This window comes from Gobio gobio (assembly GCF_949357685.1).
Source record: "Gobio gobio genome assembly, chromosome: 8".
In the NCBI taxonomy this organism is placed as follows: domain Eukaryota; kingdom Metazoa; phylum Chordata; class Actinopteri; order Cypriniformes; family Gobionidae; genus Gobio; species Gobio gobio.
In genome coordinates this window covers 45,844,983-45,989,161 of record NC_137114.1, presented here as the reverse complement: position 1 = coordinate 45,989,161, position 144,179 = coordinate 45,844,983, and the positions used below count along the sequence as shown (strand labels likewise).

Here is a 144,179-nt window from a genome sequence, read left to right as displayed (position 1 = left end):
CGAGATATAAAGTCAGAATTGCGAGATGTAAAGTCAGAATTGTGAGATGTAAAGTTAGAATTGCAAGATAAAGTTAGAATTGCGAGATGTAAAGTCAGAATTGTGAGATGTAAAGTCAGAATTGCGAGATGTAAAGTCAGAATTGTGAGATGTAAAGTTAGAATTGCAAGATAAAGTTAGAATTGCGAGATATAAAGTCAGAATTGCGAGATGTAAAGTCAGAATTGTGAGATGTAAAGTTAGAATTGCAAGATAAAGATAGAATTGCGAGATATAAAGTCAGAATTGTGAGATGTAAAGTCAGAATTGTGAGATGTAAAGTCAGAATTGCGAGATGTAAAGTCAGAATTGTGAGATGTAAAGTCAGAATTGTGAGATATAAAGTCAGAATTGTGAGATATAAAGTCAGAATTGTGAGATGTAAAGTCAGAATTGTGAAATGTAAAGTCAGAATTGTGAGATAAAGTCAGAATTGTGAGATATAAAGTAAGAATTGTGAGATATAAAGTCAGAATTGCGAGATAAAGTCAGAATTGTGAGATAAAGTCAGAATTGTGAGATAAAGTCAGAATTGCGAGATAAAGTCAGAATTGTGAGATAAAGTAAGAATTGTGAGATGTAAAGTCAGAATTGTGAGATATAAAGTCAGAATTGCGAGATAAAGTCAGAATTGCGAGATAAAGTCAGAATTGTGAAATATAAAGTAAGAATTGTGAGATGTAAAGTTAGAATTGTGAGATAAAGTCAGAATTGCAAGATAAAGTCAGAATTGTGAGAATTGTGAGATGTAAAGTCAGAATTGTGAGATGTAAAGTCAGAATTGTGAGATGTAAAGTCAGAATTGTGAGATGTAAAGTAGGGATGCCACAATTCTCAATATAATATTGAACCGTTCAGTACGGCATTCACGGTTCAATACGCGCTTGTGAAATTGTGTTTTTTTCGGTTTTGCATTTAATTAATTATTTTTTTTACAAATTCTATAATTTGCCTCCATCCCAATACTGAACAACGCGACATACATTCACATCACACGTTAGTGGTAGAGTTATACTCACGGAACACTATAGTTATTCACAATCACCAAAGTTCATTACCGTATTTGCATGTGTTTTAAAGCCTTGCCGGTTTCATTCGCGTGCACGGTTTTAACATGAGCTTTTCAGAGCGCGCGCACTAAAAGCCTGTCAAACACGTGAATACTGAATTAAGTAGTCGTCTTACTGCGTTAATACTGTCAAATACACACAAGGTTAACATAAACACAGTCGGTTATGTCTAAAGTGAAAGTAAAATCGCAATCGTGTCTGTATATTAGATGTGTAGAGGTCAGTGAGCACGCGGTCCTTAAAGGGACAGTTCACCTATAAAATTATGTCATTATTTACTCACTCTAATATTGTTTCAAACCTGTATTCATTTCTCGATTACATAATTTTCAGTTTTGAGTGAAATATCCCTTTAATGTTAATACAACAACAAAAGACAGAGAAAATCACTCACTGCTCTTGACTGAAATAATACAGTAGCTTTACAGTAATAAGAATCAATGTATATTTTATAGTGAAGTCTATGTAGTGTTTTATTTTTTACATTTATTCATTCAATTTCATACTTAAATGCTGCTGTACAGCTCTGAGCTGCCAGTGTAAATCTTTATATATATTTATTTTATATTATCCAATACACTAGGAATGTGTACAAGGGTTTTTTTTAAGTAAAGTTTTAAGTTTAAGTAAGGTTTTTCAATTCTTTTAAGTAAAATAAAGAAAGAGTATTGCAATAAAAAAATAGTCTTTTTTCTCTTTAACCTCTTGCGGTTCCTGTCGCCTAAGAATAGAATAACAAAAACTGATGTGACAAGCCATCAGAACCGAACCGAACTGAAAACCGTGGGTAAAAACCGAGGTATGTATTGAACCGTGGACTAACTGTATTGTTGCATCCCTAATGTAAAGTCAGAATTGTGAGATATAAAGTCTGAATTGTGAGATGTAAAGTCAGAATTGCGAGATATAAAGTCAGAATTGCAAGATAAAGTCAGAATTGTGAGATGTAAAGTCAGAATTGCGAGATATAAAGTCAGAATTGCAAGATAAAGTCTTCCTCTCACCTTTAACCAGCTCCTCCCTCACCTGTGCGCAGCTCACGCGCACTCATAACAAACACATACAGACTGTCAGAAAGTAAACCTCTGTCATGATCGACGACAGCCTTTAGTGGAAAATGCATCACACATTTTTCTAGCAAAAATACGTTGACCTTTTACAAACAATATAACGATTATGAAGCACTAAACCCAGGACGTTCTCGGACCTTTGGCTAATGTTCTAGGTTCTTTCAAAGTTAAGAATAAACATTATTCCAGTGACGTTAATAGGACGTAGCCTTACTTTCGAAGTCATCAAGACGTTATAACACGCAATTGCTAGATTAAAAAAAATCAGAATTGTGAGTAAATAAGTCAGAATTATGAGTTATAAAGTCAGAATTGCGAGTTACAAAGTCAGAAATACGTGAAATACAGTCAGAATTGTGAGATATAAAGTCAGGATTGTGAGATAAAGTCAGAATTGTGAGATATAAAGTCAGAATTGTGAGATAAAGTCAGAATTGTGAGATGTAAAGTCAGAATTGTGAGATTTAAAGTCAGAATTGTGAGATGTAAAGTCAGAATTGCGAGATTTAAAGTCAGAATTGTGAGATAAAGTCAGAATTGTGAGATGTAAAGTCAGAATTGCGAGATATAAAGTCAGAATTGTGAGATTTAAAGTCAGAATTGTGAGATAAAGTCAGAATTGTGAGATATAAAGTCAGAATTGTGAGATATAAAGTCAGAATTGTGAGATATAAAGTCAGAATTGTGAGATGTAAAGTCAGAATTGTGAGATATAAAGTCAGAATTGTGAGATATTAAGTCAGAATTGCGAGATAAAGTCAGAATTGTGAGATATAAAGTCAGAATTGTGAGATATAAAGTCAGAATTGTGAGATATAAAGTCAGAATTGTGAGATATAAAGTCAGAATTGTGAGATGTAAAGTCAGAATTGTGAGATATAAAGTCAGAATTGTGAGATATAAAGTCAGAATTGTGAGATATAAAGTCAGAATTGCAAGATAAAGTCAGAATTGTGAGATATAAAGTCAGAATTGTGAGATATAAAGTCAGAATTGTGAGATATAAAGTCAGAATTGTGAGATGTAAAGTCAGAATTGCGAGATGTAAAGTTAGAATTGTGAGATATAAAGTCAGAATTGCGAGATGTAAAGTTAGAATTGTGAGATATAAAGTCAGAATTGTGAGATATAAAGTCAGAATTGTGAGATATAAAGTCAGAATTGTGAGATGTAAAGTCAGAATTGTGAGATGTAAAGTCAGAATTGCGAGATGTAAAGTTAGAATTGTGAGATATAAAGTCAGAATTGCAAGATGTAAAGTTAGAATTGTGAGATGTAAAGTCAGAATTGTGAGATGTAAAGTCAGAATTGTGAGATATGAAGTCAGAATTGTGAGATATAAAGTCAGAATTGTGAGATATAAAGTCAGAATTGCGAGATAAAGTCAGAATTGTGAGATGTAAAGTCAGAATTGTGAGATATGAAGTCAGAATTGTGAGATATAAAGTCAGAATTGTGAGATATAAAGTCAGAATTGCGAGATATAAAGTTAGAATTGTGAGATATAAAGTCAGAATTGCGAGATAAAGTCAGAATTGTGAGATATAAAGTCAGAATTGCGAGATATAAAGTCAGAATTGTGAGATATAAAGTCAGAATTGTGAGATGTAAAGTCAGAATTGCGAGATGTAAAGTTAGAATTGTGAGATATAAAGTCAGAATTGCAAGATGTAAAGTTAGAATTGTGAGATGTAAAGTCAGAATTGTGAGATGTAAAGTCAGAATTGTGAGATATGAAGTCAGAATTGTGAGATATAAAGTCAGAATTGTGAGATATAAAGTCAGAATTGCGAGATAAAGTCAGAATTGTGAGATGTAAAGTCAGAATTGTGAGATATGAAGTCAGAATTGTGAGATATAAAGTCAGAATTGTGAGATATAAAGTCAGAATTGCGAGATATAAAGTTAGAATTGTGAGATATAAAGTCAGAATTGCGAGATAAAGTCAGAATTGTGAGATATAAAGTCAGAATTGCGAGATATAAAGTCAGAATTGTGAGATATAAAGTCAGAATTGTGAGATATAAAGTCAGAATTGCGAGATAAAGTCAGAATTGTGAGATGTAAAGTCAGAATTGTGAGATATAAAGACAGAATTGCGAGATAAAGTCAGAATTGTGAGATATAAAGTCAGAATTGTGAGATATAAAGTCAGAATTGCGAGATATAAAGTCAGAATTGCGAGATATAAAGTCAGAATTGTGAGATGTAAAGTCAGAATTGTGAGATATAAAGTCAGAATTGCGTGATAAAGTCAGAATTGCGTGATAAAGTCAGAATTGTGAGATATAAAGTCAGAATTGCGAGATATAAAGTCAGAATTGTGAGATATAAAGTCAGAATTGTGAGATATAAAGTCAGAATTGCGAGATATAAAGTCAGAATTGTGAGATATAAAGTCAGAATTGTGAGATATAAAGTCAGAATTGCGAGATAAAGTCAGAATTGTGAGATGTAAAGTCAGAATTGTGAGATATAAAGACAGAATTGCGAGATAAAGTCAGAATTGTGAGATATAAAGTCAGAATTGTGAGATATAAAGTCAGAATTGTGAGATATAAAGTCAGAATTGCGAGATATAAAGTCAGAATTGTGAGATGTAAAGTCAGAATTGTGAGATAAAGTCAGAATTGTGAGATATAAAGTCAGAATTGCGTGATAAAGTCAGAATTGTGAGATATAAAGTCAGAATTGCTAGATAAAGTCAGAATTGTGAGATGTAAAGTCAGAATTGTGAGATAAAGTCAGAATTGCGAGATGTAAAGTCAAAATTGTGAGATATAAAGTCAGAATTGTGAGATGTAAAGTCAGAATTGTGAGATGTAAAGTCAAAATTGTGAGATGTAAAGTCAGAATTGCGAGATGTAAAGTCAGAATTGTGAGATGTAAAGTCAAAATTGTGAGATGTAAAGTCAGAATTGCGAGATAAAGTCAGAATTGCGAGATGTAAAGTCAAAATTGTGAGATATAAAGTCAGAATTGTGAGATGTAAAGTCAAAATTGTGAGATATAAAGTCAGAATTGCGAGATGTAAAGTCAGAATTGTGAGATAAAGTCAGAATTGTGAGATATAAAGTCAGAATTGTGAGATATAAAGTCAGAATTGCGTGATAAAGTCAGAATTGTGAGATATAAAGTCAGAATTGCGAGATAAAGTCAGAATTGTGAGATAAAGTCAGAATTGCGAGATAAAGTCAGAATTGTGAGATAAAGTCAGAATTGTGAGATATAAAGTCAGAATTGCGTGATAAAGTCAGAATTGTGAGATATAAAGTCAGAATTGCAAGATAAAGTCAGAATTGTGAGATGTAAAGTCAGAATTGTGAGATGTAAAGTCAGAATTGTGAGATATAAAGTCAGAATTGTGAGATAAAGTCAGAATTGTGAGATATAAAGTCAGAATTGCGTGATAAAGTCAGAATTGTGAGATATAAAGTCAGAATTGCAAGATAAAGTCAGAATTGTGAGATGTAAAGTCAGAATTGTGAGATATAAAGTCAGAATTGCGAGATGTAAAGTCAGAATTGTGAGATAAAGTCAGAATTGTGAGATATAAAGTCAGAATTGTGAGATGTAAAGTCAGAATTGTGAGATATAAAGTCAGAATTGCAAGATAAAGTCAGAATTGTGAGATATAAAGTCAGAATTGCGTGATAAAGTCAGAATTGTGAGATGTAAAGTCAGAATTGTGAGATGTGAAGTCAGAATTGTGAGATGTGAAGTCAGAATTGTGAGATATAAAGTCAGAATTGTGAGATATAAAGTTAGAATTGCGTGATAAAGTCAGAATTGTGAGATGTAAAGTCAGAATTGTGAGATGTAAAGTCAGAATTGTGAGATGTAAAGTCAGAATTGTGAGATGTGAAGTCAGAATTGTGAGATGTGAAGTAGGGATGCCACAATTCTCAATATAATATTGAACCGTTCAGTACGGCATTAACGGTTCAATACACGCTTGTGAAATTGCGTTTTTTTCGGTTTCGCATTTAATTAATTATTTTTTTTACAAATTCTATAATTTGCCTCCATCCCAATACTGAACAACGCGACATACATTCACATCACAGGTTAGTGGTAGAGTTATACTCACGGAACACTATAGTTATTCACAATCACCAAAGTTCATTATTTGCATGTGTTTTAAAGCCTTGCCGGTTTCATTCGCGTGCACGGTTTTAACATGAGCTTTTCAGAGCGCGCGCACTAAAGGCCTGTCAAACACGTGAATACTGAATTAAGTAGTCGTCTTACTGCGTTAATACTGTCAAATACACACAAGGTTAACATAAACACAGTCGGTTATGTCTAAAGTGAAAGTAAAATCGCAATCGTGTCTGTATATTAGATGTGTAGAGGTCAGTGAGCACGCGGTCCTTAAAGGGACAGTTCACCTATAAAATTATGTCATTATTTACTCACTCTAATATTGTTTCAAACCTGTATTCATTTCTCGATTACATAATTTTCAGTTTTGAGTGAAATATCCCTTTAATGTTAATACAACAACAAAAGACAGAGAAAATCACTCACTGCTCTTGACTGAAATAATACAGTAGCTTTAATAAGAATCAATGTATATTTTATAGTGAAGTCTATGTAGTGTTTTATTTTTTACATTTATTCATTCAATTTCATACTTAAATGCTGCTGTACAGCTCTGAGCTGCCAGTGTAAATCTTTATATATATTTATTTTATATTATCCAATACACTAGGAATGTGTACAAGGGTTTTTTTTAAGTAAAGTTTTAAGTTTAAGTAAGGTTTTTCAATTCTTTTAAGTAAAATAAAGAAAGAGTATTGCAATAAAAAAATAGTCTTTTTTCTCTTTAACCTCTTGCGGTTCCTGTCGCCTAAGAATAGAATAACAAAAACTGATGTGACAAGCCATCAGAACCGAACCGAACTGAAAACCGTGGGTAAAAACCGAGGTATGTATTGAACCGTGGACTCACTGTATTGTTGCATCCCTAATGTAAAGTCAGAATTGTGAGATATAAAGTCTGAATTGTGAGATGTAAAGTCAGAATTGTGAGATAAAAAGTCAGAATTGTGAGATGTAAAGTCAGAATTGCGAGATGTAAAGTTAGAATTGTGAGATATAAAGTCAGAATTGTGAGATATAAAGTCAGAATTGCGAGATAAAGTCAGAATTGTGAGATATAAAGTCAGAATTGTGAGATATAAAGTCAGAATTGTGAGATATAAAGTCAGAATTGTGAGATGTAAAGTCAGAATTGCGAGATGTAAAGTTAGAATTGTGAGATATAAAGTCAGAATTGCGAGATGTAAAGTTAGAATTGTGAGATATAAAGTCAGAATTGTGAGATATAAAGTCAGAATTGTGAGATATAAAGTCAGAATTGCGAGATAAAGTCAGAATTGTGAGATGTAAAGTCAGAATTGTGAGATATGAAGTCAGAATTGTGAGATATAAAGTCAGAATTGTGAGATATAAAGTCAGAATTGCGAGATATAAAGTCAGAATTGTGAGATATAAAGTCAGAATTGCGAGATAAAGTCAGAATTGTGAGATATAAAGTCAGAATTGCGAGATATGAAGTCAGAATTGTGAGATATAAAGTCAGAATTGTGAGATATAAAGTCAGAATTGTGAGATATAAAGTCAGAATTGCGAGATAAAGTCAGAATTGTGAGATATAAAGTCAGAATTGTGAGATATAAAGTCAGAATTGTGAGATATAAAGTCAGAATTGCGAGATGTAAAGTTAGAATTGTGAGATATAAAGTCAGAATTGTGAGATATAAAGTCAGAATTGTGAGATATAAAGTCAGAATTTGCGAGATAAAGTCAGAATTGTGAGATATAAAGTCAGAATTGTGAGATATAAAGTCAGAATTGTGAGATATAAAGTCAGAATTGCGAGATGTAAAGTTAGAATTGTGAGATATAAAGTCAGAATTGTGAGATATAAAGTCAGAATTGTGAGATATAAAGTCAGAATTGCGAGATAAAGTCAGAATTGTGAGATAAAGTCAGAATTGTGAGATATAAAGTCAGAATTGTGAGATAAAGTCAGAATTGCGAGATATAAAGTCAGAATTGTGAGATATAAAGTCAGAATTGCGAGATAAAGTCAGAATTGTGAGATAAAGTCAGAATTGTGAGATATAAAGTCAGAATTGTGAGATAAAGTCAGAATTGCGAGATATAAAGTCAGAATTGTGAGATATAAAGTCAGAATTGCGAGATATAAAGTCAGAATTGTGAGATATAAAGTCAGAATTGCGAGATAAAGTCAGAATTGTGAGATGTAAAGTCAGAATTGTGAGATGTAAAGTCAGAATTGTGAGATATAAAGTCAGAATTGTGAGATATAAAGTCAGAATTGCGAGATATAAAGTCAGAATTGTGAGATATAAAGTCAGAATTGTGAGATATAAAGTTAGAATTGCGAGATAAAGTCAGAATTGTGAGATATAAAGTTAGAATTGCGAGATAAAGTCAGAATTGCGAGATATAAAGTCAGAATTGTGAGATATAAAGTTAGAATTGCGAGATAAAGTCAGAATTGTGAGATATAATCTCAGAATTGCGAGATAAAGTCAGAATTGTGAGATACAAAGTTGCAATTATCTTATCAAATGTTTTATTCGGAACCAAGCCTATTGCCCTTGGAAGGAAAACAGTATTTTCAATAACAGTAGCCTAATAAAATCACACTTTCAAGAATGTATGCACAGTGAATTTTCTCATTTCAGTCACCACTGGCATGCAGGTGTGGCAAAATGTTCACTTTGGACCCTGCATATATAGCCCATCCTTCAACAAACACACTGCTGTGCATAAAGTACAGGAAATGCGAAAGGTCAGCTCTGCATTGTTGACTATTGTGACTGATGCAAAGAACTTGATGAGCCAGTTGACCAGAGAATAGAGACGGAGGATACATCTCACAAAGACTGTCGACAAACAAGAAGACATCACCAGATCATATTTCACCCCAAATTCAAAGTTCAAAAGTTTGGTGTCTGGAAGATTTTGAAAAACAGTGAAATATGATTACAATTTCTATGTGAATATATTTTAAAATATTATCCAGTCATTACTCCAGTCTTCAGAGTCACATGATCCTTCAGATATCATTCTGATATGATGATTTGCAAACATTTATGAACAAAATTGGTGCAAAAATATGATTTCTGATGTATGATGTGACCAGAATGGTAGTATTTTTAGACAGATTATTAATTTTTGATGCAGTAAGTATCAAAACCAGAATGCTGTGGTTTAATAAAACCTGTCACCAGGTAACATTTACAGTAGCTTTATTCATTTAGTAGACGTTTTTATCCAAAATGGCTTGCAAATGAGGAACAAAAAGCGATTCACCCTAAGGCAACAGTAACTTGAGAAGCGTTTCCTTATAGTTTCAAAATGACTTAGAGAAGTACAGACATGTGATGGTGAAACAGTAGATCAGGGTTTAGTTCACAGGAAGTTTTTTTGTAAAGATGTGTAAAGAAATATTTATGTGGGTTTTTATGTGTTTTTCCCTTTGTTTCGTCAGTCTTATGTTATGTATTGTCGTTGTTTGATGGTGGTGATGACTGTAACATTTCTGTGTGATGAATGTGCTTGTGGAAGAATTGATACTTCTTGAAGTGCCACTGACAAATTCCTAGTTATACCTTAGGAATGAAAAAAACTGTAAACATCTTTTAAAACGTAGTTAAAGTGGCAAACAGTTTAGAAATGTGCCTGGAAGATCAGAGGAATCTGAGTGACATTCCTGCGTCCCCTGCACTGATCTCATCATGTCAAATGTAAACACAACCATGTCCTTATCAACTGGTTGATTTACAAATAAACCATTCCAGGGAGTGCAGTAAACATCCGCGACTGGTCGATCAGATGTTTAATATGCAAATGACACCGTGAAGTCACATGGACAAATTCAAATAAGATCTTTTTAACTCTATAAAGCCTACTGTATCATATTTGATATGGAATTAAAAACTGTTGTACACAATCTACTCTGTGTTTACTGATATTTATTAAGTAAACATAAGAGTAACTTTGATATTGTTAGTAATATTTCAAAATGAACATTTATTGGACTGAAGCAACTCATGATTCTCAAATATGATCTTCAGGCTTTTGAGGAAGGTTTATTTGGTTTATTCTCTCAATCATCATTGGATTGCATTACATGTTTTAAAACCTACAGAGCTTTGATCATAAAACGAAGCATTTAAAGGGGTCCTATAATGCCTCTTTTTACACAATGTAAAATAGTGATATCCCCAGAGTATGTATGGGAAGTTTTAGCTCAAAATACCCCACAGATCATTTTTATAGCATGCTAAAATTGTCACTTTTTGAGGGTGAGTGAAAACAGGCAGTTTTTGTGTGTGTTCCTTTAAATGCAAATGAGCTGCTGATCCCGGCCCCCTTTCAAGAAGAGGGCGGAGCTTCAAGAGCTCATGTTAGCAGCTCTGATTACCTCACGCAGACATACACTGAAAATGTCAGAAAATGTTCAGCCTTTTATGTTCAAACCGGAGTCGAACAATGATGGAGAAACTCAAGAAGAAGTGACACCATGTAGAATGAGACGGGACGTTTCTGAGTGGTTCGTTGATGAATTTATGGAGCTGATGAGTTACTATCTTCAAGTCATCGATTAGCATATTCTGTCATGATAATCTATAAAGATGCCTACAGAGAATATCTACTGCATGAAGATAGAACAGGTATAGTTTAGTTTAATTATGGTTATAACTTATATTATCATCTTGCTTTTATGACATGCTATTGCATTTGTGTTACGTGCTGTATTACAATTAATGTTAAAAGACGGATGGGACAGCTTAAGCAGACTCCCAAATGTGATCTACAACAACTCTTCCTCTTCTCAACATGGCCTTTGTTGTGTGTTCCAGGTGGCTGGGTTTTATGTAAATTTTAGGGTTAATGATGTCACTATAAAAGCTTGTTGTAGTCCCGACCAGCCATTTGTTGTAGTCCTTAAAAATTGATTTCTGTACAAGAAAAATATCTCCCTTTGCTTTGAACTTTGAGCATTGTAACTTTGCAGAAGCTCAAACAGCAACATTACACACTAACTAAAGTTAAAAAAGTTTAAATATCATCTTACTAAGACATTATTGACAGATATGACAGCTGATTTTCTGTGTATTTTATGTCAGTGGTCTTCTATACATGACTTAGAAACACTGTTGACCTCTTCTTAAAGGGGCTATATGCGTTTTTCTGAAATTTAAACTCGAGACTGACACCTGTGGCCAAAAAACAGAACTGCTCTTATTTTCTGCTCGCTCTCGCAGCGGTGGTGACGTCACATCCGCAGACAGCGCGGGGAAAAAAACGACCCGACAGAAAATAGGAAAAATAGGATACAGAATTATAGGTGCACCCACTGTGAGCGGACAAGGTGTCAGTATGCTCATCAGGAGATGTTTGAGTCATAAATGGTAAAATAAAAAGGCTATTGTTATGTTTATTTTGGGGAAAAAGTTGCATATAGCCCCTTTAAGGCAATACGTCATGGCATTTTATCTTTGACAGAGATATACTGCTGTCTCTGACCTCTAAACAATTTGGCAGCAAAAGACACTTGGGAGACATGACATAACTTGATAAGTCTTATCTGAGCCTTCAGAGGTTGTGGAGGGGTGAGGTGTCTAAGTCGCAACATCTAGCTACTGCACTGTAAAATCTAATTAGTTAGACTTACTTGCAAACCGATTGCCTTAAAAAAAACAAGTAAAGTGCAATAGGAATAGTATGTTGTGCTAACAAATGCTTAGTTAGTATAGTTCACTTAGAGTTCTAGTAGCTAAAAAAGAACTGTAGCGAGTACTTGATCTTTTAATTTAGGTTTACTCTTGACTTAGTATAGATAGATGTTACCATTGTTGTGTTTTGCTTGCTGAATGTTAAGTCTGTTTGTGACTCAAGCATGATCAGCTGCAAGATACTGTTACACATAGAGGGATTATATCAGCTCAATTAACAGTTCCGCAGGTGTTTATGACGTAAGTGTTAGCAATAAAATTGTAAACAATCATCGACAGGAAGGGAAATATTACATACACTACAGTTAATTATTCAGTCAGAAGCTAGGTCAACTTTAAAAAGCAACCTATTTATTACTTCTCTTCCTTTGAAACCAAATAACTGTGATTTCTTGTTGCATCGCTGCATCAGAAAGAGAGTTCAATAAAATAAGTGTTCCAAGTGGGGGTTTTTTGGCACTCAAACCAATCAATTAATCTTAACTTGGTTTTTCTGAGTAAACAAGGAATAGTATGTGAATAGTACAGATTACTAGATTTTTACAATTAAGTTAAGACACTAAGTAAAGTTAACTAAAAAGTGTCACTGTTGGATTTTACAGTGTGGGGTGCCTCAGGGCTCAGTGCTGGGACCACTTATTTTCTCCATACATGTCATTCAGAAACATGTTTTTTCCTATCGCTGCTATGCTGATGACACACAACTCTACCTCTCATTCCAGCCAGATGATCCAGTGGTAGCTACTCACATCTTGGCCTGCCTGACTGACATTTCTTGCTGGATGAAAGACCACCACCTTCAGCTCAACCTCGCAAAGACAAGCAGTTTGTGGTCTCAGCCAACCCAACTCTTCATCACAACTTCTCCATTCAGCTCGGTTCATCAAACATAACTCCATCCAGCACAGCCAGGAACCTTTGAGTTGTGATTGATGATCAGTTGAACTTCACAGACCACACTGCTAGAACGGCCCGGTCCTGCAGATTTGCCTTATACAACATTAGGAGGATCAGGCCGTTCCTATCGGGGCATGCTACACAACTCCTTGTCCAAGCTCTTGTTCTATCCAGATTGGACTATTGTAATGCTCTCTTGGCATGCAATGTCAAACCTCAGCAAATGATCCAGAATGTGGCAGTGAGAGTGGTCTTTAACAAGCCGAAGAGAGCACAGGTCACACCTCTTCTCATAAAATTGCACTGTTTGCCAATTGGCGCTCGCATCAAATTCAAGGCACTAATGCTTGCCTACAAGGCAAGACAACCACTGACCCTGCACCAATATACCTAAACCCATTACTTCAAACCTATGTGCCATCCAGAAGCTTGCATTCTACAAATGAATGGCGCCTTGTGGTACCCAAAGAGGCACAAAGTCACTTTCACAGATGTTTACTTTGACTGTTCCCTGCTGGTGGAATGACCTGCCTAACTCAACCTGAGCTGCGGAGTCTTTAGCCATTTTCTAGAAACTGCTGAAGACCCATCTTTTTTTGTCAACACTTGACCCATTTCTACTAACACACACTATTCTATAAATCTATTTAAAAGAAAAATAATACTTGCTATGTGTACTGTGCTAGACTAACTGGGACTATATTTATATTTATGCATTTGGCAGACGCTTCTAAGCGATTTACAGTGCCCTTATTACAGGGACAATCCCCCTGGAGCAACATGGAGTAAAGTGCCTTGCTCAAGGACACACTGGTGGTGACCGCTGGGATCAAACCATCTGTGTTATCATCAGTTCCATGATTTAACCCACTGGACCACCATCTCTAGTCACAGCACTTGCATATTGTTGCTCTATTATTAGCTTGATTGCTTCTATTGTTCTCCTCATTTGTCACTTTGGATAAATGTTAATTGAATAAATGTAAATGTAAACTTTGAGGGCCTTAACAATGCATCGGATCCTTTAGCTACCATTTATGCCTAATTTCTAGTGTAAATGTAGAAATTAAGCATCAACAGACAAGTATAGAAGGTACTAAACTGGTAGGCCTACTTTTTTTTCTGGTGAAAATGAAAATGCAGATGCAAAACCTGCAACTACAATGTTGGAATGGGTTCAGGTGATGGTAATCATAGGGGAACACCTTGCACGTACATGTTGAAGTCTGACAAGTCAAATCCTGTGTTCAATAGATGGACTGGAATAGATAAGAGTTTAGATATAAAACACAATGAATAACCAATAAGTCCATACATGGTCCCTTCCATAAATATTGCACAAAATAGAGCCTGAAACCTCTATTTTAATGTTTTTCCTTCAAATATTCAGTGAAAGGAGGTGCTTCGCCATTAGATGAGGTGCTTCTTATTTTCTGTTTATTTTATATGAGGTATGTCATTTTAAAAAAAGTACAATTTAAGGTAATGTGATTTTAATTTTCTAACAAACATTAAGATGACACAGATAGCAATTATAAATAAATGAAGGGACATGGTTCATTTTATGTTAGATAATAGTTTATCTAACATATCTCACACAGACACCAAAATTTGTCTGTTATGCATTACAAAAATCACGATATACCAAAGTGTACTATGAAATTTATGAAAAGGAGCAAATATTTAAACACATACATAATTTTACAAAATTACATTTTAATTCGAAATTATGCAGAGTAGAATATTTTGTTTAAAAGTGATACATATTTTGATATTTCCTTCACATATCAAGCATGAGCTTCACATACTATGGATGTCAATGGGGCACAGTTACTGTTTGGTTACCCATATTCTTCGAAATATTGATGAAATATTTATGTAATTCATACAGGTTTGGAACAACTTGAGGCGGGTGAGTAAGCAATGACAGATTTTTCATTTTTGGGTGAACTATCGCTTTAAGTAAACTAACAGAAACATCATATTACGGTATTTACGGTAATCTGTCAACTACAGACTGTTGCTCATTCCGCCGTATTTTGCATAATTTCTCTTCAGAGAGACACGACATACATTTTCTTTGCATGATCATACATCTTAAACGCGGAAATAACCGTTTTAATGCTTAATAAACATCTGTGAAGCCAAACAAATCGCTTTTATTTTGAAATATATGTATGAGGCGATGAGTTACTACGACGAAGGCTCGCGTATAAATATTCATATTACGAGCTTCGTCATTGGAAGGCAAGAACGTAACGTCAGCCTTTAAGAATTAATATTCATGAACAAGGTCTTCGCTATTGGAAGGTTAACGAGAAACTACTTAATATTCATAAGCTCGGCCTTTACCGTAGTGGGGAAGAGAGATGACATATCACATGATTATAAACACATTATCACATGACATGAGTATCAGTTCCACTTCAAAATGGCTTTAGTGTGTAATAGTCTTCAGAAATATGCTGCTTTTGTGGTGATAGTTTTGGCGTGTGTGTGTTTTCCGTGTGCTGCTCACTACAGAAGTGCACACAGAAGACATGAAGCTCGGCTGAGGTCTGGAGTGGAGGACCAGTGGTTCATACAGAGACTGGATCACTTCAACGGCGCTGATACTCGACTCTGGAAGCAGGTACAGCTCCAGCTCCAGCTCCAGGGCATGAGAGACACTGACACACTCTTACTGTTGCACATGATAAATGCACCATGGCATTTAAATGCACTTCAAAGAATGCCATGATATCCTTCAGAAATAATTCAGATATGCCGATTTTGTGCTCTAGAAACATCTGGAAACCGTTATGCTTTTTCTTTCAGGATTCTTTGAAGTAGGCAAATCAAAAAGAACAGCATTTATTTGAAATAGAAATCTCATGCAACAATATGAATGTCTTAACTGTCATTTTTGATCAATTTAATGTGTTCTTGCTGAATAAAAGTATTATTATTTTTATTTATTTAATTTTTAATCTTACTTACCCCCAACTTTTGAATGGTAGTGTATCACGGTTTCCACAAAAATCAACTGTTTTCAACATTGATAATAATCAGAAATGTTTCTTGAGCATCAAATCCTCATATTATACTGATTTCTGAAGGATCATGTGACACTGAAGACTGGAGGAATGATGCTGAACATTCAGCTTTGATCACCAGAATAAATTACACATTTGAAAATATATTAACATAGAAAACAGTTATTTTAAATTGTAATATTTCAAAGTTTTACAGTATTTTTAATAAAATAAATGCAGCCTTGGTGAGCAGAAGAGACTTCTTTAATAGACCATTAAAGCTTTGGACCTTGACCTGTGTGTGTGTGTGTGTGTGTGTGTGTGTGTGTGTGTGTGTGTGTGTGTGTGTGTGTGTGTGTGTGTGTGTGTGTGTGTGTGTGTGTGTGTGTGTGTATGTGTGGACTGGTAATCCCTACATTATGGGGACAAAATGTCCCCACAAAGATGGCAATATCCGAAATCCTCGTCCTTGTGGGGACACTTTTAGGTCCCCATGAGGAAAACATCTTATAAATCAGACTAAGTGATGTTTTTTGAAAATGTAAAAATGCAGAATGTCTCCTGTGATGGGTAGGTTTAGGGGCAGGGGCAGTGTAGGGGGATAGAATATACAGTTTATACAGTATAAAAACCATTAGGCCTATGGAAAGTCCCCATAAAACATGAAAACCCAACGTGTGTGTGTGTGTGTGTGTGTGTGTGTGTGTGTGTGGGGGGGGTAACCCTACAAAATGTCCCCACAAAAAAAGGCAATATCCAAAGTATCCGAAGAACATGTTTTGTGTCCCCATGAGCTTAAACAGCTTATAAATCATTATGTCTATGGAAAGTCCCCATAAAACATGAAAACACAATGTGTGTGTGTGTGTGTGTGTGACACACTAAAGGTTCAACCAAACCTTACTGAACTAAACTAACCCTTTTCCTCCTGTAGAGATACTTTGTGAATGACACCTTCTATAGAGCCGGTGGTCCGGTCTTCCTGATGATCGGGGGTGAAGGTCCGGCTAACCCTGCCTGGATGCAGTACGGAACCTGGCTGCTTTACGCACAGAAGCTGGGAGCCTTGTGTCTGTTACTGGAGCACCGCTTCTACGGGAAGAGTCACCCGACAGAGTGAGTGAAAGAACACAACAGGGGAACTCAGGGTTATGAACACTAGATGGCGATGCAAGTCAGTAACACACAGCCTTTCTTTTCACATAGAGGAAACTGAGAATAATGGATCCATCCGTCCATCCATCCATCCGTCTATCTATCTATCTATCTATCTATCTATCTATCTATCTATCTATCTATCTATCTATCTATCTATCTATCTATCTATCTATCTATCTATCTATCTATCTATCTATCTATCTATCTATCTATCTATCTATCTATCTATCTATCTATCTGTCTGTCATCCATCCATCCAACTGTCATTCTACCTGTCATCCATCCATCCATCCATCCATCCATCCATCCATCCATCCATCCATTCATCCATCCATCCGTCATTCTATCTATCTATCTATCTATCTATCTATCTATCTATCTATCTATCTATCTATCTATCTATCTATCTATCTATCTATCTATCTATCTATCTATCTATCTATCTATCTATCTATCTATCTATCTATCTATCTGTCTATCTGTCTGTCTGTCTGTCTGTCTGTCTGTCATCCATCCATCCAACTGTCATTCTACCTGTCATCCATCCATCCATCCATCCATCCATCCATCCATCCATCCATCCATCCATCCATCCATCCATCCATCCATCCATCCATCCATCCATCCATCCATCCATCCATCCATCCATCCATCCATCCATCCATCCATCATTCTATCCATCTATCTATCTATCTATCTATCTATCTATCTATCTATCTATCTATCTATCTATCTATCTATCTATCTATCTATCTATCTATCTATCTATCTATCTATCTATCTATCTGTCTGTCTGTCTGTCTGTCTGTCTGTCTGTCTGTCTGTCTGTCTGTCTGTCTGTCTGTCTGTCTGTCTGTCTGTCTGTCTGTCTGTCTGTCTGTCTGTCTGTCTGTCTGTCATCCATCCATCCATCCAACTGTCATTTTACCTGTCATCTATCATCCATCCATCCATCCAACTAACTGTCATTCTATCCAGCTATCTATCTATCTATCTATCTATCCATCTATCGATCTATCTATCTATCTATCTATCTATCTATCTATCTATCTATCTGTCTGTCTGTCTGTCTGTCTGTCTGTCTGTCTGTCTGTCTGTCTGTCTGTCTGTCTGTCTGTCTGTCTGTCTGTCTGTCTGTCTGTCTGTCTGTCATCCATCCATCCATCCAACTGTCATTTTACCTGTCATCTATCATCCATCCATCCATCCAACTAACTGTCATTCTATCCAGCTATCTATCTATCTATCTATCTATCCATCTATCGATCTATCTATCTATCTATCTATCTATCTATCTATCTATCTATCTATCTGTCTGTCTGTCTGTCTGTCTGTCTGTCTGTCTGTCTGTCTGTCTGTCTGTCTGTCTGTCTGTCTGTCTGTCTGTCTGTCTGTCTGTCTGTCTGTCTGTCTGTCATCCATCCATCCAACTGTCATTTTACCTGTCATCTATCATCCATCCATCCATCCAACTAACTGTCATTCTATCCAGCTATCTATCTATCTATCCATCTATCCATCTATCGATCTGTCTGTCTCTCTGTCTGTCTGTCTGTCATCCATCCATCCATCCATCCATCCATCCATCCATCCATCCATCCATCCATCCATCCAACTGTCATTCTACCTGTCATCCATCCATCAAACTGTCATTCTATCTGTCATCCATCCATCCATCCATCCATCCATCCATCCATCCATCCATCCATCCATCCATCCAACTGTCATCCATCCATCCAGATTTAAAGGGTACATAACACACAGTTTCTGCCAGTCTCATGTTAATCTTGAGTACGTATAGAGTATTATTACATCTTTCATATCTCAAAAAGGTCTTTTAGTTTTGTCATATTTATAAAAGACAGATATGCAAAACAGCCAAACTCGTGGAGGAGTGCAGTGGGCGGAGCTAAAGAGTCACACACACACACAAACAAAACATCATGGCATTATCCCTGGATAACTTTCGATTCACTATACGTTTGTGTTGTTTTCATCATATGCACTTACGCGCCGATTGCCAACAAAACACACATTTGATGCAGTTTCACTCACCGCCTGCGGTTTCTACTCATGACTGGGAACAAACAAACACACTTGCAGAACTCTGTTGCTGCTCCGGAAAAACAAACTGCATCCACTGTTTCCTTAAAGGGTTAGTTCACCCAAAAATGAAAATTCTGTCATTAATTACTCACCCTCATGTCGTTCGACACCCGTAAGACCTCCGTTCATATTCGGAACACAAATGAAGATATTTTAGTGTAAAGCTGATGACTGAGAAAGGCTTCAGATAGGCCTCCATTGGCATTCAGTACATTTACACTCCCAAGACCCATAAAAGGCACTTAAAACGTCGTTACAAAGTCCATCTCACCACAGTGGCTCTACAATAATTTTACGATGCGACAACAATAGTTTTTGTGCGCAAAAAAACATCAAAATAACACCTTTATCCAGCTTGTTATTGTCTTCCGTGTGTGCCTCCACGACGCATGCGCGAGAATATGACGTAGCGCCGGGGCTCGGGAATCCATGAAATGCACACTTAAGCCCCATTTTGAGCACTACGCCGAGACCTAAAGCACGATCAATGTCCAACAATGAATAATGTAATGAATCCAACAGCTTCGACACGCACGTCTTCCTCTGCTTGTAAACAAATCGCTTCTGGGTCATGTGTCCGAGCGCCGGATCTTCGTCATATTCTCGCGCATGCGTCGTGGAGGCACACACGGAAGACAATAACAAGTTGGATAAAGGCGTTATTTTGATTTTTTTTTGCGCACAAAAACTATTGTCGTCGCATCGTAAAATTATTGTAGAGTCACTGTGGTGAGATGGACTTTGTAACGACGTTTTAAGTGCCTTTTATGGGTCTTGGGAGTGTAAATGTACTGAATGCCAATGGAGGCCTATCTGAAGCCTTTCTCAGCCATCAGCTTTACACTAAAATATCTTCATTTGTGTTCCGAATATGAACAGAGGTCTGACGGGTGTCGAACGACATGAGGGTGAGTAATTAATGACAGAATTTTCATTTTTGGGTGAACTAACCCTTTAACGCTGGGTTATTTGGGAAGCTGAACAAGGTGATCTTTCCCTCACAACCAGAAACACACTTCTTTAGTGACATCTTTTGATTTCGTGGTCTAAGAACAAAATGACAGCGCTGCCGACGGCTTGCATGTGCGTGCGCTCATCCGAAAAAAACTGCCCATACAAGGAATTCCACCCTTTATGATGTCATACAGGGCCATACTCGAAGAAAAAAAAACTTTCCGAAAGTTATCCGAATCCTGAAGGAGTGTATTTGGCACAGATATACTCTGTCATACGTCTAACTCGTTTTTTTTTTTTAAATTTTGGCCATGTTGAGCATGAGACTGCATGAAATAGCATTCAACCCCCCTTTAAATATAATCCCAATGACTGTTGATAACCGTTCTGTTTTGTGTTGTCAGCGACCTGAGCATGGCAAATCTGCGTTTCCTCAGCAGTCGTCAGGCACTGGCCGATCTCGCTCACTTCCGCACGGTTACTGCAGCAAAGCGAGGCCTGACCAATAGCAAGTGGGTTGCATTTGGGGGCTCCTACCCAGGATCCCTTGCTGCCTGGTTCCGTCTGAAGTACCCACACCTGGTCCACGCGTCTGTAGCGACCAGCGCACCTGTACACGCCACAGTCAACTTCCCAGGTGAGCATTGTGAGGATAAAGCAGTCAGTTACACTGATTTAATATAGTCATAATCAATACATGCTCCTGGTCTCATTGTGCATGTTTTATTAGTGCAAATACGTTTGTTTTGTATCTTGCTCTGCTAAGATCTTTCATATAGAGACACTTTTCACCATTCAGTCAATTCTTGATGGACAAAATTGAGAAAACAATGTCTAAATTCCCACTCTACCATGTTTATTGTCCTAGTTTTACTCAGAAATGCATCAAATACTGCAATTAAAATGGGCCAAGTTTGTAGTTTTCTCAGTTATATTATGAAATATTAATATAATATAAAATAACTGTCTTATGTGTTAATACATTTTCAAAATATAATTTTTTCCTGTGATCAAAGCTGAATTTTCGGCATCATTACGCCAGTCTTCAGTGTCACATGATCCTTCAGAAATCAGTCTAATATGAGGATTTGCTGCTCAAGAAACATTTATGATTATTATCATTGTTGAAAGCATCATATTTTTGTGGAACCCATGATAGATTAAATTTTTCGTGATTCCTGATGAATATAAAGTTCAAAAGAACAGCGTTTATTTAAAATATAAATCTTTTTTTAACAATATAAACGTCTTTAATGTCATTTTTGATCAATTTAATGCATCCTTGCTGAATAAAACTTTTAATTTCTTTCCAAAAAGATCAATATTATAAATGTTGTAAGGCCGCTGAATTCGCTCCAAGGATCGGTAGCGATAGCGACTCGAAGGCCGTTTGCGTGTTCGTGTTTCAGCTGGGCAAAATGGATTTAATTATAATATTCTCTATCTGACTCCATTTATCATATTGTCGAATTTAGGATAGAATGCCAATGGGTTGTTTGGTCATTGATATCTAATAGGTAATCATACATTTAATCATTCCGTTTTAACCTTTTGTTGCAGCTATACCGTTCCATATTGGAGATAGTTAATAATTACAGAGTAATTCAGAAAGGATCAAAATGTTACAATTTTATTAACAGTCAGGTAAATGTATAATGCCAATTACATAATCAATTCAAAGATAATTCATACATAACATCAAATATTCCGAAATAGCTTAAAGAGTGAAAGATTTCCTGACTTTTTGAATATTACGTAACACAGAGCGTTTTCTGTGTTACGGGCCAACCTTGTTAATAGTATTGAGCCCCGAACTCATTGCTTGCATCACTTTAAATAACTCAGACCAGACCAAAAACTGTTTCAAATGGAAATGCATGAAAACAAAGGGAATTTAAATTGAGTCGAATTCCTGTTTGGCTGGATTGAAAGGAAACCAAATGGCTCCAACAGCCACACCCACCATCATAAGTAAAATACCTCTAAGCTCTAAAAACTCTTATTAACTTCTCGTATATTTCTGTGCTTATGAGATTTTCGTACCATTCGCACTGAGACATTTCAAACGATACCAAACACATATAATATTGTATAGTGAGAATTGACATTGAAATATACCCCAAATCTATTGGATTTTGTGATCTCCCAGGAGAGGGGATCAGGAGTTTGGGGGAAGGTAAATACATGCACATGAAACCATTCTCATTGTATGAGTGGATTCAGATGTTAATCTCTTTCATTCATTTTCAGACAGTCTTTCTGAAAGTTACTCATCCAGACAATCTGGCCTGGTTCTTTATATTCTTACAATGTAGTTTATTTTGCTCATTTTTTCCTTGTCTCCATCATTTCTTTTTGTCTTGTTTTCAGTCTGCTTTTCTTGTCTTGTTAGCTTTTTCCCTCCGTTCCCCAACCCCCCGCCTCTTTCCTCCATCCCTGCGAACAGCTGTATGTCACCACGACGCCCGGAAAAACTTTGAGCGGAGACCTTTCCCTGACCTACAGCTACACACACACACACACACACACACACATTAATCAGCAGTCGTCATGACCGCGGTCTGCAGGGGTGTTTATTATGTCTGTTGGGTCATATTTAAAACAACGCCTCTGTACAGACGTTAAAATTTTAAAATAAATCGAGGGTTAATTATGGAGATGAGCAACTGTCTGTCCAGTGCGGGGAGACAAGATACATGTGTTTTGCCTGTAAGAAAAATCCCAACCCTCTCCGTCTGTGTGGTTCGATGACGGCGGATGACTCCATGTCTGTCGGTACAGACGTCAAACTCCATGATTGTGGTCTGTCCTGCAGGGGTGTTTCGGCCCAAGTGTGGCACCGCTCCTCAGGATAGTGATGTCGCACTGGCCACTGGCACAGAGCTTTTCATTGTGAGCAGCTCTTAGATCACTCCAGCGCTGGAACAATAGCCTCTCATATTGTGTCCTCTCGTCTCATCTCATCTCTTGTTGTTTAGTTGGAGAGCGTGGGCTTTTTGTCCAGTCTGTTGCCTCAAACAATGCAGGATCTTCTCAGTTTGCACCTGATCATGTTGACCGCTGGACTGCTCTCATCTGAATAGAGTTCAGTTCATCTTTATGGTCCTTGTATTAAAATGCAACGAGATTACAGTGCAACTCCCTTTTTGTGCAGAGAACACAGAACAACTTTTAAAAACACAATAGGACATTACATAATAAATTATTAAAAGCATGACCATACATGATTCGTTAGTTGTTATTTAGAAGAGAAGGGGCAGATTATGAGGTTGAGATCTCAAGCATATCTCAAACTAAATTATGAATATCATTCGATGGTAATAACATCATATTTGAGCTGCTGCTTTCATCCAGACATTTGGTTTGCAACATTACTATTTAATGCTGCGTTCACACCGAATGCGAATTGAGCACCTGGAGTGAGTGATTTCCATGTTAAGTCAATGTAAAGACGCGTGTCTTGAGGTCCTACGGCGCGATTTCGCATCATTCGCGTGAAAGAGGCTAATTGAGTGTCTTGCGCGATATGCGTGTTACGTATGAGTGATTTTATTTGGTGCTTTTTGTGCAATTCGAATTCGCTTTGGACGCGCGAGTGGATTCAAAATGTTTAAGCGTCCAACTAGATGCGATAGAATCGAATTTGATGCTTTATTCGCACTCGGTGTGAACGCAGCATTAGATTAAGAACGATAATGATAAAGATATACACTATATTGCCAAAAGTATTGGGACACCCGTCCAAATCATTGAATTCAGGTGTTCCAGTCACTTCCATGTCCACAGGTGTATAAAATCAAGCGCCTAGGCATGCAGACGCTTCTACAAACATCTGTGAAATAATGGGTTGCTCTCAGGACCGTGATATGTTGTAAGTCTATTCGTAAAATTTCCTCACTACTTAATATTCCACAGTCAACTGTTAGTGGTATTCTAACCAAGTGGACGCAACAGACCTCCAAACTTTGTGTTGCCTTCAGATTAGCTCAAGAACAGTGTAGAGAGCTTCATGGAATGGGTTTCCATGGCTGAGCCGTTCATCCAAGCCTTACATCACCAAGTGCAATGCAAAGCGTGGGATGCAGTGGGGTAAAGCACGCCGCCACTGGACTCTAGAGGAGACGTGTTCTCTGGAGTGACCAATCACGCTTCTCTGTCTGGCAAGTCGATGGACGAGTCTGGGTTTGGCGGTTGCCAGGAGAACGGTACTTGCCTGACTGCATTGTGCCAAGTGTAAAGTTTGGTGGAGGGGGGATTATGGTGTGGGGTTGTTTTTCAGGGGTTGGGCTTGGCCCCTTAGTTCCAGTGAAAGGAACTCTGAATGCTTCAGCATACCAAGACATTTTGGACAATTTCATGCTCCCAACTTTGTGGGAACGGCCCCGTTTGGGGACGACCCCTTCCTGTTCCATCATGACTGAGCTCCAGTGCACAAAGCGTCGGCCCATAAAGACATGGATGAGCGAGTTTGGTGTGGAGGAACTTGACTGGCCTGCACAGAGTCCTGACCTCAACCCGATAGATCACCTTTGGGATGAATTAGAGCGGAGACTGAGAGCCAGGCCTTCTCGTCCAACATCAGTGCCTGACCTCACAAATGCACTTCTAGAAGAATGGTCAAAAATTCCCATAAACACACTCCTAAACCTTGTGGAAAGCCTTCCCAGAAGAGGTGAAGCTGTTATAGCTGCAAAGGGTGGGCCCACTCCATATTTAACCCTACGGATTAAGAATGGGATGTTATTAAAATCTATAACGATAACGGCACAGAGAAACTATATTGTTTGATTCACTTTCAAAATAATTTTTACAGCTGATGAATGATAAAAACATTGACAGCCAATCAGAATCCATCCTGCTTTTAAGAGCTTGAGCATTTTTAAAGAGACAGAAAACAAAACAGTGCAGCGCAATTAGAATAAACAGAACGATATCGTTTGCTAGTGTGGACACTAATATAGTTATCGCTGTAGTGATGTGAACGGGCCTTTAGTCTAAAAGTAATAGTAATGTTACAAACCAAATGGCTGGATAAAAGCAGCAGCTCCTCCTGACGTAACGCTGTAATCGATATAATCGTTATTTGAAGCATCAAGTTAGTTTCAATCTGCGATTTGCTCTATTTTGATGGCTTCCGTAGACATCAGTGTTTATATCCCAACTATACACTTTTATCCCAGTACTTCTGTGATCACTTGAATATTTGTAACACAGAAATACTGTGTGGTTGAAAAGCCGTTTCATACCTACACGAGTCAAATTGTCGAATTTTGTTCTCTAATGTGTGTTGTGTCTTTTTCTTCTGGGGTTGCAGAATATTTAGAGGTGGTGTGGCGATCGCTGGCGGCGGAGAACCCAGAGTGCCCCCAAATTGTGAAGAAAGCATCGGACACATTGGTAGATCGACTCAAAGACCCGAAAACATATGACAACATCACAAAGGACTTCAGGTAACTCGCACACATGCACACTTTTAAAAAGAAATGAATGCTTTTGTTCAGCAGGCAGTCCCTCCAGAAAAACGCGATTATGCGATCGCGTGATTTAACGCATAATCAGCCAAAGTCCGCATATTCATGCGGGGGCCGCATTTTTTCAAATACGCCGCACTTTCGCCGCATAAATTGCCTATATCCGCGTGCAAAATATGCGGGGCTATCATGATTTCATAATCCCCGCATTTTCGTTGCAAAAAAAGTCATATATATTAGCAGAAAGTTGAAAAATGTTCGTTTACTTCACACAAGAGCCGCCATTTCCGCCTATTGCCATGGGAACGTTTTGAAGTGACGTGATTACCCGACGCGAACGTCATCGAAAAGCTTCAAACCCCATGGAGAAACCATAGATACCGGTGAAACCATGATGAAGCACAAACTCCCATTGGCCAACAAAAATAACAGCAAAAGAGCAAAGCAGTTTCCCTGTGTGCTGACTGATTTCAAAACACAGCATCATGAAGCTTTGAAGCGTTATGAATCAATGAGTCGATTCAGCGGTTTGGATCGCCAAAGTCACGTATTTCAGCAGTTTGACACGCGATCCGAATCATGAATCGACTCGATGATTCATAGCATCATGATGCTGTGTTTTGAAATCAGTCATCACTATATAAGTCGTTATTTCGTTTTTTTTGCACACAATAACTATTATCGTCGCTTCATAAAGTTATTGTAGAACCACTGTAGTGAGATGGACTTTGTAACGACGTCTTTAGTAGGCTACCTTTTATGGGTCTTGAGAGTGTACATTGTGCCAATGGAGGCCTTTCTGAGCCATCGGAATTCAACTAAAATATCTTAATTTGTGTCCAACAACATAAAGGGAAGTCATTAATGACAGAATTTTCATTTTTAGGTGAACTAACCCTTTAAGAGATTGCACTTTGTGCATTGGAAGCACTCAAATGTCTGTTTTGTATAGCGACATCTGTAAAACAGGAAGTTATTTATTAATTTTTTCAGAAGTTGTAGCACATTCCTTTTGTAAAGCTACAGAACTTGATTGACTAAATGTTTTGTAAATTTGAGCCATTATTAAGGTCTTCAATAAAACAAGATGAGAACTTAAATATTCCAGCACTTTCTGTGATGTAGTGCTTTTTTTCTCTTTCTCATCAAACCGCAGTTTTTGCAAGTTCCCGCAATTTTATCGCATAAAATTGCATAAATATCCCGCATTTTTCATCGCATTTTTTAAGAAAACGTGCCGCATAATCAAGGATTTTTGCCCGCAACAATCACAAAAAAAAGCCGCATTTTTCTGGAAGGACTGAGCAGGGATGCATTAAATTAATCAAAAGTGACAGTAAAGACATTTAAAATGTAACAAAAGATTATATTACAAATAAATGCTGTTCTTTTGTGACCAGGTAAGACTGGAGTGATGATGGTTTGATCACAGGAATAAATTACATTTTAAAATCTATTCAGATAACAGTTATTTTAAATTATAGTAATATTTCACTATTTTTCCATCAAATAAATGGAGTCTTGGTGAGCAGAAGAGACTTCTTTCAAAAACATTAAACAATATTTCTGCCAAACTATTAAATTGTAGTGTACAGTGTGAGAGGTATCATTTTAGTTGCTTTTTAATTGAGATTTAATTAAACCGACATAAAATGGCATTCATAATGGATTTATCTTAAAGGAACACGCCACTATTTTTTGAAAATGGGCTCATTTTCCATCTCCCCTAGAGTCAAACAGTTGAGTTTTAACGTTTTTGAATCCATTCAGCCGATCTCCGGGTCTGGCGGTAGCACTTTTAGCATAGCTTAGCATACATCATTGAATCTGATTAGACCGTTAGCATCTTGCTCAAAAAGTAGGCTAATTTCCGTCAACTTAACCAACGTGACAACCTACTTACACAGGGAGCGTGCTGGGGACTATTTTCAGGCGCTGCATAATATCATTGTGCCGTTGCACCCATGGTATGGCAGCAAAGCTCCTTGATTATTACGCAGGAATGAGAGAATAGTTCCTAGCCATATCGGACTAGAAAATCGCAACTTTTCATTTTCCGTCAGTCTTAGTACACGATGTAACTACAGAAGAGTCAAGTTTGAAATAGGAAAAATATCAAAACTCTTTGGTCATTTTTTTGAGCGAGATGCTAACGGTCTAATAAGATTCAATTATGTATGCTAAGCTATGCTAAAAGTGCTACCGCCAGAGACCGGAGATCGGCTGAATGGATCCGAAAAGGGTAAAACTCAACTGTTCAACTCTAGGGGAGCTGGAAAAATGAGCCTATTTTCAAAAATAGTGGAGTGTTCCTTTAATAAAGCGACATTACTAAGTGAAACAGAATAATTAGCTGTAAATTACGCTTGATTTATTTTTCATCTGGATCTGATGGAAAGTTAATATTTTAATCCCTGCCAGCATCTCTATAATTACGTCAGAAGGAGAAAAGCAGTCATGTTTGAGGTGGATCCAGTTACATTATTCAGTATATACAGTATTCGCTATATTTTGTTTATTAGGGCAATACGTTGGGTACATATTGTAATTAATTTTATCTTAAATTACAAATCATGTTTGGCAAGGATGCATCTATTTAATCTACTTAAATTGGGGATTATATAGGTTTGTAATGGCATAGGAACATGACACTATGTATAATACGTGTGTGTGTGTGTGTGTTTTGGAAGGACTGAAAAGGCCTTTCTGTTGCAGTGGCAGCCGCTGGACTGTGACTATCCTGGTTTCAGTGTCCTTCTTAGTTCCGTTCGACTTGTGGTGTGTGTGTGTGTGTGTGTGTGTGTGTGTGTGTGTGTGTGTGTGTGTGTGTGTGTGTGTGTGTGTCCAACAGGATTGTGAGATCCTGGAATGCCTCCTGTTATCCGCAGCTCAGATATGGACAAGGGTCAGTCGTCTCAGCACGACCCACGGAAAGAAAACACTCAATCTAAAACATCCTTCATCTTTCTCTTCCTTCCTGCCTACAGACTTTCTGCTGTCATGTTTCTGGCGTTGTAGGGAATACAAGTGTACTTCTGCACACTGTCCAGTACATTATTCAATGGTAAAAGTAAGAAGGAAATCTGAATTTTTATAGTGAATTAAAACAACAACATTATTTTCATTTTAATTAAGCATGTCCAGCCCACTCCCCGGGTTTTTTTCTCACTTTTCATCCACTTTTTTGTGGAAAACTAGTTCAAAATAACTGAATTCACATGAAATGGAATCTTTTGTAACATTATAAATGTCTTTACTGTCACTTTTGATCAAATTGATGCATCCTTTTTGAATAAAAGCATTAATTTATTAAAAAAAAATACTGACTGATGTTACTGACACCTAACTTTTGACCGATAGTGTATTTAAAAATAGGGTCAATGACATGATTTTTTCTGTCCGAATTCATTATTTTCCTAAAAAAAAATAATACATGTCACATTTCAAATTGATCTACAATATTTCCTTTATAAGATACTCATTTAATTAGTTTGAAATTCAACTGACTTTTTGAGTTGTGGTGTTTCAAAGACCTATAATGCGACCAGCAAATTTACATTTAAAAGTATCAGTTCCCACAGCAATTGCAAAATGAAGCAAGAAATATAAATGTTAACCATTATATAATGTATACAAATAAAAAATGTTTTTTTTTTGGAAAATTGTGTTCTGAACACAGAAAAGTGTCCGTTTATATGAATTGGACTTAAAGGGCAATACATAGAAAAGGGAAAGGAAATGGGAATTTACCATGTGATATGCATTTTACAATGATTCATATGTATATTGTATATGTATATTATTTTAAATGAATATATGGCCGCACCACCTGACATTTTCTGGGTGGTAAAATCAGAAATCTTGTTTAATAATGAATTAGTGCTGTCTTAAAAGCTGTAAAACCAATATGAATCAACACCATACATTGTTTGGACGAAAAAATGCATTTTAAAACGTATAATTTTTTTATCTTACAAAAAAATCTTATTTTTCTTATCTGTCATTGACCAATAAATATATGATATTAAGTAAAATAAATTATAACATTTAGAATATTTGAATATCATGGTAGAATATGTTGGACTGCATTGGAATAAAATAATGATTTTAAAAAAAAATTCAGCACATCTGGATGCTTTACGGTAATGAGGATTTTGGATTTATGCTGTAATTTCAATTTAGTATGTCATAATTTCGATTTTTTTAATCATAGTTTTGACTTTAAATCTCAATTTTGACCCTCATTATTTAGAATTTTTCTGTTATAATTTAGATTAAGATATAATTTTGAGTTAGTATGTCATAATTTAGATTTTTTTAATCTCATATTTTTTTATTTAGAATGTCATAATTTCAGATTTACAAAATGTTAATCATAATTTCGATTTAGCATGTCATTTTTTAACCTTTTAATCATAATTTTGACTTAAATCTCAATTTTGGCTGTCTTAATTTTGAATTTTTAAATTATACTTTCAATTGAATGTCATATTTTCTAGTCTGACATTTTCTGGGTGGTAAAATCAGAAATCTTGTTTAATAATGAATTAGTGTTTAAAAGATGTAAAACCAATATGAATCAACACCATACATTTTTTGGACATAAAAATGCATTTAAAAAAAAAATCTTATTTTTCTTATTTGTCATTGACCAACAAATATATGATATTAAGTAAAATAAATTATAACTATTATAATATTTGAATATCATGGTAGAATATGTTGGACTGCATTGAAATAAAATAATGATTTAAATAAAAATTCAGCACATCTGGATGTATTACGATAATGAGGATTTTGGAGAAAAAATGTCTTTAATTGCCACAAATGCAAAAATCCCCCCCGAAAATAATATCACAATGCGTCGGGTCAGAGGTCACACTTCCACCGGAAGCCAGTGATTATAGTTTATAAAGTTAAAAATCTGGATATTTTCTTACACAAACACACGGCTTCGCTTCAGAAGGCCTTTATTAACCCCCTGGAGCTGTATGGATTACTTTTATAATGGATGGATGCACTTTTTTGGGCTTCAAAATCTAAGCTACCATTCACTGCCATTATAAAGCTTGGAAGAGCCAGGATAATATAACTCAGACTGTGTTCGTCTGAAAGAAGAAAGTCATGTACACCTAAAATGGCTTGAGGCGAGTAAATCATGGGGTAATTTTCATTTTTGGGTGAACTTTCCCTTTAATGTTCCTAAAATAAGCTTTCTTTTCTGTATATTCGGGATGACGCGTGATTCACCCACACAATGATCTAATGCTTTTCCCATATATACAAACCCGTTCCCGTTCTGCTCGGAGAACTCCCAGATTTGATGATGTCACGAGAGTGTGGGCGGAGTCTTGTGGTTGAGTGTTGCAAGTGGTGAAGAGAGTGTGTTTCTCCGCAAATGATTTAGTGTGTGAACACTGGATTTGCGTTTAATAGTCATCATGTTGTACGTCGTCAGCCATGAAATAATTCTCTCTGTCTCTCAGGTTGTGCTCGACGCTCCAGATCCAGTCCAAGATGGATTCTGCGTATCTTCTGGAGTCTTTGGCTGGGAATTTCATGGATGTAGTGCAATACAATGAGGACAACCGGGCCTTTGAGGTGTGTGAGTTCGAGATGACAGACGGGGTCCATATTGTCCGCCACACCACATTTTGACCACAAGCACGAAAATGACAATCAAAATGAGTTCATGAAGACTCTACTAAAGGCATTACTCGGGTCAAAGAGTCAGAGAGCTCAAGTCAGAAACAAGATTAGTAATTTGTTGGAGTGTGTGTGTAAGAGACAGATAAGAGGCTGGATATGGTCCTCGCGAGTCAGATTACCAATAAACCGCAGGAGCTTTTAGAGCTGCAGGATTGAGTTACAGAGAGAGAGAGAGAGAGGAACCGAATGAATGAGAGAGAAAAACAACAGCCATGTTTATAACGGGAAACGTTTGGATTGTTCATGTACTTTATTCTCAGTTGTCACTTGTCAAGTATAAAATTAGCAACATTTGGGTTAGCCTAAAAATACTGCATCCCTGATTGCATACTTCTGCTCCTGATGATGACAGGGAAGTACACACTTCTAAGTGTGTATAGTAAGATAGTAGGCCTTTATTAGCACATACTAACATAAACTACAAAAACTACTTAGTTTTAAAAAAAAACTTGTTTTATATTATAAAATCTTAAATTTCTTTAAAAAAAATGAAAAATGGTCGCATCCATTTCCTCCGCTTAAGACAAAAAAACCATGCTCTGGTGAATCATAATTATGACCAGAATGAAATGGTTTTAAAAAGTCGAAATTATGACTTTAAAAGTTGAAACTATGAAACTATGATAAATCAAAATTATGAGATGAATAATGAACAAATCATGTTATATAGTAATTTCAACTGTCAATTTCGATTTATACTATAACTTTATAACTATAATTTTGATTTTTTTTTATCTCAAATTTTTTTATTTAGAATGTGACTTAAATCTCAATTTTGGCTGCCATAATTTAGAATTTTAAAATTATAATTTCAATTGAGTGTCATATTTTCAATATTTCATATTTTCGATTTATGCTGTTATTTAAATTTAGTATGTCATAATTTTGACTTTAATCTCATAATTTCAGATGTATAATACGGTAATCACTATTACGACTTTTTAATCATAGTTTTGACTTAAATCTCAATTTTGACCCTCATTATTTAGAATTTTTTAGTTATAATTTAGATTAAGTTATAACTTTGAGTTAGTATGTCATAATTTTGACTTTTTAATCTCATATTTTTTATTTAGAATGTTATAATTTCAGATTTACAAAATGTTAATCATAATTTTGATTTAGTATGTTATTTTTTCATTTTTAATCATAATTTTGACAAAAATCTCAATTTTGGCTGTCATAATTTTGAATTTTTAAGTAATACTTTCAATTGAGTGTCTTATTTTCTTTTTATTTCATAATTTCGATTTATGCTGTCATAATTTACATTTTTTAAATCATAATTTTGACTTTAATCTCATAATTTCATATTTATAATACGGGAGTCGAATCATATGATTTTTTAATCATAGTTTTGATTTAAATCTCAATTTTGACTCTCATTATTTCGATATTTTTCAGTTAAAATGTAGAATTAAGATATACAGTAACTTTGAGTTAGTATGTCATAATTTCGGATTTATAAAAAATGTAAATCATAATTTCGATTTAGTAAATCATAGTACTGACTTTTAAATCATAATTTTAACTTTTAAATCTCAATTTCGACTGTCATAATGTTGATTTAGTGTGTCATATTTTTTACTGTTTATTTCACAATTTTGACTTATGCTTTAACTTCGACTTTGTATGTCATAATTTCAACTTTTTAAATTATAATTTACATTTTTTAATCTAACAATTTTGATTTAGTATTTAATAATTTCAAGTTTAAGTCATTGTTTCGACTTAGAATGCCGTAGTTCCGACTTTTTAATAATAATTCTGACTTTTACGTCTCATAATTTTGTCTTGGTATTTCATAATTTCGAGTTTAAGTCATAGTTTCACCTTAAAATTCATTATTTCACTTCTTAAAATGGTTTTCCTCAAAAAAAATGTAAAGTTGAAAGAGCTGCCACGAACTCTTGTCTTTCATAGCGCAAGGAGTTGTGGGTAATATTAGCCCATGCAGAGACGCACTCCTTGAGATTCCACTGGACAGCTTTATATTCAGGTTACTGTGAATCGGGACGCATCTATAATTAATGTTAATCTTGCAAACTGTATTATATAGATAGAATGTGAATTTGGATGCAAAATCCAGTCCTAGACTAACACTCTTTTCCTGAAAACGTAAAAATCCAGGACTAGACTAACACTCTTTTCCTGAAAACGTAAAAATCCAGGACTTAGGTTACATTCGAGTGAATTCAGACTCCAGATTAATCCAGATGTGGTTTGCGAACCACACACACACACACATTCCCTGGCGCGATCCAAGCAGCGATTGAGTGTTTAAGTGGAATTTGGATTAAGAGGCGTGTCTCTGTAATCAGACTCCAATCTCTGAGTGTTCTTGGAATGCTGGTTCTGGTTCTGATAGATTACAGCTCACATCCTGATTACAGGCGACTCCGAGACTTTTGTCCTGAAATGCCTTTTTTAAACGTGTAATGGGTTTTCTTTGGCTATAATGTTTGACAAAACTGTCTACAAGTGAGCAAAATCAGACAATAGCCTTCCTTTGTGGATGCCTTTGTGGGATAAATATTATATAATAATTTTTTTTCCGAGAATGTAACAAATTGTCTTTTTAAAGTGTTACATTAAGAAGACAAACATCCACAGCTAAACAAAACAACATCGACGCACAAAAACATTCCATAATAACATTTAACATTCCCAAAAAAGATCAAAGAAACATCATTTCTTGAGACTATTTAGCATACAAAATATTTTTTTAATCTTCCAAAATTAAACCGATAAATACATTTATTAGTCAAATAAAGATACCTAAATTGATAAATATAATTACTTCAGGATTTATAGTAGAAGCACATTGATTATGCACTTAGGCTTACAAATTACATAATTCATAAGTTTAAAAAAAATTCTGAGACAATTTTCTCAGAATTCCAAGATATAAACGTGCAATTTTTACTTTTTTTTTTCTCGCAATTTATATACACTGATCAGGCATAACATTATGACCACTGACAGGTGAAGTGAATAACACTGATGATCTCTTCATCACAGCACCTGTTAGTGGGTGGGATATATTAGGCAGCAAGTGAACATTTATGCTGCGTCCGTACTAAATAGTATTCGAAAAAAGAATTAGTATGTCCCAAATCTTAGTATGTTGAAAAAAGTATTCCAAAGATTCCCGGATGGTTTACTATTTCCGGTCAGAATCCGAAGTGCAGATCGATGCGCACTCTAACGGCTGATATTGCCCACAACCCATTGCGAGATGGACGAGGATTCATTAGAACTACAAACGCGGATAAAAAGTGTTTAAAAACTACAAACATGACGGTTACGCGAGTCTGACGGTTAAGTGGAGAGGATTAGATAAAGTGGTTTGAGTGAGCAATTATCAGTATTTAACCGGACGAAAAGATATTTATTCAATATTATCCACATTATATTTCTCCTTCAGCAGCATTGAGAACTTTTGTAATGATACGTTTGGCCATTAACTTTGCAAACACATGAGAGGAGTCTCTGCATTAAAGACCCACGAAAGGCAGATCAACGAGCGACTACATTTCTCTCCGATACGGTAGGAAATTAAATTGAATGTGGAGGATTTGAACTGTGACGATGATTGACAGGGCAGTTTAAACGGTGACGGGACTCACGTAACAGAGTCCGTTAAAGATGACGAAGTAGTATGTCCAAAAGCTTGCATACTCTTCTGCTACACACTCAAAAGTATGTACTTTTTCAAAAAGAAATGCATGTGTGTGTGTGTGTGTGTGTTTCAGGGCGCTGTGGGCACTAACATCACCATAAAGGTGTTGTGCAGCGTGATGCTGGACTCTTCTTTAGGCGAGCCGTATGATCGATACGCCGCTGTGGCTCGTCTGATGCAGAAAACCTTCTCTCAGTCATGCATAAACACCCAGTATGAAAGCTACATCCAGGACATGAGCAACACTAGCTGGAGCGGCCCCGAGGCCGGAGGAGGTGCGTGCTCGTGTTTATATTTGTCTGTGATGTTTTCCATCTTACTGCTGTATATCACATGTGCGCTCTGGGCCTCTCGTTTGTGCTTTATCGTGTTTTTATGGGTTTTTCCTCTTATTTTCTCTGTCTGAATGAGAACCAGTATTTTTAAGTCTGATTTCAACCAAATCTTGATAAAATTGTATATTTAGTATAATGAAAAGGTAGCCTAATCCATTTTATTTTATTTTTATTTGACTTAATTTTGTTTTATTTTGTTTATTTGGTACTATTGCTATGCAAAGAAGGGTTTTCATGTTTTATAAATCCATTTGGCACTAAAATAATAATAATCTTGAATTCAAAGTTTTGTAAGTAACAGGCTTACTAAAGTATGAATGATTTCCCAAAAATTATATTTAGCATAAACAAAAAATAAGGCCTAATGAATTTTAGTTTTATTTGATTGTTTTGTGTTTATTTGTTTTATTATTATATTTTAGTTTTATTTTATTTATTTGTTTGTTTTGTATTTATTTATTTTCTTTATTAGTTTTTTGTTTTATTATACTTAAAAGAAATTTGTTTTTTATATTTATTTATTTTATTAATTTAGTTATTGTTTTTTTTATATTTAAAAGAAATGTTTGTTTTGTATTTATTTATTTTATTAATTTATTGTTTTGTTATATTTAAAAGAAATGTGTTTGTTTTGTATTTATTTATTTTATTAATTAATTTTTTGTTTTATTATATTTCAATTTTTTTGTTTTGTATTTATTTATTTATTTATTTTATTAATTTAGTTATTGTTTTATTATACTTAAAATAAATTTGTTTTTTTATATTTATTTATTTTATTAATTTAGTTATTGTTTTGTTATATTTAAAAGAAATGTGTTTGTTTTGTATTTATTTATTTTATTAATTTATTGTTTTGTTATATTTAAAATACATTTGTTTGTTTTATATTTATTTATTTTATTAATTTAGTTATTGTTTTGTTATATTTAAAAGAAATTTGTTTGTTTTATATTTATTTGTTTTATTAATTTAGTTATTGTTTTGTATATTTAAAATATTTTTTTTTGTTTTATATTTATTTCTTTATTTTATTAATTTAGTTATTGTTTTGTTTCTGTTTTATTTTATTTGTTTGCTTTGTATTTGTTTTATTCATTTAGTTACAGTTTTTTATATATATATATATATATATATATATATATATATATATATATATATATATATATATATATATATATATATATATATATATATTATAAAATGTTTTAACATATTTTGTTTAATTTCTTGTTTATTTTTATTTAATTAATTTTTTGTATTTAATATTTTTTGGGGGGGATGAATGCATGGATCCCCCAGGCATTAGAGACATCTTGCGATTTGATCAGAAATGTTGTGTTATATCATAAAAATGAAGCCGAATTTAATTTGTGTGTTTAGGACGGCAGTGGGTGTATCAGACATGCACTGAATTTGGATTTTATCAGAGCACAGATTCACCGAACCAACCCTTTGATGGATTTCCCTTACCGTGAGTGTGTGTGTGTGTGTGTGTGTGTGTGTGTGTGTGTGTGTGTGTGTGTGTGTGATTTTGTGTGTCGCTATTGTCTTGAGATTTGTCTGTTTGCACTTTGCAGTTGCATTAAGGGTTTAAACATCAAACCTTCTTCTATTTTGAAGGTATCACCTGCAGCAGTGCGCCGATATATATAATCTGAGCAGCTCGTTGGACGGTGCTATTCAGCAGACCAATGAGGAATACGGAGGATATGACATCAGAACCACTCGTATCGTCTTCCCCAACGGTTCGATTGACCCCTGGCACGCTCTCGGAGTGGCCAAGGACATCACAAGTGACCTTCCAGCTGTCTTCATCAAAGGTCTGTCCCATCTCCTTTCTTTTCAGTTCTCTCTTTTTCCGCTGAATCTCACAGGTGTCTCTCTCTCTCTCTCTCTCTCTCTCTCTCTCTCTCTCTCTCTCTCTCTCTCTCTCTCTCTCTCTCTCTCTCTCTCTCTCTCTCTCTCTCAGGAACAGCTCATTGTGCAAACATGTACCCAGCCCGAGCGGAAGACCTTCCTCAGCTGGGTCTGGCACGGGACCGCATCTTCATCCTGCTCCAAAAGTGGCTGGCCGAGTGATTGACAGCAACAGCAGCCAATCAGATGCTCAGACGTGTGTGTAATGGCCAATCAGGTGGTTCTGCTGTCTTATGGTACTAAGGAATTTCTTGCTTTAGAAATCCATTTTGGCACTGTTTTTATAACAATCTCGAATTGAAAATCAGCTTCTTATGTAATATGTTTCTGAAAGTATGAAGGAATGTCATTTTTCTGGTTGACTTGTATATTTTGCTGCAGAAGTTTCTCAATAAAGGAAATTTTATGATGTCGAAAACCTGTGATTTATTTCTTGTTGAGTAAGTTTAGCTGTGTTTTTGCTAGAAAATTACTTTCTTGAGATGTCTGTGACAACCGACAAAGAACCCAAAGGAAAGTGGAAAGTGTTTCCTTCCTTTATAAGAGGAATGGAAGCTCATTTTTAATGGTTTATCTCACAATTCTGACCTTTTTTTCTCAGAATTGCATGATATAAACTCATACTCAACTCAACAATGACTTTTTTTATTTTATTTATAAACTCATTAAAAACAGAATTGTGAGGGGGGGAAAGTCTGAATTGTGAGAATAAGAAGTTGTAATTGCCTTTTTTTATTTGTTTTATTCAGTAGTGGAAACAAGCTTCCATAGGAATTGACACTGAATAGTACTATCAAAGCGAATGTCGAATGGCAGCACTGTTTATAGAAAAGCACCTATCCTGATCCTTAACATACTGTGAAGGTAACATGATTTACATTCATATTTCATGGTACTCCAGTGCATTATATATAATATTGTATTATATTACCATTATAACATGTCCAAAATGAACCATTATAACCCCTTGTAAAATAAACCATACTCATTTACAGTGGTATTTAGGTTGCACCCTATGGTGCGTTGCAGTGTGTCTGAAAGCTAATGAGCGTTGCATTACCATGGTAACGTTACCTTACCGTTAGTCACGTCCGTTTGGCAAACCGGTTGCACAAGAGTTTTGTCCTAATGCTGATATGTTGTTGTTTTGTGAATGCCTATAATTATGTGTCATTTCCTGTTTACATCGAGGAGAGTTTAATCTAAAGTTTCGCTTAAAGGGTTGGTTCACCCAAAAATGAAAATTATCCCATAATTTACTCCCCCTCAATAGCCTGACAATCCACATCAAGTGGTTGGGTCTGGGAACACACCATTGGCAGGGCTCAATCCGAGGGGCGGGATAAACGGTTGTCTTTCAAATTCCCTCTGCACGCAATAGGATAGCTCTACAACCAACCAGAGCGCTATCAGTGGTGAGTCCGATGCGTTTTCCCACCAGCGGAGCGATTAAACTTTTAGATTAAACTTTTATCCGGCCGTATCCGGTCGGCAAAACTCCGAACACATCTTTTTTTTAAGAATGACTTCCGTGCCGTTCTTTGTTAGCAGGGAATTCACGTGGAACCATCGCAACTCTGCCGTCATTATGTTAAGCCCGCCAACCAACTCTATACACGATGTGATTGGCCTGACTAGAGTTTGGTTTTTCAAGCTCGCAAGCCAACGGAGAGTTGCTAGACGACCCTGACTGAAAATTACATTTGCTGCCGCTACGCGTCTCGATTTCTAGGCTACACACTCAAGCCATCCTAGGTGTAAAATGCTTACGCTACGTCTGACAAGCGTAACTGGTGTGCAATGTCGTCAGACGTAGCGTAAGCATTTTCAACTGCGAGAAGCGCTACACCTTTTCCATAAGTTGAATACGGAAGGCAATTCGCCGGAAGCTAGATAATTTACTTTATAAAGTTTTAAATATGGATATTTTTCTTACACAAACACATCAATTCACTTCAGAAGACCTTTATTAACCCCCTGGAGCCGTGTTGAACAGTTTTATTACGGACAGATGCACTTTTATGGACTTCCAAAATGACCCAACAGTCACTGCCATTAAAGCTTGGAAGAGACCGGACATTTTTAATATAACTCCGATTTTATTAGTCTGTAGGAAGAATCTCAAATACACCTAGATGACTTTAGGGTGGGTAAAACATGGGATAATGTTCATTTTTGGCTGAACTAACCCTTTAAGGGTTTTTTTTGTGCCCCTTCATCGAAATCTACCACAGCAACGGCTTTTCTCATGAATATTAAGTAGGTAACGGAACATTCTACAGCCGTTGGTAGTGCGTATTTGCGTCAACAATAGACGTCAGGGTTTCCTAATTAATATTCAGAATGTGTTTACCATATTTATGAGAGGGCGGAGCCCGGCGCTCAGGACAGAAAGAAATAAACGGAGGCGCGGCAGCGAGCGCGAGGAAGAAACACGGACGCTTGCGGAAAGACACGCGCTCTCTACCTGCGTATCTAAAGAATTAGACGTGCTTGTCAAGGTTAGTGAAGCATATTATGTTAATATCGCATCTTATTTTTCATCTCATAGTCTCCTTAGTCTATTTCAGGCTTTAGTCACAGCTGCTTTAATTCTTAGATGTCTGTTATCGGTGGTTTTAATAGGTTTTAGGATACTACAAACATACAGAGACTTGTGTTTTGGAGTTGTTGACTTTGAGTTTCAGACCCCCGCCTCTTTTTGTGCTCAGACTGAGTTTTAAAGCCTATAATTAAACACACTTGCCGTTGCTGCTATAAAAAGTTTATCGCGGTCATCGGAAAATAACGCTTTAACTCGTGCAGAAAACAGCGTTCAACTGTCATCAGATGAATATCAGACCAGTTAAACTGACATTACAAACTGCTAACACAAGTCTTACAAGTTAGTCGTGTTTTCTTCTTCTTTAAGACTGTTCATAACTGTAATAAGTAAGCCTACATAAAAAATGTATTGGTTTAATTTGATACTGAAAGCACTGATACCCTAAATAACCCAAATGCTAGTTTGTCATGCAAAAAAAGAGACAAGTCTTAAGTTAATATAATGGCTATTGTTATGCATTTGGCCCCTGATCAGATCATAAGAGCAAATCAGAAGGTTTAATTGTTTTAGGACTAACATCAGGCCAATAATAAACTAGTCTTACAAGTTAGTCATCTGTTCTGTATCTCCTTTAAACCTTTGGTGATTGATTGGTTTTCAATCTGAAAAGACTGGTAGTTGGTTATTAAAACTCAGTTTATTGACTGTGCCTCTCTGGAGCCAGATTAGATCTGTTTAGCTAATATTAGATGAGATAAGATCTGTTTAACTGCCTTAAGGCTAGCTGTTTTAACTACATCCGTTATTTCTCGAAGGTTTATGAAGGTGTGTGTGGTAAAGATGTTTTTAGTGCGCAGTAAAACGGTCATAATATTTGTCAGGATTGATAGTTGCGCCCAAAAGACTCACAGTCGTGAAATGCACTAATGAATGATTTATCACAACAGTCTGTTGGCAAAATATGTCAGTAGAGTTATGATGTTGCAATGTGGTATGAAGTCAACTGTAAGCAGTCACATTTTTCTGTTGCTTTATTAATTACAGCATTAAATCACCAGGGTTATTTTCTGCAGGCTGATGGTCCTGATTGTACACACACACACACACACACACACGTCTGGTTCACTATCTTTGTGGGGACTCTCCATTGACGTAATGTTTTTTATACTGTACAAACTGTATATTCTGTCCCCTCACTCTTAAAAATGCTGGGTTAAAAACAACCCAAGTTGGGTTGAAAATGGACAAACCCAGCGATTGGGTTGTTTTAAGCAAACCTTTTTAGAGTGCTTACACTAACCCTACCCATCACACACAACTTTCCTCATGGGGACCTCAATTTATGAGTCCCCATCGAGTGTCCCCATGAGTCTTGTGTGCATTTAGGCTGAAGTCCCCACGGGGATAGAAAAACATGAGCACACACAGACACACACACACACACACACACACACACACACACACACACACACACACACACACACACACACACACACACACACACACACACACACACACACACACACTCTCACTATCCTTAATCAAATAAATTCCTGAGCCGCAGGCCTGTGTGACGGGAAATAGAATAGCTCAGGAGTGTGTGAGTGTGTGTGCAACTCAGATCCAAGATGCCAGAGGATTGTGGAAAAGTGTGTTGATTGGAGCCGTTCTTTATTCAAGAAACGCTTGTGCAAAAAAAAGAAAAAAAAGGTCTGTGTCCCGGAAAATCGTTGTGCTCTGGAGAATAATGATTAGATCGAGTGAAATCTCTGACAGAAGCTGGTATTCGGGTTGAGGTTTGTGTAAATGTTGTGAGTTATCTTGTAAGAAGTAATCGGGTCATTTTATCATTTATTATGATTCTCTGGGTCAGGGCAGACTTTAGGCTGTGGTTGGCTTACAATCATCAACTTATGGTCTTAAATGTGTTACCATCCATATATCCATCCATATATCCATCCATATCCATATCCATCCATGCATCCATCCATATCCATATCCATCCATATATCCATCCATATATCCATCCATATCCATATCCATCCATGCATCCATCCATATCCATATCCATATCCATATCCATCCATATATCCATCCATATATCCATCCATATCCATATCCATCCATGCATCCATCCATATCCATATCCATCCATATATCCATCCATATATCCATCCATATCCATATCCATCCATGCATCCATCCATATCCATATCCATATCCATATCCATCCATATATCCATCCATATATCCATCCATATCCATATCCATCCATGCATCCATCCATATCCATATCATCCATATATCCATCCATATATCCATCCATATCCATATCCATCCATATATCCATCCATATCCATATCCATATCCATCCATATATCCATCCATATCCATATCCATATCCATCCATATATCCATCCATATCCATCCATATATCCATCCATATATCCATCCATATATCCATCCATATATCCATCCATATATCCATCCATATCCATATCCATCCATATATCCATCCATATATCCATCCATATCCATATCCATCCATGCATCCATCCATATCCATATCCATCCATATATCCATCCATATCCATATCCATCCATGCATCCATATCCATATCCATCCCAATCCCCATCCCCGTCCCCATCCCCGTCCCCGTCCCCATCCATATCCATATTGTTGAAGCACCCATTACAGCCTCAAGTATTTTTGAGTATGATGCTACATCTATTTTTGGGCAGTTTCTCCAATTCTTCTTTGCAGGACTTCTTAAGCTCCATCAGGTTCAATGGATGAGCATCGGTGCACAGCCATTTTCAGATCTCTCCTGAGATGTTCAATCGGGTTCAAGTCTGGGCTCTGGCTGGGCCACTCAAGGACATTCACAGAGTTGTCCCGTAGCCACTCCTTTGTTATCTTGGCTGTGTGCTTAAGGTCGTTGTCCTGTTGGAAGATGAACCTTTGCCCCAGTCTGAGGTCCAGAGCACTCTGAAGCAGGTTTTCATCAAGGGTATCTCTATACATTTCTTCATTCATTCTCTCGATCCTGACTAGTCTCCCAGTTCCTGCCGCTGAAAAACATCCCCACAGCATGATGCTGCCACCACCATGCTTCACTGTCGGGATGGTATTGGCCAGGTGATGAGCCGTGCCTGGTTTCCTCCAGACATGACACTCTGTCAGAGTGACCATTGGGTTCTTGGTCACCTCCCTGAATAAGGCCCTTCTCCCCCGATTGCTCAGTTTGGCCGGGTGGCCAACTCTAGGAAGAGTCCTCTTGGTACCAAACTTCTTCCGTTTATGGATGATGGAGGCCACTGTGCTCATTGAGCCCTTCAGTGCTGAAGAAATGTTTCTGTACCCTTCCCCAGATCTGTGCCTCGATACAATCCTGTCTCAGAGGTCTACAGACAATTCCTTGGACTTCATGGCTTGGTTTGTGCTCTGAAATGCACTGTTAACTCTCGGACCTTATGTAGACAGGTGTGTGCCTTTCCAAATCACGTCCAAGCAACTGAATTTACCACAGGTGGACTCCAATCAAGTTGTAGAATCATCTCAAGGATGATCAGTGGAAACAGGAGCACCTGAGCTCAATTTTGAGGGTCATGGCAAAGGCTGTGAAGGCTGATTTTTAATACATTTGCAAAGATTTCAAAACAAACTTCTTTCACTTTGTCATTATGGTGTATTGTTTGAAGAATTTTGAGGGAAATAATTATCTTTCTGTCTGTTAATTTAATAACTTTTGTGTGTAATCCATATGATCCAATGAAGTGTATGAAAACAATGAAACATGTAAGAATAAAAATATAGCATTAGTTTTACTTTATCATCCCATCTGTCTCTCTTTTCTTCAGGTGAGCTGCCTGTGAGTCCCTCACAATGTTTGTCTCACTGCTCCTCTGCGTGTTGGTGGCGGTTTGTTCTCTGAGTGTTTCCGTGTCTCAGTCCTCGTCTTACGGAGAACGAGGCTCTGATCTCGGCCTGCAGGTGTTTTTGCGTGTGGTCCAGGACAAACCCCAGGAGAATGTGGTCATGTCCCCTCACGGCGTGGCCTCCATCCTGGGCATGCTGCTCCCGGGGGCCCACGGGGACACTCGCCGACAGCTAATCACCGGCCTCAAGTACAAGAAGACGGGTGTGTGTTTGCTCTGGTTTCATTCGCATTCCTTAAGCATTACAATTTACTAAAGACACACAGTGAGAAATTATAATTGAAAATGACCTTATTGCATATCGTCGCTGCCCGATGAAACTCACGTATGTCCAAAACGCAAGTGAAAAAAACACTGTATTTCAAAAGCAGTTGAATGTAGCGTTGTCATACTTGGTACGGCATCTTTACATGTAACCATATTCTTGCCAGTGTAATGATATAATCCACATTTGACCAAAATTGAGTTTAAATGGACATACGTGCATATTTTACAGTAACGGTGGTCGATACACGTTCTTCCGATCATTAATTAGAATGGCAAAGTCGCGTTTCAGCAGAGGAATACGTGAGGAATACAGAGGAATACGTGCTGGATATTCTCAGCCTCTGGAAGCGGTGATCGCAGTATGAGTGAGGCATGTTCAATCATGACAGAAGCATTACAGGCTATAATTTGATCAGTTTGACTGAGAAAAAAAAGGCTGAATCTTATCAAAGAGACCGAGTTTATTTACATACTAGCAAGCAAACTAATCTGTGAAGAACTAGATTAGAACTAAACTGTGGAGAGCTTCAATGTCGTACTTTCGGCTATCCAGTGCTGAGCTTCGATGAAACAACTTCACGAGACCAGCGAGACCGGCGAGATGCTTCCACAGGGCGGGAGATACGTGGCGTGATTGACAGCTTTGACACCAAATGGATATACGTGAAAATCAGATGACATGATTTCACAACTTTTCATTGGCCTTTTAGATATGTGACGCATACTGTATACGGAAATGAACCTGGACATTCAATCCGTCGAAAAATCTCAAAATCGGCAAAATGGACATACGTGGTTTTCATCGGACAGCGACGATATGCATTTATAGGAGTTTCCCCATCAGACCACTAAATTTATGGGAGGAGTGTAGTTTTCTGTTGTCAGTTTACTGGTATTTTTGCGCAATTATTCACCGTCCTAAAAAAGCATGTCTTAAATGATTTAGCACCTGACTTGACATCGAATTTGTGCATTGTCAGTAGTAAATCTAGCTGTTAGTGTGTAATTCAGTGCTACAGATGTGAATCGCGCCTCAAATTAAGTAGCATGTTGGGTATCGTAAACTGATTTTGACCTGCTAGACAATAAAATGGGCCATTGAAAATAGCAATTTCAAACCCTGTTATTGATATATAAATTAATTTTGTGTGTCTGTTCTGCTCTTAGGTCCTTATAAGATGTTGCGGAAGTTGCATAAGTCCCTAACGACCAGATCCAACGCTGATATTGTGACGATCGCCAACGCGTTGTTCCCCAATAAGGGCTTCAGCATGAAAGAGAACTTCCTGACATCCAACAAGGAGAACTTCCTGTGCGAGAGTCAAACCATTGACTACAGCGACCCAGAGAAGGCTGCAGAAACCATTAATGAATGGGTGAAGAACAGCACTAAAGGTACACCTCATGGTAACCTCTGACCCCTCTATCTGAAACCCGGACTTCTAGCCTGGATTACTTAAAAAGGATTTTACAATGCAACTTCTCTCGAAATTTGATATTTATCCCTAAACAAGCTCCAAGCCCTGAGATTAGAGCTTTTATTGTTTATTATATTATATTATATTATATTATTTATATTATATTATATTATATTATATTATATTATATTATATTAATTATATTATATTATATTATATTATTTTATATTATTTATATTATTTATATTATTATATTATATTATATTAATTATATTATTATATTAACTATATATATATATATATATATATATATATATATATATATATATATATATATATATATATATATATATATATATATATATATATAATTATAATACATATATTACATTAATATATTGTTAAATTAATGTAATATAATTCCCATTATTTTTTTAAAAAAAGCATTAGAAACACAAATCTGTTGAAATGATAAAGTAGAATTTTTAACTCATAACTTTTTAAATATTCTTATTATTCTTATTTTTTTTTTTATATTTTCCACATTATTTAAAGAAAGCTTTCTTTCATTTGTATGAAGTATAAGTTTATCAATAACTGAAAACCAATATTTTGTTCCAATATACAAACTTTATTTGTTGATTTGTCTTTATTTGTTTGTTTATGTATCAAAACATTTTTATCTTTAATTATCGTAATCTTAAGAACATTTTCCAAGTTATATAACAAAAATAAGGAAAATAATATAAGCTTAATTATTGAAAATTAATTGACTAATTACATAGTAATAACCTCCTTAACTTTATCAATAACTGAAAACCAACATTTAGCAAATTTAATCTGTATCTTAAATTATTAATCTTAAAAACATTTTCCAAGTTATATAACAGAAATTATAAGGAAAATACAAGCTAAATTATTACATAATTACATATTACATAGTAATAACAATTAACTTGATCAATAACTGAACCAACATTTATCAAATAAAAAACTTTATTTATTTATGAGTTAATTTGTGTCTTAAATTATTAATCTTAAAATCATTTCCCAAATTATAAAACAGAAATTGTAAGGAAAATACAATCTAAAGTATTACATAATTACATAATATTACATAGTAATAACAATTAACTTGATCAATAACTGAAAATCAACATTTACCAAATATATTTATTTATTTATTTATTTATAATAATCACACAAATCAGGGTTTTAAACTTTATTTATATGTCCCACATCTTTCCTTTTTTTCCTCCGTTTTAATCAATTTTTTGCAACTCATACAAAATGAACATAAAATATGAAAACAGCTGATGTAATATTTAGTTAGTTAGACCTCCTGATGTTGTCCTTTCAGTGACCATTTGTTGGAAGAAAAAAACACTCTTCCGGCCATATTTAGTACTTTATTTGTGTGAAGTGTAAATGATTAATTCTAATATTAATGTTATATAAATGTATGTAATATTATGTTATATTATATCCTGCTTTGTTTTATTTTTTATCAGGCCATATTCCCAGTCTTGTCAATGCGGATATGTTGGATCCGGCTCTGACTCGTTTGGTGGCTGTAAACTCCATTTATTTCAAAGGCCTGTGGAAGTCCCGTTTCCAAGCCCAGAACACCAAACCCAGAAGCTTCACTGCAGGAGACGGAAACACATACAAAGTGCCCACGATGTCCCAGCTCACTGTCTTGAACGTCGGTGAGATGGTGTGATTTTCTTGCAGGTTGCATCTGCTATTAAACTCACACACACACACACACACACACACACACACAGAACTGAAAGATTTCATGCCACGTGTTTCATGCCATTGTCTGGCTACTTGTGGAACAGTTTTCCAGAGACGGCGATGCAATAAAAACATGACTACTACTTTTTAACTCGCTGGGAACACTGGACTTTACAGGTCCTCATAACCCAGGAGATGGGAATAAAATGGTGCAAAATGTGAATTAATTGAATTCTAATGCAGAAGCCAAGAGCGTCTGGCCATCAGCAGAAGGGTTTAATCCATGAAAACACCAATAAACTTCAGCTCTTTTACTAGTTTTGATATAGAAGCACTTTACAAGCAGAACGAAGTGTTTTACAGACCGTGCGAGAGGACTGCACTTATAAAGTTCACCGGGGTGACTGGGAAATGATCCATCTACTGAAATATAGGTTCATAAATCTAATATTTAACCCTCTGGGGCTCTTCGGTCATTTCTGACACAAATTTTTTAGCTTCATCGGAATGGTCCGAAACTTGGTGACTTTATTGGTACTTGGTATATGAACACACACAAAAATGTGGGGACAGGATCTGAAAAGTCTAAGTGGTCGTAAATAAAATAGTCACACTCAGGGTCTTCGGGTCAAAAATGACCCCCATAGGAAATTAATGGGAAATTGGCAAAAATATGAAAATACAGAGTTTTTTGTGTGCATACAATCTACAAATCAGCCAGGATGCAGAAAAAAAGGACTCAACAGTGAAGGGGTGAATCTCTAAAACATCAAGAGTGCAAAACTCACACACACAAAAACACAATTAGCTTTTGGAATGGCACGCGTTAATTTGTGTGTGCGTGTGTTTTTGTGTGTATAAGTGTGTGTGTGTTTTTTTGTCTGTTTTGCACTCTTGATGTTTTAGAGATTCACCCCTTCACTGTTGAGTCCTTTTTTTCTGCATCCTGGCTGATTTGTAGATTGTTTGCACAAAAAAACTAATTTCTAATTAATTTCCTATGGGGGTCATTTTTGACCCGAAGGTCCTGAGTGTGACTATTTTTTTTTACCACCACTTAGACTTTTCAAATCCTGTCCCCAATTTTTTGGGGTGTTCATATACCAAGTACCAATAAAGTCACCAAGTTTCGGACCATTCCGATGAAGCTACAATGTTTTATAAAGCGCAAGATCCACTATAGTGGTAAAAATGTGCTATTGCGTGATAAAAATGCTCAATGTGTCCACCGGATGGCACCGATCTCATTTAAAAAATTGCTTTCATGAGGCCTAGGCTTGACTCAGCTTTAATAAAAAAATTATATATATATATATATATATGTGTGTGTGTGTGTGTGTGTGTGTGTTTTATTATATTCAATGGGAAAAAATGGGTCATAATTATTGCATAAATATTAATTATTAATCATAAAATTATCTCAAAACCAAAAAAGAAAAAATATTACTGAACAAAAATATATTAAATTGTTTTTACTCAAATCTTTTTTTATCTTAATCCCGCCCTCCGGGTCATTTTTGACCCGAAGGCCCTGAGTGTGACCCATAAATGAAGAACCCCAGAGGGTTAAGATCTATGGTGGTTACGGCCCGAGGTCGTCTTTAATAGTGGAGAGAGAGCGAGTGTGCTGCGTAAAGCCTGATCCATGATTTGTCCTTGTTCTCTCGGCAGGTCAGGCCAGCACTCCAGAGGGTTTGCAGTATACCGTGATCGAGCTGCCCTATCACGGCAATAGCATGAGCATGTTCATTGCGTTGCCGTCAGAAGAGGACACGCCCCTGTCCGCCATCTTGCCCCACATCTCCTCAGCGACCGTCCAAAGCTGGACCAAACAGCTGGCCCAGAGGAGGATGCGCTTCCAGATGCCGAAGTGAGACGCCTGTCGACGGCGCTATTTTATTGTTATGCTATAATCTTGACTTTTATTTGACTTTTTGTCACAATTAAGACTTAGGGCCAGATTTACTAACAGCTTGCGCCAGCACAAACCCTCTCTTGGCGTTAAAAAACTACTGTCAGGATTTACTAAAGACACGCGGTGAAGAATTAGCGCTGAAAAGGAGCAGGCAGGGTTATTTTTGAGGCTGACCTTATTCATATGCATTTGTAGGAGTTTCCCTTTCAGACGCAACATTTATGGGAGGAGAGTATTTAAATGAATCATGTGAGGTGATTTACTAAGGTTTGCGCTCGTCAATTTACTGGTGTTTGTGCCCTTATTTACAGTCCAATAAAAGCCTGTCTTAAACCAGACGCTAACTGGTAGATTGTGCAGGTCATTATGGAAATGATCCGGGCGTGTCTGTGTTCATTAATTTACTCGTCGTCAGTAGATCATGCGCAGAACTGTCCACTCCCTTCAGCGCTGTCTTATTCTCTCACGATAATTTGCCCTGTTTAGTAAATCTGGCCCTTCATATGTCATCATTTTGACTGTCATAGTTGACTATTTATCTCATAATTATGACTTAGTATGTCATTTTGACTCATAATTTTGATTTGTTTTAATCATCATTTTGACTTTCATAATTGACTTCATTTATGACTTAGGATGTCCTCATTTTGACTTTTCATGCTATAATCTTAAATTTTATCTCATAATTGTGACTTTTTATTCATAATTTTTACTTTTTATCAATTGTGACAACATAGTTTTGGCTTTTTATGCTATAATCTTGAATTTTCTCATAATTTTGATTTAGTATTTCATGATTTTGACTTTGTGCTATAATCTTGAATTTGATCTTTTTATCATAATTTATCTCTTTATCAAACTTTATCATAATTTTGACTTAGTACTTAGACTTTATCTCATAATTAAGACTTAGTATGTCATCATTTGACTTTTAATGATATAATCTTGATTTATCATAATTTTGATTTTTATCATAATTGCCTTAATGCTATAATCTTGAATTTTATCTCATAATTTTGATTGATAATTTTGACTTTTATCTCATAGTTTTGACTTTTATCTCATAATTATGACTTTATCTCATAATTATGACTTTATCTCATTATTATGACTTAGCATGTCATCATTTTGACTTTTTATGCTATAATACTTTTATCCTAATTTTGACTATGAGAGTTATGAAGTTAAAAATCAAAGTTATGACAGCATCATTGTTTTTAATTTATGCTATAATCTTGACTTTTATCCTAATTTTGACTTTTTATCTCATAATTATGTTTTAGTATCTCATAATTATGACCGTTTTATCTATTATATGTATTTTGTTTTATTTTATTTTATTTCAGCTTTATTTAAATGTCCAAACACAATTTTTTTTTAAGTTTTAGTTTAGGTTAACAATAGAAGCACTAGTATGATCTGCACTGAATGTGACATTCTTTGTGGACTCATCTTTTGCAGCACTGACGGTTTGTGTCTTTCTCTTCTTCTTCGAGTAGATTCACAGCCGAGCAAGAGGTGGATTTGGAGGCTCCTCTCACGGCGATGGGAATCAAAGACCTCTTCAGTCAGAACAAAGCTGATTTCAGACACCTGAGTGAGTGACAGCTGTCAGTCATGCACCGCATGAGCTCATCTTCTGTGCCTGTGTTTGTGCTTGAACTAATGATATGGTTGGTTGTTGACTGTGAACTTGGGCCGCATGAATCACGTCTCTCAGCGGAGTGTGAAAATGAGTCAGAGTGACTGTGTTAGCGCGTCCCATCATCCAGAGACGCCCCCAGCGCCAGATGATCTCTGAAGAGACTATTCTCCTCAAAGCCTTTGCTTTATTACCATAATTCATGCTGTTAAACCACAAACTTTAACCTGAATTGCTGTGAGCAGTGAATCACTGTGCCTTTTTTATCTTTAGTCTACAAAGAAAAGTTAAAAAGGGCAAAGCTTAAAGTCATAGTTCACCCAGAAATGAAATCTATCATCATTTACTCACACACATGTTATTATGTCTTCAATGTAACACAAAAGGAGATTTTTTCACCCATACAAAAACAGGCTGTCGTGCTCCAAATAGGATCATAAATGATCATAAAAGCTCTTTTTTGAGCTTGACAGGCACTTTGAAATATTATTGTTTGGACTGTAGAGGAAAGCCATGCAGGTTTGTGAACATGAGTAAATGATGACGTTTCTTTGACGGCATTATTCTTTCTATTCTTTTCTATTCTATTCTATTTCTATTCTTTCTAGCCCTTTCTATTCTTAAACCTTGATTTTTGGTGTTCAGAAATGCCAACGGTTTTTTTAATGGAAGTTAATTTCTGCCGCATAACAGAAGTCGCGCTTTGATAAATCATTATTATGACAAAAAGTATGAGATATTAAGTCATTATTATGACAGTAGAATTCTTCCCATAATATTGACCTTTTGTCATAATTTTATTCTCACAAGCCCTATTCGGACGCTAATTGTTTCTCACATGGAAGTCCATAAATATAAATGTGCATGCTTGGTATAATAAGAATAAATGCATATTTAATTTAATAATAGGACAATAATATCCTAATTATTATTTAATTATTTAAATCTGTTTAAAAATAGGAAGATATAAAGACGCACATTATAGTTCAAATGGTTTTCTGTCTTGTGCACCACATGGAAATGAGCCGAAATAAGTGAATACAGCCTCTTATTTACATGAGGTAAACATAATACTGCCCTGTAAAAAATGAATCATGGGTCTTGTAATTTTCACAAAATAAATTGGGTATATTTTCTTAATAAAACTGTGGCTCAGTGTTGTATAGAAAATATTTACTAAAATTTCACCAATGAAACCAAGAGATACATTTCAAATTTTTTTTAAGGAAATTTAAACAATTTTGAGGCTTGAATTGAGGAACCGATTAAGCTGATAAAATTAGGGGAAAAAAGACTACCTATTTATTTATTTTTTAGTAAAATATCCAAAAACCACTAGGCTAGTGTTATATATTTTGTTCAGTTGAGTACTTGCAATATCCTAAATGTTTCTAACTATTTGTAAATCGTGAGAAATTGCTATTTTACCCAAGGAACCGGGACGTGTGAGGGAGTCGACTGTCAATTGCGTCATATCTGCGTTCCCCTCAGTTTCCGTTTTTATTTTACAGAAACGCTTTAAGGCCCTTTCACACCGGACGCGTAACGAAAAAGCGAAGCGGAAAAAGTGAATATTTTGTGTGCGAATATTTAAAAAAAGCGAATATTTTGTAAATAAAAGCGAATATTTCGTGTAAACATTTAAGTGCCACAGTCGTACTGACGGAAACACATTCACTTTCTATAGTCGCGGACACAATTAGGTTAGAAAAAAATCAACGTATTGATTATAATATCGTAATCTGTAGCCTATAGTGGGCAAACACAGCTACAGCTGTAAACACAACTACAGCTGTAATCTCGTGAGAAATGCGATACCTGGCAAATGTTGATTGAATGGCTAGTGACATCAACTGGACATTTCGTCACCTTTGTTTCCTTGTATGTGATTGGTTTAAGCCTTTTCTGTCACTGCGAGTGTTAAAAAAAATCGGCATCGTAACGGAAAAAATAAACGTTGTTTTTTCGCCGCAGCACATTCACGTTCGGTGTGGAAGCTCTCATTACACAAACAGCTGATCAAAAAATAAAACCATTGCGCAAATTATTCGCACGTCAAAATCGCGTCCAGTGTGAAAGGACCTTTACTCTCACTGCAGTGTGAACAAGTGTCATAGCAGCCGCCGAGAGAACGCACAGAGTAACGTCATTAACATCATTGTCAACACACTCAGATGTGTCTAATCTGATAAACAGAGCTGCGTTACCTCATACTCATGACCGGAGAAGCGGAAGTGGCGCCGGCGACTGTCATAATAAAAGTCCCGCGGCTCGCGAGGCACTCAGACGTGGCGTCATCAAACTACGCCTTTGTTTTGAACAGGCGACCTCTAGTGGACGGAAAAGTTACATAGTGCACCTTTAAGGGAATTAGCTAAATTGTCCAGTTTTATTTAGAGACACCATTGTTAGTAAATAGAGAGTTAATATTGAAATTAAGTGTTATTTTATGTGTTTTTGAGTGAAGGGAAACATCTGTTAATGTTTAATGTTCAGTTATGTTTGACATTTGAAAGAGTTTCTGTTATGTTGAAGTTTTTTAACACAACCGTTACGATTGTGCAGAAGAGTAGAGCTTATGGTTAGGTTGTGGATAACTCCATGTATACTAATATTAAATATCAAATATAAACAGGTCATTTTCATTCACTCTAATTTATACAGAATTTATTCAGGTAGATTCCATTTAAAAACAAGCCTTAAAAACTTATGATGTGTAATATTGTTACCATCATTTTTTTTTTAAAGTAAATAGCACATACATTTTTTTACAGTGCTTGGTTATTTTAACATATATAATTGCTGCCGTAAAAACGGCCCATTTCAAATGTTAACGTGCTTTTCTTCTTTTTATTTTGAGCGCTGATGAAATATATTGCTCTTGTAAATACTTACCAGGATTTCGGTAATAAAAGTCTAGATCTTTAAAATGCATCCAAATGACAGCGAAGCGCAACCGTACGGTGCTCTACAGTGGACAAAAAGGATATAAACAGGGAATTTTGAAGTGATATATTCTTGAAAACACATTCGGATGGTAATTAAATGACCACACGACCTTGGTGTTTGTCAGAAAACAGTAGGTTGGGGATTTTTACACGGGTGGTGGGAGAAAAACACTGACATTTTGGATTCGGACGGCAATAAAATCACTGACTAGCCCCTGGAAACTATTGCCGTCTGAATTGGGAAATGTCAAATGTAACTTAATAAAACTGTCTTAATATTTGGCTTTTGTTCTCATAATTCTCACTTAGCATCTCATAATTTCTACGTTTTATGTCATAATTGACATGATTTACTAAAGCATGATTTTTTTTCGTGTGTGGTGGAAAAGTGCTTCCATACAGTGTTTCAAAGAACCAAGCTGGAAAATGTCAGAAATGGACAAATATAAATGCATACTAAAGTATACAAGAAGATTAACATCAGCTCGAAGAAGGAAGGAGGAGGTTTTGCGCGCATTGTAGGCCAAGCTGGAGCTGCGGTCTGAAGTGTTTAGTGCTGTTGCCCCTGTGTGGCCGTCTGATGCAATGACATGACTGTCTTCTGCTGGATGGATGGATGAAATTGCACGTCTGCTCTATTAGCCGAATACATGTATGATAATGAACAGTAATGAATGTTATTGCGGTGCAACATCATGAAGGGTTTGATGGTTATTGTGTTAAGTGTAGTCTGAATGTTTGTGTGTGTGACAGGTTCGGAGTTTGTTTACGTGTCCAAAGCCCTTCAGAAAGCCAAGATAGAGGTCAATGAGGATGGAACCAAAGCCTCTGCTTCCACAAGTAAGATCCTGGGTAATAAATGCTCTTAAAGTCAGATCACTGGACGTCCCGTCTGTGCTCATGGTCCTGGTGTGCGTGTTCTCTCTCATTTCAGCTGCAATCTTGCACGCCCGATCTTCTCCGCCTTGGATGGCTGTGGACAGACCGTTCCTGTTTCTCATCAGACACAATCCTACAGGTACACACACACACACACACACACACACATAGCTCACATACATTGTATTTCATAATTATGAATCTGTAATATTAAAATGTCCGTTTTCCTCTCAGGAACCATTCTTTTTGCTGGCCAGATCAACAAACCTTGAGCCAGAGATCAGAGGGGGTTCTTCCTGTACGTCTCATCAGTGACACACACACACACACACACACACACACACACACACACACACACACACACACACACACACAGATATATAAACGTTTATCCTGGACTGCGTGTTCTGTACCCATTCAGTTTCTCAAGTCTTTTTACCCCCAATTCTTTTTATTACTTTGTCTTTGTATTGCATTTCTGTTTTCTTTATATTATTGGGGAATATTTTATAAGATTTTATACATGGTTTATAATGTGTGTCTAATGCAAACTGTCTCACAACATGTGTGCAACCTAAATGCTGTTTTTTGTTCTTAATAGTGTCAATTTATTTGTCATATTAATGATACTTTTCCCATGCATTGAGTCATATATTTGATTAAATACGGTACTTAAACTGGTTCACTTTTTACAACATGTATTGTTTATTTAATAAAGTACACTCAATTTACTTGTTTTGTTGCTTTTGTAGTTTTATTTATTATGCTTGATTAACACTGATATACTGTATAATACCAATACTGGATCATATTAATGGCAAGACAAGTTCACTTATAGGCTATTTCATGCATAATGGTAATTCAAAGTGAATTAAAAATTTAAAAAAGTAATAAAAAGGTTCAGAACAAATACAAAATTATATTTATATTATAATATATTACATTTATACTATGTTATATTTATACAAATGTTAGGCTAAATATTTTCACAATTACGTATAAGTATCTCAAAAATAATATAAATACCGTAACCTTTAATATAATAATTTCACATTCATGTAATGCACAATGTAAAATATGAATCCCTTGAAAAAGTAAAGTAAGGGATTACTCTTAATTTTTCTGTTATTTAATTACAGTTACTTCTGGTGTAATTGCATTAAATATTGTATAGACCGATATAAAACAAACAACAGTGGATTAAACATCAAAATTTAATGTTAAAAGTTATGTTTTTAATGCAACATTCTCATTTTACACACTTCAAGAATAATTTATGCAAGTGTATATTGTTTATTTGTTAGAAATACAAGAGCAGTTTCATGTCTATCCTTGTATTGTTCAACACTTGGGCAATAAGTAATCCAAAAGTAATTGGTAATAAGTAATTCAACACTTTGTAGAGAGCGTAATCAGTAGAGTAATCGAATTACTGTAGTAGCTAGTAATTAATTACTTCACCCAACATTGATATTCATAAAGTGCATTGATATATTAATATGAATAGCCTACTTATGAATAATTATTATTATTTAATTATATATTAATATAAAAAGGAAAGGAAAAAAATCACTGGCATCTCATGACTGAATAACGTTTGAAACGTAATCGAATAAAAATGTATCTATTTTTAATTTTATATAAAATTTTACATTTGGTTACTTTATTCAATGTCTCTACCTGAAATCTGTTACTGTTTTAAAAATGCATAGTGTCATAACTGACTCTGGCTGGTAAAAATATTAAAGGGATAGTTCACCTAAATGAAAATTACCCCATGATTTACTCACCCTCAAGTCATCCTAGGTGTATGACTTATTTTATTAATATAGTTACATTAAAAAATGTCCTGGCTCTTCCAAGCTTCCAGTTAACGGAAGGCGGTCCGGCGGAAACTATATATTTTTACTTTATAATATGTTAAATATGGATATTTTTCTTACAAAACTTATTTAACTTTATTAACCCCCTGGAGCCGTGTTGAGTATTGTTTTAATGGATGGATGCACTTTTTTGGGGCTTCAAATTTTGGGCTGCCATTCACTCCCATTATAAAGCTTGGAAGAGCCAGGACATTTATTTATATATCTCCGATTGTATTCGTCTGAAAGAAAACAATTAATATACACATAGGATGGCTTGTGGGTGAGTAAATCATGGGTAACGTAATTTTAATTTTTGGGTGAACTATCCCTGTATTTAATATATTTATCAAATGTTCTTAAATCAAAATGTTTGTTTTAGCCACTGGTTATATAAAATGCATTAATAATGCATTGTACACGATGTTAAAAATCATACAGAATAGTTTGGAAGTAAACCTCGGTGTTTGTGTTTTTAACGGACGCGTTTATACGGAGCGTTACGGTATCTCGCGCTGTCGCCGTTGAACTTCCTCAACGCTCAGCTGACTCGCGAGGAGGAGGAATCACACCACACGGAGGGAATCGAGAGGAAAACAGCCATGGCGGCGGAGATCCACTCGAGGCCTCAGAGCTCCAGACCCGTCCTGTTAAACAAGATCGAGGGCCACAGCGACAGCGTGAACACGGCCGTGCTGATCCCGAAGGAGGATGGGGTTATTACGGTCAGCGAGGACAGGTACGCGCGCCAGTCTAAACGGCTTCACAGTACATGACAACGCTGTTTTGTTAATCTGTTTATTTGTTTAACAACATGCGTGATTATTCTCGTACAAGAATTACTATGGCGGTGCCACGGTACATGGTAATACCATGGTAACGTTACTAAAGGACCACCATAGGGTACTTCCATGATACATGTCCAAAACATGGCACTGTTTTGAACTGAAGCACTTCAACTTTACAAGCTAGGTTGTTGCTTGAAAACTTCAGATTTGAAGATGAATTATGAATTACCATGAAGTAGGATAAACGTACAGTTATTGATACTACAGCAAAACTGTGTTAAAAGTGTGTGTTGGCCACAACTGTCATAATGTGAACACAAGTCAAAAGATGTGAATGATTCTTAAAGCTTATCACAGTGTTTGAAGATATGATTTTACACGAACAATAATTGTAGTACATGGACGCATTTCTGCAAGATAAGAAAAAATGCTTTTGTAATTCATAAAAAGTCGTATTTTCATCTCATAAATATGACTTGGTATTACGTCTTTTTATGTGTCTTTTGGAATTAAATCAAGTCTGAGATGCTATTACAGACCAAAATACTATCTATTATTTATTTTCTACTATGGATTATTGTAATATACTATATATTATTGTACTTGCACTATTATTTGAAGAACAGCCTATATTAATGTATGATCTTGGCATGTTAGGTGGTTACCATGGTAATTTGGACACGTTTTGCTTGTTTACATAGATGTTGTGCTCCATTTTATGTATTTTTGTATAATATATGTGTTGTTCATATGGTTTTTATGAGAAAAAATTGCTGGAAAACACAATTTAAACGTGGTTAGCGGGTCTTTGAGCATGACCAGGCTGGTTAAAGCTGCACTATGCACCTCCGCTAGAGGTCGGTCCTATTCAAAACAACGGCGTAGTTTGATGACGCCACGTTTGAGCGCAGAATCTTGGGACATGTGGTCTTCACCTCACAGCCGGTGGGAAAGAATCGGGATAGGACTCGGGCAGAAATCATGTTCATGGATGTGATTATTAACATTACTGTGGTATGAAGCAGAGCAGGACTGAGTGTTGTGGAGCTGAGCAAGGCCGGGAGATTGTTAATGAGATGAACGCGACACATGCCTCGCGAGCCGCGGGACTTTTATTATGACAGTCGCCGGCACCACTTCCACTTTCCGGTCATGAGTATGAGGTAACGCAGCTCTGTTTATCATATTAGACACATCTGAGTGTGTTGAAAATGATGTTGACGTTACTCTGTGTTCTCTCGTCGCATGTTTCCATCTCTGCCGTCTCATATGAGGACATGAACGCACGAACGTCATCTCCAGAGTCACTGAGAGTCACTTTATGAGCATTTTACCGTTTCATTTGAGAAAAACGACCGTCATAAACACACAGAAACTCAAAGGTCTTCACGGCAACCCATCAAAATAAAAGTTTGGTTTAACTTCACAAATATATTACAGTTGTACAGCATAATTTAGATACGTCTCAGTGTAATAATAATAGTACTAACACTGATGTTGTAATAATAATAATAAATTATCAAAACTCTATTTTTTTAAGTAATAAATTAAAATTTTTCTTCATGTTTTAATTTTAACCATATAAAGCTCAGTTGTGCAGCTTTGTTTGACAAAAAAAAGTGTAATTAAATTAAAAGATAAATGAATCTTCATTTGATTACCAGAAAATACATAACTCATCATTTGTGGGAAATCTTTTCATAGAAATAAAAAATAAAAAAAATAATAATATTGTTAACCTAGTAGCCTACTATTTACTAGTAAATACAAATACTAGTTACAGTATACAAACGAATTTCAGGTACCGGTTAAAATGTGAACGGTTCCCAACCCTAACGCAGATATGACGCCACAGGCGACTCTCTCACATGTCCCAGTTCCTTGGGTAAAATAGCATTTTCTCACGATTTACAAATAGTTGGAAACATTTGGGATATTGTAAGTGCTCAACTGAACAAAATATTTAACACTGGCCTAGTGGTTTTTGGATATTTTACTGCAAAAATGTTACATAGTGCACCTTTAAGAAAGCCTTTTGTGATAGTGTTACAGGGTTTTTTTGGATATTTAAGCAGTTTTTTTTCCAGCAGTGACGTTGGTTCAGTTCCTCTCAGGATGAACACACCACTGTTTGCTTTGTTTCTGCAAGAATTGAAATCATATCTGATGTCGTCATGCATTTCAACTGACTCGTGTTTCAAAAGAACGACATCCGTTTAAAATGGGATTCAAATCAACAGCATGTGTTTCCAGACACGGATTATCCGTTATGTGTTCAGAGCAGTTTAAAGATCAAATCTTATTTGTGCTGGTGGAATCATTGATGCTGTTGTGAATGAACCGGCTTCTCTCGCAGGGACTGAATGTTTTCATCTCTGAATTTTTTTTGCATTTGAAGCATCTGGCCCGGCGAAACCGTGTTAGTGGAGAGACATGTGTGATCATGTCCTGATGATTGCCTACAATATTTGCCATATGAGAGCAGGTGCGCAAACATATGATACGCTCGAGGTTTTAGGAGGAACTGAAACTAAATGAACTGAGAGTTCGGCTGCTCCCGGGACACGTGCGTGTTTCTGTGCATGACCGTCACACTGTAGCGGGTTATTTTTGTTTTTTATATTCTATTATATTTATTGCTGTCAAATAGATTAATCACAATAAATCACATCTTACCTGAAAGTTATATATTTATATATACACACCGATCGGGCATAACATTTATTCCTAATATTGTGTTGGTCCTTTTGCTGCCAAAACAGGCCTGACCCGTCGAGGCATGGACTCCACTAGACCCCTGAAGAAGGTGTGCTGTGGTATCTGGCACCAAGATGTTAGCAGCAGATCCTTTAAGTCCTGTAAGTTGCGAGGTGGGGCCTCCATGGATCGGACTTGTTTGTTCAGCACATCCCACAGATGCTCGGTTGGATTGAGATCTGGGGAATTTGGAGGCCAAGCCAACCAGACCAGGCCTCCTTCTTCCATTGCTCCGTGGTCCAGTTCTGATGCTCATGTGCCAGTTCGCGCTTTCGGCGGTGGACAGGGGTCAGCATGGGCACCCTGACTGGTCTGCGGCTGTTCCGCCCCATACACAACAAACTGTGATGCTCTGTGTATTCTGACGCCTTTCTATCAGAACCAGCATTAACTTCTGGAGCAGTTTGAGCTCCAGTATCTCATCTGTTTGGGTCAGCCTTCGCTCCCCTCATGCATCAATGAGCCTTGGCCGCCCATGACCCTGTGGCCGGTTCTCCACTGTTCCTTCCTTGGAGCACTTTTGATAGAGACTGACCACTGCAGACCGGGAACAGCCCACAAGAGCTGCAGTTTTGGAGATGCTCTGACCCAGTCGACTAGCCGTCACAATTTGGCCCTTGCCAAACTCGCTCAAATCCTTACGCTTGCCCATTTCTCCTCCTTCCTAACTGTTCACTCGTTGTCTAAAAAGTATCCCACCCACTAACAGGTGCCGTGATGAAGAGATAATCAGTGTTATTCACTTCACCTGTCAAATATTACACGTATACACACACACACACACACACACATCAGGCATAGCATTATGACCACTGACAGGTGATGTGAATAACACTGATTATCTCTTCATCACAACATGAAGGGAAGTAAATTATGCAAAAATGTTTTTTATACAAATATGCACATCTGCCCTGACTACAAGTGTATTAAAAAAAAACATTTTAGCAATTTTTTTTATTTCCCCTCATGTTGTTCCAGACAAATACATTTATTTGGGTTATATGGTATTGCATGTTATGCTATGTATGTTATATATATATAATATATATATTTGGAAGGTGTTGTCTATATTCTTATATGGTATTGCATGTTTTATTTGAATGTCTTGTTGTTTATGTATATTTCAGGACGATTCGAGTTTGGCTGAAGCGAGACAGTGGACAGTACTGGCCCAGCATCTACCACACTGTGTCCTGTGAGTATCATTTCAACCAAAATAGAAAGTCCTGTCATCATTGACTTACTCTTGAGTTGCGCATGTTTAGCGTAATGTTCACGCCTGTACTTTTCTATACAATGAAAGAGAACGGAATCTCAAATATGGTGAGAGCAGGTTTGACATGAATGACACTTTGAGCAAACTTTTATAGTTTTAATAGTATTTTTTCAGGATTAGCTATTTTTTTTCAGTTTTTATTTGAATATAAACAGCACTTTTGATTCAATCTCTTGAATGAATGATTCAATGACAAATACATATTGTTAACAGTCACTTGTCGCCACCTACTGGTGTAACGATGTAATAGATGCAATCGTTATTTTAAGCGCCAAATTTAGTCGCTTCCATAGACATCAGTGTTTATGTCCGAACTATAAACTTTTATCCCAGTACTTCTGTAGTAATTGGAATATTTGTAACAGAAATAATGATACTGTGTGGTTGATTAAAAAAAACGAAGTGTTGTCTTTGGTGCCGCTAGTAGCACACAAATGACACGCTTCACCTTTAAGCAGCAGAAATCTCAGAGGAAGTAGGTCAAGTGTTTCTGTTTCTGTCCAGCTCCGTGCTCCTGTATGTCATATCACCATGAGAGCAAGCGGATCTTCATAGGACAGGACAATGGGGCCGTTGTGGTAAGTGTCACTGTATCGCCCCCCCGAGGGCTAAAGTGTTTTCATATGCTGAATATTATGTCTCTATGGGTGTTTCTCAAACGGAAGGCTGCATCTTAGTGATGCAGTGTCCTTCCTAGTCCAGTCCTTCTAAGGATTGTAGGCTAGAATGAGGCGGTCTAGTAGGCAAGGCAAGGCAAGTTTATTTGTATAGCACATTTCATACACAGTGGCAAATCAAAGTGCTTTACACACAATAGTAAGTGCGCATGGCTACGTCACACATGTTCCTGTCCCCACGGTCACAGCACAATAATACTATTAACTTAATTTTGGAAAAATACTTCATATTAAGAATATAGGGCTTTGTAGTCGACCATTTAATACATTAGTTTAGTCATCGGTTAAATGCTGTGTTTGTGGGCGAGTCAAGATGTTTGCGAGACACCGTACAACACAGACGGGCATTATACAAATGTCTTTTCTAGTGATGTAGAACCGCAATACAGTGAAATCAGAAATACAGGCGACTCGTTTAGGCGGTTCAGATTCGATTCTTTCTTCTGGGAGACAATAACTTGATTTATTGTGCACTTTCGGCTTTACAACTTTGCAGGGCGTTTACATTCACTAACCGCTGTATTACACACTGCGTGAAAGGAAATATGTGACCCCGTCTGTGAAACCCCGGCTAAAGTCGCATAATCTAATGATGAGGTATAGAGCGTCAAAGTAGTCATAGCCATATAAATGACCAAAACAGGTGATTTTTGTTTATTGCTGTAAATGATAGATTATACCAAGGGCTTTGAGATGCAGTACTCAATTTTTCATTTATAATATTATAAATACTGAAATAAATGATTTAATTGACGCTACGTTTTATTATTTTGCACCAAAAAATACCGGACGTGGGCTTCTTAAATATTGATTTAATGTTTACTTTCGACGCAGAAACAACTGCTGATTCTTATATCATTCGGTTCAGAAACATATTTTTTACAATTACAAAGTGCAAACAGACCATAATTTCAATCCGCATGACCAACGATCAGGTCAGTGTCGGGAAAGGCAAGATAACGGCGACTTAAGCCGGGTTCCGATTTCTGTGTGGATTTCTTTGTGCCATCACCGACATTTCAGGAACAGCTTATTAGTTTTCAAACTCCACCTTCTGCCGATATATCATCTTATTTGAAAGACATTTAATGGCTGCGACGTGTCGAAATAGTTTGTTTTTTGGATGCTGATGCGCTGGGTTTATGAATTCGCTCTCTGACAGGGCGGCCGCTGGCCAGAACAGCTGATAGTTTAATTAATAAGGATTAATATAGGCCTACTGTTTTTTTGTAGGCTAAATAAAGAACCCGTATTATATATTAATATAAAAAAGTTGCGTATGTCCTTCGGAAGCAAAGCTCTGGCGTCTGATGTTTTGGTTTCGGTTTGTAAACCTATACGAATAGAACATGCATGAATGAGAACATAAAGTGCAGGACGTGCTTTATGTAAAAGAGTTATTAAGCGCAATGAGCCATGTAAAAATCATAATGAATCATAATCTAATCGAAAAGTGAAGATTCACAGTTATCACTAACTGTACAAAGTTTGAGACTGACCTGTTCACTTGGTAGGGCATTAGATTTACTTTACAAATGTTACACAGTGAGACTTTCTATGGATGTTTTATATATTAATGGATAAATATATAGGCCTATTAATTACATTTTCTTCTGAGATTTCATTTTACTAATAAAGTTATAGTCTACAAATCATTAGAGTGAACTGACTTTGTAAATCAAGCTCTGGTACCCCCATTCGTTTCAATGTTTCACGCTTTTTGGACATGCACATCATAATAAATAGACTTGTTTTACAAAACTCTAAGAATTTTCCCATAAATGTGTCCTATATCACTGAAAATGGGAGAATCTAAGCTTTTATGTGGGATATGGCACGTAGTCAGAATAATAATGGTTAAAATGTTTTGCAATTTTAAAAATAAGCTTGATTTTAAAATTGGAATTTCTCAAAATCATGATTTTCTGAGGCCGAAATTCAAATAATTTTTGACATGGTCTTACTCAGTCAATATTAAAGATATCAAGGTTATATTTTCACAGAATGTTCTTTACATTATGTAGGATGATTTTATGTATAAAACAGTGAATCACCAAAAAATGACTTTAGCTGGGTTTTCACAGACAGGGTCACATATTTGAAAAACCATAATAGGGGCACTTTAAAAGCAGATGTATAGGCAAGTAGCATACTCTAGTTTCACTTCCTTTTTGTGAGGCGCTCCACTTCACAGAGACCGAGACGGCAGAAAGTGAGCCATGTTTGTTTTCTTTAATTTACAAAAGCACATTTTGTTTTTTTATTGTGAGTTTACAGAAATAAAAGTATATATACTACAGTTTTGAATGATGTATTACTCTTATCAAAAATGGAGAATTTTAAGTTGTTTCTGAGGGAAAAAATGCAAGTGATCTCGCCGGCGCCTCCATGTCGTGCAGTAAGTGCGATAATACTTCAGCTTTCACACTCCACACAAATACTTGGGTATGCGCCTAATTATAGTGCATAGCATACCCAATTTATCAAGGTTAACGTTTTAAAGTTGCCATTTATTTGCGTTTCAAATGATAAGCCATATTTGAGGTCATATTTGATGGATGATGGGCAAACATTTGGATTTCTTGCTCGACATACTGTAATTACCACAAGGAACCGACATTAACAATCTGTTCCTCACGGACTGCGTGACTTCGCAACTTCCTATGTTTTTTTTTTTGTGACTGACTAATACAATTTTGGTCGACTAATAGGGGTGTGACGAGATCTCGATTTCTCGTCGAGTTGAAAAGCTGTCTCGTGTCATATTGTAATGACGGAGTGTGAGGGTGAAGTTAGGATATAATATGCCAACACTACGTTTACATTACGCCTCCACTCTAGTTTGGCTTTTTATAGAAATAAAAACAATTAAATTCAGGTGGATAAGTCACTTCAATTCCATCTGCTCATCCAACACGAGCGGTTCGAGTCGTATATAGTGCGCAGCACTGATCACGTGATGAGAAGACATTGAGTGTGTGTTAAGTGTTACTGAAGCGCGCACATTGAGCGTGTGTTACGAGTGTGTGTTACATGTTAGTGGACTCTGTGGAGCGGAGGATTCGTTGGGCAGCAGAAGCGTCAAATTTATATTTGAAAATGCGCGTTCAGCACCACCAGTAACGTTACTATTCCCAGAGTACGCACGATCGCGAAATTCAAAGTGAAAGTAAACGATTTCAATATGTTACCGCTGTTTGAAAGCAGCTCCCTGAGGCAAGCGAATATCTCCCAATATAAAAGCCATCTCGTTGTAACCATCTCTTAGCTCTGTATCATGCTTGAAGAAAAATGTTTGCACTTTGAATATTGAGTACTTTGATTATGGTATTATGGTTATTGTTTGCACTTAATATCTATGATTTGTGGGAAGGAGTTCAGTTAGGAGGTCAAAAGAAGCTCATGTGCGGTTCTAAAGTCAGAAGAGACCGTCCTACAGGAGAGAAGCCAGTCAGTTGAGTTTTTGGCAAAACCTTTACAGTGCTTGTTGACTTTTACTGCATATGATAATTCATACTCAGAAAGTAGAACTGAAATGACATTCATTACAAGATGATGAGTTAAAACATTTCAAATGTTTTTCTAGTCATGTATTTCATCATTGAGGATTTCTCAAAAATACTATGTAAAAATCTTGTCTCGTCTCGTTCTCGTGAACCCTATCTCGTATATCTCGTCTCATGAGATAAGGAGCTCGTCACACCCCTATCGACTGATTTTTAGTCAAGGGGGCAGCCCTATAAAAATCTTTATATTAACTGGCTTTTGATTAATGCAATACTGTGAACGACGAGCGTCTGTGGTCTCCCAGTGGTTTACTTTACTGGCAGTTTTAAGGTGTTAAGGGATTAATTTACACCAGAACAAAAGAAAGCCTTCATCTCTGAAAATATTATGTTTGTCCTACATTTCATAATGAACTCAGACAAGCTCAGTGCCGGCTCATTTTCGTGAACTGGAATGCGTGCAAAGAACTGTGATTGAAGGACACGAAGGATGAACTTGCATTCTGCAAAATGAGCTGAATGAAAGAGGCGAAGCGAAGGCTGACTTCTTAGGATTCTTCAAATTGAGACGGCCTTCAGCGGCACTTGATGACGTGGAAGCCGAAATATGAAGCCGTATCTGTTTAGATGAGTGTATTTGTGTTCACCAAAAAATGTACTTGCATTCCCAAAGTGTATGGTTTTCTGTGAAGAACAAATTGAGATGTTTAGCAGAATGTTCAAACTAGGGCTGCAACAACGAATCGATAAAATCGATAAAATTCGATAATTAAACGAGTTGGCAATGAATTTCATTATCGATTCGTTGTGTTGCGCGACTATTATGCCCCTCAATAAGACGCGGAGATGTTTGAGTATACAAAAAGTGAGGAGCGTGCCGTCCCTCCAGTAGCTCTCATGGTGCTTGTTTACTCGTTATCCAGCTTGACAAGCATGACAAGTTAGCGTTAGCTTGTTAATAACAGTTGTAAAGCAGGGGTGGTATAGTTTGCAAGACTTAAGACACATTTTTATCCACTTGCTTTTTTTGGCCCATTTATTTTTCAATCTGTTGCTATGTTAATTCCGTTAACAAAAAATTTGTCAATATTTACATTTTTGGGAGATCCAGTGAGAACGCATTTGAATTCACCACAGTATTAATAACATCGCTACTGCGAGACCTAGTGGGAAGCGCTCGGTGGAGAATTCTCTGTTATAAACCACAGATATCAGAGCAAACAGAGCGGACGTGCAGACCAGGAGAAACATTTTGAAACATTTCAGGGGTTTCAGTCCACAAATCATAAACATTCACCATGGATTTAATGTAGTAACACCCCATGGTATTGTGGAAGAAATAGTCAAATGTTTTTTCTTTGTTTTCCCTTTTTATTACATTATTCATCTCCGGGTTCGTACAACCTTTTGAGAGTGATATTCAAGCACTTTTCAAGTGTTTCACACTTTTCCAGCACTTCAAAGCTCTAAATATTATCCAATTTTAATATTATTTTTAGTGTGATGATTTGTAAAACTAAAAGTTTAAAGGTGCTGGCCACTTTATGGCAAAAAAACACTATAACCAGTAGGTGGTGGCATAGGAGTACTTATTTGACTTATTAGACATTTCCATTCCTTAATATATGGAAAAAAGTAGCAAGTCACAAAGTCTCATGAAAAACTAAAACTTTTCTTCAAACTGTGACTGGATTACACAGAAAACAAGTTAAGAGTGTTCCTTTTAGTTCAGTATGATACTATAGTATAGAAGAATAGTACATTTAATAAGAGTGGAATATTACAATTTTCCTTATACAAATGAGGTTGTTGCACATTACTGTTGTTAATAAAAGTTAATTTTTTCGGCATAACAATTCAAGCTCAGCGCTACACTGTTAAATTTCCAATAAACAAACATGTACTATTATTAGTAACTGCACAAAACAATGCAAAACAATAGTCATTTTATGATTAAATTGTGGTGCTGGTGCCACTGCTCTCAAATGTTAATCTGGAGCCCTGTATTATCAAAGTATTTATTTGTAATACAGTGGAAATTAGTAGATATGGTTAGCATGTTGATTTACGGTGTGCGCCCCTACATTTCTGGTTGTGCCCCTGAAATTTTCAGTTGGGGGCCACTGTGCTCCTAGTGAAAAAAGTTAGTCTAGAGCCCTGCATTATAATTTAAAAGTCTCCTCTGCTCAGCAAGAATGCATTTATTTGATAGTAAATACAGTAATATTTAAAATAACTGTTTTCTATGTGAATATATGTTAAAATGTAATTTATTCCTGTGATCAAAGCTGAATTTTCAGCATCATTACTCCAGTCTTCAGTGTCACATGATCCTGCAGAAATCAGTGTAATATGATGATTTGATGATCATGAAAAAAAGTTTAATTTTAGTCACGATTCTTTGATGTATAGAAGTTGAAAACAAGATTTATTTGAAATAGAAATCCGTTGTAACATCATTATAAATGTCTTCACTGTCACTTTTAATCAATTCAATGCATCCTTGCTAAATAAAAAAGTATAGTTTTTTAAATAAAAAAATCTTACTGACCCCAAACTTTTTAATGGTGGTTTATAACAGGGACTGCATGTGGACAAAAAAACACCATAAAAGTAATCAGAAGACTTGAAAAATGTATGCATAAATGGTGCATTTGTCCTTATTTGGATCTTGAGTGACCCGATCACTGTATGGAAAAGTCCTCAAAAGATGAAAGTGGTCTGGGTTTGTAGCCAGCGTTAGTAAGTTGGTAAATTCATGCAGTGTTCTTTGTTCTGTCTTTCACAGGAGTTCCTCATCTCAGAAGATTTCAACAAAATGAACCATGTAAAAACATACCCAGGTAAAACCAGAGACTTGTGTGTTATTTCCATTAGTGTTCTAACACACGTTAGATGATGGGTTGGATTTCCCTTCCAGCAGAGCGCTGAAGTGTGTTTGTACGGCACATGTGCTTTCTTTCTTTCTTTCTCCTGGGTGTGTGTGTGTGTGTGTGTTTCCTTGATAGATGGGAAACACACACACTACGCTACTTTCCTTTGGCCCACCCAATCACTTGAGGATCATTTGTTCTTTCCCAGCATGCCCTGGGGCTGAGATTCTCATGTGAGCTTGCACACACTAGATGATTATGACTGGATGAGTCAGAGCAGCTCTGGAAAATGTGTCTGGAGAAAACCGGACAATGCCAGGAAAGCGTGTGTGTGTGTGTGTGAGAGAGAGAGAGAGAGATGGTATTCCGGCTCATAACCGTCAAATATTTTACTAGACTTAATTTGTATGAATTAGTTGGTATTGTGATCTGCATTATGTTGCTTTCTGGTCAAATTCAGTTACAGTGTTAGTCACCCTATCAAAGAATGACATCATCAGATGACATCATCTCTCAAACATCTCGACACACAATGCTCTCAGCCTTCACAGCAAATCACAAAAGTGTGTGTTGGTGTGCAGATGATGATCCGCATAAAGTGCAGTACAGCAGAGCACCATTCATGGAGTACTGAATCCCACAATGCAATTTGCTCAACTTCATCTGTCACGAATGAACCAGAAGAAAGAATACGTTTTTTCTTAACTCATTGTGTGATTGGACTGCCAAAGGTTAAGACATTTGACCCAAAATTAAATGAATTAAAATGCTAAAATAATTAAACATTCATGCAAAAAAACCTGTTACTTTAGTATTTTTATTTTTCAAATAATATTAATATTATGAGTTAGATTTTATATTTTCATTTTATTTTTTGTTCAATCTTTTGTAGGCTAATTTTTATTTCTTTTGTAGCTTTGATGTGCTTTTATTTCAGTTTAAGGTTTTCTTTGTTTCCAGTTAATTTAGCGTTTTTTGCTTTGGCATAATTTATCATTTTAGTTTTCTTTATTAAATAAATGAAGTAAATTGTATTTGATTTCAGCTTAATTTCTATTTACAAAACGGTTTTTAGTAGTTTTAGTTAACAATAATAACCCTAACTCCAACTGTTTGTGTGTGCAGCCCATCAGAACCGTGTGTCGGACCTCATCTTCTCTCTGGAGAGTCAGTGGGTGATCAGTACGGGTCATGATAAAAGCATCAGCTGGATGAGCACTCAGAGCGGCTCTATGCTGGGACGCCACAGCTTCGGATCATGGGCTTCCTGTTTACAGTATCCTTGACTTGAGTCTCTCCCTGAGAAATATTTCAAATGCATTTTTACATTTTATGCATGCGATTTCTGTGGGTCGCAGTGGTTTCTGTAGGGGTGGTGAGCCATGTTGGAGGAAACGTTACGTGTGCTAATGAAATTATATTAATAATATTTTGTTTTAATATTATTATTATTTATTTTTTTGGGTTAATAATAATTATATTGTTACTTGAAAATACGCATGCAACTTTCATCAGAATTTCTGTCCAGTTTGGGGGTGGTCAGATTTTTTATGTTTTTGAAACATCTTTTGCTCATCAAGGCTGCATTTATTTGATCAATAATATTGTAAAAACAGTAATATTGTGAAATATTATTACAGTTTAAAAGAAGTGTTTTCTATTGTTAAAATGTCATTTATTCCTGTGATCAAAGCTGAATTTTTAGCTCCAGTCTTCAGTGTCACATGATCCTTCAGAATTTATTATAATATGATGATTTGCTGCTCAAAGGGTTAGTTCACCCAAAAATGAAAATTCTGTCATTAATGACTTCCCCCTCATGTCGTTGGACACCCGTAAGACCTCCGTTCATCTTCGGAACAGAAATTAAGATATTTTAGTTGAAATCTGATGGCTCTGAAAGGCCTCCATTGGCACAATGCACTTTACACTCTCAAGACCCTTAAAAGGTACTAAAGACGTCGTTACAAAGTCCATCTCACTACAGTGGTTCTACAATAACTTTATGAAGTGACGAGAATAGTTTGTGCGCAAAAAAAAACTAAATAACGACTTTTATAGTGGGCAGTCGTGGCCTAATGGTTAGAGAGTCGGACTTGTAACCGGAAGGTTGCGGGTTTGAGTCTCAGGTCCGGCAGGAATTGTCAGTGTGTGTGTGTGTGTGTGTGTGTGTGTGTGTGTGTGTGTGTGTGTGAAATGTGCTATTCAAATAAACCAAACTTGACACGCCTTACCAAGTTTAATAACAAGAACAAACTGTGTTAAATAAAATTTGAAGTAAAAAGGTATTCGTCCCACAGTGTTTTTTATACTTTACCACAGTAAAGGATGTGAATAGTTATAATAGACTTAATTATAAGCAAACGAAAGGAAGAAACGTTTATAATCCCCTGCAAGCATGGGTGCGACGTGAGTGCAAGATTTAGGAAAAGAAACGAGATGTCCATGTCCATTGGGATAAAATGGACTAGTGTTAAAATTCACGGAAAAATCGAGTGTCCAGATCACAAAACAGAATGAAAAAGTGCTATCTGACCATTATTACCTTTCTAGGCTAAACAAAACTTTGTGCTTCACTCCTGTGCTAATATTCCCGTGAAACAGCATTCACATACAAAACACTGGGTTAGTAAAATAACGAAATAATTTTTTAAGTAGAAAATAGTATTTATGTAAAGAGATATATTAAATTAAAAAGAGCTCAACTCTTAAGTGGAAGGAAGCCCTCACGTGCAGCCTAGCGGACGAGTCATTATTTGGGTTACTAAAAATAACGAAATTATAGTTTTAAGTAGAAAATAGTATTTATGTAAAGAGATATAGTAAACCCCCCCCCCCCAAAGGACGATATCATCGACCATCACAATGTTTTACTGTAAACATCGTCAACTGCCAATTTAGGAGACATCGCCCAACCTTAGTCAACACTACATAAGTCGTTTTTTAGGGTTTTTTTGCGCACAAAAACTATTCTCGACGCTTCATAAAGTTATTGTAGAACCACTGTAGTGAGATGGACTTTGTAATGACGTCTTTAGTACCTTTTTATGGGTCTTGAGAGTGTAAAGTGCATTGTGCCAATGGAGGCCTTTCAGAGCCATCAGATTTCAACTAAAATATCTTCATTTCTGTTCTGAAGATGAACGGAGGTCTGACGGGTGTCGAACGACATGAGGGTAAGTAATTAATGACAGAATTTTCATTTTTGGGTGAACTAACCCTTTAAGAAACATCATCATCAAAGTTGTGATGCTTCATATTTTTGTGGAAACCGTAGTTCTTCTCATGCTTATCTAGTTTACAAGTCCCTGAATGTCATTCAAAGACATTTTAATGGATTGGTAAATGATTTAGTGTTTTAAACTGCCTTAAGTACGATTTTTGTTATTAGGATTATTTCCTCTGTTCTGTGTTGTTTTCTTGACTACATATGCAGATATGATAATGATACCCAGCATGCCTTTGTGGGAGATTATTCAGGGCAGATCACTCTTCTGAAACTGGATGAACAGTCGTGTTCTGTCATTACCACACTAAAGGGACATGAAGGTAACACACCTACTGTACAAATATACATCCGTACCATGCTATCTGAATCTGTTGTTATATATACACTCACCTAAAGGATTATTAGGAACACCTGTTCAATTTCTCATTAATGCAATTATCTAATCAACCAATAACTTGGCAGTTGCTTCAATGCATTTAGGGGTGTGGTCCTGGTCAAGACAATCTCCTGAACTCCAAACTGAATGTCAGAATGGGAAAGAAAGGTGATTTAAGCAATTTTGAGCGTGGCATGGTTGTTGGTGCCAGACGGGCCGGTCTGAGTATTTCACAATCTGCTCAGTTACTGGGATTTTCACGGACAACCATTTCTAGGGTTTATAAAGAATGGTGTGAAAAGGGAAAAACATCCAGTATGCGGCAGTCCTGTGGGCGAAAATGCCTTGTTGATGCTAGAGGTCAGAGGAGAATGGGCCGACTGATTCAAGCTGATAGAAGAGCAACTGAAATAACCACTCGTTACAACCGAGGTATGCAGCAAAGCATTTGTGAAGCCACAACACGCACAACCTTGAGGCGGATGGGCTACAACAGCAGAAGACCCCACCGGGTACCACTCATCTCCACTACAAATAGGAAAAAGAGGCTACAATTGGCACTAGCTCACCAAAATTGGACAGTTGAAGACTGGAAAAATGTTGCCTGGTCTGATGAGTCTCGATTTCTGTTGAGACATTCAGATGGTAGAGTCAGAATTTGGCGTAAACAGAATGAGAACATGGATCCATCATGCCTTGTTACCACTGTGCAGGCTGGTGGTGGTGGTGTAATGGTGTGGGGGATGTTTTCTTGGCACACTTTAGGCCCCTTAGTGCCAGTTGGGCATTGTTTAAATGCCACGGCCTACCTGAGCATTGTTTCTGACCATGTCCATCCCTTTATGACCACCATGTCCCCATCCTCTGATGGCTACTTCCAGCAGGATAATGCACCATGTCACAAAGCTCGAATCATTTCAAATTGGTTTCTTGAACATGACAATGAGTTCACTGTACTAAAATGGCCCCCACAGTCACCAGATCTCAACCCAATAGAGCATCTTTGGGATGTGGTGGAACGGGAGCTTCGTGCCCTGGATGTGCATCCCACAAATCTCCATCAACTGCAAGATGCTATCCTATCAATATGGGCCAACATTTCTAAAGAATGCTTTCAGCACCTTGTTGAATCAATGCCACGTAGAATTAAGGCAGTTCTGAAGGCGAAAGGGGGTCAAACACAGTATTAGTATGGTGCTCCTAATAATCCTTTAGGTGAGTGTAGATGTATATATAAAGTTCACTTTGACGGGCTCTTTTGAAATCCTGAAATAAACTCCAAACGAACTTCGTTTTGGCCTGATTTTCTTCGAAGTGATGTCACACCAGTTCACTCTTTGATTTCTCTTGAAGCATAACAGGGCCTTTATACTCCACATTAAGTCGTTTAGAGCTAAAAGGTTTTGTCTCCAAACTATAGCTTGCTTTTTCTCAACACATACACACACATCTGAGTGTCTTTTGTAACTGGTTTCACAGTTTTGTGAAAGAAAATGAACTGATTTCACACCTGAGCTTTTACGTTAACACCCTTCTACCTGTCTGTCTGTCTGTCTGTCTGTCTGTCTGTAGGGAGTGTTGCTGTGTTATATTGGGATCCGGTTCAGAGGTGGCTGTTTTCTGGAGCATCTGATCACAGTGTGATCATGTGGGACATTGGAGGCAGACAGGGACGCACACTACTACTGCAGGGACACCAGTGAGACACACACACACACACACACACACACACACACACACATGTCTGGTTCACTATCTTTGTGGGGACTCTCCATAGACGTAATGGTTTTTATACTGTACAAACTGTATTTCCCCTTACACTAAACCTACCCATCACACAAAACCTTCTGCATTTTTTGAATTTCAAAAGACAATGTTTAGTCTATTTTTTTTTAAAGTTATTTGTCATGTTTACATTGTAATAACCCTTGTCACTATACACATTTGTGTCCTCATAAACCATATATTCAACATACGCACACTTGACAGTAATAATGAAACATTGCTATAAGTGCTACCAGGCTGTGAATGGCATGAGAAACCAAAATCGAGAACTATGGGAATTAAGTAGTATTTCTCTATTTTCAGTTCCATTTTATTTTTAATTCTATTATTATGTTTAGAACTTTCTGTTCACAGTTTCCATAAAAATATGAAGCAGCACAACTGATAGTAATCATAAATGTTTCTTGAGCAGAAAATCCTCATATTAGAATGATTTCTGAAGGATCATGAGACACTGAAGAATAATCAGTTGTCTGGTCCAGTCAGTCATTCTGTTTGTGTCTGTGTCTCAGTGAGAAGGTCCAGGCGTTGCGGTATCTGCGTTTGACCCATCAGTTGGTGTCCTGCTCTGCTGATGGAGGAATAACAGTGTGGAACATGGACACAACACGAGAAGAGGTACTTGTACAGTAGTTGACATAATATGGACGTATAGCTGTTACCAGGGCTTGACATTAACATCTGCCAAATGTGGGTCTCATCTCTCCTACAGCGATTTACACACAACCCTCCTCCCCTCACTCACTCGTTTCATCTGCTCCAGATGAATATAGTTGCTGTTACGGGGATTGAATTTCGCTGTGGGATTGCGCGCATTGCGCATAATTGTACTCATTCCCGCAGATTTTGTGCTCACACCCAAAGTGCGGCACATAAAGCCGCATTTCAGAACTAAATTGAGTTATTTTTTGCTGCTTATTGCTGTTGGGGTAACAGTTTAGGACCCAGGACCAGTAGTGAAAAATCAAGACCCAAGAGTCAGGAGTGCAATTAATTAAAGAAAAATTGACTGAAGAATAGTTTGCAGTTTCATCAGTCTCACAAGGAGTTAGTAGGCCACTACCCATACATACAATTATACTCTTTTCAAGGTCTAGACACGTCTTTACTGCAAGTTGAATGATTCTGATTGGCCAAGAGAAAATAAGACAGTCATGGTAAATTTCCACAAATTGTCAGTAAATCAGATTCACGTGTCCATAGATCACTTGTTGACGTTTTCACCCCGGAATTAGGCACATAGTGACCTTCCAAATCTGGAGCAGGCGCCAGCATGTCCAGAAAAACATCCTGTCACTCTCCCTAGGATGCCCGTTTTACACCTTCAATGCTGAGAATACTGTGCACATACACAGATATGGAGTTGGTTGAGCTCCAGTTCTAACCAGAAAGTTCCCTAAAACATAAAGATAGCACGTGCTTTCTCTCAGTGAGAGGTACAGACAGTATTCACTTTATTCTGTAAAGAAATATACATGAAAAGAGGAACAATTATTCTGTGAATTAGGTGCAGTCACAAAAGGTTTGAACCCCTGGGGTCAGCTAACAACAGATGGGTGACGACTGTTACTGTACTCCTGTCAGGTTTAGGGGTGTGTGATACCTCCAAAATCCAAACACGCGACAACATGTTCTGAAATCAAGTGTTTCGCGACACATCCCTAGGACAGATCCTCAGTCACCTCTCAGAGACCAAATACAAATTTTAGAAAACATAGCGGAAGAATCATTGGTCATCATAACTGGAAAGAATCATTAGAAATCATCATAATAAGATAGGAGGAATGATATTGATTAATTCTTTGATTGTAAATTGATATATATATGTATATTGAATCGGCAGTGTATTTCTCAGAATCCACCCTTCATTGCGCTTAAACAGTCAAATACACACAAAATAATGTCAAAATGCTGCTTTTGGCGAGTATTCACATAAACACAGTCAGTTCTGTTTTAAGTGAACATAAACAGTTGAGAAAGAAAACGCATGTGTAACAGCATGGGCGTCACTAGGCCCTTTTTAGGGGGGGTTCAGCCCTAAACTTCTGTCCAGCCCCCCTAAAAAAATGTGCTATTGACCTTTCAAACATATGAAACTGGTGGGAGGCTTTGGCTTCGTCCTGTCTTTCAATCAGCGTTAATCAGCGTGTTCTTCAATCCACTGTGGCGTTGAACAGAGCGTCGTCAGAAGCAGAGCTGTGTGCGTTGATCTGAGCCTCATTGGTCTATCACTGCTCATCAATGTCAAAATATTTGAGAAAACCAATCAAATCAGAGTAGGCAGGCTGAGCGCAAATTTTAGCAGTGCAACTCGACGTCAAGTGCGAGATAAGTAGCTAAACTAAACGTTTCATATTTCACAGCTGCTTCTTTAAGTCAGAAATGTTAAACAAATGACAAAAATATTCAGGCAAATGAATAAACTTCGAATTTCGCCATTTTGATTTGAAATAGGCCTATGCAATGTCATATAATCAACAAACAAGAAACAAGAAATGGTAACAAAGTAATATTAGTAATAAATGTGTGCATATTGTAAATGAATATAATTCCAGTTTTAGCTCTCAGTAAATAAAAAGCTCAGCTTTTTTCAGCCTGTATTGGGCATAAGATTAGTAATGAATGTGTGCATATTATGAATTAATTTAATACATTTAGTTACCTAGCTTTCCTGTTAGCCTTCAGTAAATTAACATGTCTACAAAAATGATTCATAAAACATAAATATCAGTTAAACATATGTTTCCTTTCTTCACTGACAAACTTTATCAGTCATATCTGCCCACTGACATGGTTTTCAAGCTATTTTTATCTTATTTTTGGCGTTCAAAACATCTTAAAATGCACATATGTAGATCATGGAAATCAAACCCCCCTAACCTCACATTTGGGATCTGTGATTTATAAACCCTCAGAATAAGGCATTAATATTTGCTTTATAAGTATAAATAACAATAAACAGCCAATATCCTAATATGCATACTAATAAGCTATTAGTTAATAGTGAGAATTGGACCCTAAACTAAAGTGTTAAAAAAAATGTCATACCCTCACTGGGGGCTGAGCCCCCCTAAAATGAAAATCCTAGAATCGCCCACGTGTAACACTATAATGGATCCATGCGTCAGGTCTTAAAGTGACAGCAGCCTAATAAGCCTGCTGCCAAATTATGAGATGATATTAAAAATATCCATATGGCATATTTTCCCCATGGTATCGATGTCAAAATTGTGGCCAGTGAAAATGCTGAGTGGCTAGTAACTTTGGAAAACCACTAGCCACAGTGACTGATGAGCAAAAAAGTTATTGTCAAGGCCTCGTCTCATGTTTTAGCATGGCTGGAACGCTGTATTGACCAATCAGCATTCAGGACGGAAACTATCTATTTTATAAATACTAATATAGTACAAGCTTAGAAACACACTGGACACAAACACCTGTATCACAACATATTCTTGAATGAATCCATAGTCTAATCATGGAGTAGTGACGAAGTTTCATTGGCGTCGCCATGGCAACCCCTGCGTCAGACATTAGTCACATCCATCTCTATGGTAACCAGAAAGCGGCTAAGACTCAAAATGTCACGGAGACGTAGGTTATCTCTCTCTTCTGTAACTCTCTCTCTTCAGGCTCCGCAGTGGTTGGAGAGTGATTCCTGTCAGAAATGTGAACAGCCGTTTTTTTGGAATATAAAGCAGATGTGGGACACCAAGACCCTGGGGCTCCGACAGGTACTGAGCGCAAAAGATATAAAGATCCAAACCTGTTATTCATCTGCACTTCTAAGTACTGTTAATGATGTAATGCCCCTGTCCTCAGCATCACTGCAGGAAGTGCGGTAAGGCCATTTGTGCGAAGTGTAGTTCCAAGCGCTCCACGTACCCCGTCATGGGCTTTGAGTTCCAGGTGCGCATGTGTGACGACTGCTACGACACAATCAAAGAGGAAGAGTGAGTTGTTTGATTGGAGTTTGTCTTCTTTCTGTTCTCTTTGCTTTTCCGTTTGATTCTTATTCTTGTGTGTTTATATTTGCGTGTTGCAGTCGGACTCCTCTGGCTACGTTTCATGAAGGGAAACACAACATCGCTTACATGGACATGGACCAGAGCCGAGGGCTGATGGTCACATGTGGGAGTGATCGAGTTGTTAAGGTCATACGCTCATGCTTGATCTCTTTCACATTCAGCGTACTGTCATATTTAGTTATTCCTGCAGTGTGCCATATCTATACTAACACAGTATGTGCATTGTTTTATATGCATATACTATCCAAATGACTACATTTGTGCAACTGTGCAGTGTATAACCAGATCACACTGCATGGGACATCATATCCCACAATGCAATGTCACGATTCTCCTACGATTCTGAATAGACAAACTAAACAAAATGTAATCTACTAGAGTTTCTGACTAAAAGTTAATAGCTGCTATTTAAATATATATACATATATACATATACATACATGCATATACACAAATGTATATGTATATATATATATATATATATATATATATATATATATATATATATATATATATATATATATATATATATATATATATATATATATATATATATATATATATATAATATAATATAATATAATATAATATAATATAATATAATTTTTTATTTATTTTTTTTTAAGCTGAATTTTTTTTATGGAAAAGTACATAACAAAATTACTAAAACTTAAACTAAAATTTAACTAAACTAAAAAACTGAGCATATAAAAAAATAGATAATGCAAAATATTGATAAAATATTGGCAAAAATTGCCAAAAGTTTTGGGACGCCTACCTTTATATGCACATGAACTTTAATGACATCCCATTCTTAATCCGTAGGGTTTAATATGGAGTTAGCCCACCCTTTGCAGCTATAACAGCTTCACCTCTTCTGGGAAGGCTTTCCGCAAGGTTTAGGAGTGTGTTTATGGGAATGTTTGACTATTCTTCTAGAAGCGCATTTGTGAGGTCAGGCACTGATGTTGGACGAGAAGGCCTGGCTCACAGTCTCCGCTCTAATTCATCCCAAAGGTGATCTATCGGGTTGAGGTCAGGACTCTGTGCAGGCCAGTCAAGTTCCTCCACCCCAAACTCGCTCATCCATGTCTTTATGGACTGACACTTTGTGCACTGGTGCGCAGTCATGTTGGGACAGGAAGGGGTCGTCCCAAAACTGTTCCCACAAAGTTGGGAGCATGAAATTGTCCAAAATGTCTTGGTATGCTGAAGCATTAAGAGTTCCTTTCACTAGAACTAAGGGGCCAAGCCCAACCCCTAAAAAACAACCCCACACCATAATCCCCCCTCCACCAAACTTTACACTTGGCACAATGCAGTCAGGCAAGTACCGTTCTCCTGGGAACCGCTAAACCCAGACTCGTCCATCAGTTTGCTCTAGAGTCCAGTGGTGGCATGCTTTACCCCACTTCATTCGGCACTTGGAGATGTAAGGCTTGGATGAGCTGCTCGGCCATGGAAACCCATTCCATGAAGCTCTCTACACTGTTCTTGAGCTAATCTGAAGGCCACACAAAGTTTGGAGGACTGTAGCTATTGACTCTGCAGAAAGTTGGCGACTTCTGCGCACTGTGTGCCTCAGCATGCGCTGACCCCGCTCTGTGATTTTACGTGGCTGAGTTGCTGTTGTTCCCGATTGCTTCCCCTTTGTTATAATATCACTAGCAGTTGACCGTGGAATATTTAGTAGTGAGGAAATTTCCAGAATAGACTTATTGCACAGGTGGCAACCGATCACGCTTGAGTTCACTGAGCTCCTGAGAGCGACCCATTCTTTCACAGATGTTTGTAGAAGCGTCTGCATGCCTAGTGTTTGATTTTATACACCTGTGGCCATGGAAGTGACTGGAACATCTGAATTCACTGATTTGGACGGGTGTCCCAATACTTTAGGAAATATAGTGTATATAATAACTTTTTTACGGAAATTTTTATTAAGTTTTAATACGTTTTATTAAACTTTTATTTCGGAAATTGAGACGAACACTTTGCATATTTAGAGACAAATTGATGTATTCTCCTGTATTGGCGTGGGTTTATAAATGATTTGCGTTACAAATCTGATGAAATGGCGCACAATTTGTTCCCAGATGACCGTTATAAGTATTCCAAACTCACAGCACAGCCTCAGAAAAGAGTCTAGTAATGTGGTTCATGGATTCCCGTATATGAAACGCGCCACTTCCGGTATTTTGCCGGAAAACACCGGTAAATTGACACGGGGGAAGTGTAAACAAGAATTTTTTTTACATGGAGTACTCAAATTTAATAGAGGAATCGTGACTAATATAATGATATTAAATTTATGCCGCGTTCCAGGCAACCCGTAACCCGTGTTTTTCCAACCTTCTACCCGTGAAAGTGGACTGGAACGGCAGCCAAACCCGTGACTTCCCACCCGTGAACTCGTACTAGATCGATGTACTCCCAGTTACGAGTTTTGACGTCACATAGCCTGCGAAGCAACAATGGCAGTCCCCTACGGATGCAGTGTTTATGAAACAAATATACAAATAACGTAAAATAAAAGGTATAACAGATTTTCTTGCCGTCTGCTCTGTTTTTCTCCTCCGTTTCCCTCAAATAAGCAAGGAGTAAGCACCTTTGGCGATAGAAATGATTGTAAATGAGCACACACCCCGTACGGTCCGCCATGCTTTGGTTACATCAAACTACCACACAATTCCTTGCGCTCAGGCAGTTTGGCGTGACTTTGCCTGGAACACTACAAAGTCGTGAGTCGTGGTTTGAAGTTGTAATTTACGGGCTCAAAAACCTGCCTGGAACGCAGCATAACACTGCTAGTGTGTTATAGAATCCATTTCAGAATCAGAATCAGAATCAGAAAGAGCTTTATTGCCAAGTGTGCTTGCACCAAGCCTGTAGTGCTCCAGTCAGAAATTGAAGCTTTCGCGCCTCGATCGCCCCCCGGTGGCCGGTCCCAGTATAGCTCCTAAACCCCGCCTCTCCATGTATTTGAATGGGCGCGAGACACACTAAACAATTTAATTACACTTCAAATAATTGTTTCCTAAAGATGGTTTCTGTCATTTTAGGCAGTTTTTATTACAATAATTTCATTTCAAGTGTTCGTTTTTTAAATAAGTTTAGTTTTAGTGAGTTATTTGATGCTATAAAAACGGGGGGTGTGACGTCATGATTGACAGCTGAGACACTTTTCTCTGAGTGAAGTTGTCACTGAGGCACTAACGGACTTTTTTCTGGATTTTTGGGAGGAGATTGGAGCTTTAGCTTTAATTTCTACACTTCCATATCTGTTTATTTCACACCAACATAATTAATTGTTCTGCATCTGCGAGAGTGTGGGCGGGCTTTTGATAATCGCGCCTCTACTTCCTGTTCTCTACTGCGCAACTCCGGTCCCGAGATCGCTACTGCGCAGACTCTGTCCCAAGATGTCAGCGCCGTGAGCGGGCCTATGAAAGCTTCAACTTTGGTCAGCGGAAGTCAATGAAGTCGCGTCGTCCATATTTTTTTACGGTCTATGGCTTGCACACACAAGGAATTTTTCTTGGTGCTGAAGCTTCCAGTGCACATATACAAAACAAACACAACAAGAACATAGTAATACAAATTCTAAGAACAAAATAGTATAAAAAATATAAGGTCACAGTTACGTTTAGTCAGACTAAACATTTACAGATTATGAACATATTTACAGTATTTGAGTTGTATGAATATATAAATATAAATAATCTCCTGAGTTTAGAAGATTGCACTAAACAGTCAGAGTATTGCACTTAGGGAAGGGGGGGGTGTATTTAACTGTTCAAGAGGGAAATGGCCTGTGGGAAGAAACTGTTCCTGTGCCTAGATGTTCTGGTGGCCAGTGATCGGAGTCGCCGTCCTGATGGGAACAGTTCAAACAGGCGGTGTCCATTTGTACATTACATGTGAATGGTTTTACTTATAAGTTTGTGTTTGATGAATGAAGTCTGATTGTTCCTCCCTGCTAATCGTTTTGATTGGTCTGTCCACAGATCTGGGACATGACGCAGGTGGTGGGCAGCAGTGTAGCTGCGGGATTCTCTCCGCGCTGATTGGCTGTTCCTGAAGGCCCCGCCCACACTCCACCAACAGATATCTGCCGAGGATCATGGAAACACTCACCTACCTGTCTAACTCTCTCGTCCTTCAGCTGTGGAGTCTACGTAAAACGGACAGTTCAACACGGTGTATGTGAATATGTGTGTGTTATTGGGATGGTCCTTGTTTTTTTCTGAATCGGGCATTCATGTCTCTTATGAGGTATGATGGCCTGGATTTGAGCGAACATTAACTCAAGGTACTTCTAAAAGCACAATATTTGCGCTTTTTCTGTGTGTGTGTTTCTCTCTCTATCCATAAGTATCATTCCAAAAAAAAAAGCAGGAAGCATTTCCTTCATCCAACATCCTGTTTATTTATCCATCTGTCTTGTTTATCTTTCTTCCACTTTTTGAATTTGAATGCCACTGGCCATAGTAACCGCGACTTGCATACATTTTCATACAAACGTGCCCCCCCCCCCCCCCCCCCAAAAAAAAATGTCACTGTAAACCCAATAACACTCAAACTTGGAGACAGACGGGTTCGGGTCAGGTAGGTGAGGATGATTAAATGTAGCATATAAAATCCATGGAGCATTTTATGACTAAAAAAACACAAAGTTAGTACATGATGTTTGTAGTGTCCTACTGTTAAACACTATTTATAGCACTAATAATCATTTCTCTGTGGTTTAGGGACAAATTAAAGTGATGGTTAACTCAAAAATGAAAAGTTTGTCAACATTTATTCACCCTCGTATCTTTTCAAAACTGTTTCACTTTCTTCTGTGGAACAGAAAATAAGATGTTTAGCAGAATGTTGATGCTGCTCTTTCCATGCAATAGAAGTGAATGAGAACTGGGGCTCCCGAAATCATAAAATAAATCCATACGATGTGTGCACTATATTACAACTCTTCTGAAACCTTATGATACCGTCCAAACCCAAAAATTAACAATAAAAGTAGTCTTTGTGACCTATGCGCTAGTGTGCAACAAAATTAACTTGTTTTACTTCATAGTAGTAGTTAAAATCTGATTGTTTGCATATTCTAAGTTGCCGTGTTGCAATTGCTTATGTACGGAGCCCCTAGAGGGACATGGTGATGGAAGACATATGTAAAAATATTTCAATGCTTTTGCGTTCCCTCACAAAACACAGAGTTGGCTCTCAAAGATCACTTTCTTGGTGGACGGCAAAACATTTGCGAAAGAACGCAAAAACTTTGACATATAAATTTGCCTCCCATCTCATAATAATTTTCATTACTGTGTCCCTTTAAGGGTTTCCGTAGGATGGAAGCTTGTTTCCACTACAGAAAAAAAACATTTTAAAAGATAATTGCGACTTTTTATCTCAAAATTGGGAGTTTACATTTAGTTACACCGAGTTATAAAGTCAGAATTCCGTTATATAAAGTCAGAATTGCAAGATATAAATTCAGAATTGCGAGTTATACAGTCAGAATTCCGTCATATAAAGTCAGAATTCCGTGAAAAAGTCAGAATTCTGCTAAAAAGTCAGAATTCCGTGACAAAGTCAGAATTCCGTGACATAAAGTCAGAATTCCGTGACAAAAAGTCAGAATTCCGTGACAAAAAGTCAGAATTCCGTGACAAAAAGTCAGAATTCCGTGACAAAAAGTCAGAATTACGTGACGTAAAGTCAGAATTACGTGATGTAAAGTCAGAATTCCGTGACATAGTCATAAAGTCAGAATTCCATGATATAAAGTCAGAATTGCAAGATATAAATTCAGAATTGCGAGTTATACAGTCAGAATTCCGTCATATAAAGTCAGAATTCCGTGAAAAAGTCAGAATTCTGCTAAAAAGTCAGAATTCCGTGACATAAAGTCAGAATTCCGTGACATAAAGTCAGAATTCCGTGACAAAAAGTCAGAATTACGTGATGTAAAGTCAGAATTCCGTGACATAGTCATAAAGTCAGATTTCCGTGACATAAAGTCAGAATTCCGTGACATAAAGTCAGAATTCCGTGACAAAAAGTCAGAATTACGTGATGTAAAGTCAGAATTCCGTGACATAGTCATAAAGTCAGAATTCCGTGACAAAAAGTCAGAATTACGTGATGTAAAGTCAGAATTCCGTGACATAGTCATAAATCCGTGACATAAAGTCAGAATTCCGCGACATAAAGTCAGAATTCCGTGACATAGTCATAAAGTCAGAATTCCGTTATATAACGTCAGAGATATAAACTTGCAATTCTGACTATTTTCTCGCAATTGACAGTTTATATCACGCAATCTGACTTTTTTTTCTCAGAATAGTGAAATATTAATATATTAACTCTCATTCGTGAAAAAAAAGGTCAGACGTGCACGAGATTGTGTCGCAATTACCTTTTAAATTTTTTTATTCTGTGGCGGAAACAAGCTTCCATACAGTATCGCTAGCAAATATATATGCAACTGAGGGTTGAGAATGGGATTTTTAGCACTTAATTCTGTTCCTGACACAAAGCTACTTGGAATATAAAAACATGTGTGTTCCACTGAAGTAAGAAAACAGCACGGTTTTGGAATGGAGTGAGTAAATGACGACAGAATTGTCATTTTTGGGTGTACTATTTCTTTAAGAATTAGGGCCTTTATTTCTTTCAACATGGCTTCAGATTCAAGCTGTGCCACTGGAAGAAGCTTCTAGATGTTTTAACTTTACATACAGCGCAAAACTAAAGTAACACTGGCCAATGAGAAGATAGAACTGAAACCTGTTTACAAACATTATAAGTTAACTGACCAGCGCTGTTTCTGACTTACTTTCGAAATTTTCGCTGAACTGTCGCGTCTGGAGTTTCCCTCAGTCGTTCTCCTTCGTTCATTGTCTTGACGAGTTCTCTGTTCCTTGCACTGAATTGCACAGTCTCTCTCTCTCTCTCTGTGTGTGTGTGTGTGTGTGTGTGTGTGTGTTCATGATCTGATGGTACAAACGGCGTTTGTGCGAGTGTTTGCATTAAATGGCTGATTTGTGCCTTTGTAAAGCGCGTGCTTCACACCGCTCGTTTCGATTTAGCCCACGCGCTTTGTAAATAATCTCATACCCATTCATAAACTGATTTTCCCAATTTTCGCTTCATGTAAAAACCAAGCAGGACGTGAATGTTAGAGATAAATGCAGCGACGGCGCAGAAAGCAGATGTTGTGTGACGTCCATTTTGTGTCATACTGTCGACAATTGTAATTTCTCATCTCATCTTTCATTTTCGTTTCGAAGTATTGTTCTTATTGTGACCTTAAAGGGATAGTTCACCCACAAATGAACATTTTGTCATCATTTACTCACCCTAAAGTTGTTTCAAAACTTAAAAAGAAGATATTTTGAAGAATGCTGGTAACCAAATGGGCCCCATTGACTTCCATTGTATTTTTCCCCCATACTATGGAAGTCAGTGGGGTTTGGTTACCCATATTCTTCTAAATATCTTTAAATTTTTGGCTGAACTATCCCTTTAACATCCATTTTACTGAAACTTCAGAGAGTCACGCCATTTTGCCATCGTGTGAAACTGTCAAGTTCACCAACTCTAAAAGTGTAAATAACTCTTAAGGACTTTGAGACCTGTTTTTCTATGTTCTTTTTTCTAAGACTTGCTTTACTTCAGTAGCTCAGTCAAGTATTATTCTCTCTCTATATGTATACAAAGTTGAGCTCCTGTGCTGGAACGCTCAAACATCTGTATTTTTTCATACGAAAATCTCCTGTCGCTAATATGAAAACTGACGCAAGTCTCAATGCTGACTGGTAGTTTCTGCCCAGAAATATTACAATAAAGTTTTACGCTGTATCTCACATGCAAGATATTCCTCCTTGTCATTTGAATAGCATGTTTATTTTTAATAGTTTCTAGAATACTACCACATACACCAACACACATTTAACACACCGTCAGAGATATTTATTAATGTTTGACGAAAAAACGTGTTAAACTACAGTCATGTCATCATTAAACGGTTAATAACACAGTCTATATATGTAGAAATGTAATCATACATTGTTGTCAGAACAAATAACAATTAAAAAAAACACTACACATCACTTCCTCATTCTCTGGAACGTCAGGTGACACTCCTCAAACCAAAAAAAAAACCGTCCAATCAAAGCAGGAAATGTCCTTTCCCGCCAGTTCCCAGTGCTTCACCAGGTGATTGGCCGTGAGTGAGTGATTGACAGCTGGGGTGACTCCGGTCAGAACGGGTTCCCACCTGATTGACCTGATTCGTTGGAGTCACCGACACAGTGAGAACGCACTGTGATTGGCTGAGATTGATCACATGGTGTCAGAACGAGCTGTCGGAAAAGAACGGTTCCTGCGTCTGCCGTGACCAATGATGGGAGCGAATTGAAATGTACAAGGAAGTAGGACAGGAAAAAACAGGAAGTAGACTTATTAAGCATTTATTAAGCAGTCTTTCAGAGTTCTGGAGGACATTTAATCTACAGCTAGAAGTTATTGTGTTAGTACATTCACGCTGCTTTTAGGGGTGAGAATAATGTTACGATATGTGAGTGTTCTACATTTATTTGTGTTGCAGTTGTTTGATGCGAGTGTATTTAGTGAGGCTGGAAGCTCTTGGCCAGATCCTCCATGACGCTCATGAATTTCTGATCTTCCAGCTGTGAGCTGTGCGTCCAGGCCAAGGGAAGATGAGCCGACACCATCTGCCGATCTAACGAACGTACAAAACACACAAAGACGTGTTTAAAACATGCCGTCCGTCCAAATTCACACGGAGAAAAGATTCCTATTGGCACTCGGAATGAGTGCGAGGTTGATTCCCTTCAAAATTTTGTTACAAAAAGTTGTTAAATGATGATGTACCAACCGAGGAAGCCGTCATTACCATGGGAACGCCACAGCAGTGAGTATTTGCAGAAGCTACAGTTGCTGGGTAGCTTTATATAGCTTTGTACCATGAATAAATTACATACTCTGAACTATTTTGGTGGACCAATTGGGTTTGGCAATGGATCATTCGTATTGGTCCACCAAACCTAAATGTAGATTCTCGATGTCAGTGTCACTGCTTCTGAACTCCCTGAAACACCTCCATTGTAGTCTTGAGTTTTCTTCCGGGAACGAACACATCACAATATTCCTCATTTGAATAATTCCCGCTCAAGGCATATGCTAAACAAAGGGGCGGGGCCTGGTTGAGTTAGTTAGTGGTGTGTTGAAACCATAGACTGTAAAAAAGTATGGACGTAGTGTCCGTGACGTCACCCATAGGATTCTGAAGAGCCGCTTTGAAGCGTAAAGTAGGGTCGAGCTGGCCGTTGCTCATCCCAGATAATAGAAAATGGGCAAAGAGGCGGGATGTGGGCGGGGCTGAGGTGACAAACAGCAACCCACCTGTCACTCAAAGTGGCCACGGCCTTAATTAGGCAGAACTTTAAGGCTTTATATAATGCAAACAAATGAGTTATAAAGACATTCACCCCCCTCACAGCTGTCATGAAGGGCAAAATTAGCCGTATAGACCAAAACCACAGTTTGTTCCAGACTGTAAACATGTTTATTTCTGCTGTAAAGTTGGGCATTTTAACATGAGCTCAATGAGATTCTGCTCCTTCTGGAGTCTGTCTCTACTGGCCAGTCGATGAACTGCAGTTGAAGTCACTTCCGTATTGGCTTCAAGAGAAACTGCGGGAGGTTGCCGCTTGGTTGAAACTGGAGGTTATGGTAAGGGGCGGGACATGTCTCAAACATGCTCAAAGCTGTTGACCAATCACAACACACTGGGCCAGTCGACCAATCAGAGTACAGTGTGCTTTTCAGATGGGAACGGAACTAAACAGAGCGTTCCTGACAGACTGAGAAGAGAGGAGCTGCAACAATGGAGAAAATAATGTTTTTTGAGCATGAAAACCTGTTCTAGTAGAACCCAAAAGCAATATTGAGACTTTGTGAAAGGGCATAATAGTATATTAACTTACATTTTTACGCCTATCATCTATAGGCCCTGTTTACACCTGGTGTTAAGATGCGTGTCGATCGGATCACTAAATACAGGTGTAAATGGGCTCTAAAACGTTTTGAACAACCTTCAACCACTTTCAGAGGTAGTCGAAAACACATTTGAACTAGGGTGGCCATACGTCCGGATTTTAAGCCCCCTGTCCGGCTTCCGGCACAGCCTCAAGCCGGACACTCATTTGTCTTCCTTTTTGGAGTTGCGCTGAATCGGCCTGAAAAACCCGCTCTAGCGTCTAATGCCGTAAGATCTCTGGTCAAACAAATGAGGTGTCAAATAAATATCTGATATAGCATTGGTTAAAAACGTAAACAAGCCTCCACGACATGCAGGCTACGTCATATCATAACGTTAACATGCCTAAACGTCAGACCTCATTTAATCCGGAATGGACAAAAGAGCACAAATTTATATCAAAAAGCACACCGTGTTGCTAGTGTGGACATTAGTAATCAAGGGAAAGCCGCCATTGTCCGACATGCCAGGACGGAAAAACATAAAAGTTACAGACGAGCCCCAGGTAACGTTACGTCTTCCCTTAGGTCATTTTTTTCGAGAAGCAACATCACCTCAGGATGACACAATCTCCGCTGCAGAGCTTTGTAAAGTCTATCATAATCATGCAGTCAAGCATCACCAGTCATAGCCTACTCTATAAAAGAAATGCATAAATAACCAAATAATCTGGCACAGTGCCAGAAAACATTTGCTTGACGGTGGTCAGTTTTTGAAACAGACATCATAATGTCTTGAATAAATCAAGCCTCTTCTGTTACACATGGATCTACAAGATATATCATAGATCAAATTGTCTGGCAATGAATAGAGTAGGCTATTTCAGAATCACTGTATCATGATACCATCGATATGATGGACAAAATTGTATTGTAGTTGCAAGTTGTTTTTATTGTAGTTTTATCCTATGCAATTATTCTTGCCTCACTAAATGCCGCAAAGTGTCCTCCTTTTTGGTGTTATGGAAATGGCCCCCATAATTTGAACGGATTGCTTTGGTAGTGTAGATGCTCATATGGTCGAATGCGTTTGAACAGACACAAAAGATAATCTACTCTCTGCCTACTGACCTAATGCGTAAACATTATGGGAAACGCACTAGATGGGATTTAAACTTTTGAAAAATGTACCAAGCACAATGTTCTCTCACCTTAAGTTGTTCTGTTGAACACAAAAGAATTTTGGTAACCAAATAGTTGATGAACCCCATTGACTTAAGTGAGGTCCATCAACTGTTTGGTAACCCATATTCTTCCAAATATATTTTCATTTTTGGGTGAACTATCCCTTTAACATCTATTTGAGAGCAGAGTGCTGTCCAGAGATGTATAAAGTACTAGAGACACATACTTGAGTAAAAGTACAAGTTCCTTATCTAAAAAGTGACTTGAGTAGAAGTTGCAGTGCTCTTTAAGCACCACACTTAAGTAGAAGTACTAAAGTATTCAACATTTTTTGTACTTAAGTATTGCAAGTAGTTTATTTTAAAATGTACTACTCAAGTACTGAAAGTAAAAGTACAAGTATTGTGTTATGTAGTTATTAAAGAAAGTAGTCAAAAGTTTGAACATTATATTGTTTTTATTATTTCAAATGATTAAGCTAAAGGACAATCACAATGTTGGTAGGTAATTTTTCTACATATTGTCATATAAATAACCTGAAAATACTGTAGTTCATTAAGATTAAATCTTACTATAACCACTCTTACTAGAAAAAATGGGGTAAGCACACTTATATTCTCATTTCAAGAGGTGTTCTGAGTAAATTATTTGTTTGTAACACTTTACAATATGGTTTGATTTGTTAACATTACATTAGTTAATGTATTAGACTAACAACTAACATGAACTAACCATGATCAATACATTTGTTACTGTATTTATTAATCTTTGTTAATCTTAGTTAATAAAAGTTCATTGTTTGTATTTGTTACTTCACAGTGCACATTAACTATGTAAACAAATAGAGAGCAATTTGAGCGCAAGACGCTCGTGTTGTTTTAAAGACAGTGAATGCGCGCTCGCGGGGCTCTCTCTCTCTCTCTCTCTCTCGCTCTCTCTCTCTCTCTCTCTCTCTCTCTCTCTCTCTCTCTCTCTCTCTCTCTCTCTCTCGCTCTCTCTCTCGCACTCTCGCGCGCGCTCTCTCTCTCTCTCGCACTCTCGCGCGCTCTCTCTCTCTCTCATGCGTGGTAATGTGGGTTTGGAATGGAATGATTCGTAACATTTTTATAATTGTAACGAGTAACGATGCAGCACATAAAAAAAATATCGGAGTAAAAGTATTAAACTCATCGAAAATATGTACTGAAGTAAAAGTGGAAGTAGGAGAAAAAAATAATACTCTAGTAAAGTACAGATACTGCCTTTTAGTGCTTAAGTACAGTAGTGAAGTAGTTCTACTTCGTTACTATACATCTCTGGTGCTGTCAGAGCAGGAACGAAATCTGATGCTCTCCGAATGTTTTTCCGTCATCTCCGGTCGTGCTCATATGTAAATTGTGCAAGCCTATTTAGTCAATTAGATCGAAAGATCTGAAAAAACACCCGCCCATAGACCCTCCCCTCGAAGAAATCAGGACAGAAGTGGTTGAAAGTGGACAAAAGAAAATAACAGAATGTGTCTCCCTCGTCTACTTGTGATCCGATCGAACAAACACATCTTAATACCATGTGTAAACAGGGCCCTAGTGTCTTGTGTTAAAAGACTGAGTAGTACTTGAGTAACTCGGGCGCCGAAAATGTGAGCCCTCACTGTTCACAAGGTCATAAGGTCGTCTTGAGTTCACTCCGGCCGTGTCTGGTACAGAAGCTCCGCCCACTACAGCTGCACTGGAGCTCCGCCAACCGGCTTTTCCCTTTCTTGATCTCTCTCTCTCGCTCTTTCCTTCTCCTTTCATCCTCATTCTCTCTTTCACTTTCATTGTCCAGTCTTCCTTTGTACACTCTTTGTGTTCTCTTCGTCTTCTCTCTACCACTTTCATCCGTTCTTTGTCTCCTGAAAGGCTCACTTGTATTGAAACAGATGGATGCCTTATTGGAGGAGATGGAGAGAAAGACAGCAGCTTGGTTTCAAAAACCTAGTGCGCTGCCTCATTGCCCACTGCCTTCTGAGAGGGTGATTTTGTGCACCACACAAAAAGCATGGAGGGATGAACTCAAGAGAGTTTGACTTTAGCCTGTGGCTATATTAATACAGCGATGTTTATAATTATACAGAATGTAATAATTGAAGGAAATCAGTATATTTATAAGCAAAATTGATCCTGCCAACTAATTGCTGTTTGTGTGGCACGTGGAGATTTCTATGTCGCTTATGTGATTTCATTTGTATTTGTAGGCCGCAAGGTGGCTCACTAGGTTTTGAAACCCAGCCAGTGTGTGCTTGTGTGGGTGTGTGTTTGCTCACCCTGAAAAAAACTCCCGCTGGGATTCTTGACAGCCGCCTCAGACACAGCGAGCCACACGACCGTATCGGCCCCTTGCTCCGGTGTCCGCAAACGCTCCTTCATTGAGCTGTGGAAATCAGGCATCGCGTTCGCAATGGCTAAAGAACGAGAGGCGAGATCCATTAGACGTCTTCAAATCGGTCTGAATAAATATTTACATTTATGCTTTTAGCATTCAATAGGGGTGTAACAATACCCTCATGTCACGATTCGATACATATCACGATACTGAACTTACGATACAATATTATTGCGATACACCAAGACATATGGTAAAAGGTTAACAAAAAATGTACTGTTGATTAAAATGCTAAATTTGGTATTGCATTGGGGGTGGAAATGAATAGGCTTGGACTTGGCGCTGGTAACCCAATGCACAGGACAATGGTGACCCCAGAATAAAAATATTCATGATTCTGAAGCTGAAAATACAGAATTATTTTAGACGAATATGCTTGCACTCTGTCACTGACTAGATATATTTAAAATAACGTAGGCCACTATTTACTCGAAAACAAGACATTTGGCATTATCAGGACTAACAAATATTCCCAGAGTGCATTATTCAACATTATATGGTAGTTTAATGTAGTACTGAGACTAAAACTCAGTAAACTTGAACATAGTAACTTATTCACAATAAATATTGTCACTATCCACGATACATATTGTTGCATTTTTGTATTGCAATATATTGTGACACGATATATTGTTACAACCCCAGCATTCAAGGTTCAACATCAAACTTTTAGGTTAAATATAGGTATGATGGAAACGGCATGGTTTAGGTGCTCTTAAGAATTTATTTTAAATGTTTGACCAAATGTAATCACATTTTGCCCCCCCCTAAATTCATGTGCCTCGTAATATTTAATCAAAATAACTTCCCCTCCCTCTTTCTCTTCCCTGATGATGTGTTTGCTGGCATGAGGGCGGGGCAAACTGTCACTCATATGAGATCGACCAATAGCAAACCACATCCATCAAACCATCCAATCAATTCCCCATGGACAAAAGTCCCGCCCTACATTCTTTCTTGTTTGAGAAGCCATTTCACTCAGATAAGTGTCACAGTATGGAAGACTACTGACTATTGAAAAATACGAAGTTTAAATGTAAATATATTCCATCTAGTCTCTTGAAACTGCATCTGTAATCACACATGGACAGCTCCTTCATTTAAATGTATGATGATTGTGCGTTTGCTGTTACTTGGCGTGTCGACCCATCCGGGGTGCATTACAGAGAAGTGGATGTTGGGATGAGCTTTAGCAAACTGCTCCGTCATCACCACCTGCTGCCTCTGAAACACAAAGAATGAAGTACAGAGACTTCTGAAAGAGTCACCCAAGTAACAAAGTAACAGTGAAGACATTTATAACGTTACAAACTATTTATATTTCAAATGAATGCTGTTCTATTGAACTTTCTATTCATAAAGCAATCCAAAAAATCTAGCAAGGTTTTCACAAATATGAAGCAGCACAACTGTTTTCAACATTGAAATCCTCATATTAGAATGATTTCGGAAGGATCATGTGACACTGAAGACTGGAGTAAGGATGGATGCTGAAAATACAGCTTTGATCACAGGAATAAATTACATTTTAAATACATTTTTTCTTTTAAAATGTAATAGTGTTTCACAATATTACTGCTTTTAATGTATTTTTGATCAAATAAATGCAGCCTCGGGGAGCAAAAAGTATCAAAGCTTGTTTCTGCCACTGAGTAAAAAATAAAAAGGTAATTGTGACTTTTTATCTCACAATTCTGACTTTTTCCCCCTCAAAATTACGAGTTTATATTTCTTAATTCTAACTTTTTTACTCAAAATTGGACTTTATTACTCGCAATTCTGACTTTATAACTCGCAATTATGTGTTTATATCATGCAATTCTGACTTTCATTGTGAGAATAAAAGAAGAGGGCGGAGCCTTTGCAGCTCGTGCTTCGGATACTTGCGAACTGTGCAACAACAAAACTGAACAATGTCACGCAGCCAAAATGTCAGAAATTGTCAGTAGTAAAAGTCGGACTGATGGAGAGACTCAGGAAGAAGTGACAACTTTTAGAATGCAACTGGACATTTCTGAACGATTAGTGGATAAATGTATGTAGTTGTGGAGTTAAGTTATCGACTAGCATTTTAAAGGAGTATTTCACTTCAAAATTAACATTTCCTGATAATTTAAACACTCCCGTCGCATCCAAGATGTTCATGTCTTTCTTTCTTAAGTGAAAAAGAAATCTTTTTTTTTTAGGAAAATGGGCACAATGGACTTCAATGGCAACCAAAATGTTGAAGGTCCAAATCAATGCAGTTTCACAGGAAGGGCTTCAGAGGCTCTGCACGATCCCAGACGAGGAATAGGGTCTTATCTAGATAAACCATCGGCCAATTAAAAAAAAAAAAATGTAATTGTATATACTTTTAAACCTAAATTGCTCAGCTTGCGCTGCTTTGCGGACGCACCACGGATTGCACAATCATGCGGAAAGGCAGAAGTACCGCCCCCGTGTTTATAAAGTGCTTGCGCAAAGACAAACGTACTTTAGCAAAAAAAGGTAAAACAACGATGTCGGACGATTTTGAAGTTGGAGATGGAGTTTTTTTTTGTAAAGGGTGTTTGTATTAGTCCTCGCATGTTTGCTTGGGGCGGTACTTCCGCCTACGTCTAGCGTGACCTTTCTGACGTGATTGCGCAATCCGTGGTGCGTCACAGAGAAGCGCAAGATGAGCAATTTAGGTTAAAAAGTGTATAAATGTTTATTTTTTCTTGAAAATGACCAATGGTTTGACTAGATAAGACCCTATTCCTCATCTGGGATCGTGCAGAGCCTATGAAGCCCTTCCTGTGAAACTGCATTGATTTGGACCTTCAACTGATGGTTGCCATTGATTGAAGTCTATGATGTGGAGAAAAATCCTGGAATGTTTTCCTCAAAAACGTAATTTCTTTTCGGCTGAAGAAAGACAGACATGAACATCTTGGATGAAATGGGGAAAGTGATCATTCATTTGAAAGTGAACTAATCCTTTAACCTTTTGTGCAAATCTAGCATTCAACTGACCCTCGTTTGTGAAGCAGTCCGGCGTAAAATGATTTGCGCAAATATATAACACCTTAACGTCTTTCTTTGGCACATTTCCTTCATAAATTAAATTTTTATCATTATTTAGAATTTTGAAGGGATTCTGTGGTACTATGCAATAATTATACAATTTTAATGAGCAATTTTTTCTGTGCATTTGAGCGAGAGAGTCACTTTTGTATTTTTTTTTCATTTATTGATTTTATTTAGCATATTCTCAAAATTTGCTGCTGCAGTCTTACCTGTTCATTTCTATGTGTGTGTGTGTGTGTTTGTGTGCATGGGTGTGTGTGTGTGTGTGGGTGTCTAATTTGCACTCTTGACATTTTAGAGTGTCACCCCTTCATTGCTTTTTTTCTGCACAGTGGCTGATTTGTAGTTTGTACCACCAAAAGTTTCTCTGAGTTTTCGTATTTTTGCGTATTTCCCATTAATTTCCTATGTCGGTCATTTTTGACCGCGAAGGAGACAAGTGTGACAATTTTTTTTACGACCCCTTAACATATCCGAATCATCTCCTTTGATGATCTCCTTTTTTTTCAATTTTTTTTGTGTGTTCACATAGCTAATGCAACAAAAGTCACAAAGTGTCGTCCCATTCCGATAAGGCAAAAAAATGTAACATTTCAAAACGTACATTTTTGACCGAAGAGGACCAGAGGGTTAATAAGAGAAATCTAGAACCGCCAGTTTGGAGCGACTGTTTATAATTTATGGGGATTATAAAAAAAGGAGTGGGTGGATTTTTACGATTATAGGCTGGTTGATTACACACATTGTGTTCAAACACCTTGTTAAAGTAATCAAACAATGAGCTCTATTACATAAATGATTAAACTAGCAAACGGCATCATAACAAACAGTGTTTCTGTATGTGGACACGAGTGCTACTTTTCACTATGTATGTGTATGTATACCTTGTTCTGTGCGTACACCATAGTGCCGTCATATCTGCCCCTCTGAGACTGCAGGTTTCCTGTTCGCAGTTTCTGCACCAGCATCCCACCGGATGATACTGTTATCTGAAAGAGAGGAGAGAGACGGTGACCTGTCTGACCTCTGTCTCCCGCTCTCAGTCTCTGGTTTACTCACCACTCTGGGGTCAGGGCTCTTCTCCAGTAGAGGAATGAGGCTCTTGATGAGGATGTACACGGCTGAATGACACAACACAACACAGAGATCAGATGAAAACGCTCTGCCAAGCTGTTAAAGATATTATAAAGTAAGTAGGAAAGATGTGTTCGTCCAGAGGTGATATTGAGCTGGGTTTTGTTGATGTTTGTTTGCTCACTTACCCAGAGAGTTGCTGGCAAAGCTTTTCTCCAAATCTTCACCATTCACCTCCCTCTTAGTCATCATACAGCCGGCGTTATTGATCTGTCACAACCAAATCAGTCAACCAACCAAATGATATTTAATGATATGAATTTTTGACTCTACAGTGTATAGATGTGAGATTGCCTCACCAGGACGTTGAGAGTTTTGTACTTTTTCTTAAAAGACTCTGCAAACTCCCAGACCTTTTTGGTCTCAGACAGATCCAAAATATGCACATAGATTTCCTGCAACCAGACACAGAGGCCAAACGTCATGCATTTTATAAAAACGCCCTGCATTACAAACAGACATAGAGATGCAAATCTGTTTCCAGACAGGGTCATTTCAATGATTCATTGAGCTTTGTGCAAATGGGAAATGATTTACACACTATTACATTATTCTTCATTAAGCAGATGCTTTTTTATTTTTACCGCAGGTTCAGTCCTCCTGCTGTGACTCTAAATTACTCAAAAAGGCACGTCGATGGAAGCTTCAGCTCCTTTAACTACGAAAACGCAACCCAAAACACATTCCAGTCATTCGAATATAAACTCATACTTTGTTTCCAGACTCTTTGACGATCTCCGCTCTGGCTTCTTCCGCCTTGTCCTTGTTCCTGCAGACCATGTGGATTGTACCACCTTAAAGAAAAGGAAGGTCAATAAGTTAAACTCCGGCCCAATTAAAGAATTTAAACACTTTAAAAATGTCTGAATGCTTTAGATAAATTCATAAATGCAGACGGATCAAATGCATATATTTAGATAAATGCGGAGCAAATGAAAAGTGATGGTCTAGCATCATTTGTTTGCATATTCCGGGTTTTATTATCTAATGCAAGGACATTTGTACATACACTGATGAGCCAAAACATGGGCAAAGTGAATATCGTTAATCATCTCCTAACAAGGTCACATATTAAGGTCTGGGTGGATTAGACGGTAAGCAAACAATCAGTTTTTGTCATCAACATGTTGGATGCAGGAGAAATGGCCAGGAATAAAGATCTGAGTGACTTTGACAAGAGCGAAATGGCAAGGCGAGTGTCTCTGAAACGGCAAGGCTTGTGTGTCGCTCCGGGTCAGCAGTGTTGAGAATTTACCCTCAATATCCGAGGAGAGACAAACCAGTGACAGGGTGTTGGACGCCTAAGGCTCATTGAAGGCTATCCCGTCTAGTCCGAGCCAACAGAAGATCTGCTGTGTCACACAACATTTTATTGAGGGTTATGGTAGGAATGAGTCACAACAGTGCATCAGACTCTGCTGCGTATGGCACAGTCAAAGTGCTTGTGATGACCCCTGTCCATGGTCGAAAGTGCCTACAATGAGTGCGAGTGTGCGAGTGGACCTTGAAGCAGTGGAAGAAGGTCACCTGGTCCGATGACTCCTGTTTTCTTTTACATCACCTGGATGTATGTGTGCACTGTTTACCTGGGGAAGTGATGGGACCGAGATGCACTGTGAGACGATAACGAGTCAGTAGAGGGAGTGTGATGCTCTGGACAATGTTCTGCTGGGAAACCCTGGGTCTAGCCATTCATGTCTTCAATCTGACACATGCCATCTACCAAAGATTGCTGCAGACCAGGTACACCCCTGGTGGAAGTGGCCTCTTTCAGCAGGATAATGCACCCTGCCATGTGAGATGGTGGTCCAGTGGGTTAAACCATGGAACTGATATGCAGAAGGTTGCTGGTTCGATCCCAGCGGTCACCACCAGTGTGTCCTTGAGCAAGGCACTTTACTCCATTTTTCTCCAGGGGGATTGTCTCTGTACGAAGGGCACTGTAAGTCGCTTTGGATAAAAGCGTCTGCCAAATGCATAAATGTAAATGTAAATGCCACACTGCACATGTAACCGACCTGCTCCGAGCGGGATTCAGGTCTCTGGTGTGGGAGGCGCGCGCTAACAAGGATGCTAAAGATATGCCGTCAGTCTCTAGTGTGTCTTTTGAGGCCAGGGGAGTGAGGTTAACACGCACAGTTCTTACTGGCCTACATTACACTCACCCCCTTAAACCTCACTCCCATGCGGGTCACGGCACCAAATGTAACCGGTCCTACTCAACCTGCTCCGAGCGGGATTTGAACCGGGGTCTGGCGTAGACCACAGCCTCTAGCGTCAGTCGCTAGTGTGCTTCTTGAGGCCAGGGGAGTGAGGTTAACACGCTGTTCACGTTCTTACTGGCCTATGTCCGTTACACACATATTGTTCAGGAATGGTTTGATGAACATGATGAAGAGCTCAAGGTGTTGCTCTGGTCTTCAAAACTCCCCAGATCTCAATCCAATTGAGTATCTGTGGGATGTACTGAACCAACAAGTTTGATCCACGGCTGCTCCACCTCCAACCTACAGGACTACAAGGATCTGCTGTTAATGTCTTGGTGCCAGAAATCACAGGACACCTTCACGGGTCTCGTAGTGGCTGTTTTGGCAGCACACGGAGGACCAACAGCATGTTAGGCATAATGTTTTGGCTCATCTGTGTATGTTTTGCGTGACCAAACTTTTCAAATACTTACCGGGGGCACTGTATTTCCATAACCATAAGTAAAGCAATCTGAAGAACATAAGTTCACCATGAAGCACCAGGTTAGTTTATATCTTATACAAATTCAGACACCAGAGGATAATCACTCTACATTTTAGCTACCGACTTCTGCTGTTTTTCCCCAACACGCACCTTTCTTGGCGATGGCCATGGCGGTTGCTCTCCCGATTCCGCTGTTCGCTCCAGTGATCATGAAGGATCGGCCTGCCATCGACACCTCCAGGTCTTTCTCAACAAAGTTTTTAGACGCCGACAGAAATGCCCCCCTGAGACACACATTTAATTAGTCTTGAAATGTGACAGGGTTACCTGTGCACCCTCAAAAACACTGCAAGATTTGTTCAGTTAACTAATTAGCTCACTTTTTGCATGTTTTGAACTGTCACTCATTTTTAAAGGGGACCTATATGCCCTTTTACAAAGTCTTGATTTTGGCTCTACTAGAATAGATTTTCTTGCTGGAATATTCAAAACACATTATGTTCCCCATATTCTCCATTGTTGCAGCTCCTCTTTTTCCAGTCTGTCAGTAACGCTCTGTTTAGTTCCTGTCTCTATAAAGCCCCTCCTTCTGAAAAGCCCAATGTACTCTGATTAGTCGACTGGACCAGTGTTTTGGGATTGGTCAAGTGAGTTTGAAAAGGCACGCCCCTTACCATAAGTGCTGCACACATCCGGAAAAGTATAGGTAATAAATCTCACACTCTCCATGTAATCCAGGGGTGTCCAATCCTGCTCCTGGAGGGCCATTGTCCTGAAAAGTTTAGCTCCAACCCCAATTAAACACACCTGTACCAGCTAATCAAGGTCTTATTAGGCATACTAGAAATTTACAGACAGATGTTGAGGCAAGTTGGAGCTAAACTCTGCAGGACAGTGGCCCTCCAGGACCGACTTTGGACACCCCTGATGTAATCGAATGGTATGTGAGCCAAGATAACAAATTCAATTACACTACCAAAGGAGGTTTTTGTCATTTTAGGTTTTGGTCAGTTATTTGATGCTATATTGCTGCATTCACGCCATGTCCTAATTACCGTAATTTTGAGATGACAACACGTGGCGTTCTACTCGGAGTGGTTCACATCCTCGGACTGGGAATTATGTGTTATTACAGGCAACAATCACAACGTCTAAATGAATCTGCAGCGGTCAGGTAGTACAAGTAGGAGCTCAAGTTGTAATTACAAGCTTTAAAAGAACGTGAACGCTTTTCACAAGTTGAAATCTCGTAATTACGACACCTTAAAATGGGGTATAACATCATGATTGACAGCTGTGTTAGCGATTGAGTCTGCGGGAGTGTGGGTGGGACTTTGATACCGCGGCTCCAACTCAGGATCTCTACTGGCAATATTTAGGCTCTGAATGACGTAATTGCCGCACAATTTCTGGGATATTTTGGCTCCATTTTTCTACAGTGGAAGGAAGTGGAGACATGTCTTCCATCTTTTTTTACAGTCTATGATTTCAACATACTACTAAATAACTCAACCGGCCCCGCCCCTTTATTTTGCGTACGTCTTGGGTGGGAATTATTTAGATGAGGAATATTGGGACGTGTTCGTTCCCAGAAGAAAACTCAAGCCTACAATCGAGGCAGGGAGTTCAGAAACAGTGACACTGATATAGAGAAGTACTCCCGCTGGAGGGACTTTTTCATGCTCAAACACCCTAAAGACAGTTGAACATGGAAAAAAGCATAATAGGTTTTCTTTAAGATGGAGCATGTGGCAAAGGAATAATGATCTTGTCTTGTCTGTTCTGAGTTATGTTTAATTTCATATGATACAATATTTAGGTTCTGTATGTGTTCGCTACTTCATGTCCTGAAGCGAAACCAGTTGAGAAGCCCTGTCCTAATGTGTGGCCTTGCGTCATCGCTTAGCTAATGCGAGCGGACAATCAGTGCGTCCTCTGATAGCACCGCTCCTGGTATCAGCAGCGCTTGTGCCCTTGAGCCCATCTCAAAGGCTGGCTTTGTCCACGCGGGCCAGGCCAGGCGGAGGGATGAAGAGGGGCGAGGAGGTGCCAGGGGCAAACAAGCTTTGCTCGGTAAATGCGTGTACTGTTGATGTGTGTCCCATTATGGGACGTGAGAGGTCGACCCGGGTAACAATGTATTAGGAGGAAAAAACAGAGATGCAGAGGCCACTGAAAGAAAAACTGCTTCTAATCATTCGTGAAATTGGATTTCATGGAAAACGAAAAGCAACGTGTGTCAGTGCGTTGACCTTGAGCTCGCAAAATGTTTTTAAAATATAGCATTTTTGATGCACCATAGTATACTGTCTAAAAATTTAAGTTTTCTAGATGTTAGAAACTGAACATTTATAAAAGTTAATGTTTTAAATCCAACATTTATATAATTCTACATGGGAGTAAAAGTCCAAGTATGCCTGCAGACAAATGCTGGACGTTTTTTATCTTAAATATCCAAACATTTTGATGAATTTTAATTCGAATTTAAGGTTTTGGACCTATTTAAATTCATAAAAATATTTGGACAGTTTGTTCGTCATCTGTTTTTCAGCCCCCATTATGATCTTTAATCAAACTCCTAATGAGGACAAATGTATAATACAGAATTCATTATAAAATTGCATTAAATAAAGGCAATACAATAAACTTGGTAAGAGAGATAAACAGCTGTGGACTGAAATCTAATTGAATTATAGATATTAAAATATTAGGTTAAATTATATATGAGCCTTTATATTTTATATTAGGCTATATTATATATTTACAAGTGCAGCCATGAAGTAATTATAGTTTTGTTAGTGTTGTTATAAGTGTTATGTTATTTTTGAAGCAGTGCAGCTCTTACTTGGTGAATTCGGTGAGTCCTTTGAGGAACCATGCGGAGTTCCGGTACAGAGACATTCTCACACCCGCGCTGTCGCTCAGGTCGCCCGCTGTGCGCGTGGAGCCTCGCCGGTGCTTTTAACCGGCACCGGGGTCACATGAGTGCACGTAGAGCCCCACGCCACTCACCGATGGTCCACTCTGTCTGCCCTCTACCGGTGATGAACGACATAACACGCTTCAGACTGCCAGTCTCAGAGCTATGATGTGCCAGCTGTCGACGTTTTTAGAGATTGAATAGCTGAATGAATATCTAAGAATTATGAGTCGTTCTATATTTAGGGGTACATTTCATGTCAGCCAAAAAGTCAGGACATCAGTATTCTTTTTTTTAATCAATAAACTAGGTGGTTGAATAATATATGCCCTAAATGTGCTAAATTAATTAATTTGGCAAGCTTAAGCTCTAGAGACTTTTTAAATATGTTAATGAAAATTAACATTTGATTCATTATTTTGTCAACTGTGTTACGGACAAATGCTGTGTCATAAATCCACAGTATGCTGAATTTAGTATTATTCCCCATTCTTACCCAAGATTTCCATCTCCAGAGATATCCCTATCTACTTTTTCTGACGGTTTAGTTCACATTTAAAAGATTTATGACATTAAAAAACACACATAACGGTTGACAGACAAAGTAACACTGTTGACAGGACACATTCGAAGGAAAAGAGAAAACTCTTTAAAATGATAACTTTATTTTTATTCAGCAAATGTAAGTACAAGCAATTCATTACATTTAAATTGAATTGCCAACATTGTCAAACATGTGAATCCTTGTCAACTGTTGGTCAACAGCTGATGGGTAACACAGTTGACATTTCGGCCATTTTAGGGTCTTGTGCAAACTGCTGGCCTTGGACTAGTTAGTAGTTGACCTTGATTGACTTATGTTTTTATATTCTTTCTCTACACATTTATAAATATAACTAGGGCTGTCAAAAGATTAATCGCGATTAATCGCATCCAAAATAAAAGTTTGTGTTTACATAATATATGTGTGTGTACTCTGTTAATTATTATTTATATATAAATACACACACATTCATGTATATATTTAAGAAATATTTGCATGTATATACATTTATATAATCTATAATATATATAAATATAAATGTTTTATAAATAAAAATAATATTTTCTTCTTAAATATATACATGCTTGTGTGTGTATTTATATCTAAATAATAATTAACAGATTACACACACATATATTATGTAAACACAAACTTTCATTTTGGATGCGATTAATCGCGATTAATCTTTTGACAGCCCTAAATATAACATGTGACGCTGTTATATGTTATATGATGTTGATAACACAGTTGACAGTCAATATGTGCAGACAAAAATATAGATCATATATTGAAGAGGAGAAGTTATGACTTAACACACTGTCATCAAATTTCCCTCCAGAAAAGGAATGACATCACGTGATGTTGGACATGTGACTTTGGAACAAACCATTGCTGATTTAGGCCCCGATCACACAGAATGCGTTTTTGCAGCGAGAGGCGCCTTTTTTAATAGATTTCTGATGGCAGCGTTATGCGCGCTGCTTAAGCGCCCCGGGTGCCTCGAGTTTTTACCGATTGCTGCGCCTCGCGTTTTAGAAGGAGCGCTCTGAGCGCATGAAGTTGAAGAAAAATCAACTCGGAGCGGAAAAGCGTCTGACGTCATTATTTTTGTGTTTTTTTTGTCCAATCGAATGAATGGAGAGGCGGGTCTTCCGTTGTAGCGACCGTTACCGTGATTAGACTGACAGAACAGCTGATTCGGGGGTTTCCTAGCAACATAAAAAAATTATGATTTAATGTAGATGCAGGAGCAAAATATTTTTTTCTCATAATTTAAAAACCTCACATTTACCAAATCGGACAGCACAAAAACAGCAAATTCCAGTATAGAAGATGCCATTTTTTGCAAGATAAAAGATCTGTTGGATTTTTGGATTACATTAATAAGAAATGTCCCCTGATATAAAAGCGACCATTGCTTGAACTGAAAAGTTAATGAAACATTTGTCAAATTGATAATTGAGTCCACGGACATGACATGTACCCCTGATTATAGAATGACTCTTATATAAAATTGCCTTAATGACAATATCACAATATTATTAATAATAATGATATTATTAATAACGATAATCGTACGATATGCCTATTATTAATAGGACCTAATGATTGTAGGCTATATAGAGAAATATACCTGCAAGCAATTAAAGGGATAGTTCACCCAAAAATGAAAATTCTGTCATTAATTCCTGACCCTAATGTCGTTCCAAACCCGTAAGACCTTCGTTCATCTTCAGAACACAAATGATATGTTTGATGAAACCCGAGAGCTTTCTGACCCCTCCATAGACAGCAATATAATGAACACTTTCAAGGTCCAGAAAGGTAAAGACAACGTTAAAATTGTCCATGTGACTCCAGTGGTTCAAGAATACTTTTTGTGCGCAAAAAAAAATGATGACTTTATTCAACAATTTCTTAGTCTGTGTCAGACTCTTGCGCTGTTGACGTAGTGGTCCTGTCCCAAATGGCACACTTCATATGCACTTTTGGTCCTGTGGACTTACAATGGCTGCCGCGTCCGTTAAGTCCATGAAACCGTAGGGTGTCCCATTTGTCATTTTAGGTCTCAGAAGGGTGCACGCGAGTGGCCCCTTTGCAGTCGATATGTGCCACAGATAACCCACTAGTGCGAGCTCCACATCGGACTTCTTCCCAACAGTCAAATCGGCATTACATCATGAAAGTGCAGGTTTAGGGTGCCATTTGGGACAGGGCCAGTGTAAACAGTGCAGCGCTTCAGGCACGTGCAGAGGGGGGGGCTTTGGGTGCTCGAGCCCCTGCCCTTTTTCAAAATGAATCAAAAGTGCCCCTCTCAGACAAATAGGCCTATCAATGATAATATCGTGGTCAATAAAACTAAATAAATGTGATTATTATAACATGACATTGATGACAATGTATACAATAGTAACGAACGGCTCAAAAGTCGGACAATTTCTGTTGAGGCGTTGCCATAACGCGTTGCTATGGGTTGCGTGCGTTTTGATTGACAGCTGATTTTCCTCTGTTCGGAAGCGGCTCTCGAGCCAAATATGGTCCTTTCAGAGAGTGTGTGGCCTTACGGGAAAAATGTAAACCAATATTTTTTTTTCATCCATAATCAGAGCTAATGTGTTGATTTAATTACAAATCTATATATTATATATTTTAAAGTATTACACAATTCACCAATGCCCGTTTGTCAAGTATATACACCAACCAATCTGGCAAAGCAAGTTCAAATTCCATTGGGCATGTGAAGTGGAGCGGTAATTTTCTGTTCTTATTCATAAATCGGTTGAAAACTACATGGACACTAGACGAACTAACGTTTCGGGCTTTCGGTATGGTGCGCGCGTGTACCGAACGGTTATGAATGCAATCTATAACAGTTAACAGTCGGCTTGTTTAAAGCGCGGAACACACTTCAATCCGAGTTCCCACATGAACATATTAAGTATTCAGTCCATTTTATCACGAAATTCAAACGATAAATGTCGTTTTAACGCTCTATTATGTGACGTGACAGAGAGACGCGTATCAGTTCAACTTCAAGCGGCAGCGCGCGTTGCGCGAGTGAACGCGATCATCTCTTCCTAGAGAAATGAATTTCTAAAGGTATGTTGAGGATACATTACAACTTACTGAAACGTATCATATGTTGTGTAATCGCTCCATCGGTGTTTCAACCGCGGAAAGACAATAAAACAGCTTGTAAACAAACAATGTCATGTAGAATCACATTTAGCCTACCTCAGAAGTCATTCAGTGTCCACAGCTGTGAGTTCACTAGAGAGATTAACTCTTTCACTGAATACATGCACTATATTAGCTTACCGGTATATATTCGTTATATTAGCCTATATATATTCATTATATACCACTTAGCCTGTTAGTGATGTCTTGTTTATTTAATGTATGTTTAAATAAACCTGTCATGAAAATTACAGCCACTAAATGATTATATTTCAACAAATAAATCAAAAAATAATAATAATTCGATTTACATATTAATGCAAAAACTGCTTTATGTGAAGCTTATGAGTGTTGATTATTATATCTAAAAATAAATAGCAAATTAATTTAGGCTAATAGTTTGGGCTCTGTTGTTAATCTTTAATAGCAATATGTAAGGGCTCCCTATATAGTTTACAGCATTATCTTTAAGAAACTTTTAGTTATAATTGAATTCATTTAAGGACAGACATTTTTTTTTTATTAAACCACTGTTGAATAAAAATTAATAAAACGCAATTTTGTAAAACTGCTGTACCGAATCCGTACCAAACCGTGACTTCAAAACCGAGATACGTACCGAACCGTCAGTTTTGTGCACCGTTACACCCCTAATATATATATATATATATATATATATATATATATATATATATATATATATATATATATATATATATATATATATATATATATATATATATATATATATTTACATATTGCCCCTTTTTTACATTTGAGCCCCTGCCTCTGAAGAACTCTCTGCACGGCCCTGCAGCGCTTCCTAGTTCTACGGCAAGATGTCGAGGTGCTCACGTGAACAGCGTCAGCCAATGGTAAGCCGTTTACACTACATCAACAGCGTAAGAGTTTGTATTCTAAAATCATATTATATAAAATATATTAGATAGGCCTATGTGTTATTAAACAAGCCTGTACCCGTTTAAATTAGAAGTCAAAAAGGCTATTGACTTATATAATTTTCACATTTATAAACGTTTTAACTCCATAAAAGTGCATGTTTTCGTAGAATCGTTTAGGAAGGCCTAAAGGTTTTTAGGTAAACTTGGTCTCGCTCATATTTTAAATGATCCTGTTATAGCTAACCAAGTACTGAAAATTAACACCTGTTTCCAAAATTATCAATAATATATATATTTTTGAAAAATATTCTAAAATATTTAACGAACGATTTGATTGACAGCAGTGGTTCTTCAGGCAACTGAGCGCGTGTGAAACATCGCAACATAATGTATTATGCCTGTAGCCTATATAGGCCTAAATGATACGGCAGAATAATACGCTCTGTAGGATACACTTAAAATAGCGTCAATAAAACATTATTTGTTTATTAAACATTAATACTGCCATACAGTCATTTGATGTTTAGACTATTGTTTTTGTTTGGCTGGACTGGACCACAGGAGGTTACACCAGAAACTCGTTAATTGTCAGATCGTATTTTAAAACATCTCCGGAGAATTTACTGTAGTGGAAAGAAGAACGTCCTCGCCACACCTGACCAGGTATAGCCTACAGACACGCGCAGACCTCGGCCCCGCCCTCTTTTGTCCGTACGCGCCTGTGATTGGCGCACACCTGTGCGCGAGCAGAAGCACAATAATACCGGGGCGAGGTGAGAGTGTCCCGGCTGAGCTGCGGCGACATGAAGCCGTGCCGCGGACCACGCAGGGTCGTTGAGGACTTCTGAAGTCTGGCGTCTCAGGATGGTGAGGTCACACGCGTGCAACTGCTCCTGATCATGCATTGTCTTTTATTTATTGTTAATGTTGCTGTCATTTCCATGCATTAACATCACAAACCGATCAAAACTATAAAATAAGAAGCAGAGTGTCAGGCTGCGGTCAGACAGAGCTTTGTGTTTTCCTTCTGTAGAGCTGTTTGTCTGGGACCTTTTGTTGGGTTTTACTGCACACAAACACTGTTCTTTGGCTGATAAGAGGGACATTTGTATTTCCTTTTTGTACAAAGAAGACAAAGGTGCACTTGTTGCCTTTATCTCTTTTCTTGGTTAACAGCACCAGTTTGCACTTTCATGTTCACATTGCTCACCACACTGTGTGTGTCAAATATACTCCATTTCAGGACGTCTTAAAGGTGAAATGATTCATATACTGTATTTTTAGTCTAAAAAGCAGTTTTATTTAGTTATGGTGTGTAGTAATCATTTTCATTCAAGTGCATTCAGGGTGTACATTTTAGTTTCCAGAGGATCGACTCCATGACCTTGGTATTGTTAGTGTTGTGCTCAGCCTTCTTTTTGACATGTTTTATATATATCAGCATCAAGATTATAAGTTATGAAGATTTATATGAATATTATTTATCATACGTGACCCTGGACGACAAAAAAAAAAGTAAAATGGGTCAATTTTGAAATTGAGATTTATCATCTGGATCAGCTGAATAAATAAGCTTTCTATTGGTGCATGGTTTGTTAGGATAGATGATATTTGTCCGAGATACAAATGTGAAAATCTGGAATCTTAGGGTGCAAAAAAATCTAAATATTGAGAAAATCGCCTAAAGTTGTCCAAATGAAGTCCTTAGCAATGCATATTACTACTAATAATAAATGTTTGATATATTTACAGTAGGAAATGTACAAAATATCTTCATAGAACATGATATTTACTTAATATCCTAATGATTTTTGGCATAAAAGAAAAATTGATAATTTTGACCCACACAATGTATTGTTGGCTATTGCCACAAATATACCCCGTGCGAATTATGACTGTATTTATTGATTTATTGTAATTTAAAAAATTAAATATTACTCAGTTTTTCATAATTTTTAGTAACATTTTTGCCGTTTCAAATGGTCCTGCAGTGTAAGAAAGTAAGGTAACACTTTAGTTTAGGGTCCAATTCTCACTATTAACTAGTTGCTTATTAATATGCATATTACTAAGATATAGGCTGTTTATTAGTACTCATTAAGCACATATTAATGCCTTATTCTGCATGACCATATTCTACATCCCATAATCCTACCCAATACCTAAACTTAACTACCTTACTAACTATTAATAAGAAGTAATTAGGAGTTTATTGAGGCACAAGTCAAAGTTAATGTTAGTTAATATTGAGAATTGGACCTAAACTAAAGTGAGTCGCAAATTATTTTTCCAAAAAAATGCCATAAAATATTATGTCTTGTTTTGTGTAGAAAAAACTAATAAAAATTAAGCGAGTTTTGGTTTAAAACTAGCTAAATGATCTGCCAATGGGGTAAGAAAAATAATCTTGTCTCTGTCTGAATGAAGTTTTAAGCAACAATTCACTCACATTTATTTAGCCAGAAAACAAGACGTAATATCTAATGTCATTTTACTTCTTTAGTAAATGCATCTTGATGTAAGAATTTTTAGATATTTGGACTGGAAACACTAAGCACAAGACAAAAATACTAAGTAAGAAATGCTTAAGAGTCAGTGATTGGGTCATTATTGCAGTGATTATGTTTCTAGCATGTTATATGTATGGCATCAGTTCTTCTAACTCTAATTGATGGAGTGTGTAGCTTTTCATTTCTTAAACAGCCATGTAGGAAGACACATCATGGCCATATTCCAGCATGACAATGTCAAGATTCATCAGCTCAGACTGTGAAAGAATGTTTGGGAGGAGCATGAAGTCCAGACCTTAAACTCACTGAAAGTCTTTGGGATGTTCTGGAGGAGACTTTACGGAGTGCTGGACTCTTGCATTGGCAATACAATATATTGACCAAAAATTGATGCACCTCTTGATGGAAATAAATGTTATTAGTATATAAACATGTGCCGGTAAACGGTAATACGATAAACCGCAATAATGAACATGCACAATATTGTTATCGTGGGCACTTCAAAATACCGTGAATAATTATTTTGTACGAATTATTGAGATTTTTAGAATGCATTTTAAGATTACTTTACCCATCAACCGTTTAAAATGAACAATACTTGGACTGATGTAAACAAACCCAAAGTGCATGAGCACATGGCGGAAGGAGTGAAGGAGACGCACATTCACTCTCTGACAGCAGAGGGCGCTGACGGAAACAGCAGAAATGCAGCCATTTCACCGGTAATCCTCGTAAAACAAATCGCATCGCATCACATACCAAATACTTAATACTTAAAGGCGTAAGGCTATTCATTTTCAAACTTAAAAACTTTATATTTTAATCTGGACTAAATTACATGCCCTAGATATTGTTTGAATATGTTCTGATTGTTATTCAGTCACACACTTTACAATAGGCTCTATAATTTAACGTTAGTCCATTCGTTAACAAACTGACAATGAAAAATACTTCTAAAACGTGAATTAATCTTAGTTAAATGTACATTTCTGCATTTAATAACACATTATTAATATCAAAAGTTGTAACTGTATTATTTAATGGACCTGAGCTAACACACACTAACAGTTGCTTTTTTAACTAACGTTATTAAAGAATAATAACTGTAAAAATGTAGCTATTCGCTCTTTGTTGATGTTAATGCATTAACTAGTGAGACCTTAAAGTGTTACCTATTGTTCTTTATAATTCTTTAGCACTTTAATATGTTTTAAATATTTATACATTTTTGTGTATTGCTTTATTTTATTTAAATGTTTGGTTCCTTTTGTTATAAGAAAGTTATTAAACCTGCTATAGTTTGACAACGCTTTTTTTGCAACAAATGTCAATATCGCGATAATACCGCGTATACCGCGATAAAAGCTTCAGCAATTAATCGCAACATGAAAATTTGATACCGGCACATGCCTATTAGTATATAAATTACATTACATTACACTACAAAATACCTCTACAAAGATGGCAATATCCAAAATCGTTGTGGGGACTTTTTTGGTCCCCATGAGGAAAACCTCTAATAAATCATACAGAATTATGTTTTTTGAAAATGTAAAAATGCAGAAGGTTTTGTGTGATGGGTAGGGGTAGTGTAAGGGGAGAGAATATACAGTTTGTGTAGTATAAAAACCATTACGCCTATGGAGAGTCCCCATAAAACATGGAAACCCAGCAAGAGTGAGTGTGTGTGTGTGTGTGTGTGTGTGGTGTGAACAGGGATGCAGGCTCTTGGCAACAGCCTTAAAATGTCAAACACAGATTCCCACTGGAGTCTCAGTGAGGCGGTTCTATGCCTTTCTATGCTACCGGAAAGGTGTGTGTGTGTGTGTGTGTGTGTGCATTTACCCTAATTATTACTCCTAGTAATACATTAACTCTTGACAGTCCTGTGTTGTTTGACATTCTGACCATGACAAAGCATGTAGTACTTTGTGTGTGTGTCTGTGTGTGTGTTTTGTGCTGTATTCAGGTCAATACATCACATTTTCAAAAGCAGCTTAATGAAGCTTTCAGACATTTTCCGGACAAATGCATGTGTGTCTCCGCTGTAGATGCGTTTCCTGCTGCTGTTCAGCCGTCAGGGGAAGCTGCGGCTGCAGAAATGGTTCACGGCTCTCAGCGATCGTGACAAGAAGAAGATCATAAGAGACGTCACGCAAACGGTGCTGGCGCGGCCGCCGAAGGCCTGCAACTTCCTGCAGTGGAGGGATCTGAAGATCGTCTACAGGAGGTCAGAGGTCACCTTCTTATCTCATGTTACAATGCTTTCTGTAACTTTCCAGCTCGCCCATAGAATAATTGAACGCAACCTTTGAGCCAAGTTAATGATCAGCCATCAGGCCCTAAAGCATCGTGCTGCTGCGAGTGTGTGTTTCAGATCTTCGCACATGATTAAAGTATAGTATTTCAGCAGCTCAGTCTGAAGATGCTAACATCAAACATCCAGTGCATTAGCTGAACTTTGAGCTGCACTTGCACACAATGCATCAGTGTTGTTGCAGTTCTGTACTTATGCTTTACTGAGATATATCCAGCCACAGACCCGGAAGTTAGGGGCGGGGCTTAAACAGTCATAGTTGCGCTACCCACACACGTGATTTCAAGCTGTTTTCGCATGGATTGTGTCATATAATCATATAATAAGCATATCATGATGTACAATGATACAAATTTTAAAACATAGCCTTTGATCATGCTTAATGTCAATGAATGGATACAAACACAGTAGCTTACTTCATGGATACAGGCTACAACTAAACACCGTTTTAGAAGGGTAAGATTTTTAAATGTTTTTAAAGAAATCTCTTCTGCTCACCAAGGCTGCATTTATGTTATTAAAATACCCCAAAAAAATAAAACGTAATTTATCAAATGTGATAGAAAGCTGAATGTTCAGCATCATTACTCCAGTCTTCAGTGTCACATGACCCTTTAGAAATCATTCTCATGATCATTTGCTGCTCAAGAAACACTTATGATTATTATCAATGTTGAATTTTTGTTTCTCCAAAATAACAGTTTTTATCTGATCTCAGGAGTAAATTGCATACATTCAAATAGAAAACAGTTATTTTAAATTGTAAAAATATTTCACAATATGTATCTATTTCTTTAAAAACATTACAAAATCTTATTGGTCTGAAACTTTTGATCGGTATAGTGTAGCCTATGTTAGTATTATTTCCTTCACATTCATGTTACAAATAATACTGACACAAAGTATGAGGAGATTTAATGTTAATGGACACTATAGTTTACTGTTACTTCAACGGCAACTTTTTTAATTATTTTAAAAATATATTAAATGTGTAACATGTAAAGTGTTTCCCATTTGACTGCATATTCAATCGTATTATTTCCTTCATGTTCATGTTGTTACAAATAATACACAGAGAATGTGACATATTTCACATTTTCAAATAAAAATAACAATTTAAAACAAGGAACAATTGAAACGTGTTTCTCTGAATGAAAACAAAGAGGACATTTATAAAGTATTTCTAAAATAAAAAAATAAAAAAAACATACAAACAACAAATAATCATCTTAAAACATAAAAACTGAGCCCATATCATGGCGTTTCTGCAGAAAGACTTTTGCTTGAAAATGAAATGAATACTTTTTATTAATTAATAAGTATTTATTATTAAGACAAATAATATCTTTTGACAAATGCAAAAAAGCTTTACTGATAAAACATGAAAGACGTGAACTGATCAATATATTCTCCTTCATGCTTCTTTTGTTAAATGTCTCATTGGCTTAAATGTGATCAGAAAAGTGACTTTATTTAAAAGTATTGTTGTTAAATATTGAATCCGATTAAAATCTGCTGTGAAAACAGTGTGAAAATAACGTATATGGGTAGCGCCGCTCACTTCCGATTCTGTGGATGCGGTTCTGAAACTGTTGTGCTACAGCTGGATACTACTGACTTTACTACATACTTTGCATAGTAGAAGTAGACACTGACAAATAACGGTTGCTAATGTGTTTGTTGGCCTTTAAACAGAAATGGCGATAGTCTTTTCTTCCCTATTGTGACGTATGTCTTCCACAAAATTGGGCGGGACTTGATATTGCCCATGGGGAATTGATTGGATGGTTGTGCTTTGCTATTGGTCGATCTCATTTGAGTGACTATGGAAGGATATCGCGGACAATTTTCAAAAGGAATTGCAAATTGTATTTGGAATTGTTTTCAATTTGTGGACGCATAAAATGTGACGACATAATCCAAACGCAATTGCAAAACGCACAAAGACTGCCAAATTTCAAATGGAAAAGCAAAGTCTGTTTGCAATTGAATTTACAATGTCTTACAAGTTATGACCCTGCCATTTTGGAATAGTAATAGAAAATCACGGATTGTTTTCATGTAAATTGTAAGTTTATCTGCTTCAAGAACAGCGCCGTTATTACCTCACTAGTGAGAAATGTCTTGTAGCTTTTTTAAGTTGTTTAACTATTTTACTGATAATATCATCAGAGCAGCGTTGACAACATGTTTCTGTGCGAGTGTGTGTCCGTACTGTGTGTGTGTGTGTTTGAGTGGGAGAGAGAATGTGTGCTTTCCGTACATAAAACTTAATTTTGTGGCAAAACATGGAAATATTTTGTGATTTGTATCCTATTGTTCACTATACTTATTTGTTTGTTCAGTGTCGTTGTGAGTTTTGGTTCTTTTGCTGTTGTCGCTGTAAGAAGCTGAAATCATGTGGCGGAGTGATATGGAACGGTGATCCGGTCAAAACCAGCTGGAACTACTTTAGCCGTGCGCTTCCCTGGATATAATTGCACACCTTAGAACATTCGCCAACCAATCAGATTCAAGCATTCAACAGCCCCGCAGAGTAAATCATTTATAATAATTACTGCAATATTCCATAAAGAAACAAGAATTGTCAGTTTTGATTTCATGGTGACTTTAAGTTCATGTGGTGCCATATAAGAGCCTTTACTTGAAAAGCAAAACAAACTCAAGAACCCGAGAGGACCATTGAAAAATGTGTATTTTTAAGAGTGTACTGATCCCGGATCAGCCTATGATTGTGTGTGTGTTGTATGTGAAAACATCGTAGAGTCACCTCTGTGAAACCCAGTGACATTGCAATCAGTGTTTTATGCTCTCAGAGAGCTTACCTTGACCTCTGACCTCTGTCCTGCAGGTATGCGAGTCTGTATTTCTGCTGTGGTTTGGAGCAAGAGGACAACGAGCTGCTCACGCTGGAGCTTCTGCACAGATACGTCGAGCTGCTGGATCAGTACTTCGGCAATGTAAGGTTTAGGGTCAGAAATTAACACTTTTATGCAGCGAGGATGCATTAAATTGATGAAAAGTGACATTTCTAAGAATCCTGAAAAAATGTATCACAGTTTTCACAAAACTATGAAGCTGTTTTATTGGTAATTCATTGATAGTAATACGAAATGTGTCAAATTAGCATATCAGAATGATTTCTGAAGGATCATGTGTGTGTGTGTGTGTGTGTGTTTGTTGCAGGTGTGTGAACTAGACATCATTTTTAACTTTGAGAAGGCTTACTTTATCCTGGATGAGTTTGTCATTGGTGGAGAGGTGCAGGAAACATCCAAAGCATCTGTGGCCAAATCAATGGAGGAGGCAGATTCTCTTCAGGAGGTGAAACACACACACACACACACACACACACACACACACACACACACACACACACACACACACACACACACACACACACACACACACACACACACACACACACACACACACACACACACACACACACCATGGCAAGCCGTTTTAACAATTAGATACTAGTACTTTTTTCGATAGTGACTAGTAACAATTATTTTGTTACTAGTAACCCATTTCAAATGTTTGCCATTGACTTCTATGGGGATCTGTCATTCAGAAATCAACTATTCATTTCTGACTAGTATGAATTATAATTGTGACTAGTACATATTTATTAGATACTATCAGTTATTTTTTAGATCAGTGTTTCCCAACCACAAATGTGCTCATAGCTGAATTACATTAGTTTAAATAAACCTAAAACTACAAATTTTACAGTCTTTGCAAGAAAAAACATTTCTGGAATAGGCCTACAGCTGAATTGTGGGCACAGAAACACTAGAAAATGTTCAGTCTACAGTATTTCCCACAGATTAGAACCCAATTTGTGGTGGCGGGTGGGCGGGCGGGAGTTGAGGGGGGTATTTGGGGGGTATTTGGGGTTGGTGATTGGCACAAATATCGATTACGATCTCAATTCAGTATCAATTCATATAGCCTACTGGTACATACTGTATAAGGAAAAATAAGTTTGCCTTTTTAGCACCATTTTAAACTTTTCTTGGGTTAAATTATATTTGCTTGCATTCATTAATATTCACTTGTGTGTTATGCTTATATAAGTATCATTAAAAATATTATGATGTGAGTTATTAACATTTTTAAATTTTCACATTTAACCCTTGTGTTATGTTGCGGGTCAATTTGACCCGTTTGGATTTTTAAGTTGTCAGAAATATCAGATAACCTATGTTTTTTTTCTTTAAATTTTGTGACTTTTTCTCATTTAGGGTCATGAACATGCATGCAAAGTTTCAACATGCTGATGTGTTTTGACATATACACACAAAAGTACTGTTACGTTCGTGATGTTCACGGGTCAATTTGACCCTCATATTTTAATGTTCTAAGGCAATTGTAGAGACCCAAAATAATAACATTTCTTGGTTATATTTTGTTATTTTAGTTTTTTACTAACCTATGAAGCTAAAAAAAATAGCTTTTCCCCATTTTTTCAATACAGAAATATTTTTTATATGTCACAAATGGTAAAAATGAGCTATAATTAATTTTTTCAATCTATCTGAAATACTATCTAACCTACATTGTTTTTCTTGAAATTGTGTGACCTTTTCTCATTTAGGGTCATTAACATGCATGCAAAGTTTCAACATGCTGATGCGTTGTGAAATGTGCATATCAAAATTTTATACACTCTTGTTGTTTGTGGGTCAATTTGACCCGTATAGGACAGCTATTCAAAAGCAGCTGTACAGACACAAAATACAAAACACTTTGTGCATCTCAGAGCTCTTCAACTATTAACAACTTCATGAAGCAGTGTTTTGAAATCAGCCATCACTGTATAAGTTGTAAAAGTGAAGTTTAAACAAGTTCATAAACTTCTATAACATGAAAATATATAACAAATATACATTTTTATATTTTATATAAAATATACATTTTACAAAACATGTTCAATTCTAAAACCTCAAGAAAATCAAAGCTAAATATCTGAACAAATTCTGTACCAAATTTTAGCTTGATATCTCAACAAAAAAAATGTTTTTGTGCGCAGTACCAACGTTTTCCACTAGATGACATGTAGACTCTTCGATTTCCATATATGGTTTGAGTGATCTGAACGTTATATTTTCATACTTTTCAAAATATCTATGAAGTAGACATTCTATTCAGAAGTAGTTTGGGCAGTAATGTTAATATTTGATTTGAATTCAATTTCTAAAATGCATATAAAAAAAACATATGGAAAGAGTCAAAACGTGCGTTATAGTTTGGTACCGCATCACAAATGACGAATCTATCGCTATTTATCTATTGCTCTGTCATCTCTTTTGAAAATCAGTCGCCAAATAGGAAAATTAGAGTCTGAAAGCTTTAAAATGCTATATAGTTGGTCAAGATTACTTTAGGTTTAGACTAAGATATTATTTTTCTAAATGTATAAAGGCAAGTGTCCTAAGGGCCAATCTTAAAAATAAAAATAAAAATGGTTAAAAGTATTTTTATAAATCGTAAATTCAGATATTTATTCTTTGTAAAGTGTGAAAAGTATTGATATTAAAAGTGAATTGTTTGTACCTGATTGTATGTGTTTTTTCATAGTGTGATTTTTGGGGAATTGTATTGAATCCAATTAGGGTCAATTTGACCTGGACCATAACGAGTGTAACCAGAAATCGAACAGTGCACGAGGGTTAAAGAAATCCAGAAAAATCTAAACCTAAAAATAAGTAAGCAGTTATGATCTGCAATACTTTTTTGAGCAACTAGAATATATATTTATTAAAGAGCCAAACAGGCACCTAGGTGGGTAAACCATGGCATTACAAATGAAATGTATTATGTTTCCAGCCACAAAATGACTCTAATTTGCCTCTTTGCATTGGAATTCTCTATTTTAACCTTAATTACACTAATTGTAATATAAATAAGAAAAATATTTTAATTAATGAAATGGTCATTCATTAATGGACCATAATTATTGCACCAATAGTAGGCCTATTTAGTACCAAAAGATCTCCTCAAAATATTCAAGAAATATTATTAAACTAAAAGATAGAACATTTATTTAATTGAAAAATAGTTAAGGTGTATGGTCACATTTGACCACCAATGAGTGAGGGTGACAAATTAATAAGGAATACCTGAGGGCTAAATACAAGAAAAACATTAACATTAATGTTCACAATATTGCATCTCCAGCACTCTCCATAATAAAATGATACTGTAAATGTGGTTGACGTAATAATCAATGCACACTCTGCTGTACTGTTTACCAAAACTTGCTGCAAATACCTGTATAGTGAAGCTGTTGTATATCCGCTTAAGTCACTCAAATGTATTGGTATTGAGCAGGTATTGACACAGCGCTAGAAGTATTGAGAACTCGATGAACCACGTGACCACGCGCGCCGCCGCGACTTTTTTTCAACGCCTCTGGCTTTAACTGTTATGCCACATTAGCGCCAAAACGCTATTTATTGTTTGAATTTCGTTTTAAAATTCTAAAAGCTTAGACTTTGTTTCATATCAAAAGTTGGTTTGGCAATTTGAGAGCAAGAGACACGCGTGAGTGACAGAGAGACGGGGGGAGAGCACAGGGAAAGGAAATGCAGCTGAACGAATACGCTGCGTGTTTTGAATAACGACACGCAATATGTGGCGGCCGGTGTTGATTCTGTGATTCCCACTTTCAATACATTTTGATAACATGATAGTTGATAGTTTTAGGGGGGCTGGCATGACAGACAAAAAAAAGGGTCTAGAACCGCCCCTGCGCTAGGGGTGTAACGGTACAGATTGCTCACGGTTCGGTTTGTATCACGGTTTTAGGTTCACGGTTTCGGTACGGTTCAGTATTTGCTATGTTCAGGGAAAAAAGGGACTACTGTCGAATAAAAATAAAGAAAATAATAAGAACAAATAATTTAAATACAAGCAGCAGCACAAATAAATACTATTGAGCAAAGATACTAATAAAATAAACTATGCTTTTCAGTTTTTCAGGTTTTTCAGGTACGTCTAACATTAGTTTTCAGGTACAGAAATTGATCAAATGTAAAATAACATTGCATATTTGACTGTATAAATTAAAGATTAATCCTATTAAACTTACAAAAGCTATTCAATCAAGAGCAGTGAGTGATGTCCTTGTCTTTTGTTGTTTGACATTAAACAGACAGCTGTAAAGGCTACTGCCCCTTTAAGACCTAATGCTCGGATATGCGTCGTCTTTCTCGACTGTATAAAGTTTACTTAAGGCATATACAGACTATGTCTGCTAGAATACTCATCAAGATGGACATGTTGACATACTTTTTGTCTGATTTTGTCCATTCAAGAGCAAGACTTGAAAGAGAACTCATTATTTGCGCGCTGTGAGACGTGTGCGCGCTGTCGGATGAGTGCACAGAGACACATTTTCTCACAGCGTGCGCGACTTCTCATTCGCGTCTTCTGGCTCTACTACACCCGGGTGATGACGGCGAAAATGACTGGTCATATTCGAACATACGGCAGCACTCGCATGCATTGAACAAAGTTTACAAAGAGAGAATTATATAAAATAAAAATAAAAAAAATATATATATATATATCTATATATTTGAAGAACTTTTACACGGCATCCCTGCTCTCGTCAGATGGCACCCCGGTTGGGAAACACTGTTTTAGATACTAGTATCTATTGCTAGATACTACTTATTCAATAGATACTAGTACTTATTCATTAGTTTACTGCTTTTTTACTCATCTTATGTTATGACTAGTCAGAATGGCCCCTGTAGAGTTCGATTAAAAATCTTACTAGTAACACTTGGAGTAAGTACTAGTGTCTATTTAATAGGTACTAGTATCTAAAGAATGAGTACCAGTATCTAAAAAACAAGTATCTAATGCAGTGGCTCTCAAAGTGTGGTATGAGTAAACTCACTAAATAAATTTATGTTAAAATACATACATTTTAATTGAATCTTTATTTGAGTACATATTTTTTTTATTTTTTTTTTTTTTTACATTTAAGTACAGTACAGTTTTAATTTAACTTTACAACACATTTTAATTTAATCATTATTGTATTAACCTGTATGTAAGCACAGTGTATTTACAATGTTAATGTGGCTGACAACAATAATTATTCTTATTAGGAATAAACTGCCTCGTTTTTGAACTGTCCAGAGCTGTAGTCGAATAGTTAGGCCTATACGCTACTGTATTTCAATGTTGGTCATTATGGTGGTACTTAGAGAGCCAAATATATTCTGAGGTGGTACTTGGTATAAAAAGTACTTGGTATAAAAAGTTTGAGAACCACTGATCTAATGAATACTAGTATGTTTTAAAAAGGTACTAGTATCTAATGGATAAGTACTAGTAGCATGTAAATAGATACTAGTACGTTTTAAGGATTAAATGTTAAAACTGCTTGCTATACACACACACATACGCACGCACACACACACATACACACACACAGACAAAAAAAAAACACACATGTGCACACACAGACCCACACACTCACACACACACACACACATAGGCACACACACATAGGCACACACACACACACACACACACACACACACACACACACACACACACACACACACACACACACACACACACACACACACACACACACACACACACACACACACACACACACACACACACACACACTCACACACATAGGCACACACAGACACACACTCAGACACATATGCACACACAGACACACACTCACACACATAGGCACACACACACACACACACACACACACACACTCACACACATATGAACACACAGACACACACTCACACACACTCATAGGCACACACATAGGCACACACACACACACACACACACACACACACACACACTCAAACACTCACACACATAGGCACACACAGACACACACTCAGACGCATATGCACACACAGACACACACTCACACACATAGGCACACACACACTCAAACACTCACACACATAGGCACACACAGCCACACACTCAGACACATATGCACACAGACACACACTCACACACATAGGCACACACACACACACACACACACACACACACACACACACACACACACACACACACACACACACACACACACACACACACACACACACACACACACACACACACACACACACACACACACACACACACACACACACACACACACACACACACACACACACACTCAAACACTCACACACATAGGCACACACAGACACACACTCAGACACATATGCACACACAGACAAGCACTCACACACATAGGCACACACAGACACACTCACACACATACGCACACACACATAGACACAAACAAACACACATGTGCACACAGACACACACACACACACACACACACACACACACACACACACTCACACACATAGGCACACACACACACACACACACACACACACACACACTCACACTCACACTCACACACACACACACACACACACACACACACACACACTCACACACATAGGCACACACACACTCACACTCACACTCACACTCACACACACACACACACACACACACACACACACACACACACACACACACACACACACACACACACACACACACACACACACACACACACACTCACACACATAGGCACACACACACACACACACACACTCTCACACTCACACACATAGACACACACTCAAACACTGACACACAAACAAACTCCCACACACTGACGCACAGACACAAACAAACACACACTCACACACAGAGACAAACTGTTGTTGCCCCCACACACACACAAACAAACACTTTTGATGAGATGGTGATTCATCACATTTTCACAGCTGTTGTTACAGAACCTGATCTCGTCTGCTTGACCGAATAAATGATTACAGATGAATATGAAAACATCATGAATGTATTTAACTCTTACAGTGGATAACTAAGAGACATTGTGTTTTGTGTTTATTTTTGACAGACAATGGAGGAGTATATAAACAAACCCACATACTGAAGGATCTTCAGATAATCACAGCCATCACCTCAGCCTTCAGACAGACACACACACACACACACACACACACACACACACACACACACACACACACACACACACACACACACACACACACACACACACACACACACACACACACACACACACACACACACACACACACACACACACACAACAATAACTACTTCTGAATGTGTTTAATTATGTTTCCAGTCAAAGCCACTACACTCATACAGCAACACTTTGCTTTATTCAGCATCTCCACTTTTGATTATAGGAGTTTATTAACAAACACACAAACTGTTATTGGATGTAGACGATTAGAGATGGAGACATGCGATCATGTACACTAGCATTCAAAATGTTGGGGTCAGTAAGATTTTTATTAAAGTAATTCATACTTTTATTTAGCAAGGATGCATTCAATTGATCAAAGATTACATGTATAATGTTACAAAAGATTTCTGTTTCAAATAATCGCCATTTTATTGAACTTTCAGTTCATCAAAGAATCTTGAAAATGTATCAAATCCTCATATTAGACTGATTTCTGCAGGATCATGTGACACTGAAGACTGCGGTAATGATTCTGAACATTCAGCTTTGATCACAGGAATAAATTACAGTTTAAAAAATATATTCACATAAAAAAACAGCTATTTTAAATTGTAATAATATTTTACAATATTAACGTCTTTAGTGTATTTTTGATCAAATAAATGCAGTCTTGATGAGCACTTTAAGAACATTAGAAAACTAAACCGACCCCATACTTTTTAACCTTTTGCCCACTGTGACATGAACCCTCAGGTTTTGCTTGGACTGGACAAACTATGGACCCGAATATGTAATTATTCTTTTTTTTTTCTTTTTTTAAATAAATATAAAAATGCGAATAATAATAATTTAGTTTTTTTGAGAATGTATGTATGTAGGGATGTCACGTGAGGAAATTTTCACGCGGTATGCGTTATGTAGCCACGCCCCTTCTCGGCGCTGCCCTCGTGTTCTGTTTTCCGGTTTGCCTTTCCACAGCATGAAGGTAACGGATCTTATGGATTTATGAATGAACCGCTTTGATTGAAATCTTCCCGGTTTGCTGACATTTGTCATGACATCCGCTTCAAATATTACAAGGCTCTTGATAACTCTCGTTAACGCTATATTAAGTAAATCGACGTAATCACCAGCTAATTACTTAGGCCTACATGATCAGGGAGCCGCTATCAAAATGCAGGTAAGTTATTGAAATAACTTTTTTTTTATTAATTATATAGATCAGTGTACTGGCCACATACATTTTTACAAGACAATAGGCTATTTATCAATGAGTTCTCTGGATCTGTTAGTCTAACTCAGTTAATTAGCTAGGTTTGATTGACGGTTTGGCATGATCTCGGATTGTTTGGTTCTTCGACGCTCATCCTGGACTTGCTGTCATAGCAACAGCTCCGTAAACTTACACCTGATCTGGAGAAGCTTATTTCATGTAAAACAGCGTCTTTTTAAGCGAAGGTGATACTTAAATGTGTCCCAATCACACTGCTACATTATTAGAATAGTTCCTTGCTGAACCAGGGGCAAACATAATTTTAAATAATAATGTCAACATTTATTTGAAAATAATATAATGTTGTGTATAATTCTATAGACACAGCAACTTGATTTGGGAGATTTATTTGTGATGAAACCTCTAAGTGTGTTCACACTTGGCATGTTTGGGTCGATTAAAGCAAACCCTGGTGTGATTGCTCTGTTAATGCGGTTCATCTGAACCCGGGTGTGCTCCAAACAAGCGGACCGAGACGCTGGAAAGATGAGTCTCATCCGCTTTCAAATGAATTCTGGTGAATATGAACGCAACACGGACCAAAGACCTGTAAACAAACCAAAAACAGGACATGGAGTCACAAAATGCGACCAGAATGCTCAAGCAAACCTGTTTTTTTCTCATCATAGTCGTTATGTTGTCCATCGCAGTTCGGTCTTGGTTTGTGTGTGTGATGGAGAGATTGCCTCTGTTTTGACTCCTGTTTTGACACATTTTATAAGTTCTCAGATGGTCAAAGTACCATCATATGTGGCTACACACATACAACGAGCACATTTAGCCCAGCACACAGCAATGTTTTGGAAGTTCCGTCTCAAAATATACATAATAAAAACCGACCAATCAGGTTGTGAACGTGTCCCTATACCCAGAGGTGAACAAACATTGCCCCAGGCAAAATTAATCAATGAGGCCCTATTCATTTAAAAAAAAATATATATCTTCATTATCTAATTTTACAACATACAAAAAGTAGTCAAAACGCATAACAAAACCATTTTTTTTTATTAAATAAAGTGCTTTTTGTTTAATTAACAAAATGTCAATCTTCATCTTCATAATAGAAGATACAATACAATATCTTAAAAATACAGTACAACCTTCATATTTATAACCAATTGTCACCTTAAAAACGGTGCTTTGTGTGGTGGTGACAGGAACAAGCAATTCTCCGACATATATAAATATATGGTTATCATTTTAATTTTATTAATCACTTTATTTTATTAGTTTATCAACTAGACTATGTTAACTCATACTAATTTGATGTAGAAGAGCTGGATATACTTATTAGCCTACTAATTAAATAATGCACATTTATATTAGGCTAATTTAATTAGGCTGCTTAAATAAGCTAGGTGCGCGCACGCTTAAAGCTTGCGAAAAGCACCGGCAAAAGTAATTATAAATGTGTCGGAAAAAAATAACAAGGAGCCATTTTATTTGTTTATTATTAAACTAGTTTTTTCTGAGTCAGTGTCGGCTGGAGAGATGAAGTTGACGACGCTGCCTTTCCGCAGTGGACGCGCCTTTAGAGAGAAATGCACTTTTCATAACCAGACAATATTTGTTTTCGATCTTAATTTGTTCGTTTAAAAGTAGACATTTCAAGCTTTCTATAGGCTAGAGATATTTCTCATATATATGTGAGGCAAGAAGCCTGTTATGCTTAGTTTCGGTTCCTTTATGAGATAGTAGGAAACTATAGGAGGAAAGAAAGCGCACGTCCTGTTTGCTTTCTTTATTTTACAAAAGCACAACTATTTGTTGTTATTGTGAGTTTACACAAATACATTATGTATGACTCTTATCTGTATGACCATAAATTATGGAGTATTTTAAGTTGTTTTCGCTGTCAGGATAAAATGCCAGTGACCGTGCTGGCGCCTTCATGTCATGTAAGCGCGCTATACTTCAGCTTAGGGCTGGGCGATATGGAGCAAAAAATATATCTCGATATATTTTGCTATATCTCGATATACGATATATATCTCGATATCTTTACAGGAAAAATAACCCCCAAAAACTACCGCAAAAACAAATATGCCAAATACCACAAAGTCTTTTTTTTTATTTAAGTGCAAAGAGGTAGGCAGTTCATGTAGGAACAAAGTAGGGATGCAACAATACAGTTAGTCCACGGTTCAATACATACCTCGGTTTTTTTTACCACGGTTTTCGGTTCGGTTCGGTTCTGATGGCTAGTCGCATCAGATTTTTGCTATTCTATTCTTAGCCGAACAGCAAGAGCTTAAGGAGGAAAAAATACTATTTTTTTTATTGCAATACTCTTTCTTTATTTCACTTACTAGACTTGAAAAACCTTACTTAAACTTAAAACTTTACTTTTAAAAAACCTTGTACACATTCCTAGTGTACTGTATAATATAAAATAAATATATATTTATAAAGATTTACACTGGCAGCTCAGAGCTGTACAGCAGCATATTAGTATGAAATTGAATTAATAAATGTAAAAATAAAACACTACATAGACTTCCCTATAAAATATACATTGATTCTTATTAAAGCTACTGTATTATTTCAGTCAAGAGCAGTGAGTGATTTTGTCTTTGTCTTTTGTTATTTTATTAACCACTAAAGGAATAGTTCACTCAAAAATGAAAATTCTGTCATTGATTACTCGTGCTCAAGTTGTTTTAAACCTGAATAAAGTTCTTTCTTCTGTTGGACATAACATATATTTTGAAGCATATTGGAAACCAAACAGTTGCTGGTCCCCATTGTAGGAAATAATAATATGGATGTCAATCGCTACTATCAGCTGTTCAACAGAAGAAATTAATACAGGTTTGGAACAACATTAGAGTGAGTAAATAATGACATCATTTTAGAGTGAACTTCCCTGCTGTCAATTTAAGACTTTCACGCATCTAATATACAAACACACGCCGATTTTACTTTCACTTTAGACATAACCGACTGTGTTTATGTTAACCTTGTGTGTATTTGACAGTATTAGCGCAGTAAGATTTAGTCCAGTAATCACTTGTTTGACAGGCTTTTAGTGCGCGCGCTCGGGAAAGCGCATGGTGCCCTACGCGCAAGGCTTTAAAACGCATGCAAATAATGAATTCTCTTTCAAAAATAAAACAACTCAAATAAAGGGCATAGTAAGTAACCTTCTCCAGCAAGCAAGCCGCTCTCTCTCCGTAGTGTACAGTCGCGGGAGCTCTTGTCTCGCAAAGTAATGCCGCCTAGGTAAACTGTATCTTGGATCAAGTGTTTGAGAACCAACTGTCGGCATTCATGGCAGTAGACATCTGTCTGCTGTTCGTCCGACGCCTTAACCGAGGTATCTCCATATAATGGAGCCAGTTGTTTTTAAGACGAGTTCTGTAGCCTCCGAGCTGGTTGCGGACGCCGCCATGACAACACGCGAGGGGAGGGGGAACAAATGCAAGGAGGCGGGGGCGAGCACAGCACAGAGAAGGCAAACAAGCAAAGTGGCGGGATCAGAATTAAATATAAACAATATATCGATATATACGATATGTCAAAATCCATATCGTGTTTAAAAAATATCTCGATATATTTTGAATATCGAGATATCGCCCACCCCTACTTCAGCTTCTACACTCCAGTCCACACAAACACTTGGATATGTGCCGAATAATAACGCATATTTATCTAGGTTAAAATTAGAGTGAGCGGCCAAGCCAGACGGATAAGTTCTCTTCATGCTTAACAAATCAAATCATGCATTTTCTACAGTTTGAAGTGTTTAAATGATCAGCCCTCGGGGGCCCCCTCAAAATGCGGGGCCCCAGGCAAGTGCCTGCCCTATTGTGATGCCTCTGCCTATACCTTAAGGTTCTGTATCTTCGGTGTTAAAATGCCAATCTGAACACTAAGTGGACAAAATTATGTTTTTTCTTAGTGAACCGAACTACAAGTGTGAACACACCCTTAATGAACACACCAGCAGCCATATCACCCTGTAGCCCAAGACTGGTTTCCCACTGAAGCTAAGCAGGGCTGAGCCTGGTTAGTACCTGGATGGAAGACCAACTGGGAAAACTAGGTAGCTGCTGGTAGAGGTGTTAGTGAGGCCAGCAGGGGGCGCTCACCCTGTGGTCTGTGTGGGTCCTAACGCCCCAGTATAGTGATCGGGACACTATACTGTAACAAGCACAGTCCTTCGGATGAGACGTTAAAGCGAGGTCCTGACTCTCTGTGGTCATTAAAAATCCCAGGATGTCCTTCAATAAAGAGTAGGGGTGTAACCCTGGCATCCTGGCCAAATTTGCCCATTGGCCTCTGTCCATCATGGCCTCCTAATCATCCCCATATATATATATATACACGATTGGTATCATCCCTCAGTCTCCTCTCCACCAATCAGCTGGTGTGTGGTGGGCGTACTGGCGCAATATGGCTGCCGTCGCATCATCCAGGTGGTGCTGCACATTGGTGGTGGTTGAGGAGATTCCCCCCTTCTATGTAAAGCGCTTTGAGTGCCTAGAAAAGCGCTATATAAATGTAACAAATTAATTATTATAATAAAAAAAAATAATAGTTTTGATTTAAATATTAACGAATATTTCATGTCATGCAAAGGTTGCCACGGTTGCTCGACAGTGAGAGAAACATTACACAAACAGAGGACCATAGTGTGAACAAATGCTTTATTTACCTCTGCCACATCACACATGACCTCATCACACGCACAAGATACTGACTAACTAAAAACATAGCTGGCGTCTTTAAGAGGGAGAAAATCTGTGTGTGTGTGTGTGTTCATATGCTGAAGAGGTAAAGCCTGTGACTTTGTACATTGTTCTGATCACTAACTAAGAAAGAAGTTAATTGGATTTACTAAAATACTCTTTATTTTGCACTATACACAAAATGAGAAAAGCTGGAGCACTACATTGACTAAACGCAGTTGGGGAATATATTTGTTTCAAAATACTTTATTATATGCCAATTCAAACATTGAATATAATCTACACATCTACATTTCCGGGACAGGTTTTCCCTCAGAGTCTGTTTCGTCGGTATTGTCGCTCTCCGGTTCCAGATACCTCAGGATTTTCAGCATTGTGTTGTTATCTAATCCGGTGTCCGCGTTCTCATGCTCCGCGGTTCTTTTTTCCGGCGCGCTTTTATCGAAGTAGGTCTGGACGGCACGTTCGAGATTTCCGTACAGGGGTTGATCCGCGTCACGCAAGGGCGTCAGACGCGCGCGCCTCTGTCCCTGTGCGAGCATTTCCGATGCCAGGTAACTGGCAAGTTCGTCTTCCTCGCCAGCGGTGTTGTCGTAGTCATCCCTGCTGGGTTCCCTCTCATAATAGCGCGACGTGTTTGGTTGCGCTGGTCGTTTGTCGTTTTGCTGTGCTGCATTTACCAGCTCGAGGATGCTCAGGATGTCCTGGGCGAGACTGTTGCCCTCCGACGTCTCGAGCGGGCGTTGGTGAGGCGCTGCGGCGAAAGTCTTGTGTGCATTGTGAGGGGTTGCGTAGGGTGTACGTGCCCGTGCCGGGATTCTCAATAAATCCTCCTGCTTCCCGTTTTGAAGAAGGTCAAGGACTTCCTCCGGTGGGATCCGAAGCTTCTGTGAGATTTTGATTATCTGGGACAAAGACTCGGGGAATGTGTTGTACATGGGCTTAATTTCCCTCTCCTCCAGCTCCTCCTCCTCCTCATCTTCGTCTTCATCCACATCTTTTTTCTCCACCTCGCTCCTGCTGGCCTCTTGTCTTTTCTGCTGCTCCTGCTCTTTCTTTTCAAGGACTTGCAGAATATAGTAGTCCATAAGCTTTGCGATGTCCTCAGGGTCCTCCTCTTTTCCTGTCTGGAACCAGTTGGATTGGTTTGATCTTTTGACAACCTCATCGTCCTCCTCCTCCTCCTCCTGGTCATCATCCTCGAGGTCACGATTAAAACCATGCCTCTCTCTTTCTTCTTCTTCAGTCTCCATTTGCTCCTCCAGAGGTGCCCATTCGTCTGTTCCCATGATGTCCTCCAATGCCATCTTCCTCTGCCTGTACAAGTCGTTATCCTCATCATCATCATCATCATCTTCTTCACCCTCATCCCGTTTGCTGCTGGCCTTAGATGCGGAGATTCCACTCAGTTCCTCAAACACTGACTGAAGGGTCGCCAGTTTCTGGGGTGTGTACTGTTCCTCCGCGTTCTCGTTGGTCCGTTTGAGTGGCTGTTCTGGATCCTCCTCATCCTCAAACATAATTGGATACTGCCTGTGTTGTCTCCGGCTCTCTGGATCGGCCCATGAGGTCCTCCCATAGTTCTCCACCTCTAGTTGTTGTTTGGGCCTTGGGAAGGGGTGGACGGCGTATCGAGGTTGAGTTGCAGTGACCCTCTGGGGCACCATGTGTTCCTCAGTCTGTTGTAGTGTCTTAATCACGGCTTGAAGCAACTCCTGAGTGTTGTCCCTTTCTTCCTCTCTCTCATCCATGCCTCTATCCATCCGGCCAGGAGATGCCAGTTGTAGCATGGAACGGATGCTCTCCATGTTGTCTGCTTCTTGATCTGGCTGACGCTCGTCGGAAAGGGTATCAGATGGGGTTCTCTGGCTGAGGCTTTGGATGTAGCGTAGAGCTCTGAGCATCTCAGCACTCGGAGGAGGGCGGATCTGGGATGCGGGTCCGTAAGAGACGGGTTCAGTTCCACTTAGGCGATGCTCTCTTAGTGTGGCCCCTTGAACTCCAAAAACGAGAGAAAGGAAAAGGGGCAGGAGGAGGAGCGAGGGGAGGACGAACACCCCTGTTGCACAGCATCTAGATGATGACGACATGATTTACCTGAGAGTGGGAGGGAGGGAAAGATGAGAGCTGGTGAGTCAGACAGCTTTTCCATGAAAGATAAAGATACAAATGCTGCCCCTAGGGCAGCACCCTTTCAAAAGGTACTAGAATGTACCATTTAGGGACTAATATGTACCTTTAAGATAATAATATGCACCCTTTAGGGGTAAATAGTATACAAGGGAGGACCAGTGTCTGCTTTTGTTCCCTTTGTTCCGAGAGTACAGCACATGCACAAACACAGATGCCTTTGAATGGGTTAGTACACCAAATAATGAAAATTATCCCATAATTTACTCGCCCTCAAGCCATCCTAGGTGTATATGACTTTCTTCTTTTAGCCAAACACAATTGGAGTTATATTAAAACATATCCTGGCTCTTCCAGGCTTTATAATGAGAGTGAATGGTACCTTAGATTTTGAAGCCCAAAAAAGCACATCCATTAATAAAGGGTTAATAAAGGCCTTCTGAAGTGAAGCAATGCGTTTTTGTAAGAAAAAATATCATTATTTATAACTTTATAAACTATAATCACTGGCTTCTGGTAACAGCCGTACGTGAGTCTAGTTCCGGCGGAAGACTGACCTCTGACCCGACGCATGACGTAGGATTTGGGAGCGTGTAAGCTCAGGTGAGAGTAAACGCCTTGCATCGTTTCTCTTTAAAAATGAAACTACAATAAATTTACATTTAAACGAGATTTCGTAACCAGTGTTTTGTTTTGCTCTATCCTCTGCACTTCCACATTTGTCAATACGTCATGCGTCGGGTCCAGTGTTGGGTGTAACTAGTTACTAAGTAATTAGTTACTGTAATTTAATTACTTTCCCCTTCGAAAAGTAAAGTAAGGGATTACTCTTTTTATTTATTTACAGTTACTTCTGATGTCATTGAACGAAATACTGTGTATAGACTGTAGAACAATTATATATAATACAATGGTGAATTAACATCAAAATGTAAAGTCTGACTTTAAAATGCATGTTTTTATCTGTCCAATACTTTGGTGAGTTAATAAGAATAATTGATGTCCTTTTATTTTATGTATTTGAATGAATTAAAAGAGCCGTGTCATGTCTATCCTTGAATCGCTTAACTAGTCGAGGTTGATATAGGATTTAGAAAGTAATTTAGTGATAAGTAGTTAAATACTTTTTGGAGAGAGTAATTTGTACAGTTATCTAATTACACTATTGAAGATGTAACTAGTAACTAGTAATTCATTACTTTTTTTAGAGTAACTTACCCAACACTGGTCGGGTCAGAGGTCACTCGCGTACGGCTGTTACCGGAAGTCACTGATTATAGTTTATAAAGTTAATAAATATGGATATTTTTCTTACAAAACGCGTCACTTTGCTTCAGAAGCCCCTTGAGTCGTATAGGTTTACTTTTATAATGGATGGATGTGCTTTTTTGGGCTTCAAAATCTAAGCTACCATTCACTCCATATTTATAAATCTGGGAAGAGCCAGGATATGTTTTAATATAACTCCAATTGTGTTTACCTTAAAGAAGAAAGTCATATACACCTATAGGGTGGCTTGAGGGTGAGTAAATTAGGGGATAATTTTCTTTTTTGGGTGAACTATCCCTTTAAATGTTCTGTCATCAGCCACATGTCATTCCAAACCGGTCTCAGTGTCAATACCACGAAAGTCAATGTTGTCCAATATTGTTCAATGTACAGACAAAATCTATTTTTTGTGTTTCACAGATGAAAGAAAGAGTCATACAGGTTTGACACGAGGGATGACATGATATAATTAAATGAATTATTCCTTTATCTTGTTACAAAGATCTACCATTGATGAGTTATTGCAGTCTTGTTTACAATGCTAAATTGATCATCACAGTCTCTCTCTCTCTCTCTCTCTCTCTCTCTCTCTCTCTCTCTCTCTCTCTCTCTCTCTCTCTCTCTCTCTCTCTCTCTCTCTCTCTCTCTCTCTCTCTCTCTCAGTCTCTCTCTCTCAGTCTCTCTCTCTCTCTCTCTCTTTCTCTCTCTCTCTCTCTCTCTTTCTCTCTCTCTCTCTCTCTCTCTCTCTCTCTCTCTCTCTCTCTCTCTCTCTCTCTCTCTCTCTCTCTCTCTCTCTCTCTCTCTCTCTCTCTCTCTCTCTCTGTTGAAAGCCTGTTGATGAGTGTTTGCGGAGCACTCAGAGAGCGCGCGCGCAGGCTCCGCTGAAAATCTCATTAGTTTCTAAATTGCTGCCACGAGTAAATGAGTCATACCCCGTTGCTACGGGAGACCGCGCGATGATCCGCACTGCTGTTGAACCGCAAAGTGCCGTGAAACGGAGAGGAGGAGAGCGAGAGAGAGCACGGCATCCTGCGCGCCTCTTCAATCTGTTAGATGTGGCTTTTAAGTGGAAATACAGTATGTCGAACTTTGGCTTGGATGATTTTCCTAACGCATATAGCCGCCTTAATTAATCATTAATTTGTCAAATTAAAATTAACATAACTAAGCTTTTAAACAAACAAAGCGCGCAATAAAATAAGGAGGTTTTCATAAAATACGCGCGGCTAAACTTTTGCATGCATTAATGAACGCGCCTTGGTCTTGACGCGGCCGCGCGCAGCAGGTTGTTGTTGATATAAAGATAAAAGTCTACACGCGTTTCTAAAGAGACAAACCAGACGTAACATTCGGTTCAAAACCGCGCACAAATGAGTGTTCAAAGGCAAAAGCCCTCTTACCTTTGCTCTCGGTCTGTTTTAACGGGGAGTCGTGAGTGCGTTGGGCATCTCTCTCGCGCTCTCGGTGTGTTTATGGCTGAGCACGAGCGCGGAATATCTCTCTCGTCAGCACCGCGGACAGCTCCGCCCGTTATAAGGGACGCCACCTGATTCGTGCGTCACTGAAACAACATACGCAAAACCGGACACACACACACACACACACACACACACACACACACACACACACACACACACACACACACACACACACACACACACACACACACACACACACACACACACACACACACACACACACACTCCAGGCAATTCAAGGTTATTTATTTAGCAGACAAACTCAAAATTAATGGTTTTATGCATAACCTTGAATTCGTATTATTCATTTAGCGAAATCTTTCATCCCCTATTTCCTCTTCCGTAATTAACATGATACGCGCAATGAACTTTTGTAGCTTCACTTGCAGCAATTGAAATGTACTGGGTTTGGCTATATTGGTGCAAACTATGATTAGCGTTTGTAAAGAAGCACATGAGCACTTCGTCTCAGGGCCAAAGGTGAACCCACTCGTCCTCCTCTTATCATGTGAAGTAGCTCTCGAGTTGGCGATATTATGATAATAGTCGATCATTGAGGAGTGAGTGATGCTTCTTTGCTGTCTAAAATGCTCTTGGGAGATCTCGTTAGCCCATCTTTGATTTGATCATCGTGAACACAGTAGTTGCGTTCGTGCCAAAAAAGCCATTTAATCCTTTTAAGCGTTTTTTAATGAGCTGTAGGGTGGTGTGAATGCATCCCTCACGTGCACACAGACACAGTCTGTTATTGGGTGTGTGTGTCAGAGCTGTGTGTTTCTGGTCATGTTGATTTCGCTTCATCTGTAAAGCGTCTGGCAAACGATGAGTCACCCGCAGAGGAGGGGAGAGAGGGATGAGATGTGTGAGACGGGGAGAGGAGGACAGGAATGGAGCCGGTGTCTGGCAGTGTGTGTGTGTGTGTGTGTGTGTGTGTGTGTTTGGATGGGAATTGACGTGCGTCTGGGACAGGGCTCGCCATTGGCTCTGGTTCTGCGCGGCTGGCAGCTCATTCTCTCTGAAGTGAGCGTGTTTTTGGCAGTGTGCCAGGATCCGGTAGGAGGGAGAGTTTTTCATTCAGAAATCCACTCTGCTGTTGTGGGTGGCCTGGACTATCATTCACAAGACCTCTTCAATCAGACTGTACACACACACACACAACTACAATCAAGCATTTACTTTCATCTTTTTTATTGCATCGAGTTTCTCCTCTCCTCTCGAGAGCAGGTGCACCATTGTTGCTGCGCCTTTATTTTTATTTTGTCCTACACATTATGACTTCAGTAAACAATTCATGTTGACATCCTGTGTGTGTGTGTGTGTGTGCTCCATTTACCTCTTTTGTTATGTAAGTGTGTGTGTGTATATGGGCTAAAAGCTGTTTGTTGTCTTCCGGCTGATTCTAAATACAGCGTGACGGATGCATTGAATATTTTAGAGGACAAATCATATTTTAGAGGAATCACATTTTGGAGGATGTAAGTGAAACACACACACACACGTTTACATACGTGTGGTTTTGAGACGGCCTGGAGCTGGAGTGCTTTATATTCATCTGCTTACTATGTGGAAGAAGTTTAGACATAAACAGCAAATTGTCTGGGGTAAAATTTGTCTGGCAAGAATTGTTTTAAAGAGGTCATATGTCCTTTTACAAAGTCTTGGATTTGTTTTGAGCTCTACTAAAATGTTCAAAAACACATTATTTTCTACATTTTTGCAGCTCCTCTTTTCTCAGTCTGTCAGTAACACTCTGTTTAGTTCCTGTCTCTATGAAGCTCCTCCTTCTGAAAAGCACAATGTGCTCTGATTGGTCGGCTGGGTTAATGTGTTGTGATTGGTCAACTGCTTTTGAGTGTGTTTGGGACATGTCCTGCCCCTTATCATAGGTCGAGTTTCAACCACTGATCTATTTATATAGATCAGTGGTTTCAACTCACAACTAATGAACTCAATCAGGCTCCGCCCCTTTACTTTGCGTACGTTGGACAGGAATTATTTAAATGAGGAATATTGTGACGTGTTTGTGACGTGTTTGACTTTTGGAGTGACCTTTTTCATGCTCAAACAGCAACATTGCACACTCAATAATCAGAATAATAGGTCCTCTTTAATGTTATAAGTAGACGTGCAACAAATGGAAATGGAAATGGTTTGAGCAACACCAAAATGTTCTATTGTTTTGCTTGTTTCAGAGGCTTACACAAAGCCTTGGCTATCTTGAGATGTTTTTCATTGTTTGAAGGATGCACAATATGCAAGTAGCTTTGGTATGAAATGCATTATGTTTTTTGATGCAAACATACATAATGCAAACATACATAATGCAACATGCACATTAGCAGAAAGCAAAAGCCAGATAAATCGACACCAACTTAAAGCATAATAAAAGCTGATGTTTTCTTCACAAATCAAATAAAAAGACATCCAAAGATAAACAAGGCTTTGTGGCATTCTGCAAAAAAGGTTCAATTGCCCAGTGAGATGCACAGAAAAAATCTCAGGGATGTAAATTACATTAAACGAATGAAGCATTTCTGTTGATTGCTGGTGATTACCACAGAAAATGGTCAACTCATCACTCGCTTTGTAAAAACAGCAAAATTGCATTTACAGTAATGCTCTTGAAATTGGATGAGGCAAAGCTTTGTTTCGAAATGAATGCTAAGTATTGCCACACAAGACTGAAGACTGATGTGGTCTTAAAGGGATAGTTCACCCACAATATGAAAAATGATGTCCTTTATTCCTCACCCTCATGTCTTTCCAAACCCTTAAAGGATTAGTTCACTTCAAAATGAACATTTCCTGACAATTTACTCACCCAAGATGTTCATGTCTTTCTTCAGTGGGAAAGAAATTAAGTTTTTTGGCAACCAAAGTGTTGAAGGTCCAAATCAATGCAGAGGCTCTGCACGATCCCAGACTACTTTTTAACCTAAATTGCTCATCTTGCGCTGCTCTGTGACGCACCACGGATTGCATGATCACGTCGGAAAGGTTGCGCTAGACGATGAGTTTATGGACGCTGGATATGTTTTTTTCTGAGGTAGGCTAAATGTGACGTTACATGACATTGTTTACAAGCTGTTTTACTGACGCCTTTCCGCGTTTGAAACACTGATCGAGTGATTCCATGTGACATGATACGGATTTCGGGAAGTTGTACTCTATCTTTTAACACACATTCAGATGTTCATTCATGTTTATTTCGCGCTGTAACTGGTATTAAGTATTAATGCGGAAGAGAAGATCCATTCACGTGCTCGCGGCCGCTTCTCTAGAGCTGAGCTGCGCCAAAGCGAACTTACGCCACAGCGCCAAAACGGTATTTATGTTTTTGAATTTCGTAATAAAATGGACGTAATTTGAAATCCGAGACTTTGTTTTATATCAATAGCAACAATGCACAAAGAGTATTGCTATTTAATGGATGTGAGGCGCGCTGCAATGTTCCGGTCATTCATTAACTGAAAACCTCTTCTCCAGTTTGAATGTCTTGCACTGTTGCTCGCCGCGTTGATTACATTCAAAAGCGCACAGTATCGATACGGCAGCTGCTCCTCAGGAGTTCATGACGATGTATCGTTGTATCGATATTCTGAGCACAGTCCTACTAGACGTAGGCGGAAGTACCGCCACAGTGTTTACAAAGCACTCATGTGAAGACTAATACAAACGCCCTTTAGCAAAAAAAGTAAAACAACGATGTCAGACGATTTTGACGTTGGAGATGGAGTTTTTTTTGTTTGTCAAGGGTGTTTGTATTAGTCCTCGCACGTTTGCTTGGGGCGGTACTTCCGTCTACGTCTAGCGCGACCTTTCCGACGTGATTGCGCAATCCGTGGTGCTCCACCAAGCAGCGCAAGATGAGCAATTTAGGTTAAAAAGTATATACATGTTTATTTTTTCTTGAAAATGACCAATGCAGGGCTCGACATTAACGCTTGTCCGCATGTCCAGCACAAGTGGATTTTTTGAAGGGGCAAGTGAAAGAGAATTTTACTTGACCGACGACAAGTACCCTGATTAAAACGTCAAAAAAATAACTAGGGAGTTACCAAAATGCAAGAATGAATGTAATGAACTGACGGTAACAAGGTTGTGCTATTGAGGCTCGCACAGCCTCACAAAGAGAAATCACAACAAATGAGCGCAGCTCACTCAAAGAAACTCAGTTAAATTAAAATTATATTTATAACATATGATAGCCTACTGTAAAGCAACATCACAGAACCAAGAGTGCCGTTTTCCTGAATACCATCACGACAGAAAATGACACTGATTTCATGTGACAGTTCCATAAACAATTAATTAACATTTTTTGTTCGATTTCAGCAGCAAAAATAGTTCCAAACAAAGATCACAGCAGAACCATAACGCGTCTCACAGCAACAGCGTGTTACTGAATGATTCAGGGTCCATTCCATTCGACAGGGTCCCTACGCACTGTTCACTGCTCCCTACTCCCTACTCCCTGAGCAGGGTATATCAGTTGAAGTGGACTTCGCTGATAATAATCGCTCATTTGGAACGCCCTGCAACGTCATCAAAGAAAGGCAACGACGGGTGCAAATTATGATATAACATAAATTAATATTGTAATTTACTTTACTTTCAAATTGAAAACCATATAATAAGCATATACATTTACAAAACACATAGGCTATCTAAAACATATAATCAAAACATTGTCCATTAGTTTTATCAGTTTACTTATAAGTTACCTGTATTGACTATGAACAGATTTGAAGCTGCACCTGTCATTCAATATGAAAATACTTTGATTTGGTTAACTATGTATAAATGTAGGCTATTCTTAAAGGGGTGGTAAAACACATTCTTTTGAAGGCTTGACTGTGTTTGTGGGGTGCACTGTAACATGTGTTCATGCTTGGTTTAAAAAAAATGGCCTTATTTTCATATGTTTGACCTTTATTCTACACTGCTCTGTCCCTCCTTGTATAACGGTCTGATGCTTTCCGGGTTGTATGAAGCCAGTCCCTCAAAAATACGCAGTGGGCTCTGATTGGTTAGCTGGCCCAGTGTGTTCTGATTCGCTAAACGCCTAGTGCACGTTTGTCGGAGACGTCACGCCCCTTACCGGAGGCTGTGCTTTGGTCAGTATTAGAAACAACGGCGTCAATAAAACCATATGAGCCCGAATCAGACCCAGAACATTTGAGTGAAGATGATCGAGCAGAACCTGTTCAGTCCTCAAGAGTAAAGACTGCGGGTCTATAGTGATCGCTACTGAATGGCACTGTTACTTTTGTATGTTTAGAACGATTATAGCCAAATATCTGTCGCAAGAACTATTAACCCAAAACGAACACTAAGCACTGGCTTTACTAGTAAGTTAGCCAAATCACACACAGAACCATGTTTAGCATGCCTGTAGATAAACAATACATAAAAGCTCTAATCAAAGAATCATTTACACTAATGCCAGGTTCGCTGTTGAGATTTTAATGTTAGTGTTTGTAACGTTAGGAGTTCGTCGGATAACGTTAAGAATGAATGAGCATTTAACAGACTGGTTTGCAGAACAGCGCTGTCATCTGTTTACTTCCTTGCTACAACATATTACAGGAAAACACATCGATGAAAAATAAATCAGACTTACAGGTTGTGGCCCGTAAACAGCTTCTGTTTGTAAATCCAGCTTTCAGGACAAGCCATTGTGCATATCCTGCATTGAACTCGCGAAGTTTGTGGAAGTTTGTGTTGTCCTCCGTGAAATGTGCAGCGCGCGCGTCGTGCATCCACGCACCGGCAGTGTTTTTTTCACGCAGCTGACGTTGTGCAAATCCGGCATTGAAATCGCGAAGACGGTGGATGTTTTCCTCCGTGAGATGTGCTGCGGGAGCCCCGCACGCGCCTGATTCCCCGCTGACTCAAACACACGTGCATATAACATGCTGTATGTTAAACGCTCTGCAACGCACCCCCGTCCCAAGGAAGGCTGAACAGAGCAAGTACCCCAGACCTGCAATCCGGATGAAAATAACAGCGTTTCCTTGGCTTCGCGGCAACAACACTCCAGCCTACTATACCACAACAGCGCCGCGATACAAAATTGCCTCACCCTCCCTTATTTAATCTTCTCGGAGGAGGGGTTTATGTAAATATTGAGCCTAGTGATGTCACCAACCCTGGAGGAATGTGTGTAGTCGCCTACTGGCCGTTTGCTGTAGTTCTTATAAACGGATTTCTTTAAAAGCAAATATCTCCCTTTGCTTTAAACTTTGAACGTTGTAACTTTGCAGATGTTGTTTATGCTCAAGCAGCAACATTACACGCTAGCTAAAGTTAGAATAGTGAAATCGTGGTTTACCTCCCCTTTAATCAATGGTCTTTGTAGCGTCTCATCTCGTGCGCTTTCTTTCCCAAGTGCAGCTGCAGAGTAAACATTCCTGAGGTAAATAAAGTAAAATATAAAAAATGACAGCCCTCAGGTGCTTCTCAACACTTTTAATTTGTTTACATATTCATAAAATATAATATACAAATGTAACAGTTATTGCCATAACCATTCATAAATACTCTAGTTTTTATAATAACTATGAATATTCAAATGCATATGTAAACTCCTCAATCGCAGAGCTGTTTAAAAACTCTTCCAACCAATGGCTCTGCACCATCATTAGTTCAGACAGGTGATGCATGCGACGCGCAAAGACATTTGGGTGATTTTCACTCTCTACTTCCTGTGAAGTGATGTATCGATGTTCCCTTCTTCCCTGCGCCGTTCGCAGTACCCTTCGTACTGAACTTGTTCGCTCCCTTTGGATTGGAATCTCACTTAAGATGGCGGAATACCCTCTGAAGTCCACTTCGCAGTCCACTTACGGTCGAATGGAACGCACCCTCAGTGTTTTGAATGGAACGCACCCTCAGTGTTTTGAATGGAACGCACCCTCAGTGTTTTGAATGGAACGCACCCTCAGTGTTTTGAATGGAACGCACCCTCAGTGTTTTGAATGGAACGCACCCTCAGTGTTTTGAATGGAACGCACCCTCAGTGTTTTGAATGGAACGCACCCTCAGTGTTTTGAGTGGAACGCACCCTCAGTGTTTTGAATGGAACGCACCCTCAGTGTTTTGAGTGGAACGCACCCTCAGTGTTTTGAGTGGAACGCACCCTCAGTGTTTTGAGTGGAACGCACCCTCAGTGTTTTGAATGGAACGCACCCTCAGTGTTTTGAATGGAACGCACCCTCAGTGTTTTGAGTGGAACGCACCCTCAGTGTTTTGAATGGAACGCACCCTCAGTGTTTTGAATGGAACGCACCCTCAGTGTTTTGAGTGGAACGCACCCTCAGTGTTTTGAATGGAACGCACCCTCAGTGTTTTGAGTGGAACGCACCCTCAGTGTTTTGAATGGAACGCACCCTCAGTGTTTTGAATGGAACGCACCCTCAGTGTTTTGAATGGAACGCACCCTCAGTGTTTTGAGTGGAACGCACCCTCAGTGTTTTGAATAGAACGCACCCTCAGTGTTTTGAATGGAACGCACCCTCAGTGTTTTGAGTGGAACGCACCCTCAGTGTTTTGAGTGGAACGCACCCTCAGTGTTTTGAGTGGAACGCACCCTCAGTGTTTTGAATGTATTTTGAATGGAACGCACCCTCAGTGTTTTGAATGGAACGCACCCTCAGTGTTTTGAATGGAACGCACCCTCAGTGTTTTGAATGGAACGCACCCTCAGTGTTTTGAATGGAACGCACCCTCAGTGTTTTGAATGGAACGCACCCTCAGTGTTTTGAATGGAACGCACCCTCAGTGTTTTGAATGGAACGCACCCTCAGTGTTTTGAATGTATTTTGAATGGAACGCACCCTCAGTGTTTTGAATGGAACGCACCCTCAGTGTTTTGAATGGAACACACCCTCAGTGTTTTGAATGAATCGGTTGAATCAAAGATTCAATGACCTGTTCTGTTCTTAAACGACTGCCTCATTCTTGAATGAATCATCCTTTTGAACGAATCGACTCAATGACTCGCTCATTAAGACGGTCACCTGCTGGTGGTTTAGTTTCATCTTTCCAACATTTCTTATTTGTATATTCAATGCAGTTGTAATTTTTTTTTTAATGTCAATTATTTAATTTGATTGGTAACATCCGTGTCCTATTCTAATTTAATTTGTAGATCAAATAAAAAAAATAAAATGAAAATGCCCTTTATAAAAGGTAAAAATATCACAAATATGCAGATTTAAATATGTCAAAGCGGATTGAACACTGGTGAGAATATTGCTTCATGATAAATTATAGTTACAGTAATTAAAGTTTCGGGACAAGCACATTTTTTTTACTCGGACAAGTGAGTGACAGATTTACGGCTTGATGTCGAGCCCTGCAATGGTTTGTCTAGATAAGACCATATTCCTCATCTGGGATCGTGCAGAGCCTCTGAAGCCCTTCCTTTGAAACTGCATTGATTTGGACCTTCAACATTTTGGTTGCCATAGAGGTCCATTGTGTGGAGAAAAATCAGGGAATGTTTTCCTCAAAAACCTTCATTTCTTTTCGACTGAAGAAAGAAAGACATGAACATCTTGGATGAGATTGGGGTGAGTAAAACATCAGGACATTTTCATTTTAAAGTGAACTAATCCTTTAAGACTTTCGTTCATCTTCTGAACACAAATTTCTGATGAAATCTGCGAGCTCTCTGTCATTGACAGCTACAAGAACCACCACTTTGACGCTTCAAAAAGATCATAAAGAGATCATAACTAATACATACGAGTTGAGCGGTTTAGTCCACATTTATGAAAAGACAATCGCTTTAAATGATGATCAGATTGAATTTAGGCTTTTATTCACATATAAACATTGATCAACACATCAGTTGTGGTAAAAAAAAACTTAATTTGTGTTTTGAAGATGAACAAAAGTCTTCGGATTTGGACATGAGGGTGAGTAAATGACAGAATTGTTGTTTTTTGGGTGAACTAAAATAACGAATCACTGTAAGTGCATTACTCTCAACAAGTTGAAATTACAGTAATCTATGCGGTTCACTAGTTTCACCCCAAAACATTCTTAAAAGGGAACTTGCAAAGCAATGCATCAATCCATATTACTGTCCCACCTACCAGCAACCTGCACAGATACAAGCCCACGCTCACTGTCTGTTGCTGTTTAATCCTGTCAGTTGTTTTCTCTGAAGGTTTCTTCAGGAGATCACACACTTGTGCATGCGCAACCTTTCAGCGGCGACACATCTCAGCGTGACATGTCTTCTCGTGTTAATTTCCCTGCGCAGTGCTTGTGGTAGGAAATAAACACATTCAAATAGACAAAACACAGCTCATAGCATGAAATATCACAGGAACCGCCTACAACTAAAGTCAGGTATTTACAGTTCTCATGAAACAATGTGAGGCATCATATTCATATCATTTGTGCAGGGACAATCGGAGAGATCGAGAACATGATAAACCGGTTAGATTTAGTTTTTGTGCATATTTGAGGGAGTTATGTTTGTTTATCTGTCATACATCACTCCTTTCTTGCGATCTGTTTTCCCATGGCCCCCAGCGCTGAATGTTCTCCTAATTTTCGCTGAATCCTCAGTTGTATCCGGGCATCAAACCGTGCCTCCCACACTGAGACACGCAAAACATTTCCGCTCTATCGGAGCGAACAGTGTTGTGCGCCTATGAAAGAGATGCCAAAAAAAAAGTTATTTTCCTTAGGGTAAAATTGTGTATTTACAGTTGTGCTCGGTGCTCCAGTCTTCCCTTATTATGCATTATTGTTATTTACAAACTACCCAGATGTTCACAAATGAATCCTGTTCATATGCTACTGTGTGTTGACACACCCTTGCTGTTGCATGTTTGCCTCCTTATAGAATCAGTGACTGTTTGCAACCATTTGTTTTAGGCTATGCATGATCAAACACTGAGTGTGTAATCTTTTAAACAGGATAACTTGTGTTTTTGTTCTTGTTGGCTTTCTGAAATACTCGATTTTAGTCAGTGATCAGATTTCCTAACACTTTTTAATATTATTGGGCAGCGCTGCGTTTGATGATGGCAGTACGAGAACACAAGGACACTAGATCACTAAAGCCCCGATCAGACAGAACGCGTTTTTTAGGTCTGAAAACGCAACTGCCTTTTTTGTTTGCGTTTTTTAGCGTTTTTTAATTTAGAAAAGAACAGGGCGCTGCATTTTTTTTATGTTGCTAGACAACCCCAAAATCAACTGTCCTGCCAAGGCCCGCCTCTCCATTCATTCGATTGGACAATGGAAAAAAAGTGTTGACGTCGGGTTTTTTTATTCTTCATGCTCCTGCAAAAGCGTGAGGCACAGTATGCGGCTAAATTGCGAGGCGCCCAGGGCACATAAACCGCGTGAAATGCTCACTTACAATAGAAAACTATTTTAAAAAGGCGCCTCTCACTGCAAAAAACGCATTCTGTCTGATCAGGGCCTAAGAAACGCTGCCATCAGCACGCTTAAATTATATACAATAATAATAATAGTGCTACTTTTGTGTCGTATCACACCGCTTGCGCGCTCTCTAGTTGCATACAAACGCAACGGACGCCATCTTGCGTTCTCCGTTATCGACCTCAGAGAAATTAGGCCGTGTGTCTACCAAAGTGTTTTTTCACTCAGCTGGTGTATCTTTCATGCTCGAGTGCTCTGTGTTTTTTACAGGTTGCCAATTGTTGAATAATGTTCAACTTTGAGTTCGGCTCATCACTGTCACTTTTCACCCAGCCGTCCAGTCACAGTGGAGGATGGGCGGGACGAATACACCGACCAACCAACCGCCACATTCTGCTTGTACAACGTCAACAGATTAGCCTGGATGCCAGCTGAACTTAGCCCCGCCCACAATATTTGAGGTCGGGAAGTTGTGGAGCAACTATGCTCGAACCAGAGCTGTTTGGACCAATCAAATTGTCAGGGCAGGATTTATACGATGATGGACAGATGATCAACAGTAGCGTAATCATGCACGTCACCAAAGAGCGCTTGGGTTGAATTTGTTTACTAGACGGAGAACTTGTTCGTATATGCATTCACCTTTACTATTTCTCTCAAATGATGATCGTGTTGGTAAATACTACGTGTATCCTTAAATTATTTTCCCAACACCGGCAAATATCGTTTACACTCATCTTCTTCTTCTACTTCTTCCAGCGTGTGTGCAGTTGAGTTCAACTATGCGTTGCTCTGATTGGTTGTAGGTCTATCCAATTGAGTGCAGAGGCATTTTCTTTCCTGGTTCGGTTGAAACCGGCCTCATAAATCACAGCACAATGGAGGAGCATCAGACTCATATTCTGACTTGAACGGATGCTATAAACAGATGACAAGAAGAAGCATAATAACGGAACAAAATTATTTAAAACAATGTATCTGCATTTTTATATAGAAACAATACAACAAATAAACTATCTGTGAAATGAGATGCTAGTAACACTCCCGCTGATATTCAATATCATAGCAAGCAAAGCGTCACAAATTAAAAAAAAAAAAACTTCAAGCGATGACAGCTAAAGCCGGGTGCACACTGTGCGATTTATAATAGTCCTTCACGTTTGTTCCTTGTCAGACTGTACGAACATGATTCCCACTGTAAGTCAAGTCACACTTAAGATCTCCGTTGTCATTAATGTCAGACTTTACGATGGTCAAGGCGCGCTAAAAACGAACGCACGCTAGAAAACTCGTCCGGAGTTTATATCATCAATCAATGAAGCGTTCGGTGACTGAGCTGCATTACACGCGGGATTAAATGGTGCCTACAAAGAAATCTCTAGCGCTCATTTTGGTTATAGTTTGTCTTGAAAAACGAAGATAATTTGACAGTCGTCGAAGGAGGAGTCACACTGCAGGATTTTGCGCCAAATCTTCTGACACTGGCAGAAATTCGTCTGAGGTAGAATTTGATCCCAACGGTCATTAATCGGCTGCCATTGAACATGTCAAACTAACGATCAAAGACTTCAGATTTTAGCCTAGGACAGGGGTGTCCAAAGTCCGGCCCGCGGGCCAAATGCGGCCCGGGGAGGAATTTCAAACGGCCCGCAGCGCGTCTATTAAAATGTATTACATGTGGCCCGCCACGTATCATTTACAAATCATGCAGTTTCACGATGTCACCGCAAGGTGGCAGTACTAGACTTTAGGCCAGTGAAACAGTGCCCAAAGCGGAACGAAACAGCGCTGCTTGTGCTCTGCGCAACTCGCCAGCTCTGACTCTGAACAAATATGTTTACCAGCTGAGTGTCTCTCGCGCCCACTAAACAGCCTTCGAAGCCCGTGAGAAGCGTTCGAGTTCAGCGCTGAGGTCTCCGGTACCGAATCTCTCTGTGATTTGATTTAATTTAAATCCAGTTAAACAGCGCTGACTTAATAAACAACACTAACATGCAAATCAGCTGAGTCGATTCAAAATAATTTTCAAACATCAATTCGCATTTCGAATTTATCATGGATTTACTGTGGTAACACCTGTAACCATGGTAATTTGTCAGAAATGTAGATTAATATCTTTTTATTATTAATTTGTAATGTAGACATGTATTAAATGAGCAATAAAGGCCAAATTGCAGACAATTTTTTGTCATAAACTTGCAGTTTTGTGCATTTGTATTTATATGTCTATAGACTAAATACCATTCTATATATATATATATATATTATATGTATTACTTGTTGCCTTGTGTGCACTGCAAAAAATGCTGTAATTTAGTACTTTTGTCCTGTTTCTAGTCTAAATATATCTAAAAATTCTTAAATCAAGATGTTAC

At 37.9% G+C, this 144,179-nt stretch overlaps 7 protein-coding genes across 11 annotated transcripts in view; 4 read left to right on the top strand and 3 right to left on the bottom strand.

The window, feature by feature from the left end:
- Window positions 1-1,324, bottom strand: part of LOC307130545 (calpain-9) — a 47,220-nt gene extending 45,896 nt beyond the window's left edge. The window contains exon 1 of the mRNA XM_079823579.1: window positions 1-1,324. This exon is cut by the window's left edge and continues 827 nt beyond it. The gene's annotated coding sequence lies outside the window, so the exon portion shown is untranslated.
- Window positions 1,325-15,208: 13,884 nt separating this feature from the next.
- Window positions 15,209-37,621, top strand: prss59 (serine protease 59, putative). 3 transcript variants are annotated; one of them, XM_079823407.1, is made up of 9 exons: window positions 15,209-15,490; window positions 16,807-16,988; window positions 20,495-20,727; window positions 25,405-25,540; window positions 31,048-31,162; window positions 35,026-35,227; window positions 36,671-36,761; window positions 36,911-37,110; window positions 37,260-37,621. In XM_079823407.1, exons 1-9 carry the CDS (start codon window positions 15,290-15,292, stop codon window positions 37,367-37,369), a joined length of 1,470 nt encoding a protein of 489 aa, XP_079679533.1. In that variant the 5' UTR covers window positions 15,209-15,289; the 3' UTR covers window positions 37,370-37,621. The 3 variants fall into 3 exon arrangements, with proteins under 3 accessions (XP_079679533.1, XP_079679535.1, XP_079679534.1); XM_079823409.1 differs by having other exon boundaries at window positions 15,266-15,490; window positions 20,531-20,727; XM_079823408.1 differs by having other exon boundaries at window positions 15,266-15,490; window positions 20,528-20,727.
- Window positions 37,622-39,580: 1,959 nt separating this feature from the next.
- On the top strand, window positions 39,581-55,227 carry serpine2 (serpin peptidase inhibitor, clade E (nexin, plasminogen activator inhibitor type 1), member 2). The gene is made up of 9 exons (XM_079823403.1): window positions 39,581-39,708; window positions 43,614-43,894; window positions 45,126-45,353; window positions 46,888-47,085; window positions 48,788-48,986; window positions 50,531-50,628; window positions 54,375-54,461; window positions 54,556-54,639; window positions 54,735-55,227. Exons 2-9 carry the CDS (start codon window positions 43,639-43,641, stop codon window positions 54,770-54,772), a joined length of 1,188 nt encoding a protein of 395 aa, XP_079679529.1. The 5' UTR covers window positions 39,581-39,708; window positions 43,614-43,638; the 3' UTR covers window positions 54,773-55,227.
- Window positions 55,228-56,911: 1,684 nt separating this feature from the next.
- wdfy1 (WD repeat and FYVE domain containing 1) lies at window positions 56,912-85,534 on the top strand. Of its 3 annotated transcripts, none has more exons than XR_013816950.1 (13): window positions 56,912-57,101; window positions 61,035-61,102; window positions 61,688-61,761; window positions 68,155-68,209; window positions 69,365-69,515; window positions 71,676-71,788; window positions 73,417-73,543; window positions 74,142-74,247; window positions 77,262-77,363; window positions 77,452-77,582; window positions 77,675-77,783; window positions 81,662-83,202; window positions 83,449-85,530. XR_013816950.1 is itself a non-coding variant. In XM_079822679.1 (12 exons), the coding sequence occupies exons 1-12, from the start codon at window positions 56,965-56,967 to the stop codon at window positions 81,719-81,721; spliced, it is 1,233 nt and encodes a 410-aa protein (XP_079678805.1). In that variant the 5' UTR covers window positions 56,912-56,964; the 3' UTR covers window positions 81,722-85,534. The 3 variants fall into 3 exon arrangements, 1 of the variants encoding a protein (XP_079678805.1); XR_013816951.1 differs by having other exon boundaries at window positions 81,662-82,673; window positions 84,110-85,524; XM_079822679.1 differs by having other exon boundaries at window positions 81,662-85,534.
- An 11-nt stretch (window positions 85,535-85,545) lies between these two features.
- Window positions 85,546-101,109, bottom strand: dhrs12la (dehydrogenase/reductase 12-like a). Its single transcript, XM_079822680.1, has 10 exons — window positions 100,972-101,109; window positions 98,277-98,410; window positions 96,147-96,229; window positions 95,735-95,830; window positions 95,564-95,645; window positions 95,361-95,422; window positions 95,186-95,290; window positions 92,384-92,474; window positions 91,132-91,269; window positions 85,546-86,403 (listed from the first exon to the last, which is right to left on the bottom strand). The coding sequence occupies exons 1-10, from the start codon at window positions 101,025-101,027 to the stop codon at window positions 86,288-86,290; spliced, it is 963 nt and encodes a 320-aa protein (XP_079678806.1). The 5' UTR covers window positions 101,028-101,109; the 3' UTR covers window positions 85,546-86,287.
- A 9,121-nt stretch (window positions 101,110-110,230) lies between these two features.
- On the top strand, window positions 110,231-120,493 carry ap1s3a (adaptor related protein complex 1 subunit sigma 3a; the record flags this gene model as incomplete). The annotated part of the gene is made up of 4 exons (XM_079822681.1): window positions 110,231-110,409; window positions 113,348-113,456; window positions 113,683-113,820; window positions 120,458-120,493. The coding sequence occupies 4 exons, from the start codon at window positions 110,231-110,233 to the stop codon at window positions 120,491-120,493; spliced, it is 462 nt and encodes a 153-aa protein (XP_079678807.1).
- A 5,966-nt stretch (window positions 120,494-126,459) lies between these two features.
- Window positions 126,460-131,420, bottom strand: scg2a (secretogranin II a). Its single transcript, XM_079822944.1, has 2 exons — window positions 131,317-131,420; window positions 126,460-128,614 (listed from the first exon to the last, which is right to left on the bottom strand). Exon 2 carries the CDS (start codon window positions 128,605-128,607, stop codon window positions 126,805-126,807), a length of 1,803 nt encoding a protein of 600 aa, XP_079679070.1. The 5' UTR covers window positions 128,608-128,614; window positions 131,317-131,420; the 3' UTR covers window positions 126,460-126,804.
- Window positions 131,421-144,179: the final 12,759 nt, after the last annotated feature.

What these genes read in the sequence shown, in the direction of transcription:
- dhrs12la (XM_079822680.1), bottom strand. Translation starts at nt 101,027, where the DNA reads ATGTCTCTGTACCGGAACTCCGCATGGTTCCTCAAAGGACTCACCGAA. An exon ending in TGGTGTACGCACAGAACAAG is followed by an intron (nt 92,475 to 95,185) that starts GTATACATACAC and finishes TTTGTGTTTCAG; the next exon opens with AGGCAGCAGGTGGTGATGAC. An exon ending in CAGCGGGAGTTTTTTTCAGG is followed by an intron (nt 86,404 to 91,131) that starts GTGAGCAAACAC and finishes TACGTTCGTTAG; the next exon opens with ATCGGCAGATGGTGTCGGCT.
- prss59 (XM_079823407.1), top strand. Translation starts at nt 15,290, where the DNA reads ATGGCTTTAGTGTGTAATAGTCTTCAGAAATATGCTGCTTTTGTGGTG. An exon ending in AACATCACAAAGGACTTCAG is followed by an intron (nt 25,541 to 31,047) that starts GTAACTCGCACA and finishes TCTGTCTCTCAG; the next exon opens with GTTGTGCTCGACGCTCCAGA. An exon ending in AGGACAACCGGGCCTTTGAG is followed by an intron (nt 31,163 to 35,025) that starts GTGTGTGAGTTC and finishes TGTGTGTTTCAG; the next exon opens with GGCGCTGTGGGCACTAACAT.
- scg2a (XM_079822944.1), bottom strand. Translation starts at nt 128,607, where the DNA reads ATGTCGTCATCATCTAGATGCTGTGCAACAGGGGTGTTCGTCCTCCCC.
- serpine2 (XM_079823403.1), top strand. Translation starts at nt 43,639, where the DNA reads ATGTTTGTCTCACTGCTCCTCTGCGTGTTGGTGGCGGTTTGTTCTCTG. An exon ending in GCTCACTGTCTTGAACGTCG is followed by an intron (nt 47,086 to 48,787) that starts GTGAGATGGTGT and finishes TTCTCTCGGCAG; the next exon opens with GTCAGGCCAGCACTCCAGAG. An exon ending in AGCTGATTTCAGACACCTGA is followed by an intron (nt 50,629 to 54,374) that starts GTGAGTGACAGC and finishes TGTGTGTGACAG; the next exon opens with GTTCGGAGTTTGTTTACGTG.
- wdfy1 (XM_079822679.1), top strand. Translation starts at nt 56,965, where the DNA reads ATGGCGGCGGAGATCCACTCGAGGCCTCAGAGCTCCAGACCCGTCCTG. An exon ending in CACACTAAAGGGACATGAAG is followed by an intron (nt 71,789 to 73,416) that starts GTAACACACCTA and finishes GTCTGTCTGTAG; the next exon opens with GGAGTGTTGCTGTGTTATAT. An exon ending in GACACAATCAAAGAGGAAGA is followed by an intron (nt 77,583 to 77,674) that starts GTGAGTTGTTTG and finishes TGCGTGTTGCAG; the next exon opens with TCGGACTCCTCTGGCTACGT.